Source organism: Phytophthora cinnamomi (assembly GCF_018691715.1).
Source record: "Phytophthora cinnamomi strain GKB4 chromosome Unknown Contig124, whole genome shotgun sequence".
Classification (NCBI taxonomy): Eukaryota; Oomycota; class Peronosporomycetes; order Peronosporales; family Peronosporaceae; genus Phytophthora; species Phytophthora cinnamomi.
In genome coordinates this window covers 1-122,074 of record NW_027151057.1, presented here as the reverse complement: position 1 = coordinate 122,074, position 122,074 = coordinate 1, and the positions used below count along the sequence as shown (strand labels likewise).

Here is a 122,074-nt window from a genome sequence, read left to right as displayed (position 1 = left end):
AAAAGAATGTCCCGTCAATAACAGGGTCGGTGATCTGCTTGTAGGAGTAGTTTTTCTTCGGCAACTTGGAGAGCTTCTCGTGGTTGCGGAGCATCGTTTAGACCGCAGCCTGCGACGGGCCCTTGGTGCTTTTCTGACCAAGCTTGAGTACTTTTCGATGGCGATCGTTTGATGGATGAAGCCTGCCGCCATGCTCGCATCTTGCTACGTACTGCAATATTCAATGTTCACTCTGAGCCTTCATTTACTGTACCCCTGCAAACTAGAGACATTTCCTCTACTTTTCACCAAACTCAGCACGTCGAGATAAAAGCACCTATAACTTCCACACTCCCTTCATGGACCGATTCCGTTCAATTTTATTCCACGTGTAAGCCACTGATGGCATTCACAGAGCTTGAAGTAAACAAATTATACTACTGTAGCCTACAGTCTGTAGGTAGTAATGATATTGATACTTGTTTGGGTTCAAGGTAAACTGTTGCCTTCATCGGGCATATAAACCACACACCATAAACAGCGAAGGCGTAGAATTCAAAAGCTAGAAATCCCATCAAATTTTATCAGTTTGGCACACTCCCCTATACGCTCTATCGGCCTTCACGTCGGCCATTGGGACGCCGTCTACAACACTAGAAATCACTCGTTCTATCTACACAGCAATGCTGTTGGGCTGACCGACCGCCTTACCCGTCGCGGACGCGCTCACTTCGATGCCCGAGAACGTCCAGTCCGACACGGTCTTCGGGTTCGCCACGATGTCGTACAGGTTGGTCGCCGAACCGGTCAGTCCCGAGATAGTCACACCCTCGATCGCCACCGCACTGGTGGGGGAGCCCGTGTAGCCGCCCTTAGACTTGCTGTAGTCCGAGTGCATGACGATGGCGTTCTTCACGTTCGACAGCTGGTTCTGCACGTACTTGACGTTCGAGACAAGACCCTTCATTCCAACGATAGTCTTGATGCGGAGACCGTTGTCGCTGTTCTCAATGTGGTTGCCCTGGACAGTGAGACCCTGCACAGTGGAGGAATCGTCGACGGTGTTGCCACCCAGCGAGCCAATTGAGATACCATGACCACCGCAGCAGTAGTTGTTATTGAAGATCGTGTTGGTGCTCGACTGCATAGCGAGGCAGTCGTCCTGGTTGTAGATCTTGTTGCCCGTGATGGTGATGTGATCGTTCTTGGTCAGGTCGAAGCCATCCGTGTTCTTGGCGATGCCGTTGCCATCGCGCGAATCAAGCAAGAGTCCACTGAGCGTCGTCTGCTGGCAAGTGACAAGGCTGAACGTGCGGAATGGTGAGTTCTTGAGGGTGAAACCCGAGAGCGTCGAACCGACGACGTTCTGAAGGCGGAAGAAGACCGGGCGGGTGATCGACTCACCCTGCTTCCAGTACCAGGCTCCCTGGCCGTCCAGGGTACCGGAACCCTTAACCGTGAGGCTGTTTCCGCTGAGCAGCACGAGTGGCCCAACCCACTTTTGTGTGCCGAAGGTGGTCGTACCCGTGAACTGGATGGTGGCGCCGTCCTTGACATTACTCAGATCGAGTGTAACGCCAGCAGGAACCGTCAGCGATCCGATGGTGACGGAGCTGCAGGACGAGATATCCGTGCCCTTCTCGTACGTGCCGGTGAGGTTGCACGAACTGCTACTACTCTGCTGTTGCTGGCCCTGCTTCGGGAGGCCGCCCTTTCCACCTTCGGCTTCCATGCGCAGCATGGGCGAACCGTTGACGGTGGCGACGAGGAGCGCAAAGGAAGCGAACGCGGCGGAGACAAGCTTCATCGTCGATGTGGCCGTGTGAGTTGGTGGCGGTGCTCGACTGGAGGCAAATTGGGAACTGAGGTCACTGGACAAGCTTTATCAAAGACGGGCTGCAGTTCGGTGCCGTGTTGAAGCACCGGACGAACGTTCAATTGAGCCAGGGCATGCCGCTTGCTGGTCGGCAGTGTGATCCGGCTCAACGAAGCGGGGGACCCCTCTTTGACACTTCTCGTGCCTGAAAATATGTCCGGTTACCGGTAGTCGATCGCACGTGCAACGTGTCCATTGCATTGTTTTGTTGATCGAGCCAAACGATTTGGGGCCAAACGCGGGTAGGCTCGCCTAAAAGCAACTATTAATATAATAGCCCCGGTCGTTCGGACAAAATACCGTAATAACCGGAGAGCAATTTTTAGGTGCAACAAGTGTTTTCCTCGAATCGCGCAGCTAAGGCACTAATAGTGAATTGTGTACACGTTGTGAACGTTACAACGTGACGTGCTTAACTCTTTCAACAGGCATGACATGAATTCACTGAGACAGCCTATTGCGGTAGTTCACAGCTACTATTGCTTTGTTGGCATGGGCACCGATTGAAAGACTGTGAATTTGTCTGGGCGCCACTGCAGCCCCGCTTCAACGCATGCTCGTCCTACGATAACAATAGTCGCGCAACCGATGGTGTTGAATTGCATTTGCACGGTTTCCAATTGGAAACACTTTTTTTTATTCAATCGTCTTACGGATTTTCGTGCCGTCGGCTTACTACATACAACACAATCATGATGACGATATTTTACCAAATATAAATCCAAATTATATAAAATAATTATTTATTTTGAAATTATTATATTTCCGGTATTGAATCTAATAAATTATGATATTATCTTTTTACAATGAATATTAAATTATGGTTTCAGTCCCATCCGGGGTCCGCCCGCGTTTCCAGGCGGAAAGTGGCGTACGCGCGACGTACTTCTGTCAGCGCGGCGTACGCGCAGCAAAGCGCCATGATACGCGTGTTCATGCGTACCATGGCGTTACCCACCATGATGGTCAGCTACACACTGGCGTGAAGCGTATCACTGTTATCAACGATGATTCAGTCGGAGGTAGAATTGTGCTACTCGAGGTAGTATGATCCGAAAAGTGAAAAACATGAGGTGTTCCACAGGCAGACCGTAATTATGAAATCTGCAATATTGAATTAATGCTAGATTTTTTGGTGCAGTGTTAGAGCACCTCCGCAGAGCATAATACATCTACTAACATTAAAGACTAAATCGGCCATTGTCTCCTTCGTCCTCGCACCTCCGTTGAGCTTTGTTACTGTTCATTTCCATCTCCTGACCTATAAAGTAGGTATAACCCATACTCCAACTTTAAAGTTGCAAGAGTATTTTGACGTGCAGTCAGATGGACACTCCGTACTAAAAGATAACGCGAGAATAGCCTCGAGCTGCACTAAATGGCTGCGTTTCAAAAGCTGACAAAAAAGCTAGCATTGCATTCGCCCTTTAAGTTCATCAAGCGAGAGCCTCTTTAAGAAATACTAGTACTTAAGTAGGGTTGGTTTTGCTTTTTATTTGAGGTACATTGTTGCCAATCAAGTCTAATGATTGTGCAAGCTCATCTCTACCGCGGAGGGTCGAACAGCAAATTTATTCCGAGGTTCTCCGCACCACACGGACTAAACACGCCTTTTGTTTTGTTTTGTTTTTCCATTGAGGTACATTGATGTCACTTAACGTCTTGGCTAACGACATCTATGACCTAGTCGGAGCTCGTCTCTTACCAAGCTCCCTACTGCCATGCCCTGAGTTGGTACACTCAGTGCCGCCCCCAACCATTAAGGTGTGGAGGCTCCGAACCCCGAAGAGTTCTCATCACTGTTGCGCTCCAGCCAGTGACCTACGTCACTAGCAGCAAAGGAGTGAATATCCTTCCAAAGTGAGGTGGAGCCGATGACTCGATTGGGTGTGCATTGCATACTACGTCGTGTGTCCATCGCTAAGTTGGCTAGCGCATCGGCCATTTTGTTGTAAGAGCGTAGATGGTGCTGCCAAGTGAGCACTGCAAGTTGATCCGCAACCCTTCGACTTCGCCAGTACAGCGGGATAAGATGTTTAGCCTTCGGAGGTCGTCGCTTCTGCTGTTGATGTAAAATTAGCGTGCTATGTGAAGTGGCACCCATTTGTACCTGTAACAGGCGTGCAATCCTGTTAGCAACCCCATGTTCTCCGCAACGTTGTTCGTCGTCGACGTTGCCGCGTAAGACATGCTGGCAACCCAGCAGATTTCAAAATCACACCACCCTTCACCGACCCGGACCACAGCTGCTCCGCTGCCACCAGGTCCGGGATTACCACGGGAACCTCCGTCGAAAAAGAGTAGATACTTGGAGTGCCCTACTGAAGGTGTATGAGCTGGTAAGACTGGGTCCGAGTGAAGCGCTTTGCGCATCACTTGCGCCGCTCGCTCGAACATGTCAGGGTGGGCACCCCTCCGGAAAACACGCCTTTTACATGTGACAGGCTGTTGTATCGCTTCCGAAGGAAATGTAGAAGTGATAAGTCAATACATGTACTTATGTATTGAGCAGTTCGTCAGCTTGGACTAGCTACCCTTGTCCTATGCATGCTCTTGGACGTGACCATTCCGATGGTACACTCCGTCCGTATTGCCTACACCTGCATAACAGTCCGTACTTGATGCAGTTGAGCAACCAACCTTACTTGCCGCAGCTGTACATCTTCTGTAGTGTCGATGTTGGTGGGCTAGGCCCCAGAAATGGCTACACAGTGTAGCTTCGGCTACAACACAGGCTTAATCAGGCAGAGAGGGGAGTTGCGGGGTGACCGTTTCAGATAATCGCACTCTTACAGTGTGGTCGACAAGGGTTGCTTTGCCCTTCACGACTCAATATGCAGGCGAATATTATCGACCATATCCGGGCAGGTACTGCTTGCTTATTTTACATTGATGATGCTCACTGGTGTCTATTTAATTTTAGTTATCAGCTTCCTGAAAAGTCGTAGCCACTGGAGTAGAAGCTCAACATTTCCAAGACAGTTTGGGTCAGTCGCATGGGCTATTATAGTCTAATCGGTCAGCTGACGAGTCGAAGGGAGGAACGGAGTTAAAAAAGCACACATCCAATTTATTGCATTGACACAAGCCCCTATACGCATCAGCCTTCATGTCGGCCATTGGGACACCAATCTAAGCACCAGACCGAAATCACGCCTTCTGATTCTACACATCAATGCTGTTGGGCTGGCCGGTCGCCTTGCCCGTCGCGGACGCGCTCACTTCGATGCCCGAGAACGTCCAGTCCGACACCACCTTGGAGTTCGCACAGATATCGTACAGGTTGGTCGCCGAGCCGGTCAGTCCCGAGATAGTCACACCCTGGATCGTCACCGCACTGGTGGGGAGCCCGTGTAGCCGCCCTTGGTCTTGCTGTAGTCCGAGTGCATGACGATGGCGTTCTTCACGTTCGACAGCTTGTTCTGCACGTACTTGACGTCCGAGACAAGACCCTGCATGCCGATGATGGTCTTGATGCGAATACCGTTGTCGCTATTGACGATGGTGTTGTTTTGAACCGTCAGGCCCTGCACCGTGGAACCCTGGTTGACAGCGGTACCACCAAGCGAGCCGATGGAGACACCGTGACCACCACAGCAGTAGTTGTTGCTGAAGACCGTGTTGGTGCTCGACTGCATGGCAAGGCAGTCATCCTGGTTGTAGATCTTGTTGCCCGTGATGGTGATGTGGTCGTTCTTGGTCAGGTCGAAGCCGTCCGTGTTCTTAGCGATGCCGTCACCAGCGCGAGAGTCGAGCAGCAGACCGGTAATTGTCGTCTGCTGGCACGTGACAAGGCTGAACGTGCGGAATGGCGAGTTCTTGAGGGTGAAACCCGAGAGCTTCGAGTTGGCGACGTTCTGAAGGCGGAAGAAGACCGGGCGGGTGATCGACTGACCCTGCTGCCAGTACCAGGCGCCCTGGCCGTCCAGGGTACCAGAGCCCTTGACGGTCAGGTCGCTTCCGCTGAGCAGAACAAGCGGGCCAGCCCACTTCTGCGTACCGAAGGTGGTGATGCCCGTGAAGGTGATAGTGGCGCCGCTCTTGGCCTTGCTCAAGTCGAGCGTGACACCAGCAGGGACCGTCAGCGATCCAATGGTGATGGAGGCACAGGACGAGATGTCGGTGCCGGCCTTGTATGTGCCGGTGAGGTTGCAGGAGCTGCCGCTGGTGGTGCTGGTGGAAGTGCCGGCACTAGTGGAGCTGCCACTGCTAGTGGTGGTAGCATTGCTGCTAGCAGTGCCCGTGTTGGTACTACCGCTGCTACTCAGCTGCTGCTGCTGGGTCTGGTTTTGTTGTTGGGTCTGGTCCTGTTGTTGGGACTGATCCTGTTGTTGGGTCTGGTCCTGTTGTTGGGTCTGGTCCTGTTGCTGGGTCTGCTGCTGATCCGGCTGCTGAGTCTGCACCGCGTGCTGGGAGTGGTGGTGGCTGGTCTTGTTCTTGCTCTCGGCTTCCATGCGCAGCATGGATGATCCGTTGACAGTTACGGCGAAGAGTGCGAAGGCCGCAAGCGCGGTGGAGATAAGCTTCATCGTCGAGGCACTTGCTTGTTCGGTCCCGTAGGGTTGGTACTCCACTGGAGGCAAATTGGAAACTGAGGACACTGGACAAGCTTGACCAAGCGAGTGCTGTAACAAGCTCAATAAACGAGTGACTCTTTGGGGCACCTAGTAAACGTCGAGTTGAGCCAGGGCCATTAGTTCGCCATGCTGTTCGACCGGTGTACATGTAGCAGGGCTGGATAAAAAAACCTGGGGTCCCACACTGCACTCGAAGCAGCTGCCGTTGGTCGCCATGGTCTGCACGTCGTTTCCGTACGTGTACAGTACCTGTCCATCAGGCCTTGATCAAGCGCCACAAGTGAGCAAATCAAAGGAATCGTTGGAGCAGCCAGCGCTGGCTGCACATCGTTTTTGCGAAAAGATATTTCTGAAGAGATACTAGAGGTCAACTTTTGAGTACAACAAGTGTTTTCCCCGAATTACATCTACCTCCAATACGCGGCTGGGGGCGCCAGTCTTGTTCAAGAAGGGATTTGATTGAAAGCTACCTCCACCTCTGAGTGTTCAAATGTTGAGGTATAATACTCAGTAAATTTGAACTTCAAACTTACCTCGAAGTATACCTTTTAGTCTGGACAAAGCGTTACCATGTGTGCCTCTCTCGTTTCGAGTGTGGTGCCATGCAAATGACACAACTTAGCAGTAGTCGCGCCGCACAACCCGCGCAACGACCGACGCGCTTTTACTGTACTGTTCGAGCTCCCCATACTTTCGTGTCGTCGATCCGGTATGCGCATCTCATAAGATGTTCGATCCCAGCGGACAAGAATGATAGCCATGCGCTGCAATCTAACGAAATGTCCTGAGTTGACTCAAAACTATCCTCCCATCGGTTTCTCGAGAAGCATACGTCACCACCAAGTTGGCGGCACCAACACGCAAACTCTAGATTCATCAACTTGTGTATCGTGTTGTCCGGTGTGAAATGGGCACATCTGAACGTGGTGAAGGCCCCAGGTACTTGTCCTGGTGGCGAATATTTAGGTATTTATTTCGGAGCCTGCTGGAAGCTGGCGCTTTGACGTCTAAGTGAGTCACCCCAAAGCATTCCTAGTGAATGATTTCCTTTCCTGAGGTCGTCGTGACGGGGTTTGAGGGGATGCGGTTGGAAACCCCGAGTCACGTCCACAATGGAACTCCCGATTAACCTATGTAAAAGTACGGTAGTATTTTGAACATGATCTGGATCGGTCCATACTCGAGAATAATACGATCCGAAAGATGCTGTCGACAATTTGTCAACGATCGCATTCGCTCGGAAAAGATCGACAACTTTGGAGCGATAGCATAAGGGTAATAGTTACCAGAGCACAGCACTCCAAGAACTGTATTAATACTGTAAGCCTTACCGGTATGTATGCGAGTGCACAGTGTACTGGCGAGCAAATCGATATGCACGTATCACGAACTCTGATGACACCTCTGCATAACGGCTCAAGTTCGTGGACACGTAAATTCATACAAATCGCCACGCAATCGGGTGGAAACCATCGTCGGCATTGCCGAGCAAACGACGACTGTTGCGTCAGATCGTGGCAAACTTCAATGCTATCCTTTTGAGCCTCTAGGGCCACTAGCTGAAGCCATCGAGCCTACGAAGAGCCACTCTTCTAGACCACTGCAGAGATTCAAGTCCTATTGGCCTGTGTGTTTCACCCCAGAACTTCGCATTACGTTTTCATATTTCTCTCATTCTTTGATTCACGTCTGAGGGAGTGGATCACGACCATCTCCTTCCACACATGAAGCTGTTCACACATCCGCTCATTTTCCTCGCCTTCTTGTGGCCATTGCTTACGGAAACGATGTAGCCACCCAGAGCGACGTAAGCCAGCAGTCTCCGGCGAGCCAAGTAGGGCAGGTGTCTCCGCCAAGTCAAGGGAACTTAGTTCAGCACTGTGACATCTGCATGCTGTCTGGCAACTATATACGATTGTATTACACCATTTTCAGGGTCAAATTGAGAGAAGACGTGCTTCATATTGAGAACCGCCAGAACCATTTGGCAATCCCGCATATTCCTATCATCTTATCACCTTCGAGATTGAATATTATGTCCAGAGCCATTTACTTTCCCACTCTATGATGATCAGACCCACCCCCCCCCCCCTCCCCCCCCCGGAAACCTCATCAGTGCCTCTTTTGATTTTTGGCTGATTTGGAATTCTCTCAATCTATCCTTGAAATGGTGTATCCAGAGCTCATGTCATCCCGAAGGCCCGCTACCAATTGCCGAGTATCCAACATGACGCCTATCTCTATCTACGGTCTCTATCACGGCGAAAGATTTCGCACATGCTATAGTTGTAATACTATTGAACCCACAGTTAGGTGGACACTGCAAAATCCGTCCCGCAGTCGTCCATCCACTTTTACAGTAATAGTGGGTCACCAGCGCCTAACACACCGCAAACCATTTGAACACAGCAAACATCTATTAATCGAGAGGATTCTAACAGCAGCTACTCGCTTCGTAGCAGCTTCGCGACATCTACCAATAAACTCAAAGTAAAGGAAAGCCAACACAGCCCGCAGCACTTTTCTTGCTCGTGCACCGCCGCGCACGCTTTCCGCGCTACACGCAACCGCGACGACGGTCTAGACTTCCACCTAGCACGTGATGGAGCTCGGCTGGCCACTGCACGAACCCTTGCTGGACGCGCTCACGGTGACGCCCGAGAACGTCCACCCTGACACCGCCTTGGGGTTCGCCACGATGTCGTACAGGTTGGTGGCTGTGCCGGACAGACCCGAGATGGTCACGCCCTGGATGCTCACGTCACTGGTGGCCGAGCCCGTGTAGCCGCCCTTGGACTTGCTGTAGTCCGAGTGGATGACGATGGCGTTCTTCACGTTCGTCAGCTTGTTGTTGGTGTATTTGGCGTTGGACACGAGACCCTTGAGGCCGATGATGGTCTTGATGCGGATGCCGTTCACGCTGTTGACGATGGTGTTGCCGCTGACCGTGAGTCCTGACACCGTGTCGGACTGGTCGACGGTGTCTCCGCCCAGGGAGCCGATGGAGACACCGTGTCCACCGCTGCAGTAGTTGTTGCTGAAGACGGTGTTGGTGCTGGACTGCATGGCCAGGCAGTCGTCCTGGTTGTAGATCTTGTTGCCCGTGATGGTGACACCGTCGTTCCTGCTGAGGTCGAATCCGTCCGTGTTCTTTGCCGTGCCGTCGCCGGCGCTGGAGTCGAGCGTAAGTCCGCTGATGGTGGTCTTCTGCGAGTTGAGGACGCTGAAGGTGCGGAAGGGTGAGTTCTTGAGTGTGAAGCCTGAGAGCGTGGAGCCCGTGACGCCGTGCAGGCGGAAGAACACAGGGCGACTGATGGAGGTGCCCTGCTTCCAGTACCAAGCACCCTGGCCGTCCAGAATGCCGGATCCCTTGACGGTCAGGTTGTCTCCGCCGAGCAGCACGAGTGGCCCCTCCCACGTCTTCGTGCCGAAGGTGGTGGTGCCCGTAAACTCGATGGTGGCGCCGCTCTTGGTCTTGGTCAGGTCGAGCGTGACGCCAGCAGGGACCGTCAGCGATCCGATAGTGACGGAGCTGCAAGAGGAGATATCAGTGCCGGCCTTGTAGGTGCCGGTGAGGTTGCAGGCGCTACCGCCGCTGGTGGGTTTGGCGATAGATCCTGCGTTGGTCGAGCTGCCGCTACCCCCAGTGGGGGCAGTGCTGCTACCACTGCTGCTCAGCTGTTGCTGTTGCTGTTGCTGTTGCTGTTGCTGTTGCTGTTGCTGTTGTTGTTGTTGCTGTTGCTGGGGCTCCGGAGTCGTGCTACCACTACCACTTAATTGTTGTTGTTGTTGTTGCTGCTGCTGGGGCTCCGGAGTCGCGTGTTGAGAGTGGTGGTGGCTGGTCTCGGTGGTGTTGCTACCACTACCACTTAATTGTTGTTGTTGTTGCTGCTGCTGCTGCTGTTGCTGCTCACTATCTTGCTGGGAGTGGTGGTGGCTGCTCTTGCCCTCGGCTGCCATGCGCAGCATGGGCGAACCATCAACAGTGGCGGCAAAGATCGCAAAGGCAGCGAGCGCGGTGGGAAGAAGCTTCATGTTGGCAGCCGGCGCGTCGGGAGGTGGGAGCAGTGGTATTTGCGGTGGAGGTTGAGCCGGAGGTGTTCGGGCCGATGTAAATTGCGGAATGAACTTAGATGTGAAGAGACTCGACCCAGGTCTAGTACAACGGAGACAACCACAGCAGGCAGCTGCCGAGCTGCAATCAACGGCTCCGTTGTGTCCGCAAGAGCATCGCACGTGGTACATCTGTCGTTCGAACAGCGCTAGAAAACACCAGCATGTTGCCACTAGCGGCGGTTCATTGAAGCGAGCGTCGGCGTTCGGCGCCCGGCACAACTCGATTCCGCAGAGTGACCAGTGTCCATGTGGACCGAGCCGTCCCTGGCGACAGTGCCAAGTCTCGGCACTATCTTGGCCCGAGGCTGGTAAATAGGTCTTGGCATGCAGTTGGCGTTCGTTCGTAGATCGCAGCCAGGGTTTCGTCCAAACATATGCCATCGTAGAGGTGACTCTAGTAGCTCACGAAATAGCGGGAAACGAGTCTGCATTTTTCGCGACGTGCTGATCGCCTTAATTAAGATTGTCATTTTGCGGTGTGCCGGGGCCACATTCATGGGCACATACCCAGTAGGTTCATTGAAGGGCTGGTACGTGTGAATAGGCTCCGAGTGCCCGGTACGACGTACTTCTCTCGCTTCGAGGAACAATTAGTTGCGCACGCATGACGACCTGGACAACGAGCATTAGTATGTTGGACTCTGAATAAGCAACGGGTTTACTGGTTGTCGTCATGCGGGATTCTTCCCTAGCAGATGAGTTAGTTCGTCTCTAGAGCTCTTCCGTTTAACCCGATGCAGTACGAAGCCCACCCCGACAAGTGGTGCGTGAACTGAGACGGTGCCCATGTGTTGACGTCAAGGAATACCACGCACAGCCTGAATGTCGGATGCCGTCTGTCTTCGGGGAGTCCTGTAGTGAGTGAATGTTGAGCGAGTGCTGTTGCCGCCCCACGACGAAGAGCAGCTCAACTCGGACCTGCTGCAAGGCTACGTGTATTGACCAGAGAAATTGATCCCATCGCAGACGATGGTCTGCCGTTAATCCCTGCTGTATTTTAGACACCGTCGACTAATGACAATGCTACCGCACATACCTTCGCACATACAGGGCAGGTAGCAGATCACTCGTGATGATCGTGTATGTATAATACTTCGAAGTACATAACTCCTCATGGATCCGTTAGTTCGGTATAGATTTGCAGATTCTTCAAACCAGGAAATAAGAGTACAAATAATCATTTTATGAACACAGAGGTCGCTGGAATGCCTCGTAAATATACTATGCATGTATATCTATTTCACTACACCTTTGCTACAATACGAAATCTCTCCATCAGAAAACCTAAACTACAGTAGGTGGCTGTGTCGGCGACCAGCACGTCGCGAAAAATGCAGACTCGTTTCCCGCGATTTCGTGAGCCACTAAAGTCACCTCTACGATGGCATATGTTTGGACGAAACCCTGGCTGCGATCTACGAACGAACGCCAACTGCATGCCAAGACCTATTTACCAGCCTCGGGCCAAGATAGTGCCGAGACTTGGCACTGTCGCCAGGGACGGCTCGGTCCACATGGACACTGGTCACTCTGCGGAATCGAGTTGTGCCGGGCGCCGAACGCCGACGCTCGCTTCAATGAACCGCCGCTAGTGGCAACATGCTGGTGTTTTCTAGCGCTGTTCGAACGACAGATGTACCACGTGCGATGCTCTTGCGGACACAACGGAGCCGTTGATTGCAGCTCGGCAGCTGCCTGCTGTGGTTGTCTCCGTTGTACTAGACCTGGGTCGAGTCTCTTCACATCTAAGTTCATTCCGCAATTTACATCGGCCCGAACACCTCCGGCTCAACCTCCACCGCAAATACCACTGCTCCCACCTCCCGACGCGCCGGCTGCCAACATGAAGCTTCTTCCCACCGCGCTCGCTGCCTTTGCGATCTTTGCCGCCACTGTTGATGGTTCGCCCATGCTGCGCATGGCAGCCGAGGGCAAGAGCAGCCACCACCACTCCCAGCAAGATAGTGAGCAGCAACAGCAGCAGCAGCAGCAACAACAACAACAATTAAGTGGTAGTGGTAGCAACACCACCGAGACCAGCCACCACCACTCTCAACACGCGACTCCGGAGCCCCAGCAGCAGCAGCAACAACAACAACAATTAAGTGGTAGTGGTAGCACGACTCCGGAGCCCCAGCAACAGCAACAACAGCAACAGCAACAGCAACAGCAACAGCTGAGCAGCAGTGGTAGCAGCACTGCCCCCACTGGGGGTAGCGGCAGCTCGACCAACGCAGGATCTACCGCCAAACCCACCAGCGGCGGTAGCGCCTGCAACCTCACCGGCACCTACAAGGCCGGCACTGATATCTCCTCTTGCAGCTCCGTCACTATCGGATCGCTGACGGTCCCTGCTGGCGTCACGCTCGACCTGACCAAGACCAAGAGCGGCGCCACCATCGAGTTTACGGGCACCACCACCTTCGGCACGAAGACGTGGGAGGGGCCACTCGTGCTGCTCGGCGGAGGCAACCTGACCGTCAAGGGATCCGGCATTCTGGACGGCCAGGGTGCTTGGTACTGGAAGCAGGGCACCTCCATCAGTCGCCCTGTGTTCTTCCGCCTGCACGGCGTCACGGGCTCCACGCTCTCAGGCTTCACACTCAAGAACTCACCCTTCCGCACCTTCAGCGTCCTCAACTCGCAGAAGACCACCATCAGCGGACTTACGCTCGACTCCAGCGCCGGCGACGGCACGGCAAAGAACACGGACGGATTCGACCTCAGCAGGAACGACGGTGTCACCATCACGGGCAACAAGATCTACAACCAGGACGACTGCCTGGCCATGCAGTCCAGCACCAACACCGTCTTCAGCAACAACTACTGCAGCGGTGGACACGGTGTCTCCATCGGCTCCCTGGGCGGAGACACCGTCGACCAGTCCGACACGGTGTCAGGACTCACGGTCAGCGGCAACACCATCGTCAACAGCGTGAACGGCATCCGCATCAAGACCATCATCGGCCTCAAGGGTCTCGTGTCCAACGCCAAATACACCAACAACAAGCTGACGAACGTGAAGAACGCCATCGTCATCCACTCGGACTACAGCAAGTCCAAGGGCGGCTACACGGGCTCGGCCACCAGTGACGTGAGCATCCAGGGCGTGACCATCTCGGGTCTGTCCGGCACAGCCACCAACCTGTACGACATCGTGGCGAACCCCAAGGCGGTGTCAGGGTGGACGTTCTCGGGCGTCACCGTGAGCGCGTCCAGCAAGGGTTCGTGCAGTGGCCAGCCGAGCTCCATCACGTGCTAGGTGGAAGTCTAGACCGTCGTCGCGGTTGCGTGTAGCGCGGAAAGCGTGCGCGGCGGTGCACGAGCAAGAAAAGTGCTGCGGGCTGTGTTGGCTTTCCTTTACTTTGAGTTTATTGGTAGATGTCGCGAAGCTGCTACGAAGCGAGTAGCTGCTGTTAGAATCCTCTCGATTAATAGATGTTTGCTGTGTTCAAATGGTTTGCGGTGTGTTAGGCGCTGGTGACCCACTATTACTGTAAAAGTGGATGGACGACTGCGGGACGGATTTTGCAGTGTCCACCTAACTGTGGGTTCAATAGTATTACAACTATAGCATGTGCGAAATCTTTCGCCGTGATAGAGACCGTAGATAGAGATAGGCGTCATGTTGGATACTCGGCAATTGGCGTCGGGCCTTCGGTCCATCGCGGGATGACATGAGCTCACAATGTATAATACAACCGTATACTACAGTCATATCTGAGAAACGTGTAATGCACTCGTCGTATATATATCGGACAACCCAGGCAGGGTCGTTTTGCCCCCCCCCCCCCCCCCCCACCTCCCCACCACACACACTCCTTTTCCCTGACAGTGAGTGCTTTATATTGCGTGTATATTCTTCTAGTTACGCTGCAAGCATCGTAGCAAGTAGAAAACCATGTTTTCGTGCAAGAAGATTGCTCTCGCTTAATGTTGTACTACGGTCAGCTGCGTATGCAGCCAGACTAAACCTAGTTCTCACCCTTGTGGGGGTACCATTGAATTCTCCTTCGAGGAGCTCTGCAGCCTGGACGATACGTGCCACGCCCGAGAGCGTCCGCTTCGTCCATTTTCACCGTTCATACCCCAATATCCAGCTACACGTACAAACGATCCCCTCGGTAGTAATCCCTAGGTAAGAAATACCTGCTCAACAGGCCAATACTCCGATTAATACCTTTCTATACAAGCTCAAGTAATTCACCTCACCCCTCAACCGTCACGAAGGAATGCAGAATCGTCTGGTAGCGGCGGGCGAGCCAACCCTCGCACAGGCTGACTTTGTGCATACATATGTATTTGTGTTCGACTTTCACGTTTACGGTTAAATTGCTATTTTGCAGCTGAAGCAGCTGGTTACACTCCAATCCAGTTATTATCTGCACAAATCGAACACGGCCTACGACGTTACGTACTCACGATACGCCTCGACAGCCGTGGGGCTTCCACGCGCCTGACAGTCATATGGGACCTCAAGGAGAAAATTTAGGATTTGAACTCCGCAGCGATCCTGGCCTGGCCGTCATCAGAGATTTGCTTTTGCCAGTGCGCGTTTCAGTAGGTAAAGGATCTTTTCTAGGCCCTTTGTACTACCGGTAGGCTCGAGCCAGCTGCTCGGAGCAACGAGGCTACTTTATTACCCTTTCTACGATTTATGTGCCAAACCAGTTGTGGGTACAGCACCCACGAAGTTGTCTGCCAACGTACGGCGATCGTGGGCCACGATCGCCGTACGTTGGCAGACAATTTCAGTGTTCACGGCTCCTACAGCGGCAACGATCTGTTGAGACAGGCCAAGCTTCAAGTTTTGGACCGTTGAGTTGTTGCTGTATCCTTTTGAGCCTGTGGAAGGACTTTCAGGCCACTAGTTTAATGTGATGTTGCACGATTTGCTGTCGGCCATGTGGGAAGCAGGCAAGTGTGGCTCGAGCACATGAATGTTAATTCAGAGACTACATACATGTACATCGTCCAGCCTATAGCGAGCGCCGGCGACCAAAGAGGTGTGGGCTCCACACCTCTTTGGTCACACTGTGGAGTCATGGGAAAACGAGCAGTGATGTGTCTACCGCCGGGCTCTTGGATGTAGAATGAATGAATACAATGAATACAATGCTACAAATACTGTGCGTTACATGCACATGTACATGTAGTTCTCCTGAGGTGTATGTTCTCAAAATTACCCGTCTCACTCTTCAATTCGCTTCCAAGTGAACATACCAATACCTCCTCCGTGTCAGCGATGAAGATCTTCGCCCACTCTTTCGCTGTCCTCGCCCTTCTTGTTGTTGCCACCAACGGATTGGATTTGGTCACCCAGAGCGATGTGACCCAGGAGTCCCAATCGAGCCAAGTCGGTCAAGTGTCCCCCTACTCGCCGAGCCAGGCCGGTGAAGACTCGCCGAACCAGGCAGATCAAGTACAGCAGGACGACTCTTGCACGCTGTCTGGCAACTATATTCCCGGCACCAACGTCTCGCACTGCGACACTATTGTGATCAACTCGCTCGCTGTCCCGGCCGGTGTTACGCTTGACCTGTCCAACGTGACCACTGGCGCCCACATCAAGTTCCGAGGTCGAACGACTTTTGGCCAAAAGGTAGGAAGTAGATGTTTTGGGGGCTCAGTTTTTCGGTATAATCTGACTCAAGCTGCTGTTGGGTTGCTCGTTGTAGCTGTGGGATGGGCCGCTTCTGAAGCTGAAGGGAACAGACCTCACTGTCACTGGCCCGGGTACGCTGGATGGCCAAGGTGCCTGGTACTGGCCTCAGGGCCAGAAGGTCACCAAGCCGGTCTTCTTCAAATTGAACAGGGTGAGCAACTCGACACTCTCGGGCTTCAAACTCATCAATTCCCCATTCCGCACTTTCAGCATCGGCAACTCCAACTACACGACGCTCACCGGTCTCACATTGAATTCCACGGCCGGCAATGGCGTTGCCAAGAACACGGATGGCTTTGACTTAAGCAGAAACGACCATATCACCATCAAGGGCAACCACATCTACAACCAGGATGATTGTCTCGCCATGCAGTGCAGCACCAACACGATCTTCAGCCGCAACTACTGTAGCGGTGGTCACGGTATCTCCATTGGTTCACTTGGTGGCGAGAAGGTAGACGACTCCGACACCGTTACGGGCCTGTTGGTGAAGGACAATGTTATCATCAACAGCGACAACGGTCTTCGTATCAAGACCATTACTGGTTTGACTGGATTGGTCAGCGACATCACCTACATCGATAACAAGGTTGTCAACGTCAAAAATGCCATCGTGATGCACTCGGACTACAACAGAACCAAGGGCGGATACTCGGGAATTCCCGATAGTATGGCGAACATCACCAAAATTAAGATCGACGGTCTGTCAGGTTCTGCCACGAACCTTTACGACATTGTGGCCAATCCGGACGCAGTATCGAGCTGGTCGTTCACCAACATCGCGGTGAACGCAACGAACCTTGGCAACTGCACGGGCGAGCCGATCAATGTGCAGTGCTAACCACTACACGTCCATCCATAAAAGACCCAGCACGAGTCTTTAGTGTGTTTAAGTCGGAAATAAAATAGATGTCTCTTCTACCTTGCTGGCAGCGGTGGCGAGTTTCATGGCCCCCGTGCAAGACGATAGGTAACTGGTAGAGTGTACTACTATTTACTATTACATACAATTGCTAGGGGCCTGTTCCACAAAACCTCTATTTGCAAACAGCGGGATCGACTTTCCACTGGAACGAAGCATTCACCGTTTTGCTCGATCCGCTGGAAGCGTTTGCGGAACTCCCAGATGTCAAACATGATCTCTCCATTCTAATACGTTATGTATCCTTATGTCGCAACAGAAATAATGTTCTACAGTGTCATTTAGCGGGTTAGAGGTGCACTCAGTCCTCAGCCACTCAACTACCGAACGCGACGCCATTTACATGTAAGTGGTGACTTGCTCGTCTTAGTGACTCGGACTCGCGCAGTTCGTAGACGTGGCCATACCGCTCAACAACAATGGCACGCTGGCCGTACGCTGCCGCCTTTTGTAACTCCGGACCCACCTCCAGACCCAGCGTTATGGCTCAAGAAGACAGAGCAAGCGCTGAGGCCCTGGTGTAAGTAAAAATTCTGAGATCCGTTCCGAACGAAGTTGTATTTTCATTGGCTAAAATTGCATACAGCACTTCGGTTTTGGCGTTTTGGTGTGGTCATATGCTATTAATTCTACCCGCATCACTACAGATGCATTTCGCTGCGAGAGAAGCCCCCTTGCTGTAGGACTGCGCAGGGAGGTAGACATTGGTCTCTGTGTGATGGAGCTCACTTGTATGTGGCTTGCAGGACCACTACATGTACGAGCCTCTCACTGGCTCGCAGTGTGTGTACTGCTATTACACGCCCAGAACTCGTTCTGACCACATTGGTGTATGGGAACCAATTTCGGAACTCGTCTACTGTACTTGGACTATAAAGTCTTTCCGGCCTTACCCAATCCCTTGAACAATTCTCAGCACAGTTTTACAGTGTATTATACTTAGACCAGGGCCTTACTGCACCATGACCGCTCGGGCAGACGAGGTGATGCAATTCTGAGAAAAGGGGTCGTCTGCATGTGCACGGTTCGAGACCATTGATCTCAAACTAAACAAACGTTGTCGGATTGAAGTGGACTTGCAAATGGATAGTTTGCACTGCAAAATTTGCAGAGTCAGACGGATCGCGAAATGCATATGTGTAGGAGATCGTCTACTGTATATTTTAGCTGTTCACTCATGCTGTGTGCCTTGAAGAATTCCCTCTTGGGTTGATTAAATCAACTTGACTTGTAGTTCGGTATACAAAATGGTCGCAATTAGCTACAACAAAGAACAAGTACGTACCACATTAAAGGCCTTGCAACAATTCTCGTTTGCACGACTATTATAGTGACAGGCATATCTACATATTTGCTTCGGATCCCAAAGGTCGGACAGTCGGAAGCAAGCGGGCTATCCCACCTGTGTGCATACATCTCTCTCGCTCGCTCACTCTCAAGCCACTAACTCCGCGCGATTTGCCGTGCAGCATTGCGCCATGTGGAACGCAAGAGAGTGACGCTGGCCCAGATTGTCGACCACAGGGGTGTGGACGTCTCAGTGACGGTCCACAGCAGCGTGTGTTCGCGTTTAATGCTTTTAATACATGTACAGGTGCATGTTGAGTGCACTTTGTCCGCTATCACCGAGAGATAATCAATGATCTGCTGCGTGATGCATCTGCCTTTACTTTTAAAAGGGTTAAGTACCGTGGCGGGCTCACACCAAACGACTTATCAAGGGCTCATTCCGCAATTTGCACCCCCTGCTCACACGAGCCCTCCGATACCAGCAACTATGAAGCTTTTCGTATCTACTTTTGCTGCGCTCGCCGTATTCGTTGCCGCCGCCAACGGGCTTGACCTGGTCACTCAGACTGGAGTCAGCCTTGAGTCTCAGGAGAGTCAAGTCGGCGAGGTGTCTCCCTACACCTCTCCGAACCAGGCGGACCAAGTGGAGCAGAATGACGCTGACCAAGAGCAGCAGAACGACGCTAGCAGGACTGACGAGGACCCGAACCAAGCGGAGCAAGTGCAGCAGAACGACGCTAGCAAGGCGGACGAGGATCCGAACCAAGCGGAGCAAGTGCAGCAGAACGACGCTAGCAAGGCGGACGAGGATCCGAACCAAGCGGAGCAAGTGCAGCAGAACGACGCTAGCAAGACGGACGAGGACCCGAACCAAGCGGAGCAAGTGCAGCAGAACGACGCCAGCAAGGCGGACGAGGATCCGAATCAAGCGGAGCAAGTGCAGCAGGACGACTCTAGCCGGACTTCTCAAGACTCACCGAACCAGACGGACGAAGCGGACGACTCCTGCACGTTGACTGGCACTTACGTCGAAGGCACCAACGTTACCCACTGCAGCTCTATCGTTATCGATTCGCTTTCTGTCCCTGCGGGAGTGATGTTGGATCTCACCAACGTCACGGACGGCGCCAGCATCAAGTTCCAGGGAACCACGACTTTCGGCACGAAGGTAAGCGTGCTGCATGCAATCCATTGTGTTTTATCACGCCAATACTAACTTAATCGTACCTTTACCACCTAGAAATGGGAGGGTCCGCTTGTGAAGCTGAAGGGCAACAACCTCTCGGTCACTGGCCCTGGTACGCTGGACGGCGAAGGTTCGTGGTACTGGCCGCAAGGCCAGAACATCACGCGCCCAGTGTTCTTCCGCCTGAGCAAGGTGGCCAACTCGACGCTCTCGGGCTTCACCATTAAAAACATGCCGTTCCGCACTTTCAGCATTCTTAGCTCGAACTCCACAACCATCTCCGGACTCACGATTGACTCCCGTGCCGGCAGCGGCTTGGCCAAGAACACGGACGGTTTCGACCTGAGCAGAAACGACGGCATCACCATCACGGGCAACCGCATCTACAACCAGGACGACTGCCTCGCCATGCAATCCAGCGTCAACACGATCTTCAGCAACAACTACTGCAACGGCTCGCACGGTATCTCCATCGGTTCTCTGGGAGCCAAGGAAGAGAACATCAACAGCACTGTGTCTGGTCTCTTGGTGAAGAACAACATCATCGCCAATAGCGCCAACGGCCTTCGTATCAAGACCATCATTGGATTGAAGGGCCTTGTGAACAACATCACTTACACCAACAACAAGCTGGTCAACGTCAAGCACGCCATTGTCATGCATTCGGACTACAACAAGACCAAGGGCGGATACTCGGGCATTCCTTCCAGCTTGGTGAAGATCACCAACATCAAGATTGACGGTCTCTTCGGCACGGCCACAAACCTGTACAACATCGTGGCGAACCCTAGCGTGGTGTCGAACTGGTTCTTCACCAACATCGCGGTGAATGCCACGAACATTGGTAACTGCACGGGTGAGCCGAGCAATGTCCAGTGTTAGCTTCAACATTCGCGTTAGTCATTTGCCGTTTATACACTCGATGTCGAATCGATGTGGAGTTGGCTCGACAGTAGTAAAACTGAGAGCTAATACCAGCAAGCTTCACAAACCCACAGTCTGCGACACCTTTATATACAGACTCATCGACAACCGAGTGAATACGATGGTGTGGATCCATGTATAATACTTCTACTTAAGTAGCCCCCTCCCCACTTGAGAACCTTCCCAGGTTTCCTGGTGCTGTACAGTGCTGTAGTCCAGTCAGTGGCGTTTGACAGCGTGCTATGTGTACCTATTGGTGCTGAAGAAAGAGGAGAATGCAAGGTGAACATTCAGAGCGCGTACGCTTTGTGAAGTGATCATTGATTGTTAAATTGGATGGCGGAACTGTAGTTGAAATTGTCTGTTTATATCATTCCGTATGCTGGCTTCACCGTAAGGGAAGAGGGGATCGACGATCCCCTCTTCTCTCACCCTTTGCGCTTTAACGCAACAGGCCGGCAACTAAGATAGGATAGATGGGTTTCGACTACAGCTCAGTCTGGATTGCTTTGTAGCCATTGGGATCGAGGCGGGACCTCCGGATCCACCTCCAGATCGAGCACTATGGTAGACAGAGCAAGCGCTGATCAAACAACTTAGAAAATCTCAGGAGGCTATTAACTAAGGTTCAATAGACTACCTTCTCTAAAATAACTTATTTGCTGGAGTTGGAAAACAGTATACAGTCGTTGGGTACATAATACCTGAACTAATGTTGGTGGGACCTTTGTGTGACTTTGTGCAGGTTCTTTTTCATTCATAAGAACAGGTTCGAGTGACAAAGTACATGTAGTGGTCTTGAGCAGCGAATTTGTAGCTAATGTGGAAGCTACGGCGGAGCGCCAACAGAAGAAAAAAAAAAACACGTACGCAAAAACAGCACATACAGTACCAACTTCAACTTGTCGCTTGACGTTTTGTATCGCGCTTGAATGTACCAACACAGCGGTACCGGATCTTGAAAGGGCGTGGTCTCGACGCAATACTCGTCGCGCCATCGCCACCATGAGCCGCCTGCGGGCATTCGCCGCGCTGGCCACGGCCGCCACGGCGCTGCTGACGGTGCTCGTCGCGTTCGCCATCAGCAGAGCCAACCGCGTGTACGTGGGCGGCCTGGCCTGGCCGTTCGTGTCGGATCTCGGGCGCGGTACGGCCGCCCATAGCTGCCACCTGCTGGCATGATACGAACACCTCACTTGCTCGCTAACGTGGCAGACCCGCCCGGTTCGTACGTGCTCTTCTTCGGGCTCAACGTCGTGGCCGTGCTGCTGGGGCTCACGTGGAGCTTCAACCACGAGTACAAGCAGCGCGTCCTGCAGCAGAGCCTGCAGAGCGGCCAGGTCTCGCGGCTCGTGTGCTCGCTGTCGTACGTGGGCTGCCTCTTCGGCGTCGTGGGCGCCTTCGGGCTGCCGGTCTTCGCGTCCTTCGACGCCTCGCCCACGCTGCACAACAACGCGGCCTTCGGCTTCCTGCTCTGCGAGTCCGTGGCCATGTTCTCCAATGTACGGCGTTGCTGCGAGCGACTTGGTGCCCTTCCCCCTTGTTGCTGACGCTGAGCTGCGTGCTGGTGCTCTGCAGACGTACTTGAACTACAGGATCTTCCTCGTCAAGCGCGCCGAAATGGACGCGGGGGTGTTCATCACCGACCGGTACGGGCCGCGCAGCGTCTCGCGCATCAAGCTGGGCGAGCTGCAGGCCGTCAAGCGCGGCTTCCTCATCGAGCTGTCGTGCGTGGCGCTCTTCACCATGTGCGTGATCGTGTACCTGCCGGTGCTGTACAATGACTCAGAGGCCGCGCACCTCACCATCAAAGAGGTATGAAAGCAGGCTGTTGCGAGGTTGTAAAGTGTGCTCAACCTCCTGTGTTGCTGTGCCGCAGTGCATTGCTCTGAAGCTCGGGGAGACTTACTGCAGCGAGACCATGCGGCTCGACGACGTGTACACGAAGCTCTGGGACTACGGTGAGTTCGCTGCGGCGGCCTGTCTTGAAAGTTCTCCTTCGACTCAGCCTCGTGTTTCTTGTCGCTATCGCAGAGAAAGACATCGCGGTGCACCAGGTGCGCGCGCTCGCGCAGCTCGGCTGCATGCTGACGCTGATCGGCTACACGCTCAGCTTCTTCGCCGACAACAAGGAGGAGGAGACCATGAAAGACAAGGACCGCACGGCGGCCGCGATCGTCTACTACCAGCACAGCGCGTCCGCGCCGCCTAAGCGCAGTCCGCGGAGGTCTCGCCGGAATAGCACCGGCACGCGGCGGAGTCAATCCACAGTCAGTGAGCCGTCCAAGCACTCGAGTCCGCCGTGACGTCACGGCGGGCAACAGTTCTCGAGCTGCGATGGCCAGCTCCGGCGTCGAGAAGCAGCTAGGCTAGTGCGTGACCAGACAAGCTGGCCGGATGAAAATACACGTAGTCGTCGTAACCGCTGGCCGCGTCGCCGAGGTGCCCACTCCATTACCGAAACGATTCCTCCGCCATGGCGTTCCCGTACCCGGTGAGCACGCGCATGACGACGCGCAACGTGGACAAGATCCAGCTCGAGCGCCGGCGGCAGGAGCTGGAGCACTCGGCGCTGCACAAGTTCGCGCAGGGCAACCAGCTGCAGGCGCTGCAGAACCAGTCGGACGCCAACGTGGCGTCTCGGCGCCGCACCAACCTCGCCGCGCAGCTCTCGGCCGAGCGCATGCTGGAGGAGGCCCACGCCCGCCAACTCAGCGAGCGGCAGCGCGCGGCGCGCGAGCGGCAGAAGAACGAGGCGCTGGCGCGCGCGCTCGAGGTGGGCAAGAAGGCCCAGGAGCAGCAGCAGCGCGAGGTGCAGCGCATCTGCGAGGCCAGCGAGGAGCTGCGCGAGCTCGAGGTGTTCCTCAAGACGGCCTACATGAACAAGGAGCGCGCGACGCAGCAGCTCGAGCGCGAGACGCTGGCGGCGCTGGACCGGCAGCGCGAGGCGGCCATCGAGCAGCAGATGGAGTACGACCGCCAGCGCGCGCTCGTGGACATGCACAACCACGAGCTGCGCAAGCGCGTCGAGGCCGAGCAGGGCAAGCACGTGCTGCAGGCGCAGATGCTGCAGCGCCACGAGCTGCGCCGCGAGGCCCAGGTGGAGGCGGACTTGGAGCGGCTCAAGATCGAGCAGCTCATGCAGCAGGTCGAGGAGGAGGACGCCTCCGAGCTCGCGCGCAGGGACAAGGCCCGCGAGCAGACCCGCGAGATGATCGACCAGGCCCACCAGGAGCGCGAGCGGCTCAGGCAGGAGCGCGTCCAAGCTGCGCGCCGCGAGGACGAGGCCATCGCCGAGTACCGGCGCCGCGTGGAGGCGCGCGAGGCCGACGTCAAGGCCGCGTCGGAGGTCAGGAAGGCGCAGGAGGACGCCATGTTCCGCGCCGTGGAGGCCGAGATCCAGGCCAAGATGCGCGACGAGGAGGAGATCGAGCGCCTGCGCGACGAGCTGTGGGAGGAGGAGCTGCTCCAGAAGAAGCGCGCGCAGGAGGAGGAGAAGGTCGCCGCCAAGCTGCTCGCCAAGGAGGAGATGATGCGCAGCAACGAGATGCAGATGCTGCTCAAGCAGGAGCTGTTGGCCCGCCAGCGCGCCGACGAAGAGGCCTTCAACGAGATGCTCAAGGAGAGGTTCCGCTCCGAGGAGCGCCGCGACATGGAGTTGGCCGCGTTCCGCCGCAAGCAGCGCGAACAGTTCGTGGAGGAGATCGCCCGCCACCGCGCGCTCAAGCAGGAAATGGTGTACGCCGAGCTGCAGCGCGAACGCCGCGAGCGCGAGCGACAGGAGCAGGACGAAAACTACCGGCGCCAGGTCGTGGAGGCGGCCAAGCAGCGGCTTCTCCGCGAGCACGCCGACGTGTTGCAGGGATACCTGCCGCGCGCGCTGCGGCCATCTTCATCGTCGTCTTCCAGTGGCTCAATCTTCCGTTGATGAATTCATTCTACTTTAATGACAACCCACCGTTTGCTCCAGACGAGTTGCTGCAGGTCTGCTGCTTGAAACCTTGCATTCAGCCAAAGCCAACGTGTATTTTTTCTCCTTTGATACCTGGTGAGCAGCTACATGGCCGAAATGCTTTCACAGGAACTTTAGTTAGCCACACAGCTAAGAGAAGGGTTTATCTCACCTGACTCTTCGCGATAGTCTCATGACGGTGGCGTTGTGGTCCATGGCGTCGTCTTGGTGTAGCTACTGCGATCGAAGAACGTCGGGTCGGCCACCTACATGGCTGGCTGCATCCTCGTACTGCTCGATTATCTGTAGATCTTAAGCGAGCGGTCCATGGACGTGGAAGCGAGGAAGCTCGAGTCGGGCGCGAATTGGACGCCCGTGACGACAGCCTTGTGATCGTTGAACGTCTTGACAGCCTCCCAGTGGTTCTTGCTTACTTCCTTCAGCACCTGCACGGCCTGTGCGCTGGCCACAGCAAGATGAGAGCCGCTCGCATCGAAGCTGATCGAGTGGATGGCCCCCAGCTTGAGTTGAGGCTGCTCTTTCTTCAAGTCAAGCTCGAAGAAGCTGGTGGCCTTGCGCAGATCCCAGAGCTTCACCACGCCGTCCTCGCTTCCCGACGCTAGGTGGTAGCCGTTCTCGGAGAATCCCAATGCACTAATTGGCGCAGCGTGGCCCTCGAACGTGACCACGTTGGACAACGAGTTGACCGCCCACATCTGCACCAATTTGCTCTTGGCTGCCGTGCCGAAGATGCCGCCGTCCGGGTGGAAACGCGCGCAGCGCGCTTCGTTGGCCGCCTTCTTGGGCTTGCCGGCCGAAGCTTGGGGCATGGCCAGCTCGCCGTTGAGCGTGTAGCGCGAGAGCAGTTGGCCGCGGCGCACGTCGTGGATAGCCCACGTCGCGTCGAGCGAGCCGGAGAGCACGTAGTTCCCCGTCGGGTGGATGGAGGAGCTGGCGACGGCGTCGTCGAAGCCGTCGAGCGTGTAGCCCACGCCGTAGCCGTCGCTCTGCGGGGTCCAGAGCTTGACCGTCTTGTCGTGCGAGGCCGTGAGCACCATGTCGGCGCTCGGGTGGAACTCGACGCGGCTGAGCTTCTTGGCGTGGCCCGCAAGCGTGGCCACGAGCTGCTGCTTGTCCGTGTCGAAGACCTTGGCGTGCTTGTCCAGGCCGCCCGTGGCCACGAGCGCGGGGCGCTTGGCGTCCACGGCTACGCACGTGACGCCGGGCTTGTCCGAGTCGTGCAGCGTGTGGCTGGAGGCGGCCGTCCAGCCGTCCAGGCCAGCGAGCAGCGCCGCGCGCTGCGGGCCGTCCTTCTTCTTGAAGTCCTTGCGGCGCCTGGCCAGCTCCTTCTGCTTGGCCTCGACGTTGGCCAGCACCTCGGGCGCCAGCGCGGCGCCGTCCGGCGCGGCCGCGGCCATGTCCACGTCGGCCGGCCCGCCCGCGGCCAGCTGCGCGGCGCGCTCCTTAAGCGCCGCGTTCTCGGCGTTGAGGCGCGCGATGACGCGGCAGGCGGCGTCGTGCTGGTACAGCGCGTGGCTCAGCTCCTGGCGCGTCTGCTCCAGGTGGCGCTTGAGCGTGAAGGTCTCGAGCATGACGGCGTCCCACTCGTTCTGGAAGGCGGCCAGCAGCTGCGGCACGCTGGCCGCCTCGGGCGCGGCGGGGGAGGAGGCGGAGGCGGAGGCCTTGGAGCCCGAGGGCGCCGCGCGCAGCGGCAGCAGGTCCTGCTCGGCGTCCAGCTCGGCGCCCGTCACGGGGCAGCGCCGCTGGTTCTGCTCCAGGTACTTGAGCAGCAGGCGGCGCTCGAACACGAGCCCCGACTTGAGCGACACCACCGGCTCCACGGGCACCTGGCCGCTCAGAGCGCACAGCATCATGGGCGAAGGGCGGGGCGTTTGCTGGATAGGTGGCCACAGCACCCGCCAAGTGGTTTTACGCAAGCTGATTGGCTGGCGACCAAATGTTTTTTTTTTTTTTTTTTTTTGCAAAAGAAAATGGCCGCGGAACTACCCTGAAGCTTTTGTGTGTGGCAAAAGTCGAAAGCTGTTGTCTAAGCGCGGAGAATGAGTTGATCGAGTTGTGCTTTGGCACAGCCGGTCATTCTCGTAGGTGCCAAGCCACGTCTTGGCGCTATGAAAACTGCCACAATTCTTGATCTACATGTAGCTGAATCCCATGGCTGCCTGGAGGCGCGCGCGCGCGCGTGTGTGTAGAACGCATTGTTGCTTTATCTACTTCGGTTCTCCTCGTGCTACGTCAGTTCTTCTTACGTCGCAACTCCAGGAATTTCTTGTAGAGCGGGTCATCCATTTGTGTGGCGCGATCTAACTCAAGCATCTCCTCGACATACCATTTCGGTCTAGGTTTTTTTGCCCATAAACGCACCTTCACGTTCAGCTCCCCCGGTGTGCCATCGTAGTAGATCGGGGACTCGAAAATGTTGTTCTTGTGGTTGTATATAGCGCTGTCGTACTTCTCCACATAGCGATAATAGGTCTTGGAGTTGGCATTAGTCGCGAGTTGAGCTTCCGGGACGTTTTCCAAGTTGTAGTGGCTCCAGATTCTTTGAGCAGAGTATCCTTCTTCAAACCAGTAGTCCAATATGCGCCCTTCAGCCTTATACCGAAACCGTTTTATGTACTTGTAGTTGGGTTGCGCCTTCAACACCGATTCTTCAACCCCTTTAGCCCCAATGCAGCTTTGACATAGTCGTCGGACTGCTCGGTCACAGACCATAGATTGACTTTCGCCCACATTTTGATGGACGAAAATAAACCTCTCGCTTCCGTGTTAGGAGATACAGAGACTGCTGCCCGCAGCAACCGTCCATCGCTACTGACCGGCAGAATATCAGGCGGGATCGCCATCAAAGTGGTCATTGAAATTGTCCTAGCGGCTGGGGCTTGTTCAGCTCTGATCGCACTGGCAACGAACGCCGTTGCAAGTATCAGTATAAGTCAGTCAAAATGCATGCCGTGCGAACAAAGATTGACCTTGAATGGTAGTGCGTCAATTTGCAAGTGCCGATGGAACAGCAAGACGACAGGACTGCACCATTAAATGGTTGAGACCGCGGCAAACAAAAAGATGCTTAGGCACCATTTGGAATTATCGAGATAATCGCGTTTAAAGTTGAACAATCAAAATTCGTACCTAATCAGACATCAAAAATTTAAAAGTTAAATACACTCGCAGAAAGCGAAAAGCAACTCTAATTCGATTGGTTTTTGCAAGAGCTTCCGACAATATACAATACGCTAAAATTGAAAAATAGTGAGGTCACACTCCCCAAATAAAGTCCAGGTCCGGAAATGGAGATATTTTTTTCGACCGATGTAACTCCACGAGTTCTAAACGTTTTATAACGATCAATTGCTTAAAAGAAGCACAAGATAGAGCTCTTTCGATTCATGTGGTTAAATCGCGATTCGTACTTAGGTTCGAAAGCATTTTTTTGTTTGACGCGGTCTCAATTTGATACATGCATGCACTCACGAAGATTCACCTCGGGATGGGACTGCCAGATTGATTAAATTAATGTACTGTATGTCGAGGGGATGTTTGAGTTAGATCGCACCACACGAATGCATGACCCGAACTACAAGAAAATCCTGGTGTTGCGAGGTAAGAAGAACTGACGTAGCACCAGTAGAACCGAAGTAGATAAAGCAACAATGCGTTCCTCCCAAAAAACTACTTTTCAATGCACTCTCTGTGACGCATTGCGTTATATACATTACTGGTTTTGTAATTTATTACTGGGCACGTAATTGACAAATACGTGGTAATTCATGATACGCATTGGCGCTGTTCAGACAACGCTTGGAACCTGACAAAAATTAGTGACATTATGCCAGGTTCCAGGGAAGCATCACCATCAAGGTTTGGTCGTAGTGGGGATATCGGATAGCAGTGATACTACTACTACTACTATCATACTCCTGAAAATATGTTCTACTAAGACTATTAGCAGTTTGAACAGTTTAACCCTTTCAACCCCGTTATTTATTCTGTATCATACAGAATAGGATATCACTCATGTCTAGTATACCGTCTATTCTGTGCGATTATTCACAGCAAACCCATCAGAAAAACGCGAAAACTTGCTAAAGGAGATTGACTAAAGCAATGACAGCTGTTCATTTTTAGGCGATTTTATTGGTTATATCAAATCCTGGACGCACTTAGAAAACTCTAACAATCCGATTCCTCTCAGAAACGATCAAACTGACACCTTTCTCGGCTTCATCCTTCCACCAGCCACAGCTTCTCACTCTCGCTTGTGCTTCCAAGACCCACCTATCCCGTTTCCAGCTTCTTCCCTTCCTGCCCCCCCCCCCCTCACCGATAATGAGTATCGTAGATGTTTTGCAAGCTGAGAATCGTGACCTCCGTTGTAACGGGGTTACACGTACAAGTGGCTGCAAGCCACTTGTGAATTTAACAGATAGGTTATCTGTTAAACGTTTTGGATACTTCCTCACATTGGTGTAAGACACACCGATGGATACATTGAAGTGGACCACCACAGTGAGTGGTCCACACACACCCAAAAGATCCTATTGGTAGAAAGCAGCATCTTTCTACCAATCAGAGACATGCATATTAGCGGGGCTCTAACAGCCAGCCGCTGCCAACCCTTTCATAGATGATAAACAGTTTTTAGCAGATTTTAGAGGAAGATCAATTTACAAACAATACAGTTCTCATTTTACCTTAAACTAGCTACTTGGAGTCTTGTCTAAGGTTAACTTATATTTGTGTACTCAAATATAATTAACCTAAGTAATTACTAAGTACTTACGCTTCCTCATACACGTTGCGCAACGTGTAAGCTAAAGTAGTGAGTCAAGTTAGACCCACTACACCTGGTAGCACTTTGTAGTCCGTCCAACGACCGACTGCTTGACGTTCGTACGCGGTGTACGAACGCGGAGCCGAGAACCACATGAGCACGGAGGTGCCCATGGAGAGCTCCAACACGCCTGCAACGCATGTTGCACGCGCTGACTGCCCCACCTGTCTGACCCAGAGTGGGAGGCCCTCCAACGACTGTCAACAGTCATTGGAGAAGCGGCGATAGCTACAATGCTGCGTACGCTATCGCCGACGGAGCAACATGGTGTTGCTCTGGGATTCATCATGAAGGAGCAGCGTGACGCTGCTTCCTCAGTGACGGCGTCGTCAGGGACGACACCGCGTGCTCAACCATTAAAGTTGAGCGTAAGCAATTACGTGGGAAGAGAGGGCGAGCCTCTCCTCCGATGGCTTGTCGAACTCGACACAGCCATAGCGGCTCGACGCATCGTCGACCCGCTGTCGAAGGTCGCGTTCGCCATGTCCTGCCTTGGCGGACGCGCAAGGAGTTGGGCATATGGACGCCGACTCTCCGATCCTACGTGCTTCAGCACGTACGAAGTATTAAGGAGGAGCTCAAACAAGCGTTTGAGCCCCCGCAAACGAATTCCGGTCGAGGGCGGAGTTCCTCGACCTTCAGCAGGGTAAGCATGATGTCCATGCTTACGCGCAGCGCGCACGATATTTGGTATCAAATATCGTGACTAACCCGATTGACGAGGCGACCAAGGTCGTCACGTTCATGAAAGGACTTAGAGATGGGCCTGTGAAGACCTATCTCTTCCGAGAGTACCCGAGTACTCTCGAAGCTGCGATCACTCTTGCCATGCAAGAGGAGTTTAGCCTGCGGCAGGCTAAACTGCATGTGAACGTGCCGAGGCCGCAACCACGCCCGGTAGCGAGGACGGGAGGTCCGGAACCAATGGACCTCTCGAGCGCAACAACTGCTGGTTACCAGCAGCAGGGAGGTAACGTGCGATGCTTCCGTTGCGGAAGGATCGGTCACTTTGCACGGGAGTGCACAGCTCCCATGCCCCCTGGAGGTGGCCGTCGTGGCGATGCTAGGCATCGCCGCGGACCAACAAAAAACGCGAACATCCAGTAGGCGCGGGGCGCCCTACTGGTAATGCAGTCACGCGTGCCGACATCGGACACGCGACACTGAGGACTGCAGCCCCCAGTGAGACCACATCTCGCTGCAAGAAGCAAGATGACAGGCCGAACCTGGTCATCTTGAAGGTAACGTCGAAGAGAGCGAGCAACTCTCTTCGCGCTCTGGTAGATTCGGGCGCGTCGATCAACTTTGTTCGACTGCGGAGCTTACCGAGTCTTGACTTCGAGGAGGTAAAGATACCTCGAAGTCTTCTGGAAGTTCGATTGGTAACAGGTGCCATCGTGAAGACCGAGAAGCGCGTCGTGAACGTGCGCTTCTCGTACAAACAACGAGTGTTTGTCGAACACTTTATCGTCCTGGACCTGGACGATAAGTTCGACGTGGTAATGGGCATGCCGTGGCTTGCACGGCATGATCCGGTGATAGACTGGAAGAAGCGCACGCTCGTGCGCTTCGGACGCGATAGCGGAACAGAGAGCGATGGCCCTGTTACCGCAGCGCGCGCACCAGCAGGTGCGCGCGGCTCACCAGTCGAGACAGCGCTTCATGCTGCTGTCCCGGAGTGCCAGGAAGTGCGCGAGGGCGCGCACAAGTGAGACCCACGTCGGCAATGCTGCCGACGTCGGAAGAAAAAAGATGTGCTGGTTCCGGGAACCAACACCCACGTTCAAGCGTGTAGGGACAGTCCCTGACCCGAAGAGGTCAGGTCGACAACGACGCGTCGGCTCCGGGAGCCGACGCACCCTCGGTCATGAGGGGCTCCGCCAATGAATGGCGTCGAGGTGACGAAGGCGTGTCAACTCCGGGAGTTGACGCTGCAAACAGTGCGGACGGTTGCAAACGTACCGCACTGACGCAATTTACATGCTGTCGTGCAGCCGGGCTGCACGACGAAGCGCTATGCGATCAAGCCGGGCTTGATATCGCGCGCCCGCAGACAGGGTCTGCCGGCGAAGGACACATTACCGTGCAGCCGGGCTGCACGAAGGAAAATGCGGTCAAGCCGGGCTTGATACCGCGCGCCCGCGGACAGGGTCCGCCGGCGAACGACTGTCCACGGCCGGGCCTGGACAAGAAGAACAACTGTGCGGAGCCGGGCTCCGCACAACAAGAAGACGGCGCAAGCGGAAAACGCTGCGCAAGTCTCGGTCCGGGACCGAGACGCAACAAGAGCAGTCTGCTGGGCAGACTGCGGCGGTGACGCCGAATGTCAAGACGCTAAGCGTCTTGACGCGCACCGATACTGGATTCCAGTATCGTGACACGGAACTCGCTAGTCCTCCGACGACGGCGTCGGAGTTGACTTCGCTCCCAGCCATGAGCTGGAAGCGCTTCACGCGCGACTTGCACGATGGACGCATCGAACAAGTCTGCGTTCTTTCGGACAGCGAAAGAACGGCGAGCGAGAGCGAAGAGCTGAGGCAGCTCTTCATGGGAAGTACCACTGAGAGTGAAGACACTCTCAGTGCGAAGACGAAGCGAGAGCGCTTCGAGGAATAAGGTTGGGACTCGCTGAAGTCGAGTCCCTATTACGAATTGTTGAGGGAGTACAAAGACGTACTCCCGGAAGAGATTCCTGCGGAGCTTCCGCAGGATAAGGGCATTCAGCACGAGATTGATCTCGTGCCGGGCACGAAGTACTGTGTCACGCGGCAGTGGCCACTGCCGCGAGAGCAAGTGAAAGCGATCGACGACTTCTTTGAAAGTCGTCGTAAAACAGGACAAGTGCGGGAATCAAAGTCCCCGCACAGTGCTCCGACGTTCTGTGTCAAGAAGCCACAGGGCGGATGGCGCATCGTTCATGCCTACAACAAGCTGAACGATGCGACGGTACCGGCGCAGACGCCGATACCACGAAAAGATGTTATCATCGATTCGATGGCCGGGAGCACCGTTTACAGTGCTCTCGACTTGCGAGATGGATTTTATCAAATCCTAATGCGTGAGAGCGATATCCCTCTCACGGCAGTGAGCACGCCAAGCGGCATGCTCTGGGAATGGCTAGTAATGCCGCAGGGGCTTAAGAATGCCCCTGCGACTTTCAACAGGTGCGTGACGCACTTGTTGCGCTCGGTGCGCGACTTCGCACCGAGCTACTTCGATGATGTATTCATCCACAGCCGGGCTGTGGACGGAAAGACTTCGACGTAGAGATGCACAGGGTGCATCTCCGGAAACTACTTGAGCTTATGCGAAAGCATAAGCTCTACGCGAACCTGAAGAAGTGTATCTTCGGGGCGAGCGAGATACCCGTCCTCGGGTGTCTCGTAGGGAAGAATGGTGTTCGCCCTGACCCAGAAAAGGTCAGAGTGATTAATGAATGGCCAACGCCTTCAAGTGTCAAGGAACTGAGGCAGTTCCTTGGCCACGTACTTGTGCAAGTACGTGGAGGACTATGCGGGCAAGATCCGCCCGCTGTCACAGCTTCTTAAGAAAGAAGCTGTGTGGAATTGGACACCCGATTGCCAAAAGGCATTCGATACAGTCAAGCGGGGCTTGACTGAGGCGCCGATCTTGGCAGTGGCTGACCAAGATCGCCCATTTCACGTAGTGTGTGACGCATCCGATTTCGCGATCGGATGCGCGTTATGCAGCACGATCACGAGGGCCGTGATCGTGTCGTCTACTACCAATCGCGTCAGCTGAAGCCAGCTGAGCGCAACTATCCGGTGCATGACAAGGAACTCCTTGCCATGAAGTATGCACTCGCAAAGTTCCGAGTGTATTTGCTTGGAAGTAGACCGTTTGTGGTCTACACCGACCATGCTTCACTGCGCACCGCAGTGAAGTCGCCACACATTTCACAAAGAATGGCGAGATGGCTCTCATTCTTTGCGGAGTATAACTTCCGGGTCGAATACAAACCCGGAAGATTGAACGTGGTGGCCGACGCGTTATCACGTCGGCCAGACTATGCAGAAGCTGTTGACGTCAATGCCATTGACGCCATGCGATCGAGCAAACCCACATCATCTCTGTTGGATGATGTGAAGGCCGCGTACGCGCACGACGCGGACGCGAAGCTCTTGCTGGCCTATGGCACAGCGCCTTCTGACAAGTCCCGTCAGAAGCTGCCCAAGCACCTTCGAGCGCGTGCACACCGCTTTCGTGTGCACGACGGACTGCTACTCTACAACGCAGTCGACGACAACGCGGATCGCGTTGTCGTGCCAAATGACCATGACCTGCGACTCAGGATCATGTACGAGTATCATGATGCCCCGACTGCGGGACATCTCGGACGTGAGAAGACTTACGTCCTTCTCACGCGCGACTTCTACTGGCACCACCAGTATAAGTGGGTGCGCAAGTACATCCGTGCTTGCGAGGTATGCCAACGCGTAAAGCCTGCGCCATTCGCGCAGGCTCCACTGCAATCACTACCGACTCCGTCGGAGTGTTGGAAGTCCATGTCTTTGGACTTCATCTTTGGTCTTCCCCGGACAGCGGAGGGAACACCGGTGTTGTGGTCTTTGTAGACCGTTTCAGCAAGATGGTACATCTTGCTGCGGTGCCAGCAGAGGTGACCGCGAAGCAGACAGCCCGTCTGCTCGTCGACATGGTGTTCAAACACCATGGCATGCCGTCCGACATCGTGTCGGACAGAGACCCGCGCTTCACAGCGCATCTGTGGCAAGAAGTGTTTACACTTCTTGGGAGCCAGCTTTCCATGTCGACTGCGGATCATCCGCAGACGGACGGTCAAACCGAGCGCGTGAATCGCGTGCTCGTCGATATGTTAAAGAGCTACGCTCACTCGTTCCAATACTGGAGCGAGTGTTTATCGATGGCAGAGTTTGCCATCAATAACTCAGTGCATGCCTCGACCGGGCATACACCGTTCTACGTGAATGCCATGCGGCATCCACGCCTCCCGAGTTTACTCGGAGTGATGGCTCCCACTTTAAGTGGGGGAGGATCTACGACTGCAATACAGCAGCCGCAGAAAACCGCTGACACTTGCACAGTGTCAGCTGCAACAATGGACAAACCACATGAGTCTGCGCAGGGCGCAGACTCCCCAACAACATGGTTAACGACCACGGGTCTGCGCAGGGCGCAGACACCGCAAAGAACCACGCAGAGGCCGGGCCTCTAGCGGAGAGCGAGCTGAATGACTTCAGCTCGGATGCAATCAGTTTCATCACCAAAAGACAAGCCGTGATTCGGTTTGTCCAAGACACAATAGCAGCTTCTGTTGATCAACAGAAGCTGAACGCAGACAATGCGGGCAGAGGCAACACAAATGAATTTAAAGTTGGTTCATTAGTTTTGTTAGCTACACAAAACCTGCCTAGACATGCAGTTTCGGATTTCGGAGCAAGCAAGCTTGCTCCGCGCTTCATCGGGCCGTTCACTGTGTTGGCACGGCACGGCAACGCATACACGCTAGACATACCGTCTAGCATGCGCCTCCATCCGACCTTTTACGTCGGACGGCTGAAGCCATACCGGCAGCACGAGCCATCTAGCTCGGCTGACCCGAAGCCTCGGCAGGAGCCGAGGCAGAAGCGGAGGACTTGGCCTCGGCGACGAGCAACCTCTCCTCCAGCGCGCGGACGCGCTGGAGCAACCCCTTCATCTGGGTCCCCAGCTCGACCTGGATGTTCGAGGCGGTCTGCGAGACCGCCGCGACTTGGGCCTTCTGGTTCGCCAGCTCCTGTTTTAGGGCGGCGAACTCAGCGCCCTGAAGACGCTCCACGACGGTCACCCGGTCGTGGAGAGGCGCATACTGATCAGCCCGGGGCTGATCATACCCGGGGCGTGTTCCCACCCCCGCCACCGCCGATCCGTGACGCCCGCGGCTCAACCCGCTGGATTGTTGAGCGGATTGTTGACCATAGTATCCCGAAAACGAACCCTCAAGGGGCTCGTTTTCGTATTCGCTGGAGAGGATTTCCTCCCCATCGAGATACATGAGAGCCGCGGAACGTCTTGCTGGAGGACGTTCCGGAAATGGTGAGGGCGTACGAAGAGCAGTACGCGCTGGTGCAGCGGAAGTAATACGAGCGCTGCGATCATCGCCAGCGCCCGAACCCTCACGTGCTAAGAACTTAGCACGGAGCTCTTTGAGACTCTCGGGCACACGGAACGACGTGTACCCGTTCAGGTCGCGGTCGCTCAAGCGGACCGCGCCTGGAAAGCACTTCGTGCACTGAAAGCCCTCGGGCACAGCGCACGGCACATTTGCCTCCTCAGCAGCAACATGAAGTTGCTCCAGCTTTCCACGCTTCGAGTACGTCTCGAAGCGATCACGCGCTTGCTTAATCCGATCACGGTAAGCACTCGGCCTCTTGTTGAAGTTCTCAACAAAGGCGTTCCAGCTTTGACAAAGTGCCTGCCATTCGGGCACTTTGCTGCGAGAAGATGTCTTCTTGCTTTGAAACCATCGGAGCTCATGAAAGAGTCCGATGTAGTATCGCGCCTTTGATGCGTTTCCGCATCAAAGTGCAGCTCGGCAGCCACAGCGTCATCTTTGATGGCGCTGCATACGTACAGCGGCACCTCATTCGGAGGTACCGAGTTCCCAAACCGGTCCGCGATCTCGGACGCGGACGGCATCCATGGATCGCGCGCTGCAGGCGCAGCGCGCGGAGAGCCTTGAGTTTTAACATCACGCGCTGCAGCAGCAGCGCGCGGAGTACTGAGAGCCCCAGCTGAAGCGAGTGGGGTATCACTCTCAGTACGCGAACGCTTCGAACTCGAAGCGTCCGATTCGTCCCCCTTCACGCGGGCGAATGTTCTTGGCATGAGGGTCGAGCGATTCGCTCGACACTGATTCTTGCGCTTAGAGGGCGAGTCCTCCTCGCCCTCCATGTCTTCATCGTCGTCGTCGAAGTCGACGACGTCACCGTACTTCGCCTTCTGGCGTTCGAAGTAGTCGTCGATGGAGAGATGACTCCCCATCGACTTTGCGGACTTCTTCTGAGGCGCGCTCATCGTTGAATGAGCGCGGATTTCTTCTCCAAACACGGAGAATTGACGAATGGTCAATTCCAAAGATTGACGTGCGGAGACCCCGCGCGTCTAACCTTAAGGGGGGGATGGTGTAACGGGGTTACACGTACAAGTGGCTGCAAGCCACTTGTGAATTTAACAGATAGGTTATCTGTTAAACGTTTTGGATACTTCCTCACATTGGTGTAAGACACACCGATGGATACATTGAAGTGGACCACCACAGTGAGTGGTCCACACACACCCAAAAGATCCTATTGGTAGAAAGCAGCATCTTTCTACCAATCAGAGACATGCATATTAGCGGGGCTCTGACAGCCAGCCGCTGCCAACCCTTTCATAGATGATAAACAGTTTTTAGCAGATTTTAGAGGAAGATCAATTTACAAACAATACAGTTCTCATTTTACCTTAAACTAGCTACTTGGAGTCTTGTCTAAGGTTAACTTATATTTGTGTACTCAAATATAATTAACCTAAGTAATTACTAAGTACTTACGCTTCCTCATACACGTTGCGCAACGTGTAAGCTAAAGTAGTGAGTCAAGTTAGACCCACTACATCCGTCGCCAGCTGCGTGACGCTCGCCGCGAGGCCACGCGACTCACAAGGATTATCGAGCGCAAGGACGAGCAGATTGCCGATTTGATTGCAACGCACCACCAGGAGAAGATGGCTCTGATCCAGAATCTTGACACACGCATGACCGAGCTGTTTAACATGCATCGCAGGCTTGCTGGGGAGCTACTCTCCAGAGAAAACCGTGTGACCACGTCCCCCGAAGGCGACAAGGTGCACGGCTTCGCCATGACCATTCGCCCGCTGCGCGAAAATGGAGCTCACGAGATCCGGTTAATTGCCGGGCAAGAGAGCTACGTGTCTCGTCAGGTGGAGCGTGCTCCTGGCACGCTCTTCGATTTCACCGAGACTGGAAATCCCATCGACTTGAGTCAGAATTTCCAGCGCGAGGCTAACGCCCGCCTCCGCGCGAGAATTGACGCATATTTAGAGGCAAACCCCGTGCGTATATTTATTGTATTACTCATGGTAAAATAAATTCTAACAACTTTCTGTGCTTAGAGCAGGAAGCGCAAGCGCCAAACATCATCTTTCGATGCTGCCGATCTAGATGGGAGGAAAACGAAGCGTTCCCTCTCCAAGAGGTCGCCGCAATCGTGACGGAACTCGTCGACGAGACCAATGCAAACTTGCACTTAGCGGCGCTGTACAATCAACTTCACTCGCAAATGCAGACCTTCATTCGAACTCAAAGGTTTCGCTTAGCATTGTAAAAGACCTTGGCCCTAAGTGAAAGCTGGACGATTCGACAGCCTAACTAACTAATACATGTGCCACAATTGGTGTCGTCGTCCCCTCTCGCTGATGCTGACCCTCGTGCATACATCGCTCGTACAGGCTGCTCAACGCAACAGCACCGATAGCCTCGCAGGCAGCCGCGTCTCCTTCGCTGCTGCTTGCAGCAAACGTCGCCAACACTGAACAACAAGACTCGCCCCCCGTCGAACTTGCGTGCGTACTCGAGCCCGCATCCTCTTACCGATACCCACTCTCGAGATCGAGCTGCGCATAGCTGCACTCTCCGACGCAGTCGCATCCAGACAACGACATCGATGGAGATTCTCATGTCGCTCTGAGCTCCGCGTCAGCCGCGTCGAGAATCGCCGTAAGCAGCCGGCAGTATTCACCACTCACCACCCTCTGGATGCCTTCGCTGGCCTTGTACATTGTATCAGCATCTGCAGCAGCCTCCGAGCTAGTATGGATAGACGTGTCGACCTCTGCCACATCACCACACATGGTGATCACGATCACCTTCTCGAGGTAGGCGCTAAGATTAGCTTTCAAGGATTTCACGAGGTCGTCACCGTACTTCTCCCAGAACGACTTCTTCAGCAAAGTGATCTTTGCTTTCGAGACAGCCATCACGACCAATAGACCCACTCCTCCATCATTCTCAGACCTATGCGGAATTCGCACCTCCCCATTGTCGAGCAGGCTCGCCGGTATCTTCGGCATCACGCTGTTAGTCGCCCATACACGAACACCGTCAAGCTCTACTTGTACACGATGCGGTAGCACCACCAGATAGCACAGCAACAGTGCCGTCAAAGAGGCCTCCTCTGTCGACGCACCCGTGCAAATACGCTGGCTATCATGCACAGTAGCATCAATGCCAACAGAGAATGTCATCGCCTCGCTGATGCTTCGCTCACGCGCAGTTGGCAGTATTCACTGCTCGCCACCTTCTCGATGCGTGTCTGCCGCTCCTGCCGGTACATGTGCACGTACACGGCGCGCGTCTTCACAATCAGGCGGCAGTACCGCCCCACCACCCCATACATGTTCGTAGCGACAGAGACCCACTCGTGTGAGACGCCGCACCCCACAGCGACAGGTCGCCGCTTGTCAACGTCGCAATATCACCACCTACTCCGCTGTCCACGCTAATAGACTGGCTGGTTTCCCAGCCCATACCACCGACCAGCTCGATTGGGCCACCGGCAAGTCCTTTTGTGCCGTAGCTGCGGGCGGCCGCGATCGACAAATTGTCCCCGTGTCGCCGCTCCCCAGTCTCATCACCACGGACCCGCCGCTGGCACCTCTGCTCTACTGCTCAACAACAAGTTACATGAAGCACCCGCAGCCGCGCTGCCGCTGCTAAAGCTCACACCGCCAGACCGACCGAGAGACCCACCGGTACAGCAATCGACCTGCTAAAGCTCGCTGCCGCGCCCGCTCACCACGCTGATGAAGCTCCTGCTCGACGCCGATGAAGTCAACGGGAGTCGGCTGCCGACAGCACGACGTTACCGCCCGACGTCATGTCTCCTGCGCCTACCGAAAAAGAGATCGACACACCGATACTCTGTCTCCCACGCGATTCGCACCGCTTGTGCTTGCAGCGTCGTCAACGAAATGTCGCCGCCAGACGTAGATACACTCACGCCGATCTACAGTGAGATCGACGGCCGGCCTACACACCGTTGCCACCGCTCAGCGAGATCAAACCGCATACAGTTCCGGTCTTCGCGCAGGCTATTTGAGTCTCGCCCGACCGCAGCGAGATGGACCCGATAGCACTACTGTTGCCCATGCCCACATTCAGCGCCGCGGTCCCGCCGCTGCCGCCATTGCTGCTGCCAGTGCTCACGACGATGTTTGTGCCCACCAGCGACGAGCGCTCGTCAATCTAATCAGCCGACGTGACGCCCACGCCGTTCGCATCGCGCTCCAGCACGTTCCCGCTCGTATAAGGGCCGCTCGGCACATCCACATTGTTGCCCACGTTCGACGCAGCCCTCGATACGTCCACGTTGCCGTCCGCGCTCGACACATCACTCGTCTGGCCAGCGCTCACGACCAACCTGTCACGGCCGACGCTCTTCAGCGTCGCACTGTTGATGTTGCGCATGGTCTTCGCCGGGCTCAGCACAAAACCTTGATGAACGTTGCCTCGTCCGTGCCCATGCTGCCATTGCGGGTTTTGTACAATGTATCAGCGCCCGCAGCAGCATTGGTGCTATTGCGGATACATCAATCAACTACGTGCTCGAGCCCATGGTGTCGCTGTCCCTGGATGAATCGACTTGGCTATGCTTTCGTTTATCCCGTCTGAATCGATTTTTTTTATATATTGACTTGGAATTTGCGTACCATTTTCCCACGAATTATGCCATATTTGAAAGCATGTTAGACTGTTTCCATCTTCAACACGGCGAACTAGATTGCACAGTGCAACACGTCCACCGAATGCAACATCGCAAGCCATGCACACGTACGTCGTTTCAAAACTCTTTCCTGTGTTCATAGCAGAACACACTTTGCAGGAATATTGACGCCGTTTTTTTTCGTTTTGTTTTTCACTCGGTAGCGCTCCGTCACTTGAGTCATCATGTGTGATTCTGATCTCAACGGCTGGCTAAGCAAATTCTCGCCGAGCATGTTTGACTCGAAATCCGCAGGCTCTAACGCAAGAAGTTCTTTATGAAGCAGCCTCATATAATTTGCATGGGTTGTAATTTTCTCTCCTCGCTGTCGCTGAACAAATTTATGAACAATAAATCCATTCGTAATTGCCATATCGACCAAACCAAGAAAAAGTTGCTTGTAATACTTTCGCATCGCCACAGTCTTCTGAATCGAATATCGCTGGAGACGGATCTGGTCGTGTACATCCACCCCTCCCATCCCACGGAGGTACTCAGGAACGATAGAGGGGCATCGCACGGCAGACCTGCTCCCATCTTTTTCCGTTCGTAATACTGTAGTCGGCACCGTGCTGCAACCTTTGGCCAGCATATTTACTGGCCTTGAGCCCATCCAGGATAACGCAATAAGTTCTGGGTGCTCCTTGGCTTGGGCGATTCGGTATGTGCCCCGCGGGATAGTCTTGGGGCGTTTTTTCTGCGTATATTGAATAGATTTGCACCAGCCAATACGGTTCGTTCGAACTGTTCCAACGTGATAATGGCCCAAGGACAACAACTTCAACGAGAGAGCAACAGAGGAATAAAAGTTGTCCGTGACAATCAAACGTTTGGGTGGCTGCCCTCGTAGGACCTTCGTAATATTCCGCACCACAGCAACAGGTCCAACGTTTTTCTTGGCAACCTTTTCTTTTCCCGCAATACACTTCCACCCTACATGACAACACAAAGTTTCGTCAGACAAAATTGTAGTGGAATATAGATATAAATAATCATATCTTACCGAGCGCAATACGCTGTCTGCGAACAGCACGCCATATAGAATTTTGTCCCCCATTTGTTGGGTTTCTCTTTGTTGTACACTCTTAGAGGGTTGAAGCGGCTCTTGTTCGGCATCATGCCCTCGTCAAAGGAAATACCTTTACCTAAACGGTATCCTCGGCGAAACGTTGTCTCGACAGTCTGCAAAATGGGGCGAATTTTCCATGCCTTGTCGTGCAGCGCATTAAGGCTCTCGTTGTTGTTGAAATGAATGAAGCGTGTGATCTCTTCGTACCGGGCGCGCTTCATATAACGGCCCCAGGTGCCACGCGGAAGGGCGCCATCTTCGTTGGATGACCAATGCTTTGCGACCCCATCGCGCATCGGGCAAAGTGTGCGACTAATTAGTAAACCGATCAGACGGCAAAACTCATGAGGCTGGAAGCGCTTGTGACACATCAGCTTAGCGGTTATGGTCTCCAAAGTCGGAACGGCAATACTAGGATCTTTTTGTTGCGCACAGAGCATACGTCTTCGTTTTTCCTCTGCCATCGCTGGAATACTCTGCATACGGTATCGGTTGGATTCATCAGTCACCAATAACCACATTTGCTTGGAGAGAAAGTAGAAAAATAACCCGAGTGGTAAGTCTGCAAAGGCGACTGCAGAGTGTGTTGGGCCCCAGGGCCCACTGTAAAAATCGTCAGCAGCATCTACTGCTGATTGCCCTGTTATATATATAAAAAATAGTGAGTTCACCAAACGTCTTAACTGAGAATGTTGCAACAAACATACCTGAGTGCTCCGAGTCGTACAGCTCCCACCCTGAATCGGCGATAGCTCTTAGGTCTTCGTCTGGGACAAAAGCGCTTATACTCTTATCATCTTCCTCGTTGTCCGTAGAGTCAACGTCGTCAACATATCTCCACTCTCCCGTCTCGGCATCTGAATCACTACCTGGCTGCTCTTCTGAGCCATAGCCCACATCGATGGCCTCAGCACTTAGATTGATATCATCGTCCGACACTGGATGCAACATCGGTACAGCACGCATCGTGTCCATGAAACTATCCTGGTCGTACGGGGCCAGCTCATCATTGCATATTGATTCGTTTGATCCATGCTGTTCTTCGGAATCTGCAACAAGGAGTGATTCCGAAGCCGTATTCCTTTTGCGTGTTGTCTGCCTTGCCCGTGTCGGTACGTCTGACACTGAAGACGCTTTCTCCCTGCGTGCGGGTTTCCTTGCTCTCGTCATAGCTGGTGCTGATGCGCTTGCACCTGTCGATGACTCCCTAGTCGTAGCCTTCCTCGCTCGCGTTATAACTGGTGAAGACGCGGCTGCAACCGTCACCGTCTTTAGTCTGCATACAGTCTTCCCCGCCCGTGTCGCCTCATTGCGCGCCTCACCACTGCGTTTTCTCGAACGTGTCACCACTGACAGAGGCGCAGTTGTCGCCGCCGACACCCCCTTTCTTCGTTTTACCATTCTCGATGATTTTGCCATTCTCGTTGGTGGAGCGGCTGCTGTTTCTGCCTCTCGGTCAGCTGCTATCGCACTGGTTTGATCGGTCAGCGTCTTCATAAGTGACGTCAGTGCCACTTGCTGCGCTGCAGTCGGCGCTGTCTCCTCCGTTACCGCGATCAACTGCTGCGCCGAAGCCGCTGGCGACGCTGCCCCAGCTGGTCCTGCTGCAGTCGACGCCATCTCCTTCGTCACCACTCTTGCATGCGACGCCAAAGTCGCGAGCGACGCTGCTGCTGCCGGCCGCGCTGCAGCTGACAGCGTAGCCACCATTGCCTGTGACGTCTCAGTCGCGGGCGACGCTGTTCCAGCTGGTCCTGCTGCAACCGGCGCCGGCTCTTCCGTCGCAGCCCTCACTCGCGGCGCCCACGCCGCTAGCGACGCTGCTGCTGCTGTCGACACTTCCGTCGGCGCTGTCTCCTCTGTTGATGCCCTCACCTGTGGCGCTCCTGCGGCTGGTCTCGCGGCTGTCTCCTCCGGGGAAGCCACTGCCGGACGCTCCGCTGTCGGTGTTGTCTCCTCTGCGGATTGCGCCGCGGCTGCTGCCTGCGGCGCTCGCCTCATGCTGTTAGTGGCGGCGGCGCACTTCCTAAATACCTCGAGGCTTTTATATATGTTTTTTGTTGTTGTCTGGGAGCACCTAACCGCAGTTTGGTTTGCCGTTCAAGTTCTTATATGCGGTTAGTATGACTTGATGCAAAGCTCACCAAGCATTATTCAAGACAGAGAATGGAATTTTACTTATTCTGTACAATACAGAATACGGGGTTGAAATGGTTAAGTACTATTATCACTACTATAGTACTACTAATGTACCCATGTCGGCGGCTACCAGAGCTTTCGTTCCATTCGTCTTAGTCGAGGCCATTGTGGCGCAGAATTAGTTGCCGTTGTACTCGCTCATTGTCTGTTCTCGTTCGCAGTGGACTCATCACAAAAGAGCTTGTTGAGAAAACGCACTCTTGAAACGCAACCGAGCAGCCCCGTCTTAGCCAAACACATGCAAGATTCACTACCGACGGATATGTTTTCTCGCCAACCTCCACAAACCAGTGGGAGACATCATGTACCCACACAGTTGCTCTACATTCCACACACGAACGTTTCGTTTCCTGTCTCGCACACTCTTCGTTGAGCGGACGCTGCACCTTTTCTGCACCAGCCCATTCAATCCGAAGTTCTAGGCACTCCTCCAATACTGCACCAGCTATTGCGTTCATCGAAGAACCAGCACTGGTCTCCTCTGTAGCGGGGCTACCGTAGCTTTGCGTCAGAGGAAGACGGGTTAGACTCAACGAGCCTTAGCTAGGGATAGCGGTCGTTCCAATACCAGAACGACGTACGAGTCCGTACACCTTTCGGGCTCCAAGAGTCAACACAAGACCCTTAAGTGTAAATCCCAAACTGAATGTATTTCTCTTTGTCTTGGCGTAATTGTATGACGCTCACTATCTAGCATAGTGAGCCCTAGTCTCTTGCATATCCATTGGCTATAAAGCCACCTACTGATGTTCCTACTGATTTAGGTTAAGATGGGGACCCCACAACTCCTGTGTGTCCCACACTCTGTAACCATCGGGTAACCTTCGTGTAACCCCGTTACACCCTCCCCCACCAAACAGTGGACACTACGTGTCCACGCTTAACAGTATCAACCGTGTGATCTTGTTCCATCGAGAACCTTTCTCGAGCTGGTCAATCCACATCGCGTGGACGACCAAGAGAACCTTCTCGGCGCTGAGCGCCAACGCATGACTCGCAGTCATAACGCGTTTTGGTCACGACCGGGCGCGCGGACTATAACTTCCAGCCCCGCGACCTGGTCGAGGCCGCGCGTCAAGCTGCGACGTAGAACCTGACGTTGTACGTCATTGGGCCTCCAACCCGTACGCCGGACGAGGTTGCATTGCGGACTTCGCTCCGCGAGCGGCTGCTCACTCCCCAGGCCGCTACGGTGGCGGAGTATCGCGAACATCTGCGACGCAAGGGCCTGCGCCAGTCCGTGCCGCAGATGCGGACGTACCCCGTAGCGCTTAGCCCGAGGACCCCACGGTGTACGAAGCTCAGTTCGAGCTCTGGGCTGAGGGCAGCCGTCATCTACCGTCGATGGAAGCTCTCCGAACAAGCTTCAGTGAAGTAGATGTTTGCGTTGAACGCCGACTTCGCTTCGAGTACACGAAGCTCCGCGCCTAGCGCCACCTGCCCGCTGGCTTCCAGTCTCATTCGCGGGTAGGTGCAACGCACCACGCTCCTTTGATCACTCCAGCTTCCCCTCATCCCGAGGGGGGAGTTGCTGTGGCTCAGAGTCAGCCCCGGAGCATTGTAGCTGACCCAGCAGCTTCCCAAGCCTTACCGGGAAGCGCGGTACGGCCGACGTGCCGGCCTTGAGCCCTCGGGGCGCTGATGATCAAGCTGACCAAAAGCGTCCACGACGTCTGGGCAGTCTTGGTGGAGGGGTAACTCAAACTCCCATGAGCTTTCCGAATCCGGGTACCCTCGCCACTTTACCAGATACTGGTTTTGACCCCTTCATCACCGCTTCGCCAGGAGGCGCTCTACATGATAGTGGAGGTTCCCCTACGCATCGAGCAGCGTCGGACCGGCGGCCGGTGAGCGAGGGAGAGGATCGTAAGATCCACCTTCGCTACGAGGAGCTCCGTGAGCACGTCGGCGACGTTGACCAGCGTCTAAGTCGATGCTTCGACGACGTCGCGGCTCTAGACCAGCGGGTGGATTGGATCCAGGTTCCCGACGAGGTATGGAACCGCTTCCGTGGTCTTGAGCAGGTTGCTCGTGATGAGGGGGACTAGATTCAGTTCCTTCGCTCCCGGGAGCATCAGCAAGCTGAGCGGGTTGCAGCGCTGGAGCGCCAGGTGGCCGAACTCCGCGGTCATGTCGACCTTCTTGCCCGAATGCAGGGCGCGCCTCCGGCGGCTCCTGTGCCGGTGGCACTCTCGTCGTCGACACTACCGACCGTGTCGACGACCTCGTCGGCCTTGACCCCTGCGACTGCATCCTCGACCTCGTCGACCTCGGCGCCTGTGACTGCGCCCTCGACCTCGTCGACCGCAACGCCCGCGGCGCCTCCATCCGCGCCTGTGCCGGATCACGGTACGGCTTGAGCAAGCTCACGTAGAAGATGGGATGCGTCCGCATTTTCTTCGGAAGATTGAGCGTGTACGCTAGGCCTCTCTTGGCCACGACCTTGAAAGGTCCGATGAAGTGCGGGCGCAACCTCGTCTTGAAGACGGCTGACACTGCGTGTGTAGGTAGGTTCTTTACATTTAGCAACACCAGGTCCCCGACCTCATAACTGTCAACATTGCCTCTGCCTCTGGCATCCGCATTTTCCTTTTGCTTGTCTTGGCTTTCAGCCATTGCGTCACGCACGTGCCGTAATACACTTAGACGCGTTGACAGAAATCGTCAACCTGTTTACGAACAGTAGCCGGACTGACTTCAGCAAGTCGATCGGCTAAGTCGACCACGTCTCCCCCACCAAGCCCGGAGCCACAGCTTGGCGGCGTTAAAGGGACACGGGGATGGGCCAGACCGTTAACGTAAAACAGCGCATAGCCTGTGGAGACATGTACAGCGTTGTTCAACGCAAACTCGACGGGCGGAAGCATAGTGCTTCAACGCTTCGGCGTTTCAGCACAAATGCTGCGGAGAATGTCCTCCACGACGCGATTCCCGCGCTCCGTTTGACAGTCGGTCTGCGGGTGGTCCGCCGTGGACATGTCTAGCTTGGTGCCAAGCACCGCAAAGACCGCGCTCCAGAAGTGGCCCGTAAACCGGGGGTCTCGGTCCGAGACAATCGACTCCGGGAGTCCGTGTTGCCGAAACACGCGATCCAAGAACAGCGCTGCTGTACCTTTACCACCAACGGTGTCCGGCACAGCCGCGAGATGAACCATCTTGCTCAGCCGGTCCACGAAGACCACGACACCCGTGTTGCCTGCCGTGTCTGTCGGCAGACCAAAAACGAAGTCCATACTCGTGGAACGCCAGCATTCCGCCGGAACGGGCAAGCTTGCCAGCGGCGCTGCCGCATGAGGGGATGACTTCACCCGTTGACACGTCTCACACGTGCACACATAAGTGCTGGCCCACTTGTACATCTTCGACCACCAGTAGTGGGTGCTCACCGAGCTGTGGGTCTTCTCACGGCCAAGACGACCGCTCAGCGGGGTGTCGTGCGCCTCATAGAGGATACGATACTTCAAATCCTCCACACGAGGGATAATCACGCGAGGCGTGTCCTCGGGCCCGTGTTGTAAACAACAGGCTTCCATCGAGGGTATAGTGATGCAGTCGCGCGCAGTCGCGCCGACAAACCGATGCCCGAGTCTACAAATTCCTTGCTCCCCAGAGCCTTTAACAGTGCGACACAGTGTCATCCTTGGCATAAGCCGCACGGATCTGATCCGGAAGTGACGAAGTCACTGTCGTGACGTGAGCAAGCTCATAGTCCGGCCTGCGCGACAGCGCGTCCGCGAGGACATTCTGTCTGTCAGGCTTGTACTTCACCTCGAAGTTATATTCTGCGAAGAAGGAAAGCCACCTGGCCATTCTCTGCGAGAGGTGAGGCGACTGAGTCGCAGTGCGTAACGATGCGTGATCCGTGTAGACCACGAACGGTTGAGAGTCCAACAGGTGAACCCTGAACTTGACGAGCGCATACTTCATCGCAAGTAGCTCCTTATCATGAACTGGGTAGTTCTTCTCAGCAGCCTTGAGCTGGCGAGATTCAATCGCGACCACGCGCTCGCGCCCCCTCGGCGTCTGCTTGCAGCAGGGCACAGCCGATGGCGAAGTCCGAGGCGTCACAGACGACACTAAACGGACGAGCGGGGTCTGACAATGCCAGAATAGGCGCATGAAGCAGGCTAGTTTAATAGCCGCGAACTCATCTTGATGCTCAGCGTCCCAACACCAGTCCGCGCCCTTCTTCAGGAGGTTAGACAATGGCCGAGCTATCTCAGCATAATTCTCGCTGTACTTGTGCAAGTAATTGGCGAGGCCAAGCCACTTGCGAAGATCCTTCTGGTTCATGGGAACCGGCCAATCAACGATGGCCTTGACCTTGACCGGGTCGGCCTGCAGGCATCGCTTCCCAATGAAGAACCCTAAGTAGGGTATCTCTTCTGCACCGAAGATGCACTTGTCAATGTTGGCGTACAATTTATTCGTGCGCATGCACTCGAGCACCGCTCGCAGGTGCTCCACGTGGTACTCCACGTCAGTCTTCCCGTCCTCCGCACGACTGTAGACGAAAATATCGTCGAAGTACGTTTGTGCCTACGCCCGATGGGGTCTGAACAACTGCGTCACTAGACGATTAAACGTCGCTGGTGCGTTTGACAGTCCCTGGGGCATCACTAGCCACTCCAAGAGCATCCCGCTCGGGGTACTCACAGCCGTGAGAGGGATGTCACTCGCTCTCATGAGCAATTGATAATATCCGTTGACCAAGTCGAGCGCACTGTACATGGTACAGCCGGTCATGTTGTTCTGAAGAACATCCTTCCTAGGAACCGTCGTCTGCGCCGGAATGGTGGCAGCGTTGAGCTTGTTAAAAGCATGCACGATACGCCACTTGCCATGTGGCTGTCTTACACAGAAGGTGGGCGTGGAGTGCGGAGACGTGATCTCACGCACCATGCCTGCCTTGTGCTTCGCACGGAAGAACGCGTCAATGACGTCACATCGCTCGTTTGGCAAAGGCCACTGCCTCGTCACGCAGTATTTAGTTCCGGGAACAAGATCGATTTCATGACGCACACCTCGATCCGGAGGTAGCCCCGAGGGCGGCTCCTTGGACACCACGTTCTCGTACTCCTTTACCACAGGGTAAAAAGGATCAGAAGGGTCCTTCAGGATAGCGGACCCGCTACGCGCATTCAGCGCCTTCTTGGTGTCCTCGAGGACAGCTTCATCAAGAAGCGATGACAAGTTCAGTTCCTTATCCGGTCGTATCACGACCACCTCGGCTAATTCGCCGGCCCTCAGGGCCTCGCCGAACTCGGCCAAGGATATTTCGTTCAGCTCCAAGAGTGAGGGCAACGCGTGGAGATGTCGACGTCGCCCGTCACTTCGTTCACGAGTGTGTAGAGCTGCTCGCTCTCGCGTGGAGCACCCCCGATCGACACGCCATTCTCGACTCGTGCGAGTTCAGACACCTTGCGCCTCGCAGCCAGCGCACGGCGCCGCTGCCTCCTCTTCGCCGACGTGGTCCGTCTCGAAGAGACCTTCGGCTTCGCGCCTCTACCGGCACCAGGTGTTGCCACCTCATTCAGCTCTGGAAGAGCCCCGGTGTCTCGACCGACACCCAGCAAAGTGCTGCTCGATCCACAGCCTCCACTCAGTGGACTATGTGCCACTTCACAGTTCCTCGGCGCCAACGCTGGCACGCAGCGAGGCGCCGCCTTCAGGCGCGCTCCCGCTCAGCGGAGTTAGTGCCGCTCCACACCCTTCAGCCGGGCATCGCCCCTGGCTCTTCGGCATCGTGCCGACCGTGCTTACAGTAGCACGCAACAGTGTCTCGCCCTCCGGGCTTTCACCGCTCAGCGGAATTCGTACCGCTCCACGTACAGTGACCGAGCCACGCCCGGAACACTCCTTCTCAACACGCTCAGTGTCCACCAACTCGGAAACTCCGACATCTAGCACATGCTACAAGCCACTTGTGATTTTAACAGATAGAATATCTGTTTAAAGTTTTAGACACTTCCTCACCTTGGTGTAAGTCACACCAATGGCTACATTGAAGTGGTCCACACATACCCAAAGATCCTGGGATAGATGCGGCGACTTCATCGCTGTCCGCAGCGATGCATGATCTGTGTATACGGCGAATGCCTGTTCGACCAGCAGGTACACTCTGAATTTTATCAGGGCATACCGCATCGCAAGGAGCTCCTTGTCGTGTACGGGGTAGTTGCGCTCAGCCGGCTTCATCTGTCGTGACTGGTAACTCACGACTCTCTCATGACCTTCATTGTCGAACTGCATGAGCGCGCACCCGATAGCGAAATCGCTAGCGTCACACACAACGTGGAAAGGCTTTGAATCGTCCGGGAGCATCAGTATTGGCGCAGACGCCAAGCTCTTCTTCACCGAGTCGAATGCGGCTTGGTGCTCGGGACGCCAAGACCACGTGGCGTCTTTCTTCAACAGGGATGATAGAGGCTGGATCAGTCCGGCGTAGTGTTTCGTGTATTTGTGCAGATAGTTCGCGAGACCCAGCCACTGACGGAGCTCAGTGGTACTTGTGGGCGTAGGCCATGAGCAAATGGACGAAACCTTCTCCGGGTCAGCTCGTACTACCTTCTTACTCACGTAACAGCCGAGCACCGGAATCTCCGGTCCACAAAATACACACTTCTTGAGGTTGGCGTACAGTTTTTTCTCTCTCATCACTTGAAAGACTTCCCTCAAGTGCCGGATATGGACTTCGAGGGCGCTGAGACCATCCTCAGCGCTACTGTGGACGAAGATATCGTCGAAGTAACTCGGCGCGAAGTCGCGGAGTGGGCGAAGCACATGGGAAACCATGCGATTGAACGTGGCGGGTGCGTTCTTAAGACCTTGGGGCATGACGAGCCACTCCCAGAGCATTCCGCTGGGAGTACTGACGGCCGTGAGAGGGATGTCACTCTCGCGCATCAGTATCTGATAAAAGCCATCGGTCAGGTCGATGCCACTGAATATGACACTGCCCGACATGGAATCCAGTACCACGTCCTTGCGGGGGATCGGGGTCTGTGCTGGGATGGTGGCGTCGTTGTTGAAAGCGTGGACGATGCGCCAACCACCCGTGGCCTTCTTCACACAGAATGTCGGACTCGAATGTGGGGAGATGCTCTCGCGGACGTGACCGGCTTGCCGGCGACCTTCGAAGAAGTCGTCTTTGGCCTTGACTTGATCGCGCGGCAGTGGCCTCTGCCGTGTCACACAATACTTCGCACCGGGTGCGAGGTCTATCTCGTGGCGAACGCCACGATCCGCTGGCAGAGCCGCAGGGACCTTGTCTGGGAAGACGTCGGCAAACTCGCGGGCTGTCTCGTAGACCGGGTTACCAGACGCCTTCAGCGTTTCCCAAGACTGCGCGGCGAAGCGCTCCTCGCGCGCTGACTTTGGTTCAGCGCTCTTAGGTCTTGACGACGCGTCGTCGAACTCAACAGAGTTAATCTCGTGAGGCACCGAGTCAGCGTCGGTGATCAGACAGACTTGCTCGATGTCCCCGGCCTTAAGGTCTCGGAGGAACTTCTTCCAGGAGAGGCGTAAGAGGCTGGTGATGGACTTGGCGTCGCGAGGTGGGCTCGCGACTTCGATGACGCACGTCTTGCTGGGAGCGCCGTCCGCATACTCGATTGCGCAGACCGATTCAGTCGGTCCTGGAGGTGGGTCAGCGAAACTCCGGCGAGGCTTCAATCGTCGCCGCGATCTGCGGGAAGTCTTTGTGCGTCTCGAGCCCCTGCTCGAGACTGAGGTGTCACTCCCGCTGGACGATGATGCACCCTCCTCTAGGCGCGAGAGCTCGTCCTCGACCGCGCCGGTCGTGCGCGGAGGTAACTGCGGACCAACCGCGGAATCGTCGTGCGGGAGCCGCTGCTCGACCGCCTCGTTGACATGCGGGAGCCGCTGCTCGACCGCCTCGTTGACATGCGGGAGCCACTGCTCGACCGCCTCGTTCTTCATCCGCGAGAAGCGCGGATGCTCGCTTGCTTGTCTCTCACGCGCGCCCTCCCGCGCGTGTTCTTTCTCGTCTTCGCCAGTCAACAGCACTGCGCAGGTCGTGCAGAGAGGGCCATCGCTCGCTCTGTGCACAATGTGTGTCGTGGACCCCCCGTCCACGACTGTGACGTGGGGCCAATCTCTTGGTGCAACCACGAGATGTGTGAATACCTCGCTCACGTCGAAGTCTTGGGAACGCTTGACTGAACGAGCCAGCCAGTCGATCTGGGGCTGGTACCGGGTCAACCATGGGATGCCCAGGATACAGTCAAACGCGTAATTCATCTCGATCACGAGAAAATCGTCGTTGCTGTGAAAGCCGTCGAACGTATACGGCAACGAGACCTCGCGCCGCGCAACGCGGCGAGCCTTTCCGTCAGCAAGCTTGATTACCACTTCGCCCGGACCATTCCGGACGCGAACACTACCGGGGAGTACCGACAGGCATGACGCGGGGAAGAAGTTGTTCGTCGCGCCTGAATCCAGGAGTGCGCGGAGAGGTCGCCGGGCGCCGGCGACAAACAGACTGACGATGATCAGTCTCGAGTCGCCGCTGGCAGTGCTGGCATTGAAGTGTGCGTGAAGCACGGGGGGGGGGGGGGGCTAGGAGGTCGGTCTGCCACCGGTGGACCCGGACCTCCGTTCCAACCAGTAGGGCACCCCGCCCCTACTGGTCCCGACCGTTTTTTGGTTGTGCGGCCGGGGTTGCCTCGCCGGACGTGGAATGTTCCACGTAGGTAATGACGGGAGCCGACTCGCGGCACACCGCCGCGCGATGTCCAGGCTTCCGGCACCGGAAGCAAACCATCGGATGGTCGTCTCGGCTGCTTCGTCCTCGCCTCGTGGACGGCCACTGCTGACGCTGCGACGCCTCAACGGCGTCGATCTCCATGGGTTCAGGACCCGGCTGACTAGTCCCTGTGGGGGTTGTCCTTGCATACGACGATGTCACCACATAGTCCTCGCGTAACGCGAGGGCGAAAGCTTCTTCCAGTGTCGCGGGTTCGGCCCGCGTAAGACAGTATCGCGTCATCCCTTCGCGCATCCCGGATACGAAGACATGGACTTGGGACGCTGTAACGGGGTTACACGTACAAGTGGCTACAAGTCACTTGTGAATTTAACAGATAGGTTATCTGTTAAAAGTTTTAGATACTTCCTCACCTTGGTGTAAGTCACACCAATGGATACATTGAAGTGGGCCACCACAAGGAGTGGTCCACACCTACCCAAAGATCCTATTGGTAGAAAGCAGCATCTTTCTACCAATCAGAGACATGCATATTAACGGGGCTCTGACAGCCAGCCGCAGTCAACCCTTTCATAGATGATAAACAGTTTTAGCAGATTTAGGAGGAAGATCAATTTACAAACAATACAGTTCTCATTTTACCTATTCTAAGTCACTTGGAGTCTTTATTTGATTTATATTATACTTGTGTACTCAATTATAATGAACTCAAGTTATTACTAAGTACTTACGCTTCCTCATACGCGTAGCGCAACGTGCAAACCCAAGTAGTGAGTTAAGTTAGACCCACTGCATGGACCGCCTCGGTCCCGTGCTCGCGCCAAAAGCGTTTCTGCTTCCTAGCTGAGGTGGGTTCATGACTCGCCAAAGCTCCACCAGGAGAGAAGTGCGTAGCACCAAGGGTCTTGGACCGCCAATCTATCCAAGGCTTGTGGTGTTCTAGCCATGCCATGCCAAGGGTGAGATCGTACCTCGAATCCAGGTCCAAGACCAGACAGCGTTCAACGCTATCGAAATCCAAAAACTTCACGCCCAGGTCCACCGGGACCTTGGGCACCGTGACACGAGTGCCCGTCGCAAGAAGAACAGTGACAGTCACCAACACGCGCTGCCAGCGTCTCAGCATACAGCTGACTTCCTTCCATCGTGGAGAGCCGGGCGTAGTTACCCGACGCTCCCGAATCGATCAAAATCGTCCATGGCTTCTGAAAGCCCTTCACAGTCGCCTGGACGACTTGCATTCCGAGACGAACCAGGGGTCTGGCTCGAAGCGGAGCTATGGCTTGTCGAAGCCCGACGCTGGTTGCGCAGCGGACAGCCGACTCGCAGGTGATGGGTGTCACCACAGATAACCATCTGCGGATACCCCGCCGCTCCTCAGCAGCCCGATGCTCAGCTTCCTCGTCTTCAGCATAGCTGAGGTCCATGGGTTCCGGACCACTCGACGAGTTAGCGTACGACGCATTCCACCCAAGTCGTGACGACTTAAATTGAACTTAGCGTTCAACGCGATGTTCACAGCCTCCTCAAGGGAGGTGGGATGCACACGGAATACCTCCGTCCTGGCAACGCCAGTGCGCAAACCCTCCATAAACACCGTTACGGTGACTGCCTCAGTTAGAGGATTAGCAGACATGCCTGCAATAAGGGTCCTCAAATCCTGGACATAGTCCACCAATTCCTTTTTACTCTGTCGAGTAGCCAGGAAACGTGACCGCACGCGCAAACAGAGCATTCCCATAGCTGGAGAATGCCTCGAGACGCGCGTTCACCGCGTCGGGGCCTTGCTGCGCAAGTTGCGTCACTCCGGGCCGGGCAAGGACATAAGCTTTTTAAGCGCTTCCTGCTGGTTCGGGGGCAAATGAGCGAACTGCTCCATCCTCACAGAGGGTCTGTAACGGGGTTACACGTACAAGTGGCTGCAAGCCACTTGTGAATTTAACAGATAGGTTATCTGTTAAACGTTTTGGATACTTCCTCACATTGGTGTAAGACACACCGATGGATACATTGAAGTGGACCACCACAAGGAGTGGTCCACACACACCCAAAAGATCTTATTGGTAGAAAGCAGCATCTTTCTACCAATCAGAGACATGCATATTAGCGGGGCTCTGACAGCCAGCCGCTGCCAACCCTTTCATAGATGATAAACAGTTTTTAGCAGATTTTAGAGGAAGATCAATTTACAAACAATACAGTTCTCATTTTACCTTAAACTAGCTACTTGGAGTCTTGTCTAAGGTTAACTTATATTTGTGTACTCAAATATAATTAACCTAAGTAATTACTAAGTACTTACGCTTCCTCATACACGTTGCGCAACGTGTAAGCTAAAGTAGTGAGTCAAGTTAGACCCACTACACCTGGTAGCACTTTGTAGTCCGTCCAACGACCGACTGCTTGACGTTCGTACGCGGTGTACGAACGCGGAGCCGAGAACCACATGAGCACGGAGGTGCCCATGGAGAGCTCCAACACGCCTGCAACGCATGTTGCACGCGCTGACTGCCCCCACCTGTCTGACCCAGAGTGGGAGGCCCTCCAACGACTGTCAACAGTCATTGGAGAAGCGGCGATAGCTACAATGCTGCGTATGCTATCGCCGACGGAGCAACATGGTGTTGCTCTGGGGTTCATCATGAAGGAGCAGCGTGACGCTGCTTCCTCAGTGACGGCGTCGTCAGGGACGACACCGCGTGCTCAACCATTAAAGTTGAGCGTAAGCAATTACGTGGGAAGAGAGGGCGAGCCTCTCCTCCGATGGCTTGTCGAACTCGACACAGCCATAGCGGCTCGACGCATCGTCGACCCGCTGTCGAAGGTCGCGTTCGCCATGTCCTGCCTTGGCGGACGCGCAAGGAGTTGGGCGTATGGACGCCGACTCTCCGATCCTACGTGCTTCAGCACGTACGGAAGTATTCAAGAGGAGCTCAAACAAGCGTTTGAGCCCCCGCAAAACGAATTCCGGTCGAGGGCGGAGTTCCTCGACCTTCAGCAGGGTAAGCATGACGTCCATGCTTACGCGCAGCGCGCACGATATTTGGTATCAAATATCGTGACTAATCCGATTGACGAGGCGCCCAAGGTCGTCACGTTCATGAGGGGACTTAGAGATGGGCCCGTGAAGACCTATCTCTTCCGAGAGCACCCGAGTACTCTCGAAGCTGCGATCACTCTTGCCATGCAAGAGGAGTTTAGCCTGCGGCAGGCTAAACTGCATGTGAACGTGCCGAGGCCGCAACCACGCCCGGTAGCGAGGACGGGAGGTCCGGAACCAATGGACCTCTCGAGCGCAACAACTGCTGGTTACCAGCAGCAGGGAGGTAACGTGCGATGCTTCCGTTGCGGAAGGATCGGTCACTTTGCACGGGAGTGCACAGCTCCCATGCCCCCTGGAGGTGGCCGTCGTGGCGATGCTAGGCATCGCCGCGGACCAACAAAAAACGCGAACATCCAGTAGGCGCGGGGCGCCCTACTGGTAATGCAGTCACGCGTGCCGACATCGGACACGCGACACTGAGGACTGCAGCCCCCAGTGAGACCACATCTCGCTGCAAGAAGCAAGATGACAGGCCGAACCTGGTCATCTTGAAGGTAACGTCGAAGAGAGCGAGCAACTCTCTTCGCGCTCTGGTAGATTCGGGCGCGTCGATCAACTTTGTTCGACTGCGGAGCTTACCGAGTCTTGACTTCGAGGAGGTAAAGGTACCTCGAAGTCTTCTGGAAGTTCGATTGGTAACAGGTGCCATCGTGAAGACCGAGAAGCGCGTCGTGAACGTGCACTTCTCGTACAAACAACGAGTGTTTGTCGAACACTTTATCGTCCTGGACCTGGACGATAAGTTCGACGTGGTAATGGGCATGCCGTGGCTTGCACGGCATGATCCGGTAATAGACTGGAAGAAGTGCACGCTCGTGCGCTTCGGACGCGACAGCGGTACAGAGAGCGATGGCCCTGTTACCGCAGCGCGCGCACCAGCAGGTGCGCGCGGCTCACCAGTCGAGACAGCGCTTCATGCTGCTGTCCCGGAGTGCCCAGGAAGTGCGCGAGGGCGCGCACAAGTGAGACCCACGTCGGCAATGCTGCCGACGTCGGAAGAAAAAGATGTGTTGGTTCCGGGAACCAACACCCACGTTCAAGCGTGTAAGGGACAGTCCCTGACCCGAAGAGGTCAGGTCGACAACGACGCGTCGGCTCCGGGAGCCGACGCACCCTCGGTCATGAGGGGCTCCGCCAATGAATGGCGTCGAGGTGACGAAGGCGTGTCAACTCCGGGAGTTGACGCTGCAAACAGTGCGGACGGTTGCAAACGTACCGCACTGACGCAATTTACATGCTGTCGTGCAGCCGGGCTGCACGACGAAGCGCTCATGCGATCAAGCCGGGCTTGATATCGCGCGCCCGCAGACAGGGTCTGCCGGCGAAGGACACATTACCGTGCAGCCGGGCTGCACGAAGAAAAAAAGCGGTCAAGCCGGGCTTGATACCGCGCGCCCGCGGACAGGGTCCGCCGGCGAACGACTGTCCACGGCCGGGCCTGGACAAGAAGAACAACTGTGCGGAGCCGGGCTCCGCACAACAAGAAAAGACGGCGCAAGCGGAAAACGCTGCGCAAGTCTCGGTCCGGGACCGAGACGCAACAAGAGCAGTCTGCTGGGCAGACTGCGGCGGTGACGCCGAATGTCAAGACGCTAAGCGTCTTGACGCGCACCGATACTGGATTCCAGTATCGTGACACGGAACTCGCTAGTCCTCCGACGACGGCGTCGGAGTTGACTTCGCTCCCAGCCATGAGCTGGAAGCGCTTCACGCGCGACTTGCACGATGGACGCATCGAACAAGTCTGCGTTCTTTCGGACAGCGAAAGAACGGCGAGCGAGAGCGAAGAGCTGAGGCAGCTCTTCATGGGAAGTACCACTGAGAGTGAAGACACTCTCAGTGCGAAGACGAAGCGAGAGCGCTTCGAGGAACAAGGTTGGGACTCGCTGAAGTCGAGTCCCTATTACGAATTGTTGAGGGAGTACAAAGACGTACTCCCGGAAGACATTCCTGCGGAGCTTCCGCAGGATAAGGGCATTCAGCACGAGATTGATCTCGTGCCGGGCACGAAGTACTGTGTCACGCGGCAGTGGCCACTGCCGCGAGAGCAAAGTGAAAGCGATCGACGACTTCTTTGAAAGTCGTCGTAAAAACAGAGACAAGTGCGGGAATCAAAGTCCCCGCACAGTGCTCCGACGTTCTGTGTCAAGAAGCCACAGGGCGGATGGCGCATCGTTCATGCTTACAACAAGCTGAACGATGCGACGGTACCGGCGCAGACGCCGATACCGCGAAAAGATGTTATCATCGATTCGATGGCCGGGAGCACCGTTTACAGTGCTCTCGACTTGCGAGATGGATTTTATCAAATCCTAATGCGTGAGAGCGATATCCCTCTCACGGCAGTGAGCACGCCAAGCGGCATGCTCTGGGAATGGCTAGTAATGCCGCAGGGGCTTAAGAATGCCCCTGCGACTTTCAACAGGTGCGTGACGCACTTGTTGCGCTCGGTGCGCGACTTCGCACCGAGCTACTTCGATGATGTATTCATCCACAGCCGGGCTGTGGACGGAAAGACCGACGTAGAGATGCACAGGGTGCATCTCCGGAAACTACTTGAGCTTATGCGAAAGCATAAGCTCTACGCGAACCTGAAGAAGTGTATCTTCGGGGCGAGCGAGATACCCGTCCTCGGGTGTCTCGTAGGGAAGAATGGTGTTCGCCCTGACCCAGAAAAGGTCAGAGTGATTAATGAATGGCCAACGCCTTCAAGTGTCAAGGAACTGAGGCAGTTCCTTGGCTTGGCCACGTACTTGTGCAAGTACGTGGAGGACTATGCGGGCAAGATCCGCCCGCTGTCACAGCTTCTTAAGAATGAAGCTGTGTGGAATTGGACACCCGATTGCCAAAAGGCATTCGATACAGTCAAGCGGGGCTTGCCTGAGGCGCCGATCTTGGCAGTGGCTGACCAAGATCGCCCATTTCACGTAGTGTGTGACGCATCCGATTTCGCGATCGGATGCGCATTGATGCAGCACGATCACGAGGGCCGTGATCGTGTCGTCTACTACCAATCGCGTCAGCTGAAGCCAGCTGAGCGCAACTATCCGGTGCATGACAAGGAACTCCTTGCCATGAAGTATGCACTCGCAAAGTTCCGAGTGTATTTGCTTGGAAGTAGACCATTTGTGGTCTACACCGACCATGCTTCACTGCGCACCGCAGTGAAGTCGCCACACATTTCACAAAGAATGGCGAGATGGCTCTCATTCTTTGCGGAGTATAACTTCCGGGTCGAATACAAACCCGGAAGATTGAACGTGGTGGCCGACGCGTTATCACGTCGGCCAGACTATGCAGAAGCTGTTGACGTCAATGCCATTGACGCCATGCGATCGAGCAAACCCACATCATCTCTGTTGGATGATGTGAAGGCCGCGTACGCGCACGACGCGGACGCGAAGCTCTTGCTGGCCTATGGCACAGCGCCTTCTGACAAGTCCCGTCAGAAGCTGCCCAAGCACCTTCGAGCGCGTGCACACCGCTTTCGTGTGCACGACGGACTGCTACTCTACAACGCAGTCGACGACAACGCGGATCGCGTTGTCGTGCCAAATGACCATGACCTGCGACTCAGGATCATGTACGAGTATCATGATGCCCCGACTGCGGGACATCTCGGACGTGAGAAGACTTACGTCCTTCTCACGCGCGACTTCTACTGGCACCACCAGTATAAGTGGGTGCGCAAGTACATCCGTGCTTGCGAGGTATGCCAACGCGTGAAGCCTGCGCCATTCGCGCAGGCTCCACTGCAATCACTACCGACTCCGTCGGAGTGTTGGAAGTCCATGTCTTTGGACTTCATCTTTGGTCTTCCCCGGACAGCGGAGGGAACACCGGTGTTGTGGTCTTTGTAGACCGTTTCAGCAAGATGGTACATCTTGCTGCGGTGCCAGCAGAGGTGACCGCGAAGCAGACAGCCCGTCTGCTCGTCGACATGGTGTTCAAACACCATGGCATGCCGTCCGACATCGTGTCGGACAGAGACCCGCGCTTCACAGCGCATCTGTGGCAAGAAGTGTTTACACTTCTTGGGAGCCAACTTTCAATGTCGACTGCGGATCATCCGCAGACGGACGGTCAAACCGAGCGCGTGAATCGCGTGCTCGTCGATATGTTGAAGAGCTACGCTCACTCGTTCCAATACTGGAGCGAGTGTTTATCGATGGCAGAGTTTGCCATCAATAACTCAGTGCATGCCTCGACCGGGCATACACCGTTCTACGTGAATGCCATGCGGCATCCACGTCTACCGAGTTTACTCGGAGTGATGGCTCCCACTTTAAGTGGGGGAGGATCTACGACTGCAATACAACAGCCGCAGAAAACCGCTGACACTTGCACAGTGTCAGCTGCAACAATGGACAAACCACATGAGTCTGCGCAGGGCGCAGACTCCCCAACAACATGGCCAACGACCACGGGTCTGCGCAGGGCGCAGACACCGCAAAGAAACCACGCAGAGGCCGGGCCTCTAGTGGAGAGCGAGCTGAATGACTTCAGCTCGGATGCAATCAGTTTCATCACCAAAAGACAAGCCGTGATTCGGTTTGTCCAAGACACAATAGCAGCTTCTGTTGATCAACAGAAGCTGAACGCAGACAATGCGGGCAGAGGCAACACAAATGAATTTAAAGTTGGTTCATTAGTTTTGTTAGCTACACAAAACCTGCCTAGACATGCAGTTTCGGATTTCGGAGCAAGCAAGCTTGCTCCGCGCTTCATCGGGCCGTTCACTGTGTTGGCACGGCACGGCAACGCATACACGCTAGACATACCGTCTAGCATGCGCCTCAGCTCGGCAGCCACAGCGTCATCTTTGATGGCGCTGCATACGTACAGCGGCACCTCATTCGGAGGTACCGAGTTCCCAAACCGGTCCGCGATCTCGGACGCGGACGGCATCCATGGATCGCGCGCTGCAGGCGCAGCGCGCGGAGAGCCTTGAGCTCTAACATCACGCGCTGCAGCAGCAGCGCGCGGAGTACTGAGAGCCCCAGCTGAAGCGAGTGGGGTATCACTCTCAGTACGCGAACGCTTCGAACTCGAAGCGTCCGATTCGTCCCCTTCACGCGGGCGAATGTTCTTGGCATGAGGGTCGAGCGATTCGCTCGACACTGATTCTTTGCGCTTTGAGGGCGAGTCCTCCTCGCCCTCCATGTCTTCATCGTCGTCGTCGAAGTCGACGACGTCACCGTACTTCGCCTTCTGGCGTTCGAAGTAGTCGTCGATGGAGAGATGACTCCCCATCGACTTTGCGGACTTCTTCTGAGGCGCGCTCATCGTTGAATGAGCGCGGATTTCTTCTCCAAACGCGGAGAATTGACGAATGGTCAATTCCAAAGATTGACGTGCGGAGACCCCGCGCGTATAACCTTAAGGGGGGATGGTGTAACGGGGTTACACGTACAAGTGGCTGCAAGCCACTTGTGAATTTAACAGATAGGTTATCTGTTAAACGTTTTGGATACTTCCTCACATTGGTGTAAGACACACCGATGGATACATTGAAGTGGACCACCACAGTGAGTGGTCCACACACACCCAAAAGATCCTATTGGTAGAAAGCAGCATCTTTCTACCAATCAGAGACATGCATATTAGCGGGGCTCTGACAGCCAGCCGCTGCCAACCCTTTCATAGATGATAAACAGTTTTTAGCAGATTTTAGAGGAAGATCAATTTACAAACAATACAGTTCTCATTTTACCTTAAACTAGCTACTTGGAGTCTTGTCTAAGGTTAACTTATATTTGTGTACTCAAATATTATTAACCTAAGTAATTACTAAGTACTTACGCTTCCTCATACACGTTGCGCAACGTGTAAGCTAAAGTAGTGAGTCAAGTTAGACCCACTACAGGGTCAGTCTTTCCAGACTCAGGTATCGGATTGACTACAAGTACTACCAAGTGCAATGGGGCTGCTGTAGCTTGCGTCAGAGGAAGACGGGTTAGACTCACCGAGTCTTAGCAAGGGATAGCGGTCGTTCCAATACCAGAACGACGTACGAGTCCGTACACCTTACGGGCTCCAAGAGTCAACACAAGGCCCTTAAGTGTATATCCAAACTGAATGTATTTCTCTTTGTCTTGGCGTAATTGTATAACGCTCACTATCTAGCATAGTGAGCCCTAGTCTCTTGCATATCCATTGGCTATAAAGCCACCTACTGATGTTCCTACTGATTTAGGTTAAAATGTGGACCCCACAACTCCTGTGTGTCCCACACTCTGTAGCTATCAGGTAACCTTCGTGTAACCCCGTTTGTAACGGGGTTACACGTACAAGTGGCTGCAAGCCACTTGTGAATTTAACAGATAGGTTATCTGTTAAAAGTTTTGGATACTTCCTCACCTTGGTGTAAGACACACCAATGGATACATTGAAGTGGACCACCACAAGGAGTGGTCCACACCTACCCAAAGATCCTATTGGTAGAAAGCAGCATCTTTCTACCAATCAGAGACATGCATATTAGCGGGGCTCTGACAGCCAGCCGCTGTCAACCCCTTTCATAGATGATAAACAGTTTTAGCAGATTTAGGAGGAAGATCAATTTACAAACAAATACAGTTCTCATTTTACCTTAAACTAGCTACTTGGAGTCTTGTCTAAGTTAAATTATATTTGTGTATTCAAGCATAATTAACCTAAGTAATTACTAAGTACTTACACTTCCTCATACACGTTGCGCAACGTGTAAGCTAAAGTAGTGAGTCAAGTTAGACCCACTACACCTGGTAGCACTTCGTAGTCCGTCCAACGACCGACTGTTTGACGTTCGTACGCGGTGTACGAACGCGGAGCCGAGAACCACATGAGCACGGAGGTGCCCATGGAGAGCTCCAACACGCCTGCAACGCATGTTGCACGCGCTGACTGCCCCCACCTGTCTGACCCAGAGTGGGAAGCCCTCCAACGACTGTCAGCAGTCATTGGAGAAGCGGCGATAGCTACAATGCTGCGTACGCTATCGCCGACGGAGCTACATGGCGTTGCTCTGGGGTTCATCAGGAAGGAGCAGCGTGCCGCTGCTTCCTCAGTGACGGCGTCGTCAAGGACGACACCGCGTACTCAGTCGTTGAAACTGAGTGTAGGCAATTACGTGGGAAGAGAGGGTGAGCCTCTCCTCCGATGGCTTGTCGAACTCGACACAGCCATTGCGGCTCGACGTATCGTCGACCCGTTGTCAAAGGTTGCGTTCGCCATGTCCTGCCTTGGCGGACGAGCGAGGAGTTGGGCGTATGGACGCCGACTCTCCGATCCTACGTGCTTCAGCACGTACGAAGTGTTCAAAGAGGAGCTCAGACAAGCGTTTGAGCCCCCGCAAAACGAGTTCCGGTCGAGGGCGGAGTTCCTCGACCTTCAGCAGGGTAAGCATGACGCCCATGCTTACGCGCAGCGCGCACGATATTTGGTATCAAATATCGTGACTAACCCGATTGACGAGGCGACCAAGGTCGTCACGTTCATGACGGGGCTTAGAGATGGGCCCGTGAAGACCTATCTCTTCCGAGAGCACCCGAGTACTCTCGAAGCTGCGATCACTCTTGCCATGCAAGAGGAGTTTAGCCTGCGGCAGGCTAAACTGCATGTGAACGTGCCGAGGCCGCAACCACGCCCGGTAGCGAGGACGGGAGGTCCGGAACCAATGGACCTCTCGAACGCAACAACTGCTGGTTACCAGCAGCAGGGAGGCAACGTGCGATGCTTCCGTTGCGGAAGGATCGGTCACTTTGCACGGGAGTGCACAGCTCCGATGCCCCCTGGAGGTGGCCGTCGTGGCGATGCTAGGCATCGCCGCGGACCAACAAAAAACGCGAACATCCAGTAGGCGCGGGGCGCCCTACTGGTAATGCAGTCGCGCGTGCCGACATCGGGCACGCGACACTGAGGACTGCAGCCCCCAGTGAGACCACATCTCGCTGCAAGAAGCAAGATGACAGGCCGAACCTGGTCATCTTGAAGGTAACGTCGAAGAGAGCGAGCAACTCTCTTCGCGCTCTGGTAGATTCGGGCGCGTCGATCAACTTTGTTCGACTGCGGAGCTTACCGAGTCTTGACTTCGAGGAGGTAAAGGTACCTCGAAGTCTTCTGGAAGTTCGATTGGTAACAGGTGCCATCGTGAAGACCGAGAAGCGCGTCGTGAACGTGCGCTTCTCGTACAAACAACGAGTGTTTGTCGAACACTTTATCGTCCTGGACCTGGACGATAAGTTCGACGTGGTAATGGGCATGCCGTGGCTTGCACGGCATGATCCGGTGATAGACTGGAAGAAGCGCACACTCGTGCCCTTCGGACGCGATAGCGGAACAGAGAGCGATGGCCCTGTTACCGCGGCTCACCAGTCGAGACAGCGCTTTATGCTGCTGGGCGCGCACAAGTGAGACCCACGTCGGCAATGCTGCCGACGTCGGAAGAAAAAGATGTGTTGGTTCCGGGAACCAACACCCACGTTCAAGCGTGTAAGGGACAGTCCCTCACCTGAAGAGGTCAGGTCGACGACGACGCGTCGACTCCGGGAGCCGACGCACCCTCGGTCATGAGGGGCTCCGCCAATGAATGGCGTCGAGGAGACGAAGGCGTGTCAACTCCGGGAGTTGACGCTGCAAACAGTGCGGACGGTTGCAAACGTACCGCACTGACGCAATTTGCATGCTGTCGTGCAGCCGGGCTGCACGACGAAGCGCCATGCGATCAAGCCGGGCTTGATATCGCGCGCCCGCAGACAGGGTCTGCCGGCGAACAACTGTTCACGGCCGGGCCTGGACCAGAAGAACAACTGTGAGGAGCCGGGCTCCGCACAACAAGAAGACGGCGCAAGCGGAGAACGCTGCGCAAGTCTCGGTCCGGGACCGAGACGCAACAAGAACAGTCTGCTGGGCAGACTGCGGCGGTGACGCTGGACGTCGAGACGCTAAGCGTCTTGACGCGCACCGATACTGGATTCCAGTATCGTGAGAAGGAACTCGCTAGTCCTCCGACGACGGCGTCGGAGTTGACTTCGCTTCCAGCCATGAGTTGGAAGCGCTTCACGCGCGACTTGCACGATGGACGCATCGAGCAAGTCTGCGTTCTTTCGGACAGCGAAAGAACGAAGAGCGAGAGCGAAGAGCGGAGGCAGCTCATCATGGGAAGTACCACGGAGAGTGAAGACACTCTCAGTGCGAAGACGAAGCGAGAGCGCTTCGAGGAACAAGGTTGGGACTCGCTGAAGTCGACTCCCTATTACGAACTGTTGAGGGAGTACAAAGACGTACTCCCGGAAGACATTCCTGCGGAGCTTCCGCAGGATAAGGGCATTCAGCACGAGATTGATCTCGTGCCGGGCACGAAGTACTGTGTCACGCGGCAGTGGCCACTGCCGCGAGAGCAAGTAAAAGCGATCGACGACTTCTTTGAAAGTCGTCGTAAGGCAGGACAAGTGCGGGAATCAAAGTCCCCGCACAGTGCTCCGACGTTCTGTGTCAAGAAGCCACAGGGCGGATGGCGCATCGTTCATGCTTATAACAAGCTGAACGATGCGACGGTACCGGCGCAGACACCGATACCGCGAAAAGATGTTATCATCGATTCGATGGCCGGGAGCACCGTTTATAGTGCTCTCGACTTGCGAGATGGATTCTATCAAATCCTAATGCGTGAGAGCGATATCCCTCTCGCGGCAGTGAGCACACCAAGCGGCATGCTCTGGGAATGGCTAGTAATGCCGCAGGGACTTAAGAATGCCCTGCGACTTTCAACAGGTGCGTGACGCACTTGTTGCGCTCGGTGCGCGACTTCGCACCGAGCTATTTCGATGATGTATTCATCCACAGCCGGGCTGTGGACGAGAAGACCGACGTAGAGATGCACAGGGTGCATCTCCGGAAGCTGCTTGAGCTTATGCGAAACCATAAGCTCTACGCGAACCTGAAGAAGTGTATCTTCGGGGCGAGCGAGATACCCGTACTCGGGTGTCTCGTAGGAAAGAATGGCGTTCGCCCTGACCCAGAAAAGGTCAGAGTGATTAATGAATGGCCAACGCCTTCAAATGCCAAGGAACTGAGGCAGTTCCTTGGCTTGGCCACATACTTGTGCAAGTACGTGGAGGATTACGCGGGCAAGATCCGTCCGCTGTCACAGCTTCTTAAGAAGGAAGCTGTGTGGAATTGGACAACCGATTGCCAAAAGGCATTCGATGCAGTCAAGCGGGGCTTGCCTGAGGCACCGATCTTGGCAGTGGCTGACCAAGATCGTCCATTTCACGTCGTATGTGACGCATCCGACTTTGAAATCGGATGCGCATTGATGCAGCACGATCACGAGGGCCGTGATCGTGTCGTTTACTACCAATCGCGTCAGCTGAAGCCAGCTGAGCGCAACTATCCGGTGCATGACAAGGAACTCCTTGCCATGAAGTATGCACTCGCAAAGTTCCGAGTGTATTTGCTTGGAAGTAGACCATTTGTGGTCTACACCGACCATGCTTCACTGCGCACCGCAGTGAAGTCGCCACACATTTCACAAAGAATGGCGAGATGGCTCTCATTCTTTGCGGAGTATAACTTCCGGGTCGAATACAAACCCGGAATATTGAACGTGGTGGCCGACGCGTTATCACGTCGGCCAGACTATGCAGAAGCTGTTGACGTCAATGCCATTGACGCCATGCGATCGAGCAAACCCACATCATCTCTGTTGGATGATGTGAAGGCCGCGTACGCGCACGACGCGGACGCGAAGCTCTTGCTGGCCTATGGCACAGCGCCTTCTGACAAGTCCCGTCAGAAGCTGCCCAAGCACCTTCGAGCGCGTGCACACCGCTTTCGTGTGCACGACGGACTGCTACTCTACAACGCAGTCGACGACAACGCGGATCGCGTTGTCGTGCCAAATGACCATGACCTGCGACTCAGGATCATGTACGAGTATCATGATGCCCCGACTGCGGGACATCTCGGACGTGAGAAGACTTACGTCCTTCTCACGCGCGACTTCTACTGGCACCACCAGTATAAGTGGGTGCGCAAGTACATCCGTGCTTGCGAGGTATGCCAACGCGTGAAGCCTGCGCCATTCGCGCAGGCTCCACTGCAATCACTACCGACTCCGTCGGAGTGTTGGAAGTCCATGTCTTTGGACTTCATCTTTGGTCTTCCCCCGGACAGCGGAGGGAATACCGGTGTTGTGGTCTTCGTAGACCGCTTCAGCAAGATGGTACATCTTGCTGCGGTGCCGGCAGAAGTCGCCACGAAGCAGACGGCCCGTCTGTTCGTCGACATGGTGTTCAAATACCATGGCATGCCGTCCGACATAGTGTCGGACTGAGACCCACGCTTCACAGCACACCTGTGGCAAGAAGTGTTTACACTTCTTGGGAGCCAGCTTTCAATGTCGACTGCGGATCATCCGCAGACGGACGGCCAAACCGAGCGCGGGAATCGCGTGCTCGTCGATATGTTGAAGAGCTACGCTCACTCGTTCCAATACTGGAGCGAGTGCTTATCGATGGCAGAGTTTGCCATCAATAACTCAGTGCATGCCTCGACCGGGCATACACCGTTCTACGTGAATGCTATGCGGCATCCACGTCTCCGAGTTTACTCGGAGTGATGGCTCCCACTTTAAGTGGGGGAGGATCTACGACTGCAATACAGCAGCCGCAGAAAACCGCTGACACTTGCACAGTGTCAGCTGCAACAATGGACAACCCACATGAGTCTGCGCAGGGCGCAGACACCGCAAAGAACCACGCAGAGGCCGGGCCTCTAGCGGAGAACGAGCTGAATGACTTCAGCTCGGATGCAATCAATTTCATCACCAAAAGACAAGCCATAATTCGGTTTGTCCAAGATTCAATAGCAGCTTCTGTTGATCAACAGAAGCTGAACGCAGACAATGTGGGCAGAGGCAACACAAATGAATTCAAAGCTGGTTCATTAGTTTTGTTAGCTACACAAAACCTGTCTAAACATGCAGTTTCGGATTTCGGAGCAAGCAAGCTTGCTCCGCGCTTCATCGGGCCGTTCACTGTGTTGGCACGGCACGGCAACGCATACACGCTAGACATACCGTCTAGCATGCGCCTCCATCCGACCTTTTACGTCGGACGGCTGAAGCCATACCGGCAGCACGAGCCATCTAGCTCGGCTGACCCGAAGCCTCGGCAGGAGCCGAGGCAGAAGCGGAGGACTTGGCCTCGGCGACGAGCAACCTCTCCTCCAGCGCGCGGACGCGCTGGAGCAACCCCTTCATCTGGGTCCCCAGCTCGACCTGGATGTTCGAGGCGGTCTGCGAGACCGCCGCGACTTGGGCCTTCTGGTTCGCCAGCTCCTGTTTCAGGGCGGCGAACTCAGCGCCCTGTAGACGCTCCACGGCGGTCACCCGGTCGTGGAGAGGCGCATACTGATCAGCCCGGGGCTGATCATACCCGGGGCGTGTTCCCACCCCCGCCACCGCCGATCCGTGACGCCCGCGGCTCAACCCGCTGGATTGTTGAGCGGATTGTTGACCATAGTATCCCGAAAACGAACCCTCAAGGGGCTCGTTTTCGTATTCGCTGGAGAGGATTTCCTCCCCATCGAGATACATGGGAGCCGCGGAACGTCTTGCTGGAGGACGTTCCGGAAATGGTGAGGGCGTACGAGGAGCAGTACGCGCTGGTGCAGCGGAAGTAATACGAGCGCTGCGATCATCGCCAGCGCCCGAACCCTCACGTGCTAAGAACTTAGCACGGAGCTCTTTGAGACTCTCGGGCACACAAAACGACGTGTACCCGTTCAAGTCGCGGTCGCTCAAGCGGACCGCGCCTGGGAAGCACTTCGTGCACTGAAAGCCCTCGGGCACAGCGCACGGCACATTTGCCTCCTCAGCAGCAACATGAAGTTGCTCCAGCTTTCCACGCTTCGAGTACGTCTCGAAGCGATCACGCGCTTGCTTAATCCGATCACGGTAAGCACTCGGCCTCTTGTTGAAGTTCTCAACAAAGGCGTTCCAGCTTTGACAAAGTGCCTGCCATTCGGGCACTTTGCTGCGAGAAGATGTCTTCTTGCTTTGAAACCATCGGAGCTCATGAAAGAGTCCGATGTAGTAATCGCGCCTTTGATGCGTTTCCGCATCAAAGTGCAGCTCGGCAGCCGCAGCGTCATCTTTGATGGCGCTGCATACGTACAGCGGTACCTCATTCGGAGGTACCGAGTTCCCAAACCGGTCCGCGATCTCGGACGCGGACGGCATCCACGGGTCGCGCGCTGCAGGCGCAGCGCGCGGAGTACTGAGAGCCCCAGCGGAAGCGAGTGGGGTATCGCTCTCAATACGCGAACGCTTCGAACTCGAAGCGTCCGATTCGTCCCCTTCACGCGGGCGAATGTTCTTGGCATGAGGGTCGAGCGATTCGCTCGACACTGAGTCTTTGCGCTTTGAGGGCGAGTCCTCCTCGCCCTCCATATCTTCATCGTCGTCGTCGAAGTCGACGACGTCGCCGTACTTCGCCTTCTGGCGTTCGCAGTAGTCGTCGATGGAGAGATGACTCCCCACCGACTTAGAAGACTTCTTCTGAGGCGCGCTCATCGTTGAATGAGCGCGGATTTCTTCTCCAAACGCGGAGAATTGACGAATGGTCAATTCCAAAAGATTGACGTGCGGGGACCCCGCGCATCTAACCTTAAGGGGGGGATGGTGTAACGGGGTTACACGTACAAGTGGCTGCAAGCCACTTGTGAATTTAACAGATAGGTTATCTGTTAAACGTTTTGGATACTTCCTCACATTGGTGTAAGACACACCGATGGATACATTGAAGTGGACCACCACAGTGAGTGGTCCACACATACCCAAAAGATCCTATTGGTAGAAAGCAGCATCTTTCTACCAATCAGAGACATGCATATTAGCGGGGCTCTGACAGCCAGCCGCTGTCAACCCCTTTCATAAATGATAAACAGTTTTAGCAGATTTAGGAGGAAGATCAATTTACAAACAATACAGTTCTCATTTTACCTATTCAAAGTCACTTGGAGTCTTATCTGATTTAACTTATATTTGTGTATTCAAATATAATTAACCAAAGCAATTACTAAGTACTTACGCTTCCTCATACACGTTGCGCAACGTGTAAGCTAAAGTAGTGAGTCAAGTTAGACCCACTACACCGTTACATCGAAGCAGTTGGGCGCCGTGATCCTCGGGCCGACACAGGGGATGAGCTTCTTCACCCCGGCATCAAAGGCCGGCGTCGCCACCGCAGACTCTGTGGGTCACGGGCCCCAAAACGACGGGACATGAAGACCGCGGACCGCGTGACGGAGTAGTCGGCTTCCTGATGGTATGCGAAGGAAGGCAATTTTTCCGGGATTGGTAGGCAAGTCAAGCAGAAGGAGTACCGGCCTCAAACTCTCTCCCATGAGAGGTGTGGCAAAAAGTAGATAGGGCAGTCATTTCAGAGTTTTCCACTTGCCAAGCAGTCAGCAAAAACTAGATCAAGCACCAACTCTCACCTACACACCCCAGCCGCACCATGTCTGCTTCGATCCTTCCCCGTGGCTTCTTTCTTCTGCTATTTCCCGAAGATGTCGAAGGTGCCCTCACCTCTCCAGCGTATGCCATGGTCAAAAGCTTAAGAGGGACCTCCGCTACCGCCGTTATCAAAGTCGACAATGGCACAAAAACCGTGAAGTTGTCGAGAACGAAGGCTCTAGCACGGAAAATGCCAGACTCGGATGCTGGAGGAGAGAGGCTGAGAACGTGGCTTAGACAAGCTATGTGCATAAAGAGCGAAGACCAATTTTGCTACGGTCAAGTAACGGGCTACTCGGACAGCCGTTTAATACTCAACACCATGAGTGGTCCGATTGAACAAGGGCTAATGCCGTTTGTGACACTGTATATCCTGCGGTGGCAATGGTAATGGGGTGTCACCAATTCCAAGTCGATAGCTGGACGTATGACCAACTTAGCAGTATTCGCGAGGCTATCATGGACAGGCTCCTGAAGCCCGCTACGTCCGATGTGCCACAACAGCAGCTCACAATAGCTCAGCTCGTCCAAGAATTCTACCTGAGGTGTCCCCCGGATCCGACCGTGTTTGCAAGTGGGCCGATTCTCAGACCGGAAAACACGCATTCCTCTCGGTACATCACGATGTAGACCACGTGTACTATGTGGACGGCAAAAAAACCGGTACCTACACACTTGTCGGAATCGTTCGGGTCGTCCTTCAGTGATGTTTTAAGTCCCGAAGTACGGCGACCCAGCGTAAATCCGTCCGACCCACCGACAAGGACCCGCGGCTCAAACCAGGCCAATTCGTCGACCTTCTTCGACGTTCTCGAGGTAGACGATGATGTTGAAGCAGCCGATGAGGAGGCGCTTCTTGCCAGAAGTATGCTTTCACCACCTCATACCAGTTCGCGCCCACCACGGGCTTGAGTCAGCAACCGGCTGCAGCACTCACAGCATCATGAGCAGAGAGAAGCACTCTCTACGTATCGCCCTAGACAAGCTTCTGCAAACGAGACGAATACAGTTCAACTGCCTGAGGAGCCCATGACCGAAATCGAGATACGCGACGTGATCCGCACGCACAAGTCTCCCTTGCTCCCATATCATCTTGCTTCGCGTACAGCAAAACGACCTGCCACAACTGAACCGGCAATGTCATCGACAAAACGGGCCAAATATAACTTCAATTCTTCCGCTGAACAACGACGAGTCCACGAGATGATAACAGCTGAGCACACACAGGTAAGTCCCCTGTCGAGTTCGTGGAATCTTTGGTGTCCAGCAGCGAGTTGTGGACCTGCCCTGGCGTGGCTACGCGAGCGTATGATATTCAGTTTGGAAGTCGGGGACTCTCGTTTCTCCACTACACTCATGTTGACCGAATTCTCCGGCTTCGACGGCAGCGAGAGTCCTTCATCAGCATGAGTGATTTTTCAGTTTCCGCTAAATTTAAGCCGGCCCCAGAACCGTCGTCATGGGAAGACATCCTCGCAGGAGCTAATGGCTTTCAGACGTACTGCGCTGTGACTCCGTGTCACAGTATTTGGTGACTACTCTTTATAGTTTTGTCGCAGAGCTTAAGGCGCGTCAACTGTGGCCAAGCAGCATGCTACTCACATTAGTTCTGTGGATTGATGCCCAGCTTGAAAGATATCGGAGTGCGGTGGCCATTGGTGCTCACACAGATTCGTCATCAAGACGCTCGATAGCTCCCAGTTTCACGCCTAACAACGTCGAACTCCACAACCTGCTCTTGGCTGAACAGAGGAACCAACTTGGTCCGGCTCGTCATGTGACCCGTGACCCAGCAAACATGGCGTGCGCATCATCATGGCAGCCGTGTTCACAACGCACTAATGCCCGCAAAGATTCAAACGACACGTATCCTCCGCTTCACCAGCAAGATGGAAAAGAAGCATGTCTAAACTTCTTGTCCAAGCGAGGCTGTCCGTCTACTGACCCAAACGTGTGCATTTTCGCCAACAGAGTACATAACTTCCCAGCGGCTATACCAAACCAGCTGCGCAGCCTTCTCCGAAAGCAGTTTGGCGGAGCTCACAGCAACTACAACTGACGGGGCCCAGGGAACGGAGGTCATCACCTCCGGGAAAAGACAGCTCGGACCGTGAGTATTTGTGTGAGTCATTGGACCCGCCTTCACGCTTCCCTGTATCAGTACCATTACAGCCAAGTACGCTGCAAAGTCAACGTGCCGACGCAAACAGCCAACCATCACGGTGCTGTTTTCCTGCGGGCCGTTCTGCTTTAGCTACAAACCACCTAGTTAACTCGCAACATGATCACCAAGAGCAGAGCAAGGGCGCAGGTCACCCTAGAAGGGTGGACACGACTGCATTCGAGTCACTGTACAGCCAACAAACTCTACAGTGTGACGTAGTCCACACCAATATGGTCGACATGGCTTCGGTTGAGTCACTGCTCAGACCACAAAATCAGCAGCTAGATGCAACGTATCCTAGCACGTTGGCCATGAAGCAACGCAATCCTCATTATAGCCAGAGAAGGTGTCATTCAGGACACGTCGGTTCGATCAAGAAAGGAGACTGCAAGTACCAGCATCCGCCTGGCCAATGCGGCGATGCAGGCCCAGACAACGTTGTTGGCGCGGAAATTAATAGTCGGACAGTGCGCAGTGATCGGAAACCCGCATCGTGGAGATTGTCAACCGGAGTGCGCCATCACTTAAATCAACGCCTTTCAGTCAGTGACGCCTGTCGCGCCAACGACATCAAATAATTTTGTAGTCAGTTAGGCATCGCACCACCTAAAAATGTCCCGCACCGCAACAGCAAGCGACAATGGCAGCTCAATTCTGAAAAACAACGGGTGGTAACCGCAATGGCCATCGATCACGGTATGAGCTTGCAAGACATCGTTGAGATCGTTCGAGGTCATCCACGCAAGACTCCCGCCCCAACAAGGCTATGCATCCCTCTCGTCTCAAAAACTGCTCGATGGTTACAAGCACAAAGAACTTCTTGTTACGATCGTTCGCGAAGGTATTCAACCTCTATGGCGAGCAGATGCACCGCATCAAACGCGACCGCTGCAAAATCACGGCTCAGCATTACGCCATCTCAATTGCGTAGTTAAATCGATTCGCAAGTGACAAGATGCTGGCCAATATCTAGTGATGGACATCGCCGTACTAAAACAGTGGTCGGACATTCGGTTCAGTCCCCTTGGCCCCGTTCTGAAGCAAGACTGTGATCCACAGGAGGACAATCGTCTAATTCATGACCTCCCCTTCCCCCAAGGCCGTTCAACTAATGACGTATCGAACACCGATTCTTCCCCGGGTGTCGTCTACGAGCATGTATCAACAATCGCTCGAAGAATTCTGGCGTGTCGAGCAGACCACAAAGGAACTCTGACAAAAATCATGAAAGGAGATGTCAAAGGCGCATTCCGGCATTTCATGCTCGCCAGTGGCCACGTCCGTTGAATGGCTGCCACGATACCATATCTAGGCGTCCTGATAATCGATATGTCTGCGCTGTAGTGGGTCTAACTTGACTCACTACTTTAGCTTACACGTCGCGCAACGTGTATGAGGAAGCGTAAGTACTTAGTAATTACTTAGGTTAATTATATTTGAGTACACAAATATAAGTTAACTTTAGACAAGACTCCAAGTAGCTAGTTTAAGGTAAAATGAGAACTGTATTGTTTGTAAATTGATCTTCCTCCTAAATCTGCTAAAACTGTTTATCATCTATGAAAGGGTTGGCAGCGGCTGGCTGTCAGAGCCCCGCTAATATGCATGTCTCTGATTGGTAGAAAGATGCTGCTTTCTACCAATAGGATCTTTGGGTATGTGTGGACCACTCACTGTGGTGGTCCACTTCAATGTATCCATTGGTGTGCCTTACACCAATGTGAGGAAGTGTCTAAAACATTTAACAGATATCCTATCTGTTAAATTCACAAGTGGCTTGTAGCCACTTGTACGTGTAACCCCGTTACACCATCCCCCCCCTTCAGGTTAGACGCGCGGGGTCTCCGCACGTCAATCTTCGGAATTGACCATTCGTCAATTCTCCGCGTTTGGAGAAGAAAATCCGCGCTCATTCAAAGATGAGCGCGCCTCAGAAGAAGCCCGCAAAGTCGATGGGGAGTCATCTCTCCATCGACGACTACTTCGAACGCCAGAAGGCGAAGTACGGTGACGTCGTCGACTTCGACGACGACGATGAAGACATGGAGGGCGAGGAGGACTCGCCCTCAAAGCGCAAAGAATCAGTGTCGAGCGAATCGCTCGACCCTCATGCCAAGAACATTCGCCCGCGTGAAGGGGACGAATCGGACGCTTCGAGTTCGAAGCGTTCGCGTACTGAGAGTGATACCCCACTCGCTTCAGCTGGGGCTCTCAGTACTCCGCGCGCTGCTGCTGCAGCGCGTGATGTTAGAGCTCAAGGCTCTCCGCGCGCTGCGCCTGCAGCGCGCGATCCATGGATGCCGTCCGCGTCCGAGATCGCGGACCGGTTTGGGAACTCGGTACCTCCGAATGAGGTGCCGCTGTACGTATGCAGCGCCATCAAAGATGACGCTGTGGCTGCCGAGCTGCACTTTGATGCGGAAACGCATCAAAGGCGCGATTACTACATCGGACTCTTTCATGAGCTCCGATGGTTTCAAAGCAAGAAGACATCTTCTCGCAGCAAAGTGCCCGAATGGCAGGCACTTTGGCAAAGCTGGAACGCCTTTGTTGAGAACTTCAACAAGAGGCCGAGTGCTTACCGTGATCGGATTAAGCAAGCGCGTGATCGCTTCGAGACGTACTCGAAGCGTGGAAAGCTGGAGCAACTTCATGTTGCTGCTGAGGAGGCAAATGTGCCGTGCGCTGTGCCCGAGGGCTTTCAGTGCACGAAGTGCTTTCCAGGCGCGGTCCGCTTGAGCGACCGCGACCTGAACGGGTACACGTCGTTCCGTGTGCCCGAGAGTCTCAAAGAGCTCCGTGCTAAGTTCTTAGCACGTGAGGGTTCGGGCGCTGGCGATGATCGCAGCGCTCGTATTACTTCCGCTGCACCAGCGCGTACTGCTCTTCGTACGCCCTCACCATTTCCGGAACGTCCTCCAGCAAGACGTTCCGCGGCTCCATGTATCTCGATGGGGAGGAAATCCTCTCCAACGAATACGAAAACGAGCCCCTTGAGGGTTCGTTTTCGGGATACTGTGGTCAACAATCCGCTCAACAATCCAGCGGGTTGAGCCGCGGGCGTCACGGATCGGCGGTGGCGGGGGTGGGAACACGCCCCGGGTATGATCAGCCCCGGGCTGATCAGTATGCGCCTCTCCACGACCGGGTGACCGTCGTGGAGCGTCTACAGGCGCTGAGTTCGCCGCCCTGAAACAGGAGCTGGCGAACCAGAAGGCCCAAGTCGCGGCGGTCTCGCAGACCGCCTCGAACATCCAGGTCGAGCTGGGGACCCAGATGAAGGGGTTGCTCCAGCGCGTCCGCGCGCTGGAGGAGAGGTTGCTCGTCGCCGAGGCCAAGTCCTCCGCTTCTGCCTCGGCTCCTGCCGAGGCTTCGGGTCAGCCGAGCTAGATGGCTCGTGCTGCCGGTATGGCTTCAGCCGTCCGACGTAAAAGGTCGGATGGAGGCGCATGCTAGACGGTATGTCTAGCGTGTATGCGTTGCCGTGCCGTGCCAACACAGTGAACGGCCCGATGAAGCGCGGAGCAAGCTTGCTTGCTCCGAAATCCGAAACTGCATGTCTAGGCAGGTTTTGTGTAGCTAACAAAACTAATGAACCAACTTTAAATTCATTTGTGTTGCCTCTGCCCGCATTGTCTGCGTTCAGCTTCTGTTGATCAACAGAAGCTGCTATTGTGTCTTGGACAAACCGAATCACGGCTTGTCTTTTGGTGATGAAACTGATTGCATCCGAGCTGAAGTCATTCAGCTCGCTCTCCGCTAGAGGCCCGGCCTCTGCGTGGTTCTTTGCGGTGTCTGCGCCCTGCGCAGACCCGTGGTCGTTGGCCATGTTGTTGGGGAGTCTGCGCCCTGCGCAGACTCATGTGGTTTGTCCATTGTTGCAGCTGACACTGTGCAAGTGTCAGCGGTTTTCTGCGGCTGCTGTATTGCAGTCGTAGATCCTCCCCCACTTAAAGTGGGAGCCATCACTCCGAGTAAACTCGGGAGGCGTGGATGCCGCATGGCATTCACGTAGAACGGTGTATGCCCGGTCGAGGCATGCACTGAGTTATTGATGGCAAACTCTGCCATCGATAAACACTCGCTCCAGTATTGGAACGAGTGAGCGTAGCTCTTTAACATATCGACGAGCACGCGATTCACGCGCTCGGTTTGACCGTCCGTCTGCGGATGATCCGCAGTCGACATGGAAAGCTGGCTCCCAAGAAGTGTAAACACTTCTTGCCACAGATGCGCTGTGAAGCGCGGGTCTCTGTCCGACACGATGTCGGACGGCATGCCATGGTGTTTGAACACCATGTCGACGAGCAGACGGGCTGTCTGCTTCGCGGTCACCTCTGCTGGCACCGCAGCAAGATGTACCATCTTGCTGAAACGGTCTACAAAGACCACAACACCGGTGTTCCCTCCGCTGTCCGGGGGGAAGACCAAAGATGAAGTCCACAGACATGGACTTCCAACACTCCGACGGAGTCGGTAGTGATTACAGTGGAGCCTGCGCGAATGGCGCAGGCTTCACGCGTTAGCATACCTCGCAAGCACGGATGTACTTGCGCACCCACTTATACTGGTGGTGCCAGTAGAAGTCGCGCGTGAGAAGGACGTAAGTCTTCTCACGTCCGAGATGTCCCGCAGTCGGGGCATCATGATATTCGTACATGATCCTGAGTCGCAGGTCATGGTCATTTGGCACGACAACGCGATCCGCGTTGTCGTCGACTGCGTTGTAGAGTAGCAGTCCGTCGTGCACACGAAAGCGGTGTGCACGCGCTCGAAGGTGCTTGGGCAGCTTCTGACGGGACTTGTCAGAAGGCGCTGTGCCATAGGCCAGCAGAGCTTCGCGTCCGCGTCGTGCGCGTACGCGGCCTTCACATCATCCAACAGAGATGATGTGGGTTTGCTCGATCGCATGGCGTCAATGGCATTGACGTCAACAGCTTCTGCATAGTCTGGCCGACGTGATAACGCGTCGGCCACCACGTTCAATCTTCCGGGTTTGTATTCGACCCGGAAGTTATACTCCGCAAAGAATGAGAGCCATCTCGCCATTCTTTGTGAAATGTGGCGACTTCACTGCGGTGCGCAGTGAAGCATGGTCGGTGTAGACCACAAATGGTCTACTTCCAAGCAAATACACTCGGAACTTTGCGAGTGCATACTTCATGGCAAGGAGTTCCTTGTCATGCACCGGATAGTTGCGCTCAGCTGGCTTCAGCTGACGCGATTGGTAGTAGACGACACGATCACGGCCCTCGTGATCGTGCTGCATAACGCGCATCCGATCGCGAAATCGGATGCGTCACACACTACGTGAAATGGGCGATCTTGGTCAGCCACTGCCAAGATCGGCGCCTCAGTCAAGCCCCGCTTGACTGTATCGAATGCCTTTGGCAATCGGGTGTCCAATTCCACACAGCTTCTTTCTTAAGAAGCTGTGACAGCGGGCGGATCTTGCCCGCATAGTCCTCCACGTACTTGCACAAGTACGTGGCCAAGGAACTGCCTCAGTTCCTTGACACTTGAAGGCGTTGGCCATTCATTAATCACTCTTACCTTTTCTGGGTCAGGGCGAACACCATTCTTCCCTACGAGACACCCGAGGACGGGTATCTCGCTCGCCCCGAAGACACACTTCTTCAGGTTCGCGTAGAGCTTATGCTTTCGCATAAGCTCAAGTAGTTTCCGGAGATGCACCCTGTGCATCTCTACGTCGGTCTTTCCGTCCACAGCCCGGCTGTGGATGAATACATCATCGAAGTAGCTCGGTGCGAAGTCGCGCACCGAGCGCAACAAGTGCGTCACGCACCTGTTGAAAGTCGCAGGGGCATTCTTAAGCCCCTGCGGCATTACTAGCCATTCCCAGAGCATGCCGCTTGGCGTGCTCACTGCCGTGAGAGGGATATCGCTCTCACGCATTAGGATTTGATAAAATCCATCTCGCAAGTCGAGAGCACTGTAAACGGTGCTCCCGGCCATCGAATCGATGATAACATCTTTTCGCGGTATCGGCGTCTGCGCCGGTACCGTCGCATCGTTCAGCTTGTTGTAGGCATGAACGATGCGCCATCCGCCCTGTGGCTTCTTGACACAGAACGTCGGAGCACTGTGCGGGGACTTTGATTCCCGCACTTGTCCTGTTTTACGACGACTTTCAAAGAAGTCGTCGATCGCTTTCACTTGCTCTCGCGGCAGTGGCCACTGCCGCGTGACACAGTACTTCGTGCCCGGCACGAGATCAATCTCGTGCTGAATGCCCTTATCCTGCGGAAGCTCCGCAGGAATGTCTTCCGGGAGTACGTCTTTGTACTCCCTCAACAATTCGTAATAGGGACTCGACTTCAGCGAGTCCCAACCTTATTCCTCGAAGCGCTCTCGCTTCGTCTTCGCACTGAGAGTGTCTTCACTCTCAGTGGTACTTCCCATGAAGAGCTGCCTCAGCTCTTCGCTCTCGCTCGCCGTTCTTTCGCTGTCCGAAAGAACGCAGACTTGTTCGATGCGTCCATCGTGCAAGTCGCGCGTGAAGCGCTTCCAGCTCATGGCTGGGAGCGAAGTCAACTCCGACGCCGTCGTCGGAGGACTAGCGAGTTCCGTGTCACGATACTGGAATCCAGTATCGGTGCGCGTCAAGACGCTTAGCGTCTTGACATTCGGCGTCACCGCCGCAGTCTGCCCAGCAGACTGCTCTTGTTGCGTCTCGGTCCCGGACCGAGACTTGCGCAGCGTTTTCCGCTTGCGCCGTCTTCTTGTTGTGCGGAGCCCGGCTCCGCACAGTTGTTCTTCTTGTCCAGGCCCGGCCGTGGACAGTCGTTCGCCGGCGGACCCTGTCCGCGGGCGCGCGGTATCAAGCCCGGCTTGACCGCATTTTCCTTCGTGCAGCCCGGCTGCACGGTAATGTGTCCCTTCGCCGGCAGACCCTGTCTGCGGGCGCGCGATATCAAGCCCGGCTTGATCGCATGGCGCTTCGTCGTGCAGCCCGGCTGCACGACAGCATGTAATTGCGTCAGTGCGGTACGTTTGCAACCGTCCGCACTGTTTGCAGCGTCAACTCCCGGAGTTGACACGCCTTCGTCACCTCGACGCCATTCATTGGCGGAGCCCCTCATGACCGAGGGTGCGTCGGCTCCCGGAGCCGACGCGTCGTTGTCGACCTGACCGCTTCGGGTCAGGGACTGTCCCTTACACGCTTGAACGTGGGTGTTGGTTCCCGGAACCAACACATCTTTTTCTTCCGACGTCGGCAGCATTGCCGACGTGGGTCTCACTTGTGCGCGCCCTCGCGCACTTCCTGGGCACTCCGGGACAGCAGCATGAAGCGCTGTCTCGACTGGTGAGCCGCGCGCACCTGCTGGTGCGCGCGCTGCGGTAACAGGGCCATCGCTCTCTGTTCCGCTATCGCGTCCGAAGCGCACGAGCGTGCGCTTCTTCCAGTCTATCACCGGATCATGCCGTGCAAGCCACGGCATGCCCATTACCACGTCGAACTTATCGTCCAGGTCCAGGACGATAAAGTGTTCGACAAACACTCGTTGTTTGTACGAGAAGCGCACGTTCACGACGCGCTTCTCGGTCTTCACGATGGCACCTGTTGCCAGTCGTACCTCCAGAAGACTTCGAGGTGTATCTACCTCCTCGAAGTCAAGTCTCGACAGGCTTCGTAGTCGAACAAAGTTGTTCGACGCGCCTGAATCTGCCAAAGCTCGAAGAGAGTCACTCGCTCTCTTCGAGTAAACATTCAAGATGACTAGGTTCGGCCTGTCATCTTGTTTCTTGCAGTGAGAGCTGGTCTCACTGGGGGCTGCAGTCCTTAGTGTCGCGTGCCCGATGTCGGCACGCGCGACTGCATTACCAGTAGGGCGCCCCGCGCCTACTGGATGTTCGCGTTTTTTGTTGGTCCGCGGCGATGCCTAGCATCGCCACGACGGCCACCTCCAGGGGGCATGGGAGCTGTGCACTCCCGTGCAAAGTGACCGATCCTTCCGCAACGGAAGCATCGCACGTTACCTCCCTGCTGCTGGTAACCAGCAGTTGTTGCGCTCGAGAGGTCCATTGGTTCCGGACCTCCCGTCCTCGCTACCGGGCGTGGTTGCGGCCTCGGCACGTTCACATGCAGTTTAGCCTGCCGCAGGCTAAACTCCTCTTGCATGGCAAGAGTGATCGCAGCTTCGAGAGTACTCGGGTACTCTCGGAAGAGATAGGTCTTCACAGGCCCATCTCTAAGTCCTTTCATGAACGTGACGACCTTGGTCGCCTCGTCAATCAGGTTAGTCACGATATTTGATACCAAATATCGTGCGCGCTGCGCGTAAGCATGGACATCATGCTTACCCTGCTGAAGGTCGAGGAACTCCGCCCTCGACCGGAATTCGTTTGCGGGGGCTCAAACGCTTGTTTGAGCTCCTCCTTGAATACTTCGTACGTGCTGAAGCACGTAGGATCGGAGAGTCAGCGTCCATACGCCCAACTCCTTGCGCGTCCGCCAAGGCAGGACATGGCGAACGCGACCTTCGACAGCGGGTCGACGATGCGTCGAGCCGCTATGGCTGTGTCGAGTTCGACAAGCCATCGGAGGAGAGGCTCGCCCTCTCTTCCCACGTAATTGCTTACGCTCAACTTTAATGGTTGAGCACGCGGTGTCGTCCCTGACGACGCCGTCACTGAGGAAGCAGCGTCACGCTGCTCCTTCATGATGAATCCCAGAGCAACACCATGTTGCTCCGTCGGCGATAGCGTACGCAGCATTGTAGCTATCGCCGCTTCTCCAATGACTGTTGACAGTCGTTGGAGGGCCTCCCACTCTGGGTCAGACAGGTGGGGGCAGTCAGCGCGTGCAACATGCGTTGCAGGCGTGTTGGAGCTCTCCATGGGCACCTCCGTGCTCATGTGGTTCTCGGCTCCGCGTTCGTACACCGCGTACGAACGTCAAGCAGTCGGTCGTTGGACGGACTACAAAGTGCTACCAGGTGTAGTGGGTCTAACTTGACTCACTACTTTAGCTTACACGTTGCGCAACGTGTATGAGGAAGCGTAAGTACTTAGTAATTACTTAGGTTAATTATATTTGAGTACACAAATATAATTTAACTTAGACAAGACTCCAAGTAGCTAGTTTAAGGTAAAATGAGAACTGTATTGTTTGTAAATTGATCTTCCTCTAAAATCTGCTAAAAACTGTTTATCATCTATGAAAGGGTTGGCAGCGGCTGGCTGTCAGAGCCCCGCTAATATGCATGTCTCTGATTGGTAGAAAGATGCTGCTTTCTACCAATAAGATCTTTTGGGTGTGTGTGGACCACTCCTTGTGGTGGTCCACTTCAATGTATCCATCGGTGTGTCTTACACCAATGTGAGGAAGTATCCAAAACGTTTAACAGATAACCTATCTGTTAAATTCACAAGTGGCTTGCAGCCACTTGTACGTGTAACCCCGTTACACCCACTTACGCCAGAGGGATTCAGGTGGTCCCTCTGGAAGGGCTTCCCACGAGGTGGTCCATGTCTATCCGCCTCCGTCCGTCCCAATACGGACTTGGGCAGGTTGGACTATGTAGGACAAAGAAGATAACAAAATACATAGGTCCAGAGTCGCCACTCTGGAAAATTGCGTTCCAACGAGAAGAATCGGGTTCCATCAGATTAACAGCCGCATCAAGTCTCGAGCAATATAGTGGTGAACACAAGAGGGACCCCCGGCCGCGCGAGGTCGCACACCAGGTCGACGGCCTCGCAACCACGCAATCGTCAGCGCAGCGCCGGGGCTCAGGGAGCTCCGCCCAGCTCGGTTGCAGCCGGCTCCGGCAACGCCACCGCAGGAGGCTTCGATAATCACGACCCCGCGATCGTGGCGCAAATCGCCGCGGTCGGCCCAGCGCTGGTGGCCATTGCAGCTGTGCTCAGCTGTCAGGCCCACCTCTGGTCTGCTGAGCAAGCAAGCCAGAGCGATGCGGCGCAAAGGCTCTGGCTTGCTTGCTCGCGGCCAGAGGCTTGAAGTTCCTGTGGCAGCTACCCGAGAGGGTCAGCCGTCACAGTGAACATGCATTTTGTAGGAAAAACATGAAAAAGAAACATGGAACATGCATTTAGTAGAAAAGAAATGAAAAGAAAACAAAAAGACGCAGGGTAGCGCATAGTCAAGGAAAACCCCAGAAATACGCAAAGAGAGCCCTGTGCTCGCGTAGGAGCACAGCGAGGCATGCATGTTAGGCTAGCAGTAGCAATTCAGTATTAAATAAACCGTCTACCCCGCACATCGACCACAACTACCGCGCTTCTCGACAGGACCAACACTCGCACCCACTTCAACGACAAACACTCTTCGGGCCCAACGCGACATCTGGTAGCACTTGCGGGGGGAAGGCTCGCTGCTGCACGGCACTCAAGGGGAGGCTTTTCAGCTTGAGGTGTAAGTGTCACGTCAGCGTGACCAACCCAGCTGTTGGGGAGACTTTGGTACATTAATAGGGCAACCTATTACTGTACGCTGACCGTGGGAAATAACTGGAGGGCTGCCGTGGTGCAAATCTGTTTTGCATCTGGCCCCGGTGACAGCCCATTTGCCCAAGTAGCTACTGTTCTCAAAAGACTGCACCGCATATAAATCGAGCACTATAAGTCTCGAAGCCGGTTAGTCAGTTTTTGTTCTTGGTAGCCCGGCACAGCAAAATTTGGCGAAGCGAAGACCAGGACGACAACCGTCACCGCTCGACCTCTCACACGTCATCGACCTCTCACGTGTCATCGACCTCTTCAAAGGCATCGAAGAAGTCCAAGACCTCCCACAGCGCATAACTCGGCCAATTTTAGGAAGTAGCATAGGCTATTTTCTTTAACAGGTTTTCTCTTTTACTTTCATTTAGTCAGTGCCCCTAAAAGTAGATTTCTCCCACCGGTATCAAGTTTCAAGGGTGAACACACAAAGTACGAAGTTTTCCCGTGTTCAAGATGGCGGATCCGGTCCAACTAATGCATAGTATGTTGGCGGCCATGGAAAAGCAGACAGAATTGATCGACGAGCTGCGCAAGTCAAGGCAGCTGTCGCAACTAAAGCTGGATGGGATAAAAATGCCCAGCTACGGGGGAACGCTCAAGGAATCGTTCCAACTATACCGGGAGCAGGTGGAGCAGTACTTTTTAGCTAAGGGCATAGACTGGAAGGATAGTAAGTTGAGTGGACGCATTTTGGCTGTGTTAGCGGGATCGCTGAAGTATGGAGCCGCGCAGTGGTACATCGTCAAGAAGGACGATGTGAAGAGTTCTTTTTGAAGCTGGAGGAAGAGTTCGTGCCTCCGGATCTGCAAGAACGTCTTCGGGACCAGATGAATGACTTGAAGGAGCGTCAGTGTCGAGACTTGCCCGATTATATCAGCAAGTTCAGGCACTTGATTACTCAAGTCAAGGAGATGAGCGAACTGGACAAGATCATGTATTTCTTGCGTGGTCTGCCGTCAAGTATTCGGGAGGAAGTCCAGTATCGCAGGAGTGCAACGTTGACCGACGCTATTACCGTAGCGCTCGACTATGACCGGTCTCACGCGCATCGTGGACGCTCGGAAGGAGCACGCGACAGACCGAGGTACCGATCGTACGACAACAGACGATCGAAGAGCAACAACGATGGACCAGTGCCGATGGAGATCGACAACGTAAGGGTACCGTCGAAGGAGGAATGTATGCGCCGAAACCTGTGTTTCCGGTGCGGGAGTAGCGCCCATCGGGCTCGTCAATGTCCGATACAGCCGCAGCAGACGCAAATGGCTAAGCGGAATGCGCCGAAGTACAACAACTCGGGCAGTAATCAAGGGCGTAAGCCGAGGATGAACATGGTCCTCGAGGATGACGAACAGGTGGATACTGTCGTCATGGATCGCGTGACTATGAGTGTGGCTGACATCCAGGAACAAGCGGATGAGTTACAGGCATTCATGGACAAGGCACGTGTACAAGTGGAAGAGACTGTCACTGCAGCGTCAGAAATGATGGAAGATGCTGGCTCGTGTGGACTACAGCCAGTTGAAGAACCGAGTTTGCATGCGATGCAACCGGAATTGGAGTCTGGTGTGTGCGGATCGCCGCCAGAGCAGGAAGCTGAGTTGCATGAGAAGCAGCCAGTGAAGTTGGTTCAGCAAGGATCGCAACCAACAAGTACAACGGAGACCTTGAAGGTGAACGCAGTGAAGTCCGAACGTACGAGTAACCTTTTCATCAGGAAGGGTCGCATCAATGGCAGAGATGTCCGAATTCTGTTGGACACGGGTGCAAGCACGAACATGATTATGCCAGGTTTGGCTAGTAATGTGCTTCTGTCAAGACGACTTCAAGCTCAGCGCTTTGATGGCACGTTAACACCGGCGACGGATGTCAAACACGTGGAAGCGCCAGTGAGCATGGATGGGTACTTCTTTCCAGCGATCGAGTTCGTGGAATGGAAGTTGCCGGAGTCGCACGACGTCATTTTGGGGGAAACCGTGGTTTAAGGACTACAACCCTCAAGTGGATTGGCAAAAGGAGGAGGTTGTCATACCTGACCGGATGCAATTCATCGACGTCGATGCACCGTCGTTCTCGCACAATTTGAAGGAAGGCGAGTATGAGCAGGTGTTTCGGGTAAAGATACAACTTGTGCCCGAAATGGAAGGAATTCCAGAACCGATCTTCAACGTAGTCGGTAAGGAGTTCAAGGATGTGTTTCCGGAGCAATTACCAGACGGATTGCCTCCGATGCGTGAAGTCAACTTTGAAGTGACGTTGAAGAAGGGGGCTCAACCAAGCTCTCGTGCACCGTTCCGCATGTCGAAGATGGAACAGGATGCTTTCGAAGAATTTGTCAAAGACAAGTTGAAGAAAGGATGGATTGAAGTGTCGAACTAGCCGTGGGTTTCGAACATTTTCGCTATCCCGAAGAAGGACCCAGTCACAGGTCAAATGCCGAAAAGGGCTGAATGGTTGCGTAGCGGCAATTTGAAGATTCCGTTGCGTTGGGTGTTCGACTACCGCTATCTCAACAGCGTGACTGTCATTGCCAAGATCCCGTTGCCATTAATCGAGGAGTTGTTCGATAAGATGGTAGGTTGTGTCATCTACACGTTGATCGACCTTGCGCAGGGATATCATCAAATGCTGGTGGTGAAGTCAAGTCGTCCGTACACTGCGTTTCGAACACACAAGGAAACGTATCAGTGGTGTGTAGCGCCCATGGGAGTGGCTGGAATGCCAGGGACATGGTCCAGGCTCATGCACAAGCTGTTCGACAAGTACGAATTTGTCGTCGTGTATCTCGATGACATCTGCGTCTTCTCGAAGAGTATGGAGGAGCATGTGGAGCATCTACGTGCAGTTTGTATGGTACTGCGTCGCGAGAAGCTCATGGCAAAGTGTTCGTTTGGTCAGTCCGAAGTGGCTTTCCTAGGACATGTTGTCTCGCAGGCAGGAGTAAGCGTTGACCCGCGTAAAACGGAAGCGATAGCCAAGTATCCGACTCCGACGAATCGAAAGGAGTTGTTGAGTTTCTTGGGTTTGGCAGGATATTATCGCAGATTTATCTGTGATTTTGCCGACACTGCTCGTCCGTTGAGGGATTTGACGAAGGGAGATGCCCCATGGAATTGGACGAAGCCTGTGGAGGACGCGTATTTGCATCTCAAGCTCGCTCTTCAGCAAGCGCCTACGCTGAAGTTGCCGAATTTTGAGCGACCGTTTATCGTGACGACGGACGCGTCAGGACATTGTATTGGTGGAGTTCTGTCACAGAAGTATGACGGAGCAGATCATCCGATTGCCTTCTATTCGAAGAAGTTGGATAAACATGAGCGTGGATGGCCTACGCATGAGAAGGAGCTACTAGCTATCAAAGTGGCTACGGAGAAGTGGAGACACTATCTGCATGGACGCCCATTCGACGTCTACACGGATAACGCAGCGTGTTCGTGGATGTTGCATCACCCACGAGTGTCACCAAAGATGGCTCGCTTTTTGACGCACTTTTCGCAATACACGTTTACTTTGCATCATGTGCGAGGTAAGATGAACGTTGTAGCGGATGCGCTCTCACGGCCTCCACCGGATGGACTGGAAGACGAAGAGGAGAAAGAAGCACCTCTTCCGGATGTGACGTTTACGGTTCATGACTGCGACGACGAATGCGCGAAGAATGCCGCACCAGTTCATGACCACCGTATTAAGTCTGCAGTGTTGCGCAACTTGTCAACGGATGATACTCACCTGTTACTCGACGATGTCAACTTACGGGGGGAGGGTCGCCTGATTGGCGTAACACAGCAGCAAGTCAACAGCGTCGACTATCATTTTGTAAGTCCGCACTTGGCACCTGAGACGAAAAGAGCGTTTCAGGAAGGATACGAATCAGACCCTGCTTTCAAGCAACAGTGGTCTAATGGAGCAGGAAAGGAGAAGTTCGTCAAGCACAATGGGCTTCTGTTTTTCAAACAGACGAAAGGCGAAACTGTCTACAGACTTTGTGTGCCGAAGGTAAAAGAGCTTCGCACAAATGTCATGATCGAATTTCATGATGGAAAGACGTCCGCGCATCCTGGAAGTCGACGTACGTACCTGAAAGCAGCGCAATGGTACTACTGGCCGACTATGGACCGCGACGTAAGGGAATACGTTCGCACATGTGAGACTTGTGCACGATGGAAGTCCAGTAGCCAGAAGAAAAAAGGACTACTGATGCCGATACCAGTGCCAAAGGAATGCTGGGATGTGGTGTCAATGGATTTCATCACGGGTTTGCCAGTGTCGGAAGGGTTTGATGCAATACTAGTTGCAGTGGACAAGTTGTCCAAGCGAACGAAGTATGCACCAACGTATTCGACAGCTGACGCGAAGGACACGGCTAAAGTGTTCTTTGATGCAGTTGTTCGGCATCACGGATTGCCGAAGGTCATCATCAGTGATCGCGACTCGAAGTTCATCTCGGACTTTTGGAAGTCATTGATGAAGTTGATGGGTATCAAACTCAGCATGACAACTGCGCACCGAGCTCAGGCAGATGGCCAGACGGAGCGCCAGAACCTCGTGCTCGAAGATGCATTGAGATGTATGATCTCGTATCACGGTGACGATTGGGTTAAGCACCTAGGGACTATCGAATATGCGCATTCGACCCTCGTCAACGCGTCTACGAAGTTCGCGCCATTCGAACTTGACACAGGACGTAAGGTGTCAAACATTGTGGCAGAGGAGATGAAAGACCTGCTGCAATCGGAGAATGATGTGACGCTCGCGGAGTTCGCGAAGAACTTTGCGAAGGAGCGACAGGAGATCGTAGAACGTGCTCAGAAGAATTTGGAAGAAGCTCAAGCAAGACAAAAGGAGTACTACGATCGCAAGCGCAGACAAGTTGTCTTTAAAAGAGGTGACTTAGTGCTGCTCGACACGAAGAACTTACCGCTGAAAACCGTAAACAAGAACACGGAATTGAAGAAAGCGAAATTAGCGGCTAAGAAGGTTGGACGGTTCGTGATTGAACGTATGGTGAACGACAACGTGGCGAAGTTGATACTGCCGCGCACGATGAAACGTCTTAATCCGACATTCAACGTGGAGTTACTGACCCATTACCAAACGAATCGTGAGGATTTTCCGAATCGACCGATTCCGAAGGCTGTACCTCTAATCTTGGACGAGGACACTGGAGAAGAACTCTACATTGTGGAGAAGCTGCTCAAGAAACGAACTAGACGTCGTAAACGTCAATGGCTCGTGAAGTGGCATGGGTTGCCGGAGCATGAGGCAACCTGGGAAAGCGAAGCGCAGATCAAGCACGTTTCGCATTGGCGTCAACTCCTGGATGGGTATCGACTACGCCAACGCGAAGTCAACCAGGGGGAGATGTCAGGCCCACCTCTGGCCTGCTGAGCAAGCAAGCCAGAGCGATGCGGCGCAAAGGCTCTGGCTTGCTTGCTCGCGGCCAGAGAGCTTAATTCCTGTGGCAGCTACCCGAGAGGGTCAGCCGTCACAGTGAACATGCATTTTGTAGGAAAAACATGAAAAAGAAACATGGAACATGCATTTAGTAGAAAAGAAATGAAAAGAAAACAAAAAGACGCAGGGTAGCGCATAGTCAAGGAAAACCCCAGAAATACGCAAAGAGAGCCCTGTGCTCGCGTAGGAGCACAGCGAGGCATGCATGTTAGGCTAGCAGTAGCAATTCAGTATTAAATAAACCGTCTACCCCGCACATCGACCACAACTACCGCGCTTCTCGACAGGACCAACACTCGCACCCACTTCAACGACAAACACTCTTCGGGCCCAACGCGACATCAGCGGACACCAGAATCAAGGAGGAGCAGTGTAACCCGAACGCGAGCCCGATGAAGACGTTGGTGGTGCTGTGGAAGAAGAAGCCACGGTGGCAGAGAAGAAGAATGGGAAAACCTACCTGCGTAACATCGAGGTCAACGCGTTCAGCGGCGCAGTGCAATCGGGCGATTTTGATACCAAGGCGCGCGAGTTTCGCGATGAGCTCGACGAGCAGATAGCCGACGCTCAAGTCCTCGCGGGACAAGGCTGGAGCGACGAGGTCACGAAGACCATTCTCAAGACGTTCCTCACGGGCATGGCGCCGCGTTGGTATCGCGAATGGTGCCGGGTTAACTCCGCCGCCTCGTATGCCGACGCCGGCGATGCTTTGGTGCACAATTGCTGACCAGTCCTGCTCGGCGTCGACATCGCCGACCGCATCAAGAACGAACGAAAACGATTGAACGAGACATACCGTGAGTTCGCAGACCGGCTGTTGCCGATGACAGACACACTGGAGGGTGGAAAGACTCAGCGCGCGAACGTACGTTGCGCTCTGGTGGCGTTCGTTCGAAAGCATACGCCAAGCACACTGACATCTTGGAGACCAAGACAGACCTCGAGTGCGAGGACCCAGAGCGAGAGCTCCAGAAGGCGATCGCAGTACTCTCACGCAAGGCCGGGTCCGACGGCCGGCTGCCAGATCGGACAAAGCATAATGCGAAATCACAGGTTACGAGCGCTGAGGCGAAGGGCAAGGCCAAGGCCAAGGCGCGAACCCCACCGTCGAGGCCCAAGTCGCAAAAGAAGCCCGAAACCAGCAAGAAGGGAGCGGCAGAGGCCCACGGCGGTGGTCGAGCGAAAGAAGAAACCGAAGAACACCGGCACCTTCACTGGAAAACTCGGCATATCGTGTGTTTCGAATGCGGCGGTGAAGGCCACACAGCGGCCTTCCATCGCAAGTATCTGCGGAACGAGCCAGTCAGCGAAGACAGCAACGAGGCGTCAGCGCAGCTGGCGGACGTGGACAACTCAGAGGAAGACGAGGACGTGGAGACTGCGGGCGCAGACGTAGACGACGACGACGAGTGAAGGGCAGGCGTCAGGTGGAGCCCGATGCTGCTAGACTCGGGCGCGGCACACCACCTGACCGGCCAACCCGACGATCTCACAAATAAGCGAAAGGACAGGCCACTGGTCGTTCGAGTCGCGGACGGACACACTGTGGTGGCCACTGGCGTAGGGGACCTCAAGATCGGTGGACGACGGGAAGGGCACATGTGTCGTGCGGTATTTCGTACTGAAAAACGTATACTTCGTTCCCAATTTTCCTCGCACGTTCATATCCATCTCGTCTTCACGCTGGAGGGCAGCTCCGTGCTGAGAAGGTGCCACCGCAAGGTTGCCTGCATTGCACGAGTGGTCAAGGGCGTATACCCGCTGGTGACGGTGCACCAAGTACGCACCGACGAAGAGCTGCGAGTCGCGGCAGCGTTGTCTCTGCTCGGCACCGACCTTGAGTCGTGGCACCGGCGGTACGGCCATGTCGGGCTCAAAACACTGAAGTGAATGGCTAAGAACAAAGTCGTCAAAGGACTACGCATAGCCAAGAGCACAAAACCTCCAACGTGCATCGTGTGTGCACTGACCAAGGTCAGCACACGAGCACCGCCAAAGAAGCGAACCAGTAGCGCTGAAGTGGCCGAGAGCATCGTGCATGCGGACCTGAGCGAACCAGTCGCCAAGTCCCGGGAGGGGCACCAATTCTTTATGGTGATCTCATGGCGCGGATTCGTGCAGGTGTATCCACTGAAGAAAAAGTCCGAGGCAACGTCAAAGATGAAGGTGCTCCTGGAGGTAATTGAGCGACAGGCGGCGGCCCCGGCGTCGGAGATCAAGGTAATCAGAACTGACGGCGGAACTGAATTCCTCAACAAGGACTTCCGACGCCACGTGCAAAGCCAATGTATCGCACAAGAACATTCAGCGCGCTACGGCTCTTACCAGAACGGAGTGGCGGAGCGAGCGGTGCGCACGGTGACAGAAATGGCATCCGCGTTGCTCGCCGACTCTGGCATGCTCCACAGTATGTGGACCGACGCCCTCCAGTACGCTGCATTCCTGAGAAACCGAATCACCAAACGCGGTGAAGTGATCACACCACACGAAAAGATTTTCATGCGACGCCCAGACATGAGCAAGGTACCCATCTTCGGCCAGGCCGTGACCACCCGCATCCCGGAGGAAATTCGCGTCAAGTATCAGCAGTACACGAACCCGCGTGGCGAGCTGGGTGCGTTTGTAGGGTGCACAGACGAAGTCGAGGGCTACAAAGTGTGGTTTCCGGGTCCGCGTTCGCCGGTGATCAAGGCCAACGACGTCCGATTGATCGACCGGATGTTCCACGAGCTGCGCGACGTGGGGGAGGAGGACCCAGCCGACTTCGCTCCAGTGGACGATGCCGGTAACACCCGCGCGTCGGAAACCAGCTCGGGCGGCAGCGAGCACGTGTCAGTGTCGACGGCGAGACGCCAGTCCAAGCGAATAGCAAGCCAATCAGTAACACAGGCGGCAGCTTTCGCCATTAAGGGGGATGTTCTGCGAGAGCCACTGAATATCACGGAGGCGCGCCGGTCGCCGCAGTGGGTCAAGTGGAACCGCGCGATATCGGAAGAGGTGCAGGCACGTTTCGAGAACGGCACCTTCGAGTGGGTCGACGCACCACCCAGCGGGGCTGTGCTCAACCACACGATTAAGTTCTGACTGACGACCGGTGCACGAGGCGAGATCGTAAGGGTTAAGGCTCACCTCTGCGCCCGGGGAGATCGACAGCAGTTCCTGAGCGACTTCGCCGAGACCTACGCCCCAGTCGCGACGCTCCACACCGTGCGGATATTCTTCGTACTGGTTGCTAAATTTCAGTTCGTGGTGCGCCAGGGTGATGTTCCCTCGGCGTACGTGAAGGCCGACCTCCCGGAGATCATCCACATGAAACCGGTGGAAAGTTTCGCTCGAGCCGGTCAAGAAGGCAAGGTATGGCGACTGCTCAAGGCCCTTTACGGTTTGAGGCAAGCGGGACGCAAGTGGAATATCGATGCGTTTTTGCGCAGCTATGGGTTACAGCCTACTGATGTTGACGCTTGCCTATACTTCACATACGTCGAGGACTCACTGCTACTCGTGTGCCTGAACGTCGACGACTTGGTCGTCGCTCACACCAACGAGACCCACGTTCAAACGCCTAATGTCAAGTCTGAAGGAGCGGTACGGCATCAAGGACTTGGGAGAACCCAATCACTTCCTCGGCATGCGGGTCGAGCGCAAAGGGCCGTCGACCGTGCTGCTCTCACAAGAAGCTTACGTCGACGAAGTGTACCGATTCGCGATAGACGGTGCGCGGCCGCAGCGCAGCCCCATGGTCCCGAACACGCCCCTTGATGAAGTGTCTGATTGCCCAACACCCGAGGAAGTCGCGATAATGCGGCGGATGCCCTACCGCGAGGTAGTCGGGGCACTCCTATTCCTCGCCCGGGTCACGCGCCCGGACATAAGCTTCGCTGTGAGTCAGCTCGCTCGACACAGCGCCCACCCTCGGGAGGTCGCCTGGGATGCAGCCAAGTTTCTATTTCGGTATCTAAACACCACGAAGAACCTGCGGTTGCGCCTCGAGCCGAACAGCGAGGCAACTCTGGTCGCGTCGGACGCCAATTGGGCGGACGATAAGGTGGATCGCAAGTCCATTTCGGGGCGCGTGGTGTTTCTGTTCGGCTGCCCGATTGCCTGGTCCAGCAAGAAGCAGACCGTCGTGGCAAAGTCGAGTACGGCGGTCGAGTACATAGCGGCGGATGATGCAGTCGAGGACGGCGAGCCCACGAAGATGCTGGTGAGCCAAGTGCTACCCAAGGATGTACCGCTGATGCTTGCCATGGATAGCCAGCCAACCATCGCGGCTGCGACGGTGGGGTCTGCGCGACTAGCAGAAGACCGTCGACGTGCGGTTCAAGGCTGTCAAGGGGCTTTTACATGCCGGTGAGATTGCGATTAAGTACCTGCCCACCGGCGACATGCCTGCCGACGTCGCTCGGACCGGTTCAACATGATCGCAAGCGTGGCCTGTGCGGCCTCAGGTAGACGCACCTGGCGCGGGTAGAGGAACCCAATGCGCTGCTTGTGGGGGAGGTGTTGGACGCGGCAGCAGGCGGGGACAACCAGTGCCTATGTGGCCAAAGTCGCCCACTCCCACTTACGCCAGAGGGATTCAGGTGATCCCTCTGGAAGGGCTTCCCACGAGGTGGCCCGTGTCTATCCGCCTCCGTCCCAGTATGGACTTGGGCAGGTTGGACTATGTAGAACAAAGAAGATAATAACAAAATACATAGGCCCAGAGTCGCCACTCTGGAAAATTGCGTTCCAACGAGAAGAAGAGGGTTTATACAGCCTTTTATTTTGGGGCACTTGTGGACAGTTCACAGACTATATTTTTTGGGGCTACTAAGTGTGTTGCTCTATGTGCTGGGTGTTGATGGTACATGGCCAACATCGCTATTTTTTTCTCACTTACAGGAAATCATCCGGAAGTACCCACTGAAAGCGAGACAGCAGATGAACAAGCGCCAACCAACAAAGCCAAAAGTGAAGCTAGATACCGCGTAGAGCGAGCAGACACCCACATCCTCGACAAAGTCATCGTTTGATGTTTACCTAAAACTCTGAAAGCGACAGTCTTAACTACATAAATACACGTTCTCCTTACCACCAGCTGTCTATTTAGATATTCAAAATTAGTCTTTGTTCAAAATTAGTCTGTCCCTCTTGAAGACAGACTAATTGGTATGAGTGGAAAAAAATCGATGTTTAATGTTAGTATGGGCCAGACTAATTACTGTAAGCCAAACCGCCGCAGCACCAGCAGCTGCAGGACGCGGTGGACAACCGCCAGCTGTAGGTCTGGAGCGCCTCCAGTGGCCGCAACCACCACAGCACCACGGCGCTGCAGCAACGTTGATGGAGCTCACGACTGCAATTGGAGAGGACACGCCGGCCGCCGGCCCGGCGACTCACTCGCCGGCGTTGTATTCCTCGCTCGCCGTCCCCAGTGCAGGAGCAGGTCGAGCCCCAGCGGAAGATGAAGCGCGTCTCGAAGAAGCGCAAGGCGACAGGTCGTTTCCGGGCGATCTTCGCTGCGCCTGTAGACCAGTCCAAATGTGCGAGTGGTACGAAGGTAGCGAAGCCCTCGCTTGGCGCTTGCGTAATTCTCTTGGTGTAGCTACTGGCATGGCGACTAAGGCTTCGGACTGCATTTGCGATATCATGTCTGCTGCACGTGGCCAAATACTGCAAAGCACCGACTAATTCTTGGTAGGGCAGTGACGGATCATTCACTTTTGTTTCATCAGTTTCAATAGCCTGATCCTTCTCGTTCATCATTTGAGGGGATCGCACCGTTCGAGCTTCCGTCATATGAAAACGGTGCAGAATTTTGTCGATGTACGCGGTTTGAGAGATGCACAGTAGTTCACCGGGTTCGTAATGCACTTCCATTCCCAGGAAATGACACACACGACCCAAATCTTTCAAAGAGTATTCAACCATCAAATCAGCGATTACTTGGTCGATGTCATGAGGCTTTCCAACGATAATTATGTCATCTACGTACACTGTGATGAGAGTGATCCGTCCGTCAATGTACTTGTAGTAGAGTCCGACATCAAACGTGCTGCGATTAAAGCCGATCTTCACCAGCGGCTTGTGAAGCATTTGATACCACAAACGAGCCGCTTGTATCAGCCCATAAAGTCCCTTCAACAACCAACACACCGGACCGGTGCCGTCTTCAAAGAAATCAGGCTGTTGCATCAGGATAACAAACTTCTTCAGCACTGTGTTCAGGAACGCAGTGTCAAAATCGACATGCCTCGCATTGAGTTTCAGTATAAGAGCAATAAGTAGCACCAGCAAAATTGTGATAACTCTCACCACGGCTGCATACGTCTTGGAATACCCAACTCCATAACGCTGCTTGAAGCCGTGTATCACCAGACGCGCTTTGTACGGCAATATTTTGCCATGCTCGTCTCGTTTCACACGCAATACCCACTTTGAAGTGAGATTCTTAATAGGATGTCCTGGCGATGACTTCGGTGGGTCAATCAGCTTCCAGGTGTTGTTTCTAAGTAATGCATCATACTCAGATTGCATGGCAGCCCACCATTCGTCTCTCTGAGGCGAGCTCAGAGCTTCTTTGACCGTCGCCGGATCTCCGACAAATTTCTCCTCCACCATCAGCTGGTAATCTCGAAGTCGAACGTTGGGAGTTCTCACACGGGAAGACATTCGAGTTGCTGGTGGTGGGGGTCCTGTTGTTTGTCGTTGGTGCCACAATTGACGCCGACCTGGTGCTAGGGGCTGAGCTGATCCATATGCTTGTGCCGCACCATGTCCAGTCGCTCGCGTGTCGTGAACTTCGTCCACTTCAGACTCGTCGCTACTCGACCAAGTCGCTCCCCCGGGCCCGTGGGCGTCGTCCATGACCGCTGACCCTCCGTGACTCGAAGTCACTTCCTTTGGTAGACTGTCTTCCACCGCGCGATTAGCACGAATCACGCTCCGCCAGATATAGTTCCAGCTCTGCACAATAGAGCTCAAATGTACCTTCGAACCGAGGAGGCTTGTTGCTCACTCTCGCTCGGTTGGCAGCCGGGAGCGGCTGTTGCTGCTGGCCTTGCACATTCCCAACCCCAGCGTTACTCATCTTGTTTTTTGTGTTACTTGCACTTCAAGAGGCGTGTCGACACCCGTTAGACCCTTGGGCTCATAACCTAGCAGTTAATGCGCTCCGAGACGAATAGCGTCGACCCTTGCTTGTTGCAGCGTAGCGCCTCGAGGTGTCAGCGAGTAGTGTAGAGTCTTGACTGTCGAGAAGAGGTAGTAGAAAATGGAAAATGTGCTCTTGTCTTGAGTGAGGCAAATTCCAAAGTGATTCATTCTTTCTTTTAGCCAACCACACTCAACTACATGCAACGTACCACACGATAGGGCACGAGGAGGAAAGCCCCAGGCACAAACGCTCTGGTTATCAATCTGAAGCACTGGTTTCTGCTGCCACAGTCCAAGTTCCTTCAGTAGCTTTTTGGCCCACAGTAAATCTTCGATACACATGCTGGCAGCGACTAGCTCTGACTCGCACGTGTCATCAGTGACGCTCTTCTCATCTTGCTCTTGAAGCCAACGCTGTATCCGTTCATTTGAAGAACAAAACCAGTCACTGAGCGAGAGGAATCTGGGCAATTCGCATGATCTGCATCGCTAAAGACGGCTCTGTAGAAGGAGATCGAGGCGCTGCATGCCAGACTCGAGGAGACCAAGGTGCTCGTGCAGCAGGGCGAGGGGGCCAAGTCGTACCACGACCGAGCAGTGGAGAACGCCGTGCTGCAAGAGTCGATCCAGGAGTCGCGCCTTGTGATGGCGCAGGTGCGCACGTGTGCATGTGTGCACGCTGGCGCAGACGCAGCACAACCTGATTATGTGAACACGGCACCAGCACCCCTAAAAATAAACTTTGGAGTCACAAATGTCGCCTACTCCTTTTCATAGACCCTGGTTTCTCCTTTAGGGTCTGGGTCTGGGGATAAATGAAGATGCAATTCCCAGACGCTGTCCCCAGAGTGCTGGTGCTGGGGATTGTGTTGTTGCTACAAATACCCTGTCAAAATCGTTTTTCTAGCTTGAGTCTCCTCGCACCATTCAGATCGCATAGACAACCCCAGGGAGGATGACTCCTCGCAGTTGGAAAGTTGGAAATTTGGGTCGCGCCGGTACGCAAACAAGCGTCATGGAAATGCTGTTGTCGCCCGCCCCGGATGAGACGCTCCGCCTGATGACTTCCCCGCCCCCCTGCGCAACCCGCCACCGTGAGTGTTGCTGGCGGCGGAGAAGATCCCGCCTGCGAAGTATGAGCTTTTCGGTGGTAGTTCCAGGAAACTCACGTACATGTCAACGCCCGTCAGTATTGACTGGGATCGACCCGCTGTCCACGTGGCAGTTGGCCAAGGGGGATCAAAGTATGCAGTGAAGCTGGCAACTTTGAAGGTGTCAAGCGCTACGCTAAGAAGAGTCGCAAGATTGCAGAACTTGTTGAAAACAAGAAGCTGAAGGAGCAATACGTGCCTACATCAGAGAACATCGCAGATATGTTCACAAAAGCGCTTGGACCGCAGCAGTTTGAGAAGCTGCGACGCCTACTCGGAGTTGAAGACGTCGTTGACGTAGTTGATCAGCGCGTGGGCGCGACGATCGTACAAGTGAAGTCGTCGACGGATGTACACCATGCTGACGATGAAAATGACAAGGATACGTGAGTTCGGGGGAGTATGAGCTTTTCGGTGGTAGTTCCAGGAAACTCACGTACATGTCAACGCCCGTCAGTATTGGCTGGGATCGACCCGCTGTCCACGTGGCAGTTGGTCAAAGGGGGTGTTTGTGCCTGGGGCCTTCCTCCTCGTGCCCTATTGTGTGGTACGTTGCATGTAGTTGAGTGTGGTTGGCTAAAAGAAAGAATGAATCACTTTGGAATTTGCCTCACTCAAGACAAGAGCACATTTTCCATTTTCTACTACCTCTTCTCGACAGTCAAGACTCTACACTACTCGCTGACACCTCGAGGCGCTACGCTGCAACAAGCGAGGGTCGACGCTATTCGTCTCGGAGCGCATTAACTGCTACGAAGAAGCTCCGGTTGAGACGAAGCGGCCTCCTCCCGTGTTCTCCGCGTGCGTGCCGCAAGCAACCAAGAAGCAGACCAAGCGTGGGCGCCCGGCGAAAGCCGACCCCGAGTTGTGGACAAGGAGGCTACAGAGACCTTGTTCACCGTGCGGTAAGGACTACTGCTGTGGTGCAACTGACCTAGCAGGGAGATAACCTCACATTGCGCTTGTAAACTATGTTAGCTACGTGACGGCGAAGGATCAGTTCACGCGCGCGCGCAACCACGTTGAAGTTGGTGCTGCCTGGGTGATGGTGGCCACGTTAGTGAATAAAGTGGAGGAAAAGGCATACACTGTGCTTCAGTGCAAGGATAAGGTGAACATCCCTGATAACTATTTGTTAATAATGTTTTATTGATGACTCTGTTAGTGTGATGATCTAGATCAAATGGCTGAAGAAGAAAGTGGTCACTCTATCGGGCGTATCGAAGCGCTACTGGCAATGTTCCCAAGGCGGCCCCACCACGTAGCCGCCGCTCCAATGACCACCAAAAGGACGAGCGCTGCAGCGTCGTCGCCTTTGTCGTCCATGGCAACCACGCGATTATCTGCCTCTCCAATTTGATGCCTATCTCGGAATAAAATCCTCAAACAATTCCCACCCCCCTTGGAGGTGGGAATTAATGGATTGTCGGGGAATAAACAGCCCGCCAATCAGAATCGTTTAATTTATTCCGAGACCCAGACACAGACGGAGAAACCAGGATCATAGGATCGTACTTATTCCGGGCACTAATCCGCTGCTTTGATATTTGTGGCGATATTCGAATCTATTAGAAATAACAGGTGTATTGCGATATAGCTTCGTCTACCTATCTGAATTTTTTTTTGCCCTGATAAAACACCTGTAATTGCATATACATCATTCTCTTGAATTTGTTGGCGTCTGACTTCCTTGTTGTATGAAAACTTTTGCGTTTCTTGTGCGTTTGTGCGCACACGAATTCGTTTTACACCTGGCGACTTTTCGATACAACCACTGTTATTCTGAGCCACAATCCAGAGTTCTCACGAATTTGTTGGCGTAAGATAGCTACTGTAATACATGAAACTCAATACCACCCCGTATTACAAACGCTGGACAAACACGAGCACTGCCTCGTCGAGCAGCATCAGATTAAACGCCACTGAATTGAGTAAGCCGTGCATGTGACGGCAGGAAGTCAAGGACGGACATCGACATGGCCACCTGCATAACCCCAACGAGGTTGCGATGTCGGCAATCTGCGCTGGTAGAAATGCAAATACAGCGTCTAGCACAACCACCCAGCAAAATCGTCACGACAGGTAAGACAAATTTGATTCATGCACTCCTGTCTACATATTGAGTAAGTTTGTTGCTAAACTGTGTGTCGCGACTCGATCTGCGACGATGTTACCGGATTTCATTCAGGGCACTAGACCATTTGAGTTGATCATTGCGCCTTTGACGGTTTGTTGGCGATGACATCGCTGATCGGAAGCTCTGCGATCACACCTTCAAGCATCTCGCGCGCTTGTTGAACGCTAGGTGTTGCTATAAAGGAACATCTAGGTATTTTGGCTTGCACCTCCATCATCATACATCGATAGTTTGATAAAAAAATTTCGCTTCTTACTGGAGGTGAGGTCCTGCCATTGCAAAAAGCGGTACGGACCAACTTGCCCAGATGGGTCGCCACAGCACCAGTGCTCCCAACCACACATTAACGACATGCTGGGAATATCAAATTCGGGTTGTGCTCGTGTAAATCTTTCGTTCACAAAAGAAAGATTTGTTGTAGCAGTGTGAGATCCGTGGCTAAGTCCTCTGGCGGAAATTCATCAGGTTCGACACTGCGTTCTAACTGACAAGGTAGACGATTTTGAACGGACTGAACAAGATCGAATATTCCGCAATCCGAAAGCGCCCGCGATACACTTGAGGTGACCTCTCGGGTTGACACAGAGTTTTGACTGCGCGACATTTCTGATTTTATTAGCTCTACCACGGTCGGCACTAACCCGCCAACAGACAGCGATAATAGCTGTAGTTGTTCCGTTTGCTTCTCCATCGCTACCAGCAAATGAACGTGCGGAGGAACCCCAGTGGGCCTCATTCGGTCCGATGCACGTGCTGTCCGACAAACCAGCCGTTGTTGCTACTGGGACACGAGCCTGGCGTTTTCGAAAAGGGCATTGCGGAACAAAGGGTGCAGTGCACTCAGTGTTGTGCGTAGATATTCACTGTGATAAACTAGAAACGCCATAATGAATCCTCCAATTCGTAATAAATGAGGTGGCAAATTGTTAAAGCACAAATGAATACTATCGCTATACCCAAGTCGGCATTTTCCAAATAAACGGCGCGCAAAGCATCAATGAAACCATCGCACAGGACACTTCTCTGGTTCTCGTAAAGCCACGCCACGTAGCGATATATTCCACGGGTGTACATCTTCACAGTCATCTCTCCGATGACATTGTCTTTCACCGTCTTCACCTGGCTAGCAAGCTCGTCAGCATCCTGCTCCGTCGCCACGTCGGCAAATAGCTTCAAAATCGCACACCACTCCGGTTAAGTGCGATCACAAGATAGTCACACAAATTCTTGGTACATATCAGTTTTCTGCAACATTGATTATCAAACGCGTGGGCCTACTTTTTGTGATTATTGTGCGTTCCAATCGAAATTTCGGTGGTCGTCTGTGTGAATCGATCAGCCAATCGAGAAGCCAATGCAACATCCTGTTATACGGAATATTCTATCCGACAGTAACCATCACTCCTGCTGTACGAGCACTGTGGAATACGACAAGCTCGTCGATGCTCCGAACGCCGCTGAGCCTCCATACGGGCATTCATGCATCGCGAGACGGAGAGAGAAGTCCCTCTCTGCAATTAAGGCAGCTGCCAATGAGCAAATAAGCGAGTGCTGTCGTGGATCACACGGATGATTCTGCGAGTGCACCTTCACTACAACTTGCCCCACCCGATTCTGCAGTCACTACGGCGGCCGAAGGGTTCCGACAGCTACGCCTACAACCGCAGCGACTACGGCAGTCCCTGACGTTCTTTATCAGCTGCTTGTTCGGCCTATCGTGAAGGCGTCGACCAATCAACTTGATACGTCGGCTGAGACTCTTAGCACCGCTGTTTTCAGTGGGAATTCTTTGATGACATCATAAAGGCTGTGTGGACTTGTTTGAATATATGTGCCAGGTGCTGTCTTGAGTACCCGAGCTTGTAGTACGCAAACAAGCAATGGTACACCGTGTTAGTTGCCGTGTAGCAGCCTCCTCCATAGTCCTCTCCGCGCGGTGCGCACTTCAGCATAATGCGAGCACCCCATTGGTTATTATAGCTCAATTTTGACCACTCACAGCTACGCGTTGATTTACTGCCGATTCCAGCCTTTCTCCAAATCGCCCGTCTGTGGCAAATTTGGACGGAATTGACAATATCTATTGGTCAAAATAACGCTCATTACAACAACACAACAGAAGATATTCGCCGTTTTCGTCTCCACCTTCAGAAGGCGGAGACGGACACGGAAGCTGGAGATTGGGGTGCGATAGCTGAAATGGATGAAGCGTCCGCTCTCTCGCGCGCCACGTGTCGTGCATGCTGCAGTGCTCCTTGCAGGTGAATTCTACGGCACCCCCCACAAGGGTGAAACCTAGATTCTGTCTGGGTAGGCAGCTGACTGTAGTACAGCGTTAAGCGAGAGCAATCTTCGTTGCGCGTTACTTCCAACGATGCTACGCGTTCTCACTGCGACAATCTCCATCTTCAGCTGCTCAGCGAACACATTCGAAGTACATACTGTACCATGACTCACGGTCCATTAGTCCTGGTTGTATACAGTCACGTCCTAATTCACGGTCTCATTTCTAATTGGATAGCCTATTGGCTTAGTAGCCATGGTTCCGTCCCGAAACCGAGCCCGGCGCACCTAAGAAGAGCTCGACAATCAAGCCCGTGAACGCTTGAAGCAGATTTTTTGTCGAATGCTCCGATAGAGTTTGAACAACTGTGGAACGCTCTGGAGGACCCCATTCTTGCAATGCTTCATCGCTTGGGCTGCATCCACACAAAACAAGACGCAGACCAGGTTAGAAAGAGAATGCACATGCACATCAATTAGAACTAACGCTCAAGAGCTTACTCGTCGTGGTGGACATCTTGGACACTCCGTGACACGACGGGCACTTGACCGCCGACGCGCCATTCTTCACGATCAGGTGCTTCGCGCAGTGGCTGCAGCTCACCACGTTGGCGCCCCGCAAGCCGATGCCAGACAGGGACGGTCGACTCGCTCTCGACTCAACAGAGCGCACCGACGGCGTCGACGACCTCTTCTTCCCGCCGCTACACGCTGGCATCACTGACTGACTCGTCTTTTTCAATATGGGCACAATATCACGCACAAATTGACGTTGGTTCGACAGCGACAGTCGCCACAGGACCACTTCCAACCGTCGGGCGAGCGTCGGCAGCAGCAGCATGCCTGACACCGACTGCAGCACCGAGTACCGGTCGGCGTGATGTTTTTTTTTTGTGCCTTTTGGCACTCTTTCGAGGCGTACAGTCGATATTACTGCTGTAGGATAGTAACTGCGCAGTACCCTAACTAAATTCCTAAATTAGACTGAATACACCTTGAACGATTTTCATTGAATGTTCACCATCGCATCTGTTTGTTACAAATCTAAATCGACCTACCAGACCTTGTATTATTAATTGTGGGCTACGCCGTACAGTGCGACCCCCCATTTTCGCGGAGGGTGGACCATAAAAGAAACGAGAGGGTAATAAACTATGCTATGGACATTAAAATGATTTGCTATTTGACTGTATTTCACTTAATCCGGGCCTTATAAATGAAGCCTGTGCGGCACCAGAAGTTGCGAATTGTTTCATCGAGATCTTTTTAAAGCCCTCAGAGCAACACTTCATTGCGGAGAAAAGATCCACAGTCATGTTGGCGCTAAGACAAAGTTAGTGTTTCTGAGTTAGTGTTAGCGTAGTGTACCAGGAGGGGTGACGCAACATTTGTATAACCCACAGAAATGTTTAATGAGGGCAGGGGTATGAAAAGGTCTATGCACCCGAGTTTAAGTCAATCTCGGAGAACGTGTCATCCCTCCCTTGATGCGGGAAAACCTTTGAAAACGGAGATGTGCACGCCACTTGCGCAATCCAGTCCTATCCCAAAAGCTATCATCCGAGTGCCTCCGAATGTGCGGAGTATTATTTCTAACAGTTTATTAGAGGTCAGCAGCCGCGAAAACGGGGAGTCGCACTGTAATTGAATTTATGTTCCAATGAACCCGTGGTTTACGGTACATATAAAAATACGTTGTTATACAGTCTTTTGCCTGAATAAAGAACACCAGATGTATATTCAAAGTCCAAAGTGATCGGACTATACAGGCAAAATGCTTGAGCCTCGAAAACAGCAAAAAACTAAATTATGTTAATTGAGAATGAAGCTGATATCAGCCTTACTAAGCAGACTGGTGTCGATGTCCTCGGTTTGCGGTCTGTGATTGGCGGAATCGTTGTAGATACCATCTAATTGGCGGAATCCCAAGTTCAACCCTTCTTGTAGCAGTGCAAGTGGCTACAACTTTAGTAACATCAGAAACAGAAGGTTATCAGCTTCTACCTGTTCTTTATTCAGGCAAAAGACTGTACTGTATTAGCTTGGTTGTTTCAATGGATTGCGGGGAGACTGGATGAAACGTCAACAAGGGCATGTGGTGTACCAGTAAACTTGTCGCATTACCCTAACCCGATCGCACTCGTCAGGTTGGTGCTTTCCGTCGTCATGCCCGGAGACCAGGAACTAACGACGCTCCACCTGTTGCACAGCATCCGTTCGCGCAGTCGAAGCAGCGTCTAGCTCCAGTGCAGAACCCACGACGACCGTTGTTAGCAGCGCCAGCTCGAGGCGCAAGCGCCTTCAGCAGCGAGTACGGCATTGACGCAACCACGACCAAAGTGTTTGCAACTTTCCTTAAAAGCGCTCCGGATGTTTTGCAAATCAGGATAGTATGGCTCTTTCTTTGAAATCGCCAAAACAAAACGTACAGTAGCCTTAAATTAAAATTGCATGAATCTGTCATTTGCGCCTTAGTTTGTATTAATAAAACTTGACCGGGAATGGTGTACTGCTACATGTATGGGCTGAATTGCACACGTCCAGGTGTGCCTGGACCAGCATACATCAGACTTGGTGCACCGAGGACTAGCTGTACGTCACAACAACACGAAAATGATACAAAACGTAGATGTGCTATCGAATACGGAGCACGTAGACACTGGGCACGTAGACACTGTTGGTTCCAATTTTTTATACGCATACACTTTACAGTACCAGCATAGACCAGATGCTTGATGTCGTGCCATGATATCGGAACCGTACGATTGAATGCAGGGATGAATCAAATAGAGTCTACTGTTAAGCTCTGCTACAGCCCGGAACTTATCGTAAAAAATCATCGTCCAGGTTGAATGCACCTACCATCTTATCTAGACTTCCATCACTGAGCAATTCGTCATTCGTCGGGCAGCCTCTCGCTCTACCCCGTGAACGCGGACGGCTCGCTGGCCCCTGTGTGCGACCACCACCGCTACGAAGGCGCGAGCCTGGTGATCCCGGACCGCTAGGGTGCACGATGGTCCTTCCCGCGCGAACTTTGATTGTATATAATAATATTTATGTATATTATACGTATCACACCGGTATGTCACAACATAGAAAATATGATAACATATGTAATTCATAAAGCGAGGAACGTATACCGTTCAGTACTGTGTAACATATGGACGATCCACCACCCACATCTCAGTACTGTACTGGTTGTACTTATTTTAATAGAAATAAAATTTGACGACCATTTTGTTCCCCACGTGGTTGTGGTCATAACTCACAGTATATGGTTTCATGTTTCAGTCAATATACCTGCAGTTCTATTCGGTAAAATCAAAGGAAAGTCGGTTAGTGAAGAGTACCTTCCTGTATCCCTCGTTACTTTCTATTTTCTAATTCAGTACCTCCCAAACGGTTTGTCAAGACTATTCCGTTGTGTCCTCTCGGTCCCCACTTTTGTGCGGTCATCACAATCCCAGATGTCATTTCCGGTCCACGAACTCACTCACGGGCGATTCATTATACCTAGATTATACATGTAAAGTAATAGGTACGTGGTCACGTACGGGTTGGTGCAGCTCTCTCCCGGACCTCGTTTCATTCCAGCAAACTGCGCTCATTTCGCAATTTGGTGTGAGAGTACACATGACCCAAGTCCTCTGGGTCTCGGTTCTGGTTGCTGCTGCTGTCCTCGCCAACGCCGATGCATACTTCGTCGCAGACTCGAAGCTCTTGCTCCGTTCCGACCCGTCCGACATCTATTCCAAACGATTTCTGAGGTTCGACGATGAAGAGCGAGCAGGGGAGTCCACCATCATCGCCGAGAAGGCGAAAGCTCTGTTGGGGCCTTCCGTCTCGGCCGGAAAACTCTCGAAATGGCTCACAAACGGGAAGCCTGTCGAAGAGGTCTTCGTGCGGATAGGCTTGGGCACGAAGGTGTTGGACAACCCGCAAAAGGCGATGTCTCTGATGGCGAGCCTTACCACGAAGTACGGCGACGAAGCGCTGATCCAAATAATCGAAGCGGCTAAGAAGGTCTCCCAGACGAAGGACGTGGCCACGAAGGTCGAGATGCAGCAGTTCCAGTACTGGGCCACGATTGGGAAACATCCCGACGACGTCTTCAACTTGTACGCGCTCAACAAGGCCGGAGACGACCTCCTCGCCAATCCACAGCTAGCCACGTGGTCCGCCTACCTCAAAGTCTTCAACGACAAGAACTCTAAGGAACAGACGACTTTGATCGCAGCTATGACCAAGAGCTACGGCGACGAAGGCGTGGTCAAGATCCTCGCAGCCGCGAAGAATGTCGCTGAGACGACCGAAACCGCCAAGATGCTCGAGTCCAAGCAGTTGCAGCGCTGGCTCCGGACGGACCCCGACGACGTCTTCAAACTACTGCGTCTCGACCAGGCGGGAGAGGAGATGTTCAACAGCGCGTCGTTGAACGCGTGGGGAAGTACGTGAGGGCCTACAACGCGAATAATCCGGAGAAGAAGACGAGCTTGATCGCCACAATGACCACGCACTACGGCGACGAAGGCGTCATTCGCCTGCTGGAGGCGGCCAAGAAGGTGCCGACCTCGGAAGCGATCGCCACGAGACTGCAGCGTGAGCAGCTCCAGTACTGGCTGAGCATACGCAAAGAGCCAGACGATGTGTTCAATTTGTTCCAGCTTAACAAGGCGAAGGACAAGCTCTTGGAAAGCCCTCAGTTCAGCGCTTGGGCCAAGTACTCGGACGACTTCTTCAAGTACGGTGACATGGATAGCGCTGCCTTCCAGTCGATGCGCAATTACTACAGCGACGAAAGGTTGGCCAAGATGATCCTAGCCGCAGAGAAGAATCCAAGTATGAAGAAGATCGCACACTGGACAGAAGAAAGCTTGTTTAGGGGCTGGAGGGCAAAGCTTTCGCCAGGCAATGTTTTCATGGGCCTGAGGCTCGAACAAACGGGGACAAAGTGCTCGAGTCTCCGCTGTTCGCCTACTTTCAGAAGTACATGGTTCGTATAAGTGAAGGGATGCGCGATAAGGATAGTGCGATGATCTTGGCGATGACAACTGGCTTCGGCGACGAGGCTCTGGCATCGGTTCTCATCGCGGCGAAGAAGGTCCCGAGCACAGAAAAACTCGCTACCAAGTTGCAGGCCGACCAGATCCAGTTCTGGCTTGCCCAGAAAGAGACGCCTGAGCATCTCTTCAAAAAAGTTTTGTATCTGGACGACTCAGTCGACGACATCCTCACTAACCCGTTGCTTAACACTTGGGCCACTTATTTGGAAGCATTCAATGCGAAAAGGCCCCTCAAGGAAAGAGAGTCGATGATTGACCTCTTTAGAGCTACCTTTAGCGATCAGGATTTGACCACAATGCTCATCGCAGCAAAGGAAGTCGCGAGTACGAAGAAGGTGGCCACGGACTTGGAGACGGCGCTGCTCAACCAGTGGGTTCTAGACAAAGCGTCCCCGGCAGCCGTCTCAAGTTTCTAACCGCAGGAGGAGTGGCGGATAGCACGAAGGCAAAGCTTCTCGAAACATACTCGGCCAAATTCAAGGAGACCTACGGTTAACTGAGGAGTGTCCATCCCATAGATAGCGAGGTGACCCTCCTATAGATAATGCTACTACGCAGTGCTTGCACTTGAATATCGGGTAGTTTTTTTGGGGTGAATGTTCCACATCGGGCAGGGCGACATCGCTTACCCAGGTAGTCACCCGCCCCAAATGCTTCCCGACAGAACCGATCGGCTTAGCTTCTGCGACGACATCGATGTTTTTTTCACGCCGTTATGCTTTCTTTGCCTAAACATTACATGTACAGTCAAACCTGTTTATATGAGGCCCCGTTGGTGACCATCTACAACAATGACTCATATAAAATTGACTCAGTTAAAACAATTTTGTGGTGCACGTAAAGAAATCGCGCATAATTCGCTGCCGCACCGTAGTCTCCTGAACCAAAGCGGTCACGGTCTGTAAAGCTCTTCGTTCTCTATCAGTCTGCTCTCCGCATTGAAGCAGAAATGCAGACAGCTCCTTGCAATGTCTCAGAGCGATGGCAGGTTGAACTGTGGGTTCCTGGTCCTCCACCTCCTCCTGCTCGTCCTGCGAAACTGCATCACTTCCTGCTGCTTCGTCCACTATCACATCTGGGGTTGTTCATGCCAGGATTCTGCGTGAGCTTTAGGTGCACTTGGAGCTTTTGTTCTAGCGTCAGACAGGTGCGAGGAGACATTGCGAGGGAAGGGGGCTTGCGTTGGGCGTTGAGCAGTGGGGGCTTTGAAGAGTGTGTGGTCGTGAACAGTGTGAATCAAATAAACAGGTTAGACCTAATTTGGTCCTCCAAAATGTGACTCAGATACCTTGTATACATATAAACAGCGGTTATACAAAACTAAGTAAAATATTTGGTAGCAACAAAGCTTGCATCAAATATATGGCAAGGCTCAAATAGGGAGGATCATATAAACAGGTTTGACTGTACTAAACACGCAAGCTGCATGTACACCACGGTACAGGATGAACATGACCCGAGATTTCCAGGCAGGTTGGTCGTGCAGGTTTAAGACAAAAACACGAATTTATTTACGGTGTACGAAGCTGCTTCGCAGCATATCTCTTACTTAACTAATTATCAAACATGTGTAGAACAAGTTTGGTGTAAGCGGTGTTAGTATCCTGAGATTGTAATATCACTGATTGCAGGACGGCCCGATTCCAACCAGTGCTGGCGCGCATTCAACGACCACGCGCTCTGCAGGACGGATTCGCACGTCTTAAGCAGGTCGCTATAGCACGGTTCTGCCAACGTTGTCGTCGTTAGGCGTTAAACGATTGGCGACGACCTCGGCGTCCGAAGTTCCAGAACTCCCGGATCGTCTGGGCCATCTTCACAATGCAGGGCCCTGCAAAAAGGGGATTTCGGCTAATTGTTGTCGGTTAAAGATCACGCGCGGGCTGCATCTGGGATACAATGTGTGATCTACCTTCGATCCAGTCTAGACCGCACACAATAGAAGCATGTTTGCTAAACCTCCACTCTGATTCAAAGTCAACGAATTCCTCTGGCCCATTACTCCACCTGGCATCCAGGAGTTAAGCACGGTGTCGCCGTTTTAGTCCAGGAACCAAACATGCGCCGAAGTTACCTTATGTTGCTTCTCGCCATTGTACATGTACTTGCAACATGTGGTGAGGTGTCGGCCAGCTGTGAATCAGAGCCTCTGATCAGTCGAAGCCTGTCCGTTCTGATGATACTGGGGCAAAATCCGACAACACCGGCAGGGTATTACGGAGCCACGAGCAAATTAGAGATGGCATTGGTGACGAAGAGAGTCCTTACCAGCACACTTAAAAACGGATTGACTTGGATTCAAGCGGATACTTGAAGAGGGACGTCAAGAAATCCATCAAGAATAAGGAGTTTAAACTCGATTTCTACAAGAAGTGGGACAATCTCAACGTCAAATTATTAATAAACCCCTACACTTCCTCATGCACGTAGCGCACCGGGTAACCTCCAGTTGGGGTCATATATGGTACAGATCAGTTATAGGATCAGACAAACTTACTCTAGCATGATCAGGCAGTGATCAGGCAGCTCATCCAGGTAAACAAACGTGTATTAATTTCCTCGATTAGGTATACCTGCTTGCTATAGCACTTCCTCATTCAGCCCGCCAGGTTCCTCATCGGGCTCCGAAGTGCTGTCAGTTTGGCAGCTCGACTGCTGCAGGCTCCTCATCCTCAGCGTCATCAGCAATGTCATTTGGTATCTTTACCGGCACAGGTAGTTCGATTCGTTCGCGTGGTAGGCGGCGGGCGCACCCACGAGGGACGTCAGCTAGACGCTGTACATACTGTGCAGATAGCGTCTTAATGACACCCACAAAGCTCGCCATACTAGGGCGAGGCTTAGGAAAGTGACTATTGAGCTCCCTGTTAAACCTCTCAAGAGGATTATTCGTCCGCGCAATGAGCTCGTTGTTTAGGACGGGAACATTCCAGACACTCACGTCGTAATACTCCAGCCACGTTCGCTGAAAATACCCCCACAACCCTCGCCACTTAGCTTTCGAATAGGATATCCCAGCCTCACCGCACCGCTGGCTGATATGAAGCTTCACCCACTTGATAGCTTGCTCTATCAAACTATGCTCAACGACAGTCAGCATGTCGACGACGCCACGTGTCATAGCGATGCAGCACTCCTCCTCAGGAATCAGAAACCTCTTCATAGCGCTTCTGAGCGCCTGCTTAATGTGAAATAGACACTCCAGCACAATTGCATTGGGAAATTGCGTCTGAATGGCTTCGATTAAAGCGCTTTCAAAGTCGCACACGACTTCGGCAGGCTCTAGTTGCTGATGTGTACCTTGCACTACAAAATGCACCATGTCCCAAAACGAATCGCCACTACTAGAAGTACTCAAAACGTAGTAAACAGGTACAAAACGTCCTGAAGCTCGGTCGTGTACCATGAAAACTACGCACTATTTGCACCCTGACGGTACACAGCGAAATGTACCGTCAACTAAATCGTAGTTCCATTGTAGCGTAGGAGGTTGATAAGGGAAGGGTGCGCCCAGTCGATCAGTCGTGTAGGTTTGCTGAGATTCTCGCTGTTCACATAATGAAAATGAAAGAACGAGACAGCTGCGTTCAACGCCAATGAAAGTGGTGGAATTTCAATCGCTCCATGTGCATCTCCACTGGAGTGTCTGCTTCTTGCTAGATAAACACGCCGAAGCACTTGGGTCTCAGATAACCCACGCACCACATGCTCATTATTCGCACCGTAAAATCCGTTGCGGAGGTCTTCCCAAATACGTCGCGCAAGAAGCGCAACCTGAGCAATTACTAGCATATCCTTCATTAGACCGGTGCCATCCACAACGCTACTACCAGCAGCATCAACCTAGCGACAAGTGTGAAGGCGTCCTGCCGTGTAGCGATGAAGAAAGCCATCGTGCCACGGCAGCCTTGGCGCCAATGAGAACTGTAACGGGGTTACACGTACAAGTGGCTACAAGCCACTTGTGAATTTAACAGATAAAATATCTGTTAAAAGTTTTAGATACTTCCTCACCTTGGTGTAAGACACACCAATGGATACATTGAAGTGGGCCACCACAATGAGTGGTCCACACCTACCCAAAGATCCTATTGGTAGAAAGCAGCATCTTTCTACCAATTAGAGACGTGCATATTAGCGGGGCTCTGACAGCCAGCCGCTGCCAATCCCTTTCATAGATGATAAACAGTTTTAGCAGATTTAGGAGGAAGATCAATTTACAAACAATACAGTTCTCATTTTACCTATTCTAAGTCACTTGGAGTCTTATCTGATTTAAATTATATTTGTGTATTCAAATATAATTAATCTAAATAATTACTAAGTACTTACGCTTCCTCATACACGTTGCGCAACGTGTAAGCAAAAGTAGTGAGCCAAAGTAGGCCCACTACACCTGGTAACACTTTGTAGTCCGTCCAACGACCGACTACGTGACGTTCGTACGAGGTGTACGAACGCGGATCCGAGAACCCCATGAGCACGGAGGTGCCCATGGAAACTCAATACGCCTGCAACGCATGTTGCACGCGCAGACTGCCCCACCTGTCTGACCCAGAGTGGGAAGCCCTCCAACGACCGTCAACAGTCATTGGGGAGGCGGCGATAGCTACGATACTGCGTACGCTATCGCCGACAGAGCAACATGGTGTTGCTCTGGGGTTCATCATGAAGGAGCAGCGTGATACTGCTTCCTCAGTGACGGCGTCGTCAGCGACGACACCGCGTGCTCAACCATTAAAGTTGAGCGTAAGCAATTACGTGGGAAGAGAGGGCAAACCTCTCCTCCGGTGGCATGTTGAACTCGACATAGCCATAGCGGCTCGACGCATCGTCGACCCGCTGTCGAAGGTCGCATTCGCCACGTCCTGCCTTGGCGGACGTGCAAGGAGTTGGGCGTATGGGCGCCGACTCTCTCATCCTACGTGCTTCAGCACGTACGAAGTATTCAAAGAGGAGCACGGGCAAGCGTTTGAGACCCCGCAAAACGAGTTCCGGTCGAGGGCGGAGTTCCTCGACCTACGGCAGGGTAAGCATGACGTCCATGCTTACGCGCAGCGTGCACGGTACTTGGTCTCGAACATCGTGACCAACCCGATAGACGAGGCGACTAAGGTCGTCACGTTCATGAAGGACTTAGAGATGGGCCCGTGAAGACCTATCTCTTCCGAGTACCGAGTACTCTCGAAGCTCCGATTACTCTCGCAATGCAAGAAGCGTTTAGCCTGCGGCAGGTTAAACCCCATGCGAACGTACCGAAGCCACAACCGCGCCCAGTAGTGAGGACGGGAGGTCCAGAACCAATGGACCTCTCGAACGCAACAACTGCTGGTTACCACCAGGAGGGAGGTAACGTGCGATGCTTCCGTTGCGGAAGGATCGGTCACTTTCACGAGTGCACAGCTCCCATGCCCCTGGAGATGGCCGTCGTGGCGATGCTAGGCATCGCCGCGGACTAACAAAAACGCGAACATCCAGTAGGCGCGGGGTGCCCTACTGGTAATGCAGTCACGCGTGCCGACATCGGGCACGCGACACTGAGACTGCAGCCCCAGTGAGACTAGCTCTCGCTGCAGAAACAAGATGACAGGCCGAACCTAGTCATCTTGAAGGTAACGTCGAAGAGAGCGAGCGACTCTCTTCGAGCTTTGGCAGATTCAGGCGCGTCGAACAACTTTGTTCGACTACGAAGCCTGCCGAGACTTGACTTCGAGGAGGTAAATGCACCTCGAAGTCTTCTGGAGGTACGACTGGCAACAGGTGCCATCGTGAAGACCGAGAAGCGCGTCGTGAACGTGCGCTTCTCGTACAAACAACGAGTGTTTGTCGAACACTTTATCTTCCTGGACCTGGACGATAAGTTCGACGTGGTAATGGGCATACCGTGACTTGCCCAGCATGATCCGGTAATAGACTGGAAGAAGCGCACGCTCATGCGCTTCGGTCGCAACAGCGGAATAGAGAGCGATGGGCCTGTTACCGCAGCACACGCACCAGTAGGTGCGCGCGGCTCACCAGTCGAGACAGCGCTTAATGCTGTCCCGGAGCGCCCAGGGAGTGCGCGAGGGTCTTACTCTTACAGCCTAATAGTCGGTTTGACTTGATTTTACTATAGTCACGATTTGGGATCTCACAGAAGCGCTCTAATAATCGATTTTTCTTATAACCGTCGCCACTGTAGCCGGTGGTCTCTGTAACTAATATTAACCAACCACATTTCATTCAATCAGAGCCGCCTTCGCTTCGCGCGTCAACCAAGCGTTGTTTTGGCCAATCATAAGTCCGGGTTAGCGTGACAGGAATACGTTACGAACATCCTTGCTCGTTTTAGTGGTCTAGGATTTGTGAAAGACGCTGAAAAAGACCTGCTACCAAAAGCACTCGCGTTTCTGTACTTTATCGGGTGGGTCGCATAATAGAAGCTGTTTGTGTAAGGTCGACACAAATAAGGACCACCCCCTTCCCGACTCAAAACCGAATGTATTAACCGAAGCCTGTACAATACAAGGCGATATGAGATGTTTTCGGTAGTTACCACGTATCCGTGCCGGGCATATGGCAGGTCAGATCTCGCTTATCTTGATTAAAGTATGCAGGCAATACTGGTCCACACAGAGAACACCGGATACAGTGGCGCTGGTTATAAGAGAAAATCGACTATTAGAGCGCTTCTGTGAGATCCCAAATCGTGACTGTAGTAAAATCAAGTCGAACCGGATATTAGGCTGAAAGAGGGTAAGAGAGCTCCCCCGCCAAACCAAAACTACATAATGTAAGAGGACTGGGGGACACGTGGGTCATTTTTAAACACGATAAGGAGTACAACAATGGTTGCGCTAGCACCTCACTATCTACGAAAAGAACAAACTCCGTCGCGTGGAACGCTGTTTCGGAGGCGACACTTAGACAACTAGGATTGTGTCAGCAAGCATGAGCGCTAGGCTGGAGCGCGACAGTGAACCGACTAGAAAAACGGAGCTTGGAGATCTAGAACTGCTGATATCTAGATTAATTTTACTGGGTCCATTGAGCGCGCCGAGCTACGCTGCTGTTGGAGATGTTGTTGGACACAAGCGAGCAGTCTTCAAGTGACAGCGAACGCGCGGTGACGCACTACAAGCGGCGCAAAAGCTCCAGATCTACATTTTTGCCCACGGATTGCGGGACAGCGTACAGAACGTTGTCGACGCCACCAGGAGAATGACAATCACCTAGAAGTGCCCGACTCTTACTTCCTTGTGGAATAGTAGTTTGTGTGTTAAATGATAGGTTGTTTCTATCGGAAATAGTAGTTTGTATGCTAAATGATAGGTTTTCTAATTTGATTTAAATTATACTGTGGATTCAAGTATAATTAATGCAAATTATTGGGGATCGAGATCTTGTACGGACTCTTCATCTTGTGGGAGAAGGATTCACATTCACTGTCCATCTGGGGTCCTCCATTTCGGAGGTGGAGGTCCATTTTGGGATCATCGTTCGGAGCCATCGTCCCGTTTAGGGACTTCAGAGCGCGCAGCAGTCTTGTGTGCTATCTCGACTTTCTAGAGGAGGGGGGGGGTTCTGCACGTAGGTGTTGTGTTGGCTGGTCATAATCGGTTGCTAGTCATCGTCCATGTGGCTCTAGTGCCGGGTGAATACTGGCTGCATGGTTGTCTTGGTCGTACTTGGTGGCGTCTGTAGCGTAGTTGGGGCAGGATGCCCTGAGGCGAACCGATGAAACCTTGATCGCCTAGGGGTTGTGTATAGCGTAGCTCAGGAAAATACTGGGAGTCAACAGAAGAAGAATAAAATCCAAAGTGCCGCAAAGCAAACCCTGAATTCTGATCACTCATCCTTGTTTGGCGTGAGTACCTTGCGTAATCCCTGTCGGCTCGTTTATCTTCGACGGAACGGCACTTCACCGGAGTTGTAATTGTAGCTTTTGAAGAAGCGCTGAGGTGCACGTCTATTCCAGAACGCGTCCTCGATGCTGAAGCCAACCAGAATTTCAGATCACCCGAACCCAGAATATCACGAATTCAGGATCCAGGTTTTCACTTCGACTCTGGGTGAAACTTGGAACTCAGAAGGCACCTTACTCAAGTGCTCTCTTAGTCCGATAACCAACAAATACAGAGTATACAACACTACATTTAGCCGTCACTTATTCTTTTGGACCCTCGGACGGTGGGTCACTCACACACGAGGCTCACTCGAGTCTGAAATCCAGGCGCCTAGCTCGCCTGAATACTCGCCCACGCGCACCGTGTACTGGGCCTACTTTGGCTCACTACTTTTGCTTACACGTTGCGCTACGTGTATGAGGAAACGTAGAAGTTTATTAATAATTTGAATTAATTATACTTGAGTCCACAAGTATAATATAAATCAAATAAAACCCAAGTAGCTAGTTTAAGATAAAATGAGAACTGTATTGTTTGTAATTGATCTTCCTCCTAAATCTGCTAAAACTGGTTATCATCTATGAAGGGGTTGGCAGCGGCTGGCTGTCAGAACCCCGCTAATATGCACGTCTCTAATTGGTAGAAAGATGCTGCTTTCTACCAATAGGATCTTTGGTATGTGTGGACCACTCATTGTGGTGGCCCACTTCAATGTATCCATTGGTGTGACTTACACCAAGGTGAGGAAGTATCTAAAACCTTTAACAGATATTTATCTGTTAAGCCATAAGTGACAAATGTCATGCACAAGTGACTGTTGTCACTTGTGACATGTCATGCACAAGTGACTGTTGTCACTTGTGACCGTTATCGTGCACAAGTGACTGTTGTCACTTGTGTGTAACCATTACACCATCCCCGTTAAGCTTAGACGTGTCGGTCTCGACACGTCAATTAATATTGACTGCTTGTCAATTGTTTGTGTTGGGGAGATCCGTGCTCATCCGCAATGAGCACGACCAAGCTGAAGACTGCCATTGCAACAGAGGGTAAGCTCTCTGTTGCTGAGTACCATGCGTGGTAGCGCAAGGTGCGCCACTACCGTAGGAACGGACAACACAGTGTCTGTGTACGATTCTTCGATGCCGACCGCGCCTGTGCGTCGACATCTCTAAGCAAGTTTCTGTTGCTTATCGTGATCTGGTAAGCTAGCGCCAAAGCACTTCGAGTCCTTCTCGAAGTGAGGCAAGTATTAGCAACTCCACGCTGTTGCGGTGGAGGCTGGTGTCCGTGCGTCGTGCGCACTGTCGGTCCAGGTGGCGGTGCATATTAGCAACCGCGACCACAACAGGTATACTATATGTATACCTGAGGCTTCAATGATCTCCGTGCTAATTATCTAGCACGCGAGTCGTCAGGCGTTGTAGATTACTACAGCGCTCGCACTACCTTCTTGCTGGTAGTGCGTGTTGGGTTCGTACTCCTTCACCATGTCCGGAACGTCTTCCATAAGGACGTTCCGTGGTTCCCCGTGTCGTGTTGGGAGGAAACCTCTCCAACGAATGCGAAAACAATCCGGACCTCGGATTGTTTTCCTATGATAACAATTCGCTGGACGATCCAGCGAATTTCTCCGCGTGCGTCTCGCAGCGGCGGTGGCGGAGTGGTGGAAACACGCTCCGATGGTCAACGCCGTGTTGACCTTCATCTCGTGTTGCTCCACGACCAAGTGACGGTCGTGGAGTACTCAAACGCGCGGCGGTTGCCGCTCTGTCCCTTGTCCCGGCTCTGGCGGTCTCCCGAACCGCCTTGAACGTGCCGGTCGGGCTGTAGGCCCGACTGTATTAACTACTCCAGCGCGACTATGCGCTGGAGAGGAGGTTTCCCCTGTCGAGTCTGTCTCTTCGGGTCAGACGAGCCCTTGGCTCGTGCTGGAGGTATGGCTTTAAGCGCCCGACATAAAATGTCGGGTGGAGCCCATGCTAGACGGTATGTCTAGCGTGTACGCGATTACCGTGGCGTGCCATCACCGTGAACGGCCGATGAAGCGCGGAGCAAGCTTTCTTGCTCCGAAATCCGAAACTGCATGTTTAGGCAGGTTTGAGTAGATAACAAAACCAATGAATCCACGTTGAATTCATTTGTGTTGCCCCTGCCAAAATTATCGGCGTTCAGCTTCTGTTTATCCACAGAAGCTGCAATCGTGTCCTGGACAAACCGAATTACGGCTTGTCTTTTATTGATAAAGTCAATCGCATCCGAGCTGAACGAGTTCAGCTCGGTCTCCGCAAGAGGCCCGACCTCTGCGTGGTTCGTGGCGGTGTCTGCGCCCTGCGCGAACCGTGATCATATTCCTTGTGGAGTCTGTGCTCTGCACAGACTCGTTTTCTGTTCTGGGGTCAGCGCACTGCGCTGACGCTATTCTCCTGCCAAGGTCTGCGCGGGGCGCAGACCTGGTTATCTTGTTCGTTGTTGTCGCTGCTGGCACTGTGCAGGTATCAGAGGCTTTCTGCGGCTGCTGTGTTACAGTCGTATGTCCTCCCCACTTAACGTGGAGCCACCACTCGAGTAAACTCGGTAAACGTGGATGCCGCATGGCATTCCATAAATAATGTATGCCCGGTCGAGGCATGCACCGAGCTGTTGATGACGAATTCCGCCATCGACAAACACGCTCCAGTATTGGAACGGTGAGCGTAGCTCTTCAACATATCGACGAGCACGCGATTCACGCGCTCGGTTTGACCGTCCGTCTGCGGGTGATCTGCAGTCGACATGGAAAGCTGGCTCCCAAGAAGTGTAAACACTTCTTGCCACAGGTACACTGTGAAGCGCGGGTCTCTGTCCGACACGATTTCGGTCAGCATGCCACCATGTCAACGAATAGACGGGCCGTCTGCTTCGCAGTCACTTCTGCCGGCACCGCAGCAAGATGTACCATCTTGCTGAAGCGGTCACCGAACCACATCACCGGTATTCCCTCCGCTGTCGGGGAAGACCAAAGATGAAGTCAATGACATGGACTTCCAACACTCCGACGGAGTCGGTAGTGATTGTAACGGAGCCTGCGCGAACGGCGCAGACGTTACGCGTTGGCATACCTCGCAAGCACGGATGTACTTGCGCACCCACATACTGGTGGTGCCAGTAGAAGTCGCGCGTGAAAGGACGTATGTCTTCTCACGTCGAGAATATCCCGCAGTCGGGGCATCATGATATTCGTACATGATCCTGAGTCGCAGGTCATGGTCGTTCGGCACGACAACGCGATCGGCGTTGTCGTCGACTTCATTGTAAAGCAGTAATCCGTCGTGCACACGAAAGCGGTGTGCACGCGCTCCAGGTAGCGGGCGGCTTCTGACGGGACTTGTCAGAAGGCGCTGTGCCATAGGCCAGCAAAGTTTCGCGTCCGCGTCGTGTGCGTACGCGGCCTTCACATCGTCAACAGAGACGATGTGGGTTTGCTCGATCATGGCGTCAATGGCATTGACGTCAGCAGCTTCTGCGTAGTCCGGCCGACGTGATAACGCGTCGGCCACCACAGATCAACCTTCCGGGTTTGTATTCGACCCGGAAGTTATACTCCACAAAATTAGAGCCATCTCGCCATTCTTTGTGATATGTATGACGACTTCACTGCGGTACGCAGTGAAGCATGGTCGGTGTAGACCACAAATGGTCTACTTCCAAGCAAATACACTCGGAACTTTGCGAGTGCGTACTTCATGGCAAGGAGTTCGCTCGCTAGCTGCGCGAATAATTGCGCTCAGCTGCCTTCAGCTCCGATCGCGAAATCGGATGCGTAGTACGACGATCTTGGTCAGCCACTGCCAAGATCGGCGCCTCGTGATCGTGTTGCACTCAATTGCCCTCCACGTGCCTGGAGGGCGTGCATGGCCAAATAAGGAACTGCCTCAGTTCCTTGACATGAAGCGTTGGCCATTCGTTAATCACTCTGACCTTTCCGGGTCAGGGCGAACACCATTCTTCCTACGAGACACCCGGGACGGGTATCTCGCTCGCCCGAAGATACACTTCTTCAGGTTTGCGTAGAGCTTATGCTTTCGCATAAGCTCGAGTAGCTTCGGAGATGCATCCTGTGCATCTCTACGTCGATCTTCCGTTCACAGCCCGGCTGTGGATGAATACATCATCGAAGTAGCTCGGTGCGAAGTCGCGCACCCGAGCGCAACAAGAATGCGTCACGCACCTGTTGAAAGTCGCAGGGCGTTCTTAAGCCCCTGTGGCATTACTAGCCATTCCCAGAGCATGCCGCTTGGCGTGCTCACTGCCGTGAGGGATGTCGCTCTCACGCTGGGATCTGATAGAACCCATCTCGCAAGTCGAGAGCACTGTAAACGGTGCTCCGGCCATCGAATCGATGATAACATCTTTTCGCGGTATCGGCGTCTGCGCCGGTACTGTCGCATCGTTCAGCTTGTTATATGCATGAACGATGCGCCATCTGTGGGGTTTTGACACAGAACGTCGGGCACTGTGCGGGGACTTTGATTCCCGCACTTGTCACTGCGACGACTTTCAAAGTCGTCGATCGCTTTTACTTGCTCTCGCGGCGGTGGCCACTGCCGCGTGACAGTACTTCGTGCCCGGCACGAGATCAATCTCGTGCTGAATGCCCTTATCCTGCGGAAGCTCCGCGAAGACTCTTCGGGGTACGTCTTTGTACTCCCTCAACAATTCGTAATAGGGACTCGACTTCAGCGAGTCCCAACTCGACGCGCTCCCGCTTCTTCGTCTTCGCACTGAGTGTCTTCACTCTCAGTGGTACTTCCATGAAGAGCTGCCTCAGCTCTTCGCTCTCACTCACCGTTCTTTCGCTGTCGAAAGAACGCAGACTTCTCGATGGGTCCATCGTGCAAGTCGCGCGTGGCACTTCCAGCTCATGTCTGGAAGCGAAGTCAACTCCGACGCCGTCGTCGGAGGATTAACAGCTCCATTTCACGAAACTGGAATCCAGTATCGGTGCGCGTCAAGACGCTCAGCGTCTCGACATCCGGCGTCACCCCTCAGTCTGCCCAGTAGACTGCTCTTGTTGCGTCTCGGTCCCGGACCGAGACGCGCAACGTTCTCCCTTGCCGTCTTCTTGTTGTGCGGGCCCGGCTCCGCACAGTTGTCTTCTGGTCCAGGCCCGGCCGTGTGCAGTTGTTCGCCGGCGGACCCTGTCCGCTGGCGCGCGGTATCAAGCCCGGCTTGACCGCATTTTCCTTCGTGCAACTCGGCTGCACCGAAGTGTGTTCCATCGTCGGCAGACCCTGTCTGCGGGCACGCGATATCAAGCCCGGCTTGATCGCATGGCGCTTCGTCGTGCAGCCCGGCTGCACGACAGCACTAAATTGCGTCAGTGCGGTACGTTTGCAACCGTCCGCACGGTTTGTGCATCAACTCCGGGGTTGACACGCCTTCGTCACCTCGACGACCTTCATTGGCGGAGCCCCTTCGCGATCGAGGGTGCGTCGGCTCCCGGAACCGACGCGTCGTTCGACCTGACCTCTTCGAGGTCAGGGACTGTTCCTTATACGCTTGGGCGTGGGTGTTGGTTCCCGGAACCAGTACATCTTTTCTTCTGCCGTCGGCAGCATTGCCGACGTTGGTTTCACTGTGCGCGCCCTCGCGCACTTCTTGGGCATTCTGGGACAGCATTAAGCGCTGTCTCGATTGGTGAGCCGCGCGCACCTGCTGGTGCGTGTGCTGCGGTAACAGGGCCATCGCTCTCTATTCCGCTGTCACGGCCGAAGCGCATGAGCGTGCGCTTCTTCCAGTCTATTACCGGATCATGCTGGGCAAGTCACGGTATGCCCATTACCACGTCGAACTTATCGTCCAGGTCAGGAAGATAAAGTGTTCGACAAACACTCGTTGTTTGTACGAGAAGCGCGTTCACGACGCGCTTCTCGGTCTTCACGATGGCACCTGTTGCCAGTCGTACCTCAGAAGACTTCGAGGTGCATTTACCTCCTCGAAGTCAAGTCTCGGCAGGCTTCGTAGTCGAACAAAGTTGTTCGACGCGCCTGAATCTGCCAAAGCTCGAAGTCGCTCGCTCTCTTCGACGTTACCTTCAAGATGACCTGTCATCTTGTTTCTTACACAGCGAGCTAGTCTCACTGGGGGCTGCAGTCCTCAGTGTCGCGTGCCCGATGTCGGCGCGTGACTGCAATACCAGTAGGGCACCCCGCCTACGGATGTTCGCGTTTTTTGTTGGTCCGCGGCGATGCCTAGCATCGCCGCGACAACTCAGGGGCATGGGGCTGTGCACTCCCGTGAAAAGTGACCGATCCTTCCGCAACGGAAGCATCGCACGTTACCTCCACCTGGTGGTAACCAGCAGTTGTTGCGTTCGAGAGGTCCATTGGTTCTCCCGTCCTCACTACTGGGCGCGGTTGTGGCCTCGGTACGTTCGCATGGGGTTTAACCTGCCGCAGGCTAAACGCTTCTTGCATTCCGAGTAATCAGGCTTCGAGTACTCGGGTACTCTCGGAAGAGATAGGTCTTCACGGGCCCATCTCTAAGTCCTTCATGAACGTGACGACCTTAGTCGCCTCGTCTATCGGGTTGGTCACGATGTTCGAGACCAGTACCGTGCACGCTGCGCGTAAGCATGGACGTCATGCTTACCCTGCCGTAGGTCGAGGAACTCCGCCCTCGACCGGAACTCGTTTGCGGGGTCTCAAACGCTTGCCCGTGCTCCTCTTTGAATACTTCGTACGTGCTGAAGCACGTAGGATGAAAGTCGGCGCCCATACGCCCAACTCGCACGTCCACCAAGGCAGGACGTGGCGAATGCGACCTTCGACAGCGGGTCGACGATGCGTCGAGCCGCTATGGCTATCGAGTTCAACATGCCACCGGAGGAGAGGTTTGCCCTCTCTTCCCGTAATTGCTTACGCTCAACTTTAATGGTTGAGCACGCGGTGTCGTCGCTGACGACGCCGTCACTGAAGCAGTATCACGCTGCTCCTTCATGATGAACCCCAGAGCAACACCATGTTGCTCTGTCGGCGATAGCGTACGCAGTATCGTAGCTATCGCCGCCTCCTAATGACTGTTGACGGTCGTTGGAGGCTTCTCCTGCCGGACAGGTGGGGGCAGTCTGCGCGTGCAACATGCGTTGCAGGCGTATTGAACTCTCCATGGGCACCTCCGTGCTCATGGGGTTCTCAGATCCGCGTTCGTACACCTCGTACGAACGTCACGTAATCGGTCGTTGGACGGACTACAAAGTGCTACCAGGTGTAGTGGGTCTAACTTGACTCACTACTTTTGCTTACAAGTTGCGCTACGTGTGAGGAAGCGTAAGTACTTAGTAATAACTTGAGTTAATTATACTTGAGTACACAAGAAGTATACTATAAATCAAGACTCCAAGTGACTTGAATTGGGTAAAATGAGAACTGTATTGTTTGTAAATTGATCTTCTTTCTAAAATCTGCTAAAACTGTTTATCATCTATGAAGGGGTTGGCAGCGGCTGGCTGTCAGAGCTCCGCTAATATGCATGTCTCTGATTGGTAGAAAGATGCTGCTTTCTACCAATAGGATCTTTGGGTAGGTGTGGACCACTCATTGTGGTGGCCCACTTCAATGTATCCATTGGTGTGACTTACACCACGGTGAGTACCAAAACTTTAACAGATATTTTATCTGTTAAATTCTAAGTGGCTTAGCCACTTGTACGTGTAACCCGTTACAGTTCTCATTGGCGCCAAGGCTGCCGTGGCACGATGGCTTTCTTCATCGCTACACGGCAGGACGCCTTCACACTCGCAGGTTGATGCTGCTGGTAGTAGCGTTGTGGATGGCACCGGTCTAATGAAGGATATGCTAGTAATTGCTCAGGTTGCGCTTCTTGCGCGACGTATTTGGGAAGACCTCCGCAACGGATTTTACGGTGCGAATAATGAGCATGTGGTGCGTGGGTAACATATATTTATCTGTTAAACCATAAGTGACAAATGTCATGCACAAGTGACAGTTGTCACTTGCGACCGTTAATGCACAAGTGACTGTTGTCACTTGTGTGTGTAACTCCGTTACACCACCCTCAATTAAGAGGGCAAATACAATCACTATCAGTTAACCTTCCCGGCACACGCAGCAGTCAATACAATATCCTGGAGGCGACTACTTAGCACTCCAGAACACAATCGGGAACATGAAATGGGCTACCACGAGCACGGCAAGAGACCCAACTAGGGTATGAAATAGATGGATCACCTCAGGAAGCACAAGGCGTCTCTGGTCACCTAACTGGACTTAGAGTAGGTGGAGCTCACACAGACGACTCGTCCTTGTAGTCGATGTGCCCTCAATGTCCCGCGGTGGTAGTCTCGGGTCCTCAGTTTCCGTCGGCAGGCTTGGCTGAAGTCACTTGCGCGTTACAGGAAAATTGAACTCTGTTTTGGTTATCGACTACACTATCACTTCTCTCTTCTGCACTCTTCTTCGGGCAAATGTCTTCGGTTCACTATGCTTCGGGTCGAATATCTTGGCTTCAGTACACCTTGGGCTCTGAGGTCCTGACTAGTGACGACTTGGTCGTCGCACCTTCGTT

At 53.8% G+C, this 122,074-nt stretch overlaps 13 protein-coding genes across 13 annotated transcripts; 7 read left to right on the top strand and 6 right to left on the bottom strand.

The window, feature by feature from the left end:
• Positions 1-5,184: 5,184 nt before the first annotated feature.
• On the bottom strand, positions 5,185-6,384 carry IUM83_19934 (Polygalacturonase; the record flags this gene model as incomplete). Its single annotated transcript, XM_067945004.1, has 1 exon — positions 5,185-6,384. The coding sequence occupies one exon, from the start codon at positions 6,382-6,384 to the stop codon at positions 5,185-5,187; it is 1,200 nt and encodes a 399-aa protein (XP_067780834.1).
• Positions 6,385-9,024: 2,640 nt separating this feature from the next.
• On the bottom strand, positions 9,025-10,467 carry IUM83_19933 (polygalacturonase; the record flags this gene model as incomplete). Its single annotated transcript, XM_067945003.1, has 1 exon — positions 9,025-10,467. One exon carries the CDS (start codon positions 10,465-10,467, stop codon positions 9,025-9,027), a length of 1,443 nt encoding a protein of 480 aa, XP_067780832.1.
• A 1,924-nt stretch (positions 10,468-12,391) lies between these two features.
• On the top strand, positions 12,392-13,810 carry IUM83_19932 (polygalacturonase; the record flags this gene model as incomplete). Its single annotated transcript, XM_067945002.1, has 1 exon — positions 12,392-13,810. One exon carries the CDS (start codon positions 12,392-12,394, stop codon positions 13,808-13,810), a length of 1,419 nt encoding a protein of 472 aa, XP_067780837.1.
• A 7,730-nt stretch (positions 13,811-21,540) lies between these two features.
• IUM83_19931 (uncharacterized protein) lies at positions 21,541-22,841 on the top strand (the record flags this gene model as incomplete). Its single annotated transcript, XM_067945001.1, has 5 exons — positions 21,541-21,682; positions 21,751-22,037; positions 22,114-22,350; positions 22,415-22,496; positions 22,570-22,841. The coding sequence occupies 5 exons, from the start codon at positions 21,541-21,543 to the stop codon at positions 22,839-22,841; spliced, it is 1,020 nt and encodes a 339-aa protein (XP_067780836.1).
• Positions 22,842-23,011: 170 nt separating this feature from the next.
• IUM83_19930 (Meiosis-specific nuclear structural protein 1) lies at positions 23,012-24,463 on the top strand (the record flags this gene model as incomplete). Its single annotated transcript, XM_067945000.1, has 1 exon — positions 23,012-24,463. The coding sequence occupies one exon, from the start codon at positions 23,012-23,014 to the stop codon at positions 24,461-24,463; it is 1,452 nt and encodes a 483-aa protein (XP_067780835.1).
• A 323-nt stretch (positions 24,464-24,786) lies between these two features.
• On the bottom strand, positions 24,787-26,361 carry IUM83_19929 (Pre-mRNA-processing factor 19 2; the record flags this gene model as incomplete). Its single annotated transcript, XM_067944999.1, has 1 exon — positions 24,787-26,361. One exon carries the CDS (start codon positions 26,359-26,361, stop codon positions 24,787-24,789), a length of 1,575 nt encoding a protein of 524 aa, XP_067780826.1.
• Positions 26,362-36,986: 10,625 nt separating this feature from the next.
• IUM83_19928 (uncharacterized protein) lies at positions 36,987-37,592 on the top strand (the record flags this gene model as incomplete). The annotated part of the gene is made up of 2 exons (XM_067944998.1): positions 36,987-37,433; positions 37,494-37,592. 2 exons carry the CDS (start codon positions 36,987-36,989, stop codon positions 37,590-37,592), a joined length of 546 nt encoding a protein of 181 aa, XP_067780827.1.
• A 462-nt stretch (positions 37,593-38,054) lies between these two features.
• Positions 38,055-38,624, bottom strand: IUM83_19927 (serine/threonine protein kinase; the record flags this gene model as incomplete). The annotated part of the gene is made up of 1 exon (XM_067944997.1): positions 38,055-38,624. One exon carries the CDS (start codon positions 38,622-38,624, stop codon positions 38,055-38,057), a length of 570 nt encoding a protein of 189 aa, XP_067780828.1.
• Positions 38,625-39,624: 1,000 nt separating this feature from the next.
• On the bottom strand, positions 39,625-39,846 carry IUM83_19926 (uncharacterized protein; the record flags this gene model as incomplete). Its single annotated transcript, XM_067944996.1, has 1 exon — positions 39,625-39,846. The coding sequence occupies one exon, from the start codon at positions 39,844-39,846 to the stop codon at positions 39,625-39,627; it is 222 nt and encodes a 73-aa protein (XP_067780829.1).
• A 3,073-nt stretch (positions 39,847-42,919) lies between these two features.
• Positions 42,920-43,219, top strand: IUM83_19925 (uncharacterized protein; the record flags this gene model as incomplete). Its single annotated transcript, XM_067944995.1, has 1 exon — positions 42,920-43,219. The coding sequence occupies one exon, from the start codon at positions 42,920-42,922 to the stop codon at positions 43,217-43,219; it is 300 nt and encodes a 99-aa protein (XP_067780838.1).
• A 2,340-nt stretch (positions 43,220-45,559) lies between these two features.
• Positions 45,560-89,259, top strand: IUM83_19924 (Zea mays Retrotransposon Opie-2; the record flags this gene model as incomplete). The annotated part of the gene is made up of 4 exons (XM_067944994.1): positions 45,560-45,758; positions 88,284-88,493; positions 88,578-88,711; positions 88,774-89,259. The coding sequence occupies 4 exons, from the start codon at positions 45,560-45,562 to the stop codon at positions 89,257-89,259; spliced, it is 1,029 nt and encodes a 342-aa protein (XP_067780833.1).
• Positions 89,260-95,505: 6,246 nt separating this feature from the next.
• Positions 95,506-97,399, top strand: IUM83_19923 (Copia-type Polyprotein; the record flags this gene model as incomplete). Its single annotated transcript, XM_067944993.1, has 4 exons — positions 95,506-95,645; positions 96,209-96,520; positions 97,113-97,245; positions 97,313-97,399. The coding sequence occupies 4 exons, from the start codon at positions 95,506-95,508 to the stop codon at positions 97,397-97,399; spliced, it is 672 nt and encodes a 223-aa protein (XP_067780830.1).
• A 3,559-nt stretch (positions 97,400-100,958) lies between these two features.
• IUM83_19922 (putative Mitochondrial Carrier (MC) Family) lies at positions 100,959-101,395 on the bottom strand (the record flags this gene model as incomplete). Its single annotated transcript, XM_067944992.1, has 2 exons — positions 100,959-100,970; positions 101,042-101,395. The coding sequence occupies 2 exons, from the start codon at positions 101,393-101,395 to the stop codon at positions 100,959-100,961; spliced, it is 366 nt and encodes a 121-aa protein (XP_067780831.1).
• Between the last annotated feature and the right edge of the window lie 20,679 nt (positions 101,396-122,074).